Source organism: Apodemus sylvaticus, chromosome 3 (assembly GCF_947179515.1).
Source record: "Apodemus sylvaticus chromosome 3, mApoSyl1.1, whole genome shotgun sequence".
NCBI classification, from domain to species: domain Eukaryota; kingdom Metazoa; phylum Chordata; class Mammalia; order Rodentia; family Muridae; genus Apodemus; species Apodemus sylvaticus.
This window is the reverse complement of record NC_067474.1, coordinates 123,563,142-123,706,378: the sequence shown is the minus strand read 5'-3', so window position 1 is coordinate 123,706,378 and position 143,237 is coordinate 123,563,142. Positions and strand designations below refer to the sequence as shown.

The window sequence follows — 143,237 nt, the reverse complement described above, 5'->3', positions numbered from 1 at the left end:
TAATGAATACAGATGAGTGCCTGCATGTATGTCTTTGTATCACATGCATGCCCATGGGGCATCAGATACCACAGAATCGGAATGAGAGTTGTAACTGCTATGTGGGTACTGGGAATGGAACCCAGCTCTCCTGACACAGCAGTCAGTGTAAACCACTGAGCCAAACATTTTTGGATTCTCTTTACTGGGGTACTTACTTTGAAGGAAGCTAAAAACAGATCATGAGGAGACTTGATCAAGCAGCCCAGGGAGAAATGGGGAGCTCACAGTTACTGGGATCTCCTGACAATAGCTGACAGGAGCCAAGGCCTTGCCGTGAGGCCAGTGAGTAAGTCAACATCTAAATGGGAACATCAATCAAGCCTTCCAACAATTACGGCAATGCCTCCCTGTCTAGTGTTTTGACCAAGAAAACACCCAGCTAAAACCAATCCCAAACTCCTAACCCATTAGAGGAAAAGAGATAACTTGTTATCTGGCAAGAACTTAGCATTATTTAAGAGATTAGGGCATGAGAAAAAAATAGAAGGGCTAATTAATCAACTCTTACTCTGTGCTCAGCATATTCTGATAGCTTTACTAATATTTCATTTTTAATTTTGCTTATTTTATACAAGTATTTTGTCTGTGTTCAGGTACATGTATCACTGTATCTGGTGCCTGAGGAGGTCAGAAGTCGAGTCTCCTGGAACTAGAGTCACAAATGGTTGTGAACCTGGGTTCTCGCCAGAACAACAAGTGCTCTTAACTACTGAGCAGCCATCTCTACAGCCCACAGATCAATATCTTTACCTGAGCTGCCCAAAGTAATTCCATTTTGTTCTAGCTTATCTATTCCATCCAACTGTTCTCCAGCACTCCCACCACCACATCCTGCTGAGCAGAACGTTCTCACACAGCTTCCAGAGGTTCATTGTTTTCAACAGAAAGCAAATTGTTTTATCAAACTGACCCCCACCCCACCCCATGCCTCTGGTGTGATGTAACTGTGATCTGGACTTTAGCAACCCACCCTACTCCTATTCAGGTGGAGAGTTCTTTCTCACAGAGTCTGCTCTCAGCCACTGACAAAGAACTCTTTATTGGCCTTGTATTCTTGGTGGTCTGTAGTCTACTCAAGAGGGCATTTCATACCTATACTTACTATCTATCTATCTATCTACCTACCTACCTACCTACCTACCTACCTACCTACCTACCTATCCATCTATTATCCATCCATCTATCCTCACAACAATCCTATGGAGCAAGAACTATTTCTTTCATTATGTTTTTATTTTGAATTCTGAGACAGGATCTCAATCTGTAATCCAACTAAGTCCAGGCCCTACTTCTCCCAGTTTACAGATGATAAAACTTGGACACAGTTAAAAAGGACTAGCTAAGGCTAGGACGGTTGTCACACCTCATCTGCAATTTCTTACTCAGCAAGCAGAGCCAGGAGGTTCCTGAACATTCTAGGCCAGTTTGGACTACAAATTGAATTCTAGGCCAGTGTCTTAGTTAGGGTTTCTGTTTGGTTTTAGACCCTGGGACAAGGGACTGAGGTGCATATTTCACATTTCAAAACAGACCTGAGCTGGGCAGAGGTGGCGCACGCCTGTAATCCCAGCACTCTGGGAGGCAGAGGCAGGCGAATTTCTGAGTTCAAGGCCAGCCAGGACTACAGAGTGAGTTCCAGGACAGCCAGGACTATACAGAGAAACCCTGTCTTGGAAAAAAAAAAAAAAAAAAAACACCAAAAACCAAAAACCAAACCAAACCAAAACAAACCCAACAACAGACCTAGCTTTCAGGTTCTCCCAGCATCCCTCAGTCCCTACCTGGCATATCTTGCTCATAACTCTGAACTTTCCGGCCCAGAGGCTGGGCTGCCCTTGCCACAGAGGCTCTTCCCTATATAATCCAGACATTTGTCCCTCCCCCTCAGCCCCTTCTCCTTCTCTCCTCTCTCTGCACTCACACCCTGTCTCTTTTTCTTCCTCACCACCCATGATGACTCCCCTGGACTTAATCCTTGGGGCCAGTTAACTCGCCCAAGAACAGCTTCCTAATATACCTGCCTTTAATATAATCTAATCTGGCTTGAACTGGCTCATTTCACCAGCAGAGAAATATCCTATCAGTTTCTAATGCTGTGCTGAAACACCATTATTAAAAGCACCTTGGGGAGGAAAGGGTTCATTTGGCTACATTTCCATAATCCATCACTGAAGGAAGTCAAGACAGGAACTCAACCAGGACAGAAACCCAGAGGCAGGAGCTGACACAGAGGGTGGCCATGGAGGGTGTTACTTACTGGCTTGCTCCCCATGGCTTGCTCAGACTGCTTCTTATAGAACCCAGAAACAACTGCCCAGGGATGGCCCCGCCCACAAGGGGCTGGACCTTCCCACGTCTATGCTAATTAAGAAAATGCCACTGGGGAGAGCTCAGCTGTTAAAGGCTAAGCCCACCCCTCCCCCCCCCAGCAGGGCAGAGCTCTCTCCAGTCACCTTCCTTGGGCTGGAAAAGTGGCTCAGTGGTCAAGGGAACTGACTGCTCTTTTGAAGGTCCTGAGTTCAAATCCCAGCATCCACATGGTGGCTCACAACCATCTGTAATGAGATCTGATGCCCTCTTCTGGGGTGTCTGAAGACAGCTACTGTGTACTCACATATAATAAACAGATAAATCTTAAAAAAAAAAAATAGAAAGTCACTCTACATCCCTAAAAAGAAAGAAAGAAAGAAAGAAAGAAAGAAAGAAAGAAAGAAAGAAAGAAAGAAAGAAAGAAAGAAAGAAAGAAAATGCCCTCCAGGGCTGCCTACAGCCTGATCTAATGGAGGCATTTTTTTAGCTGGAGTTCCCTCCTTTGAGATCACTCTATCCAGCATAGCCAATAAAGCTACAGTAAAACTCTGCTCTTAAAAAATAAAAATTGAGCTGGACATAATGGTGCAAGAACAAGGCACCTGGAGCTCTGTGAGTCTAGGATAGCCTGGGCTATATATGTAAAGAGCCTCTGTTGTCCTATGATCTCCACATGGAAGACACAGTACACACCTGCCCCATACCAAAATAAGTAAATTTAATTAAAAAAAAATACTAAGAATAAAAAAGGAACTATTCAAGGTCCTATAATGTACAAACAGAAACCCCAACGGTCACTGCACTTAAAGGACCATGTCCTTCCACTGCCTCTCTGCTGGACCCGCCTATACTTTGTCCATGACAGTCCCCCATGCCTGTGAATACCTGCAGCTCACCTTTCCCAGTCACATAATAGGCCCCCAGCTTGTAACAGCTGTCACCATGCCCGTGTTTCTCACAGTTGAACTTCAGCACCTTTGCAGCCTCATCGAAATTCTTTTGGATTCCTTCCAGATAGTCCACCAGCCGATAGCAACCTGGAGAGAAGAGGGAAGAGGTAGTCATGCCGGCCGCTGCTGTTCACCGGGCCCAGGTACAATCAGATCAAGTCTAGCTCTCAAATGTGCCAATCAGATGTAGCACAGAAACGAAGTGTCCAGCCCTTCCTATAAGGGGTCATGTCTCCCGCCGCCAGCAATGTACAGATCAGGAAGACTAACCCCAGCTATGGCTCTGCCACTGCCAGACCATCTGATCCCGGCAGCCTGGCCTCAACACTAGCTGACTTCCAGTGACTGACACTTCACTAGCTTTGGAACCTCTCTACAAGTTCTGTAATAAAAACACTAAAACCTAAAAGAGTTTGTGGATGCCTTTTGCAGCAGAAAACCAGAAATGAGATGTAACTACCTTATTCTCTGGTCTAAGACACCTGAAGCCCAGAAAATAGTAATGAAAGCTACCAAAGTAGTGGGGAACAGGCTTCCCATACCTGGGATATTCCAGTTCCAGCCAGCCTCTTAGCATTCTCAGCAACATCAAAGACTATTCTCATTCGTTTTCAGTCATCAAATATTTGAATGTACATATATACTAACTCATATGTATATGACACATACACAGCTGCTGGGAATATTGTCATTTGCCCTCCTAACATCCATTCACTTAAGCCAGGCATGCAAGTACACACCTATAGTGCCAGCACTCCCAAGGTGCAGACAAGATAAGGAGTTCAAAGTCAACCTTCACGACCTTGTAAAAGAGTACAGGTAGGTTAGGAAAGGAGGAAATACAGTAAGGAAACGAGAGTGTTTTCAAACACTAAGTTTGAAATAAGACAGGGTGCTGAGAGAGTTTATCGGACATCTTATGGATAGCAGTCTGGACACCAAGGGAGGTCCCACTGAGGACTGTGACAGCTGAGCTGAGACCTGCGTATGAAGAAAGCACAGCTGTTAAGGCCTGAGGAGCTGGAGGTGTTGCTCCACAACACAGCAAAGGACAAGACCCTGGTAGGCTCCATCCCTATCGCATCAAGACAACGAAACGGAAAGGGTCCAGAAAGTCCTGGAGAAAGAGCGTGTAGACACACAGGGAAGAGGAAATAAACACGGCACAAGTATGGTAGCAGGAGGTATGGGGCAGGAGGGCAAGAACCTGTAACCACCCCAAAGAGTTAGTGCTGCACCTCTCTCCACAATGGGCATGTTACCACAAACCATAAAGCATACAAGAGGCTTTAGGAGCAGGAAAGTGGGGCTGGAGACGTGTAGCTCAGTGGCACAGTCCTTGCCTAGAGTTCAGGAGGCCCTTGGTTCAATCCCAATCCCCACAATGAACAACAATACAAGTAAGCTGCAGACTGAGAAAGCTCTTAAAAAGAAGGGAAGTGGTAAAAGTCACTTTGCATTTTAAAAAACACTGTACAAGTGCATATGTTCGCACCTTTATAGATGACTACAGAGGAAGGTAACTGGTGAGAGGACATTCTAACACTGAGAATAACAATAATTAATGTTTTTGTTTAATTTGAGGCAGGATCTTATATAACTTAGGCTGGACCCACTATGTAGCTAAGGATGTCCCTGATCTTGCTGCCTCTGCCTCCCTGGATGCTAGGCTCTCACACCGAGCATGTGCACGTGCATGTGCAGTCTGAGCCAGGCAGTACTCGGTCGCCTCACGCCCTAGTTCTCCCACTGCGGTCCTTCGCTCCCTGCTCTGCATCTCCTCCCTGTACCTCACATCAGCTCCTGCCACGAACTCCTCAAACAAGCCCAGAATCGGGTCTAAATTCCTTGTTTAGAAGGCAGGGTGTGGGCTGGAGAGATGGCTCCGTGGTTAAGAGCACCAACTGCTCTTCCAGAGGTCCTGAGTTCAAATCCCAGCAACCACATAGTAGCTCACGACCATCAGTAATGGAATCGGATGCCTTCTTTTGGAGTGTCTGAAGACAGCTACAGTGTACTTACAAATAATAAATAAATAAACTTTGTTTTTGGTTTTCCAAGACAGGGTTTCTCTGTGTAGCCCTGGCTGTCCTGGAACTCACTCTGTAGACCAGGCTGGCCTCAAACTCAGAAATCCACCTGCCTCTGCCTCCCAAGTGCTGGGATTAAAGGGATTAAAGGCGTGCACCACCACTGCCCGGGCGAAATAAATCTTAAAGAAAGAAAGAAAGAAAGAAAGAGAGAGAGAGAGAGAGAGAGAGAGAGAGAGAGAGAGAGAGAAAGGAAGGAAGGAAGGAAGGAAGGAAGGAAGGAAGGAAGGAAGGAAGGAAGGAAATTTGTTTATAATAAAAAGGACCTCTGAAAGGGCATTTAAAAACCGATAGAAGGCAGGGTGCACTGCAGTCCAAGCCCCCGTACAAATGTAATTCCGGAGCCGGAGCCTGAGCTCAGTGGTTGGCACACAGCGTGCCCACCGCACTCAGCAGCCTGAATCTGCCTTGATTCTGGGCAATCCTGAAGTCAACCTTCCAAAAGAGCTCTTTGTTCTCCTGCCTCACTCCCCCATTGACTACACATCTCCCCTCCCTGGACTCCGCCCAACCACCCTGGTCCTGAGGCCATAGAGGGTCAATTCCTCTGAACTGTCTCTTCAACTGGGACATGGACTACCTCCCAAAGAATAATCCTGGGTTCCTTATCCAGAGTCACACTATGGTGGACTAATTTCAAGAAACAGAAAGTCAAAAAAAAAAAAAAAAAAAAAAGGAAACAGAAAGTCATTTCTTTGGAACTAGACTGTAAGCTACTGGAAAGGAGGGCCAGAGCCTTTTTTTGTTCTTTTCCCTTAAAACAATAGGAAACCAACTCACAGACACTGGTCACTGCTCTGGGCACCAATACACTACACCTCCTTGCTGCACACAAGAGGCCATTTCTGCCTCTGACCTTTTCATTACCTCTGCCTGGCAAAGACTGACAATGGTTCCTTTCCTCCTTTAAAGCTTTATTTAAAATACACACCATTGGGCAGCGCCCTTCACTTAGTTCTTTTATCCTATTTCACTTACCTTAAAAAGAAAAAAAAATGGCTGGTGCACGCCTTTATTCCCAGCACTTGGGAGGCAGAGGCAAGCGGATTTCTGAGTTCGAAGCCAGCCTGGTCTACAGAGTGAGTTCCAGGACAGCCAGCGCTATTCAGAGAAACCCTGCTTGAAAAACAAAAACAAAAAAGAAAAAGTTGAATTTTGATTTCTGAATTTTGTGCTGGGTGGTGGTAGTAGTTCACACCTTCCAGCCCTTGAGAGACAGAGGCTTACAGATTATCTGAGTTTCAGGATAGCCTGGTCAACAGAGGAGAGTTCCAGGACAGCCGGGACTACACAAAGAATCATGATGTCTCAAATAAATAAATACATAAATAAATAAATTTGTTAACAGGCCTGTGGCTCACGCCAAAAACTCAGAAGATAAAGGAAGGCAGTTCTGAGTCCAAGGCTAGCATAGTCAACACTGCAAGTTCTAGGTCAGTCAAGGCTACATAATGACAGTCTCAAAAAAAAAAAAAAGATTTAGTTTTATGATCTTAAATTATTGGTGTGTGTACATGGTGTGGAAGCAGCAGAGGCCACAGGCTTTGGATCTCCTTGAACTGGAGTTACAGGTGCTTGTAAACTGCCCCACGAGGGTGCTGCGTTCTGAACTCTTGCAAAAGCAGTATGGGTTCCTAACTGCTGGACCACCACTCCAAACTCCCTCTCCAATTCTTTTTTAAGACCAGGTTTTGCTAGGTAGTCCAGGATGGTCCTTAACTCCTGAGTTCTACCTGGTCCTCCTTCCTCAGCCTCCCGAACGTTAGAATTACAGATGCATGATGCCAAGTCTGGCTTGCATTTACTACTATCGCATATTTCACTTATTCCCTGCATGTTAACCGATTCCCTCAAAGACGAGTACGCTGAAGTACGATTTCATTGTCACACCTCCAGTCCTAGCGCCCCAAACCAGACTACATAGCATCTAGCCTAAGGGCTTTGCCCTCCGCAGCAGGCCCCGCCCACAGGTCAATAGCGCCCCTGACCCCGTCCTTGGGAGTCCTCAGCCCGCCACGTGACCACTCCGCACCACACGCTCGCGCCCCTCCCGTGTCTCAGGCTGCGCGGTTGGCGCTCACCCTCCGGGTCCTTCTCGCGGTAGCATTGGTAGTGACACTCCACCTCCATGTTCTCCAGGAAGGACTTCACCTGCTCCTCGTCCTGGAAGTCAACCAAACCCGCCATGACTCCGGAGAGCCCACAAATCGCGTTGTGGCTCCGCCCTCAGTCACGTGAGCCAGCCCAGGGGCGGGGCAGGCCGCGTGCATGACGTCAGCACTCGGCGGTACGAGAGCGGTGGCGAGGAGACGATTACTGCTTCCCAGCAACCTTTGCGGTAGTAGCTTTCTTCTCCAGCTTTTCTTCATATTTTTGCACAGTCCCCTCCCAGTTTCTGCGTAGGCTTATCTGAGGGAATACTGCCCCTTAATGGTTTTCTCCCTGTAGTCGGGATCAGCCAGCTAGCCGTTTTTCAGTCCCGGTTTAAAGCCACACAGCCGGGAGCCCCGGTCCCTACCTTACCAAAGCTTACGGCAATGGGCTGGAGCTCACCACTAAATGCTCTGCAGCATCGTAAAACAACTTAAAATTCATCAGGAAAGCATTCATTCGTTTATTCGGGCAACAAGCATTTTGAATATCTCGTGTGTCCCATATATGTCCGGAACAACCGAAATAAATAAATCTATGCAATTGCCACGGGATGCACTTATCTATATATACTTTGTAGATCCATCAAGATCACCAGTATTAATGTGGCTGCGAGTTACGATTAGAACACATCAGCGGTCATGATAGTGACAGCTTGGTAGTGATAGCTAGTGATAAGACAGCAGTATGGCGAATTGAAGCCAAGGAACGCTACGAAGTCAAATGATGCAACAGATCTAACCGAAGAGGTTTATTGGGGCAGGGGGAAAGGGAAAGGCCATTCGAGAGTATACTCATTATTTTAAAAGCAGTCCCATGACTCATCTTTCACAGGATAGCCTAAGCTCTGCTTTACTCCAAAGCCTCTCGGTAAAACTGACATTTCAAGGCGGTGTGCTACCTTTATGTATGTCTTCTCTTGTTTTTCCTTTCGATAGAATCTCACTTCAATTGAGACGATCCTTCCCTGTCAGCCTACTGAATACTATTGCAGATACAAGCTGCCACATCCATCTACCCATGTTCTTTTTATCTTATTTATATTCGTAGTCACTCCTGAGAATACATGCTCCAAGATGGGAGCATCCCCCCCTTAACCTACTCCTACCCAATACATCTAGAAACTTACTTGTTTTGTTCTGTATAATTGAGACTGGCTGACTCCATGACAGGCTTCACATTGGCAGTTCGGAAGACTAGACCTAAATCTCAGTTTCCAAGAACTGGGCAAGTCCAGGCCTCAGAAGATGCCCCATCACTTGGCCTGAGGCAAGGACAATGAATGCGTCAGGAGCCGTTTCCAGACTTCAACAATAGTTTCCAGATTTCCCCAGCACCAGTTTCCAGCCCCTTCCCCCCATGCCCCAGCAATGGTTCAGGATGTCCCTAAAGATGGAGTGAACAGATTAAGATAGAGGTCACCTATCCCAGGAATTCCCCTAAAGTGCTTTAAATCAGGCTTGTAAGCTCATTCTGGGACTCCATCTTTGTAGATGGTTCAGCAGGCTGGACTTCTGCAAAATAAAACACTCTTTGTGTTTACAAACTATTTGAGTCTGGGGTATCATTCTGCAAATCATGGACCCTTACATAATATATTATGAAGTAGAAATGTGAGAGTTCTTTGGAAAATCAATTGTGTGGGATAGTGTTTTGCTGGGGCAAACACATGAAGGGTTGTTTTCCTGAAGCAGACGGAGGTAAAAGGGTGTTCTGCTAAAGCAGACACGTGATGAAGGAGTCTTTGATAACAGTGCACCTGTATTAGTCCTCCTTACAGAGTGTAGTTGAGCTCCATTTGTTAGGATTTCGTAGAAAGAAATGCACCAAAAAACTTGTGGTGGCGTGCTGTGGCTTCTGCTGCTTCCTCAGACTGGGGCTGACTGGCAGAGTGAAGTCAGCTGAGACAGACACAAGTGCTGAGGCTAGACCTGTGGAGGACACGTGATGTTTGGAGGGAGTATAAACAGGACTCAGTGGATTGTGAGAGGCTTTGCTTGTAGATCTAACTCTGCAACACTTCTTGGCCTCGCATCTTTGCTGATCTTCACTGAGACAGGCACCGCCAAGAACTTCTGGTGTTCCTCTCGTCCCTGGTCCCTGTTGACTTGTGCCAATTCAGCTGAGGTCTGGCTGTCTCAGCTAGGTGGTGCTACCTCTGCCGATTGTGTTTGCTATCCCAGCTCCCAAACTGGACTGCTGGTGTATTCATGAAATGTTTGTGAGTGGATCGAGCTGCCACTGCTGAACTGCTGATTTCCAGACCACCAAGGTGGGATTTACAAGAATAATTTCTAAACAGGTCCACTTCCCCCATATCCTTTCTTTTCCACTCCCTCTGGTGGGTGGTGGGCTAGAAGGAAGATTAAAGTGTTTAAGAACCATCATTAAAAGTAGCCATTGCAAAACTTAAAGCTACAATAATAAGAAAGGACTACATTGGAGGGGAGACAGATCTTAGCTGAGGATCACTCCCTCACTCTGAGGATGGAGTTCTTGCCTGTCATGCTCAAGGAGAAGAAAAAGAAGAGGAAGAGGAGGAGCCAGCGAGATGTCTCAGAAGGGTAAAGGTACTTGCCACCAAGCTTGACAATGTGAGTTTAAACCACACGGTTCTCATAGTGAAGGAGAGAACTGAATACCTGCTAGTTGTCTTCAAGGTCATCTTTGATTATGTAGTAAATTGAGGCAAACCTGGGTTAACTAGTGAGTGAGACCTAGTCTCAAAACAACAGCAATAACAATAAACAAACAAAACTAGAAAAAAAGTTAAGAATTCCAGTACCATATTTATTAATTGTGAGCCTGGACCTCACTTCTATTCTGTAAGTACAAATCTATTTCCTCCTGTAAATGTAACTAAAAAAGTCTGTGCATGCTTGTACTTAGCATGGGGCCTGGTTCAGAATAAGAACTGTTGCAGAAATGTTTGAAATTGCCATGCCTGGAATGACATAGAACCCCGTGTTCCACCAGACAGATTTCTATGTCTCTTCCGATGGTAAGAGGATCAGGAAAGAGGAAGGGGTTGTAGTTTGGCTCACTGGTGGGGCGCTTGTCTGGCCTGTGCAAGGCCCCGAGCTGGGTGCCCAACACTATGAGAAAATAAAATAAAAATGGAACAGTGTTCTGTGGACATGCTACCGATAATTAAAGTCAAGGACTGGCCACAGGTACTGCTTTTCCCTTATTTCGAATTTATGGAGTCAAACTGCAGTGGAACTACTAAGCAGTAGAGGGCAGTAGAGGGATGGTACGCAAAGGAGCCACCAGGATGCGTACCAGGACGCGTACCAAGTCTCAAAATGTGCTTCCTTTGTTGTTCTGTTTTTGAGACAGGGTTTCACTGTGTAGGCTTGACTGGCCTAGAACTCACTGATTGTGTAGACCAAGCTGGCCTGGAATGCACAGGGAATCGCCTGCCTCTACCTCTCCAGTGCCGGGATCAAAAGCATGCACCGCCACACCTGACCACAAATGTTTTAAAAATAAATGTAAAATCTTAAGGGGGGAAAACCCCCAACTCGCTGCTGCTTTGTTTTATGAAGTCCTTTCCTCATCTCTGTAGTCTTTTTGTTCCCCCTTATCTGGTGCTGAGATCAAACCCAGAGCAGGACAGTCTGGGTATGTGCTCTCCACCGTGGTGTACCAGATCCTGTCTTCCTGCAAATAAATGTGCATACTTTGTAAATGTCTCAGTTGCTCAATGAACACACGGATCTGCGTTCATCATAAATTAATCTCTTGTTTTTCATGTAATAACACTATTCTATAAGGGTGATATACAGGTACCAGGCATGCTTCCAACTGTCGCAGATAAACTGAGGTCACAGAAGTGATTTTCTATAAAACACTCTGAAGGAGCGTTTCTACTCCTGTAGTTGACCACTGGCATCTGAGATGCTGCAGGGAAGAATTCAGGGGCATTGCAACGCTCACTTTCTAACTCCAGACTTAGACTCCACTGGCACTCACCGGTCATTAACCACTGGTCAAGGGCTTTACACGATTTCATTTAGTCTTTCCAGAATTCTCCTCAAGCATTCAGTAGCATTCTAGGGTGCTTTAATAATGATTCGGGCTTAAAGGATGCAATATTGAAAAACAGGTTTCAATCAAAGCTTGCAACTCTCAGAACAGGAAAAGCATCAGTTAATACATAGGATAAGCTCTTACTCTTTTATTTATTTTTATAAATTGGTTTGCCTTATGTGTGTGAGTACACTGTAGCTGTCTTCACACACACTAGAAGAAGGCATCTGATCCCATGACAGATGGTTGTGAGCCACCACATGGTTGCTAGGATTTGAACTCAGGACCTCTGCAAGAGCAGTCAGTGCTCTTAACCTCTGAGCCATCTCTCCATCCCCAAGTTCTTATTCTTGATGATGAAAGGATAGCCAATTAAAAACAGTGTGGGCCTACAAGATGACTCAGTGGATAGTAGCACTTGCTGTACAAACTTGGCGATCTGTGTTTGAGCCTCAGAACCCAAATAAAAGTGGAAGAATCAACTCCATGCTGGGCAGTGGTGGCTCCAACACTCAGGAGGCAGAGGCAGGTAGAGCTCTGAGTTCAAGGCCATCTTAGTCTACAGAGAGCGTTCCAGGATAGCTAGGGCTACACAGAGAAACCCTGTCTCCAAAAAAATCAACCAACCAACCAACCAAACAAACAAAAACCAGAATTAACTTCACAAAATTTTCCTCTGGCTTCCATGTGTTCACTAAGATACCCACCTGACCATATCCATTATACGCATAACACATATAATAATATGATTTAAAAAAATAACACCCAGTGCGATCCTTTCATCTATTAGGTTAATAAAGATTGCCATCCTAGAGATTAGCAGTTAAGAGTACTTGCTGCAGCTGGAGAGTTGGCTCAGCGGATAAGACTGCCCTTCTGGAGGTCTTGAGTTCAAATCCCAGCAACCACACAGTGGCTCACAACCATCTGTAATGAGATTGGATGCCCTCTTTGGGTGTGTCTCAAAACAGCTACAGTGTACTTACATATATTATAAATAAACAAGTAAATCTTAAAAAAAAAAAAAAGTCGGGCGGTGGTGGCGCATGCCTTTAATCCCAGCACTTGGGAGGCAGAGGCAGGAAGATTTCTGAGTTCAAGGCCAGCCTGGTCTACAGAGTGAGTTCCAGGATAGCCAGGGCTACACAGAGAAACCCTGTCTGAAAAACAAAACAAAACGAGTACTTGCTGCTGCTGTGCTGCAGAGGATGGCAGGGAGGTCAGTTGCCAGCCCATACTGAAGGGTCCCAACAACCTGTAACTCCGGCTCTGAGAGATCTGCTGCCCTCTTGTGGCTTCCAGGGGCACCTGCACACATGAATATACATATACATAAATTTAAAATTTTTAATCTTAAAAAAGGAAAAGATTGGGATCAGCAAGATGACTCAGTGGGTAACAGTGGCTGCTGCCAAGGCTGATGAACAGGGATTTATTTCAGAGACTCACATGATAAAGAGAGAAAATTAAAAAAAAAAAAAAGATTGACCTCCTATGTTTGTGAGCATGCTAGGAAATTAGCATTCCTATAAACTGTTGGTAGTCTATAGGAAAACTATAAATCAGTGTTTTCTCTTTGGAGAGAAGTTTTATAGTATTTACTAACGTTTAAAATGTGCTGGAGTTAGGGATTTAGCTCAGTGATAGAGTGCTTGTCTAACTCTCCTGGGTTCAGTCCCAGAAGTTCCAGGATAGCTTGGAAAACAGCAAGTCATTATTAAAAAAAAAAAATTAGGCTGAAGAAGTAGCTCATCAGTTAGAGAACTTGCCTGGTACCCTGGGTTCAGTCTTCATCATGTCATAGGACAGGCATGATGGACTGGAGAGATGGCTCAGTAGTTAAGAGCACTGCCTGCTCTTCCAGAGGTCCAGAGTTCAAATCCTAGCAACCACATGGTGGTTCACAACCATCTGTAATGAGATCCAATGCCCTCTTCTGGTGTGTCTGAAGACAGCTACAGTGTACTCGTATATATGAAATAAATAAATCTTTTAAAAAATTTAGAAAAAGACAGGCACGGCGAAATCCTAGAGCACTTGTGAGGTGGAGCTAGAGGATCGGGATTCAAGGTTATCCTCAGTTGCATATCAAGTTCTAGGCCAGCCAGAGTTACATCATCTCATCTCCGTCTCTGTCTCTGTCTCTCTCTCTCTGGTTTTCCAGACAGGATTTTTCTGTGTAGTTAGGTCTGTTCTGGAACTCACTTATGTAGACCAGGCTGGCCTTGAACTCAGAGATCCGCCTGCCCCTGCCTCTGAATGCTGGGATTAAAGGTATGTGCCACCATGCCCAGCTGAGACCTTTTCTTCAAAATTTCTTCCTGTAAGGCATAGTGACACATGTTTATATTCAGGTGGCTGGGGCAGGAAGATAGCTGTGTATTAAAGGCCAACCTGGGCTACATAACAAGATTGCCTTTGCTAGGGATCAGGAATCACCATACAAACTATACAAACACTCTTCTCAGTTAAGCAAGAATAGTTTACTGAATGAATACCCCAAAACTGAATGTTCAGGACCACAGAAAGCACTTGGGAGCCTAATTTTGTGGTACCAGTGTGCTCTCAGGGCAGGCTTATAAAGGAAAAAAAAATCACACCGAGTTCATACGGAGGTGCAGGAAGTGCTGCCCAGTGGTCAGCTCTCACTCTAGCCATTTTAGATATAACAGTTCATGTTGATCTTTGATTTTTATGGATCCTACATAAAGCATTGTGGAATTTCTTAAGATTAACATACCTCATACAGAACATACAGGGTATGTGGTTAGCACAAACTTGTTCTGAGTCAAGTTATTTTTCTATGTCAGTGACTGGCATGTATTTTACAACAATAATATGAAATAGCTGGCAGGCATGAAAAAAAATGGCTACAGATATGTTGGGGGAGGGGCAGACTTCAACACCTTAAGTAAGAAACTAAACTTAAAAAAAATAAAGTTAAATAAAAAGTAAACTCTAGGAACTGAGAGTTATGGAGCAAGTGCTTGATTAGCAGAGGAAGGCCTTGTTTGGAGCTCCGCCTCTCTAAGGAAAAAATACACAGAACTCTTACTAATCATTCCTGAGAGTTAGCAGAGTGTGGGAATGGTGGACAGGGAATGCAATGTTTGTGTTTGTGTTCCACGGTTATTGTTTTTCAAATCTGGTACTGGGGCTGGAGATAGAGCTCACTTCGCTGAGTACTCGCCAATGCGCTGGACGGTGCTAAGTCCGCAGCACCTACTAAGGAGGGCACAGACGTATGCCTCTAATCCTAGCACTGGTGACAGACCAGGAGAACCAGAGGCTTATGGCCATCCTTGGATATATGAAACCCTATCTAAAAAAATCAGGCTATGGGCTGGAGAGATGGCTCAGTGGTTAAGAGCAAGTTGATTGTTTTTCCGAAAGTCCTGAGTTCAAATCCCAGCAACCACATGGTGGCTCACAACCATCTGTAACAAGATCTGACACTCCCTCTTCTGGAGTGTCTGAAGACAGCTACATTGTGCTTACATATAATAAATAAATAAATCTTTAAAAAAAATCAGGTTATGGGTTAAAAGCACTAACTGCTCTTCCAGGGGACCCGGGTTCAATTCCCAGCACCCACACAGCAGTTCCCACCTGTCTGTAGCTCCCGTTCCAAGAAATCTGACCCCTTCACAAAGACATACGTGCAGGCAAAAATACCAATGCTTGTAAAATAAAAATAATTAAAAAATCAGGTTACCTTTAGAAGCAGACAAAATAGTAAGAGCACTTGCTAAGACCATGCCATTGGGGCTCAGTGGTTAGGAATGTTTGTGACTCACGAAAGGCTCCATGTCGAGGAGCTAAGTTCACATCCCAGCACCTCCACTGGGCAGCTCAGGACACCTGTAACCCCAGCTCTATGGGACTCAGCGCCTCTTCTGACCTCATCAGGCACTGACACTTGCCTGTATGTATCACATACATGTACAAGCATACAAGAAATAAAAAGAATAGATAAATCCTTTTTTAGATGCCCTCTCTTCTCTTTCTTTCTTTCTTCTTTCTTTCTTTCTTTCTTTCTTTCTTTCTTTCTTTCCTTCCTTCTTTCTTTCTTTCTTTCTGTTTTGCTTTGCAAGACAGGGTTTTTCCGTGTAGCTCTGGCTGTCCTGGAATTCATTCTATAGGCCAAGCTGGCCTACAACTAAGAGCACTATTGATTCTGCTTCCCAAGGGCTGCAATCGAAGGAGTATGCCCCTAGGGCCCAGCTCAGTCATTTTCTTTCTGGTTTTTTTTTTTTTTTTTTTAATGTGTGTGGTTGTTTTGTATGCAAGTATGTCTGTGCACCACCACCTGTGTGCCTGATACCCAGAAAAGACAGAGTTTCTGATAACTTGGAACTGGAGTTGCAGATTGCAGTGGGCCACAATGTGATTGCTCAGAATCAAATCGGGGTCCTCTGGAAGAGCAGCCAGAGTTCTTAACTGCTGAACCATCTTTCCAGGTCTCTATATTTAGTCTTATGAGCTATTTCAGGGGAAGCATTGATATCTGCTTTCTGTTGGTGTCCTAGTTAGGGTTTCTATTGCTGCGATGAAACACTGTGACAAAAAAACAAGTTGAGGCTGTGGTGGGGTGCTGCTTTCTGGCTTGTTCTTCATGGTTCATTTAGCTTGAGTTCTTTTTTTTTTTTTTTAAAGATTTATTTATTTATTTATTATATGTGAGTACACTGTAACTGTCTTCAGACACCAGAAGAAAGCATCGGATGTCTTTTCTCTTTTCGGATGGTTGCGAGCCACCATGTGGGTGCTAGGATTTGAACTCATGACCTTTTGGAAGAACAGTCAGTGCTCTTACCCACTGAGCCATCTCTCCAGCCCCTAGCTTGAGTTCTTATGGAATCCAGGACCATCAGCCCAGGAATGACCCCATGCACAGTGGCCTGGGGCTCTCCCACGTCCATCACCAATTAAGAAAATGACCTACAGGTTTGCTCATCCCATAGCTGAATTACTTCATATTCTGGAGGCTCAATTGTGGAACCATTGCAGGCAAATTCATTCCTAAATGCCTTCAGTAGTTTCTTTTTATGGTAACTTTTGGCGGACCCTTGAAAAGTAGTTAAGAGTCTCTGTTAGATCGTCAATATATGGATAGAATCCTCAGTGCTGGCAGGAAGCAGGTCATCACCCTCACTTGCCTCATCAAAGGGGTCCAGAGAACGTAGGTTCTGGAAAGTGGACATTCAATATGATTCCTTCCCATGCGTGGAATGGCTAATGGAAGGCAGCTGTCCGGAGTGTAGGGAAGTGAGAGAACTCTAGGAGGAGGCAGCTGAGGGCTCAAAGGTGGGTCTGAAGGGAGTTGGGACTTTTCAGAATCCATAGTTGAGGCAGCAAGCAGACTTAGAGCCTGGGCATGCCGGACAAGCTTGAAGCAAGGTTGTGGTTGAGCCACTCCACAAACAGACCGGCCATAAAAGATAAGGGGCATGCCTAGGAAAACTCCTATGGGTCATACACCATCTGGACTGGAGTCTTCTGTCTCCTGTCCCTTGGATGCAGTTTACTAATATCAAAGTGACCTTCCTGCTAACAAAAATAAACCGCCCTCCTACATTGCTGACGGCCCAATCTGCACGTATGCCAAAAACCCACCCTGCGCGCCAGAATCCCCCGCCAATGTTTGAATCAGCAAATCATGTGTAACCGCGCCAAACCCCCCTGACAGCCCCCCTGACTTTTCCTATATAAACCCCTAACTTTTGAGCCTCAGGGTCAACTCCTCTGTCTCCTGTGTGAGATACGTGTCAGCCCAGAGCTCTGATAATAAACTACCTCATGCATCAAGTTTGCATCAAGTCGGTCTCGCGTTTCCTTGGGTGTACACTATCCCAACAGCGGAGTGGGGGACTCCCCAAAAGGAGGTCCTACAGGTCAGAGGCTTCCCCCCCCCTTTTTTACTGCATTTACGGCTGCGAATGTGTGTGTGTGTATGTAATGCATTTACACGTAAGTAAATACAGTAAACTCGAACGCATGTGCACCTGTGTGCAAGGCTAGAACTTCAGATAGCATTCTCTAGTATTAGCTGAAGTTTTGTTGTTGTTTTGATTTATATTTAAAAAATTAATTTTATGTGTATGAATGTTTGTCCTAGATGCATGTGTTTGCACCAGGTGCGTGTCTGGTGCCTGCAGAGGCCAGACACTGGATCTCCTGGAGCTGTAGTTATAGGCAGTAGGGAACTACCAGTGGGTGTGGGGACTGAACCCAGTCCTGAGCAAGAGCCATCTCTTTAACAGCCCCCACCTTGCCCTGACTCTCATCTTTTGAAACAGAGTCTTATGCGTATAGTCTAGTGGCCTCAGACTGTGTGTTTTCCGAAACTTACAGACATCCTCCTGCCTCTACCACTCTCCAGCCCCATTCTGTCTAGGTAATTCTGCCATCATGCCTGCTTGAACCAAGATGGTTCTTAAACTCCTGATCCTCCTGCCTCCACCTCCTGAGCATTAGAGTCGTAGGCATTTGTCACCATGCCCGGACTAATAGTTCTATGTTTAAAAAGAGATTCAGACAGCCGGGCAGTGGTGGTGCATGCTTTTAATCCCAGCACTTGGGAGGCAGAGGCATGTGGATTTCTGAGTTTGAGGCCGACCTGGTCTATAGAGTGAGTTCCAGGACAGCCAGGGCTACACAGAGAAACCCTGTCATGAAATCCGCCCCCCCAAAAAAAACCAAACCAACCCACCCCCCCCCAAAAAAAACCCCTCCACACATACAAAAGAATCCTGCCTATGACAGAGACGCAGGGCCATTTATGTCTTGCTCTGAGATCATCTTGGAGGCCTGGGATTGGTGTTTGTATATTAACTGACCTCCCTCAGCATCCTTTGTGCTAATGATGACCACCGAATCCTAAGACTTTCCCAGCTCCAAGTCTTTGCAGATCTGGGAACTTTCTGAAATGGGCAGCACAGCAGTGGGAGTGGCGTGCTTTTCCTACTGTGGCCAGCCAATCGCTCAAGCACGGGAGCCTGCCTCCTTCCTCCTACCCCAGGCTGTGGCCGCTGCTTGCCTAGCACAGACTGCATGTTAAGGGTGATTGACTTCAAGTCACACAGTCGTCACATGCCTGGTGGCCCAGAACCCGAGTAGTCTATGAACCCCTGAGCTTGAAGCTGGATGGGTCCTGCCTCACAAGAGAGAGGAAGGGATTCACAGAAGAGGAGCTTGGTGTTGTAAGACCCCAAAAAACCGAGAGTGCCCCAGCACCCCACGCCCCAGAAGGCGACACCCAAATCACTCTCGAGAAACTGCCTCGATGCAATAACATGAGGATTTCTTTATTCCAGAATTCTAGGTTCCACAGCCGTATACCACGCAGGGGTAGAGGACTGTGGACCACGAGTGCTGAATTGCGACAGCTTTTATAAGTTTACGGCAAAGCCCGCAACTCACAAACCAATCATTTCTTAGCATGGAGAGCCCGCGAAATGTGAGCCAATCAGTTTAAATTATCAGAGCCCACGCTCAGTGGACCAATTAGTTTCCTATTTTCTTGAATGTCTATAGGTGTGTGAACTCCTCCTGCATAGGGATAATGGCATAAGCAATTTACAGAAGCAAGATAAGCTTAGCCCATTTCCAGTTACCTTGTGAGGCCAGGATCACCTATTCAAGGCCTTTCTGCTAGGTCTAAACAAAGGGTGGGCTCTGGAATGTGACCTTTTACCTAGTTTCTAACAAAGTGAGATAGCATTTTAAACTTCTGACTTCTTGGGGTCCTTAGAGTTAGGCTGTATTATTTTCTATCCTTTCAGTGTCAAGGCCAACAGAAGTAAGTGACAGCCCTGGGCGACTTCACTTCTTTCCCCTCAGGGTAGCAAGTTGGGTGAGAAGCTTTCCAATTTTATCTTTGGACTGCTCTAGATTAGGGTTTCTCCTCCTCCTCCTCCTCCTCCTCCTCCTCCTCCTCCTCCTCCTTCTTCCTCCTCCTCCTCCTCCTCCTCCTCCTCCTCCTCCTCCTCTCTCCTCCTCCTTCTTCTTTGCTTTTACTTATAAATAAGTATGCCTATGAGGACAGAGGTTGTCAGATCACCTGGAGCTAGAGTTACAGGCACTTGTAAGTGTGCCTGACGTGTGTGGTAGAAATTGAACTTGGGTTTTTTGCAAGAAGACTAAGTGCCTCTCATCACTGAGCCATCTCTCCAGCCTCTAGACTAGAATTTCTTAAAACCTTCCCACCCACCCCCTTTTTTTAATTATTTATTTACTATATGTAAGTACACTGTAGCTGTACTTCAGACACTCCAGAAGAGGGCGCATCAGTTCTTACTATGGACGGTTGTGAGCTACCATGTGGTTTATGGGATTTGAACTCAGGACCTTCGGAAGAGCAGTCAGTGCTCTTAACCACTGAGCCATCTCTCCAGCCCCAAAACCTTCCCACTCCTAATCCTCTCTCACCAGAGATTTTTTTTATGTGACTCCAGGTCTACAGCTGTATGTAATAGTATACAAATAAAGCATTTGCTGATAATAAATCATTAAAAGGTTTTTGTTTGTTTGTTTTTTGGTATAGGTAGGAAAGTGAGAATCTTGTTCTGCAGCTCAGTCTGACCTATAACTCACAATATAATTTATTTTAAAACCTTTCTGCTAGGTGTGGTGGTTCGGTGCTGCAATTCTAGCACTCAGGAGGTGGAGGCCAGACCAAGGACATTCTTGACTTTATATACCAGCCTTGCCACATCAGACTCCACCTCAAAAACCAAAGCGATGGGCTGGAGAGAAGCTTCACAGGATCCACTCATTGCTCTTCCGCAGGATGAGTTCTTACATCAACACTCACATGGCTGCTCACGACAGTATGTAACTCCAGTTCCTGGGGTCCAGACGCCCTCTTCTGGCGTTTTGGAGAACTGCATGCACATGGTGCATAGAGATGCAGACAAAACACCTCTCTATATGTAGCTTTCCTTGTCTTTCTAGCCTAACTAATAAAGAATGAGTAAACAACTTTGTTAGGGAGATCATACAGATGTGTAAACTAGGATCAGGTAGGAGATGTGTTTGCTCGAGTCCTCAGATAGAAAAAGGCAGAACTGAGGAACTCTTGGAGTTTGAACTGTCTGACCCCTTTCAACACCAGCCTGCTCTAGACAGGGAGTCCTAGGCCAATCAGAGCTTAGAAGTGAGACCTTGACTCAAACAAACAAACAAACAAACAAAAACAAGCTTTCACTGTAGCAAGCATCCTTCCAGGTTGTAGGTGTACATCAGTAAACAAAGAGACAAAAAAAAATCCCTGCCCCTGTGTAGTGTAAGTTTTAGTAATGTTTGAGAAAATGACATGTGACTCTTGCAATTGCCATCAGCAGGGAAAGCAACTGAGAGCGGAAACTGCTTGCTTGTTGCAAGCTCCTGCAGACCAGCCTCATGCCTACATCATCAGAACTTAAAGCAGGGCTTAGGGCTGAGCAGGGCTTGGCAAATTGAAGGATGCATCATGAAAAGTCAGAGATCAAGCCAGGAGTGGTGGCCACACCTTTGATCCCAGCACTCAAGAGGCAGAGGTAGGTGGATCTCTGTGAGTTCAAGGCCAGCCTGGTGTAGAGAGCAAGTTCCAGGACAGCCAGGGCTACACCGAGAAACCCTGTCTTGTAAAAAACAACAACTAATAAACAAACAGAAAAAGAGAAAGAAAGCTCAATATTGAAGTTTCTCTGCCTTCACTATGCTGACTTTAAACCCACAGCTCAAAACATAAACCACGTACTGCAGATTTGCCTTCTGATTTGTCTCTCTTTTATTTCACACTTACCAATGTTGAAAGGTAACTTCCGCTGGGCCTGGGCCGTGGTGGTGCAGGCCTTTAATCCCAGCACTTGGGAGGCAAAGGCAGGTGGATTTCTGAGTTCGAGGCCAGCCTTAGTCTACAGAGTGAGTTCCAGGACAGCCAGGGCTATACACAGAAAAACCCTGTCTCAAAAAAATGAAAACAAAAACAACAACAAAAAAAAGAAAGGTGACATGTTGTGATAGGTCTGGAATGTGGTTGGTATGTTGTCAAAATTTGTGTTAAATCGACGAATGAACACCTTGCCTATAGAGGATTTGAGAAAATCCAGGCATGGTGGTAAACACCTATAGCCTCAGTACTCGGGAGGTTGCTGGGGTGGGGGAGGACTGTGCACTCCAGGCTGGCAGATGCTACATCCTGTTCTTGTTTTGTTGAGCGAGGGGGAGGGGGAATGTTTAAATGCAGGAAATAGCCCTAGCCAGTTAATTCCAGTTCTTGGGCTTTTGTGTTGTGTGCTGTTTGCTTGTCAGTTTGTTTGAGTCAGGGTAAGGTCTCACTGTGGGCTGGAACTTGCTCTGTTGACCAGGCTATCCTTGAACTCAGAGAGCTGCTGCCTCTGCTTCCTGCATGCTAGGATTCTAGGTCTATGTCGCTAGTATCGAGGTTCTCACCTTTTACCCGACCCCAAGGTTAGGAGGGGATAGACTAACTTTAATTTCTAAGAATTTTGTTTGTGTTTAACTTAGTGTGGGTGGGTGTGCCAGCAGGTATGCGCGTGTGACTGCCGAGGGGAGGTAGCAGATCCCCGGAAGCTAGAGTTACAGGTGGTTATGAGCCACTTGATGTCGAAGCTGCAAACTATACTTGGGTCCCCTGAAGGAGCAGATCCTTGGTTCAGCTTCCAGAGTTCTCCCATTACAGCCCTAGGGACACACTGCTGGACACTTCCCCTGCTACACTGCATGAAGCAGTCAGTCTCCCTGGAACTCAGGCTTTCTTCCTACAATCCCCCAGCCTCAGCTCAGGCCCCAACACACACCAGTTACCTTACTCCCAGCCTAGTTCTCCCTTTGAGATTGGACTGGTCGGCCTTGGGCTGTGGGCAGGCTGCTGAGGCTTCCTTCTCTTAGCTGCCGTTATTTCTTTTGGGAGTCTATTTTACCAGGCTATGAACTTCTGAAAGTTAGGAACCCAGTCCGATTTATTTGACCATTTGACCCAACCTGTCGCTAGGAACTTGATAGGTATTTCTGTTTTCTGAGTGTAACGCATATCTTTGTTTTTTTAGATTGGAAATCCCTGAGAGTTGGGACCGGATATCCAGTTTTTTTCATCTCGCTCAGGATGCTCTACGTGCCTGAGCGTAACCAGGTGCCGTTAGCCTCTGGTACTGAAGGTACTGTTGGTTGAGCTGAACCGTGTTCACAGTGCGCGTGCGCGGACTTGGGGGCTGGTCAAAGGACCCAGCTGCCTGCAAATCTAGGCAAGGAAAGAATCTAGTTCTGTGGTAAATTATCTCACGTCAGCTGATATGTAGTGCCTTCTACAAAAAGCTTAGAGCACATACACTGTGATTGGAGCAACACAGATGCTAGCATGGCCCCTGGGCATGGACAACACTCAAATCCATCCCACTAGGAATGGCGATTTATAGATTCCAAGCCTCAGGAAACTTAAGCAGGATTTGCATGAGTTTCAGGGCAGCATGGGCTACTCGGTGAGAACCTGTCTCTACAGAGAAACAAACACAAACACAAAGCAGTGGTTGAAGGATTCATGAGGATGAAGGATTTAGGGTTACTAGGATGAAGGATTCAATGAAGGATGATGAGGAGGCTTAATAGGGGAAAGTATAGGTTAGGTGAGTGTGGCTAGGTGGCGTGGGGGAAGCTGTCCAGGCGGGCCCTTGCCTGGGCACCTCTGCCCCTGAGGGACCACACACACACAGACATGGTATAGAATAGAGTTTATTCAGAATAGGGGATGGGAGTTAGTGGTAGAGAGAGAGAGGTAGAGAGAGAGAGAAAGAAAGAGAGAGAGAGAGAGGAGGCTGGCCATGACCACGTGGAGGGGGGGGAAGAGCCCCAGAGGCAGAGAGGTGAGAGTATGTGGGAGAGTGGTGAGCAAAGAGAAAGAGCAAGTAGCCCCTCTTATAGTAGATCTCTGGGGCGGGGCATACCTGGCTATTGCCAGGTAGGTGTGGGGTGGAGCTTAGACAAAACCCCAACAGTGGTAGCACACGCCTCTGATCCCAGCATTTGGGAGGCAGAGACAGGTGAATTTCTGAGTTTGAAGCAAGCCTGGTCTACAGAGTGAGTTCCAGGACAGCCAGGGCTACACAGAGAAATCCTGTCTTGAAAAAAAACCAAATAAATAAATAATAAAAGAAACAAACGCGGGCTGGAGAGATGGCTCAGCGGTTAAGAGCACTGACTGCTCTTGCAAAGGTCCTGAGTTCAATTCCCAACAACCACATGGTGGCTCAGAACCATCTGTAATGGGATCCGATGCCCTCTTCTGGTGTGTCTGAAGACAGCTTCAGTGTACTCACATACATAAAATAAATAAATCTTTAAACAAAAAACAAACACAGGCCCTAGAGAGATGACTAAATGGTTGAGATTAGGTGCGTTAGAGTAGGGGGTCTAAATTAACTTCTCAACATCCTGTAGGACTATTTACCTATAACGCCAACTCCAGGGGACTCCACACCTTCTTCTAGACTCTTTGGGTATCTGTAATCATTTACACATACTCCACCACACACACACATATGCACATAATTATAACTAAAGAAAATAAATCTTTAAATAAAATCAATACAAACTAGCAGCAACTGAGCCTCCAGGATTTCAGAAGTCTGTTCCTGAAGTTTCCCAATACATAGCAATGGATACAAGTGTGTACTCAGGCATGAGGGAATTAAGTTAATAAGTTAATATGCACTTCTAAATGTCACCAAGTGCTGACTGTCAGGAAGGCACCTGTGCCAGTAGGGTGTTCTAACCAAGTGTCACATAGCACTGAAGATGAAATACAAGCTTGCTATCTTCAGATGATCTGCCCCAGCCTGCCTTTCCAGCTCTCTCTCCCACTTCTGGCCACACTGTTTGCACAGACAGTAATATGATAATGACAATGCCTTGAGCACATTATCTGGTTTCATGCGCCAATGCCATCACATAAGTGAGTCTCTATACTTCTTCCATCTTCCTGACATTTAGATAATTTTCCCTTGTCTTTCAAGAACCAAGGAAAACAACACATTTGAGGAAGGGTGGTAGAAGCTCTTTCTCTGAGCCTACTGCCTACCTGGGTGGGATACCTCTGCGTTCCAATAGTTTTCAAAGTTTTATCTATGTAGCCCTGGTTGGCCAGGAACTTGCTATGAAGATGAGGTTGGCCCTAAATTCACAGAGATCCAGCTGCCTCTGCCTCAGGGTACCGGAATTAAAGGAATACCCTACCACACCCAGGTTGATTTTTGTGTATTTGTTTTGTTGGCACTGGGACTACAACCCAGTGCCCCGTGTGACACAATCATTAAGTCTTCCGCTGACATACGTTGCATATCCCAGCTATGATGTTTGTTTGTTTGTTTTGTTTTGTTTTTTTGGTTTTTTGGATTTGTTTTTTTCGAGACAGGGTTTCTCTGTATAGTCCTGGCTGTCCTGGAACTCACTCTGTAGACCAGGCTGGCCTCGAACTCAGAAATCCTCCTGCCTCTGCCTCCCAGAGTGCTGGGATTACAGGCATGCGCCACCACCGCCCGGCCGTTTGTTTTATTTTTGAGACTGGTTTGCCACATTGACTTCTGCTGATCCTCCTGCCTGGTTGTGCTGCATAAAGTCATCTGAAAGGAGGAAACCTCAATTGAGAAAATGCCTCTATAGATTAGGCTATACGTAAGCCTGTAGGGCATTTTCTTAACTAGTGATGGATGGGGAGGGCCCAGTCCTGGGTGGGTGGTCCGTGGCAAGCCCGTAAGCAGCACTCTTCCATGGCCTGTGTGTCAGTTCCTGCCTCCAGATGTCTGCCCTGCTTGGATTCCTGTCCTGACTTCCTTCAGTGATGGATTTAATGGATATGGAAGTTTAAATAAACCCTCTCCTCCCTGAGCTGCTTCAGTCATGGTGTTTCGTCACAGCAAAAGTAACTCACAAAGACATTCAGCTTCCCAGGCGGGGACTGCAGGTGCGAGGCACTGCCCTGCCCAGCCGTGCTTCTGTGATGACGGATGGTGTTCTTTTTGTTGTTAGGTGTCTTTTCCTCCTGTTACACTGGAGGATAAGGGCTAGTGATTGTCTGTCCTCCAGCGTTCAATATACAGAAGGAAAAGTAGTCATTGGGCAGGTGATTCAGCAGAAAGAATGTAGACTAAAGGAGTCAGAATAGGATTCCTAGCCAATCTATACGTTATCTTTTTAAGTTTAGATATTGATGTTTTTAATTTTGTTTTCTGTGTTATGGGCATATTGCCTGCATGTATGTCTGTACCCAATGCATCCGAAGCTAGTATTCATGAAGGCCAGAGGAAGACATCAGATCCTCTATCTAGGGCTGATGTTAAAGACAGTTATGAACTGCCATGTGGGTGCTGGGAATTGAACTGGGTCTTCTGGGAGAGCAGCCAGCACTTTAAACCACTGAGCTGTCTCTCCAGCCCCGTCCTCCTGCTCTCCTGCTCTGCTCCCTTCTCCCAATAAGAAAGTGAAAGGGTCTCACTCTGTGATGCAGACTGGCTTAGAACTTACTGCCTAGCCTAAGCTAATCTCCAAGTCACAGCACTCCTTCTGCCTCAGCACCCCAAATGCCTGCCGAGATCGTAGCCTTTGATCCCAGCACTCGGGAGGCAGAGGCAGGCAGATTTTTGAGTTCGAGGCCAGCCTGGTCTACAGAGTGAGTTCCAGGACAGCCAGGGCTACACAGAGAAACCCTATCTGGGGGGGGGGGGCAAGAAAGAAAGATAAGTAGGACTAATGATGTAGCTAGCTAGCAGTCAAATCAGCCCATGGACTGGGAGTGATTCTTTTTTCTTTCGGATTTTTTAAAAAAAAGATTTATTTATTTTATATGAGTATATGTTGCTGTCTTCAGACACCCCAGAAGACAGCATCAGATCCCATTACAGATGGTTGTGAGCCACCATGTGGTTTCTGGGAATTGAACTCAGGACCTCTGCAAGAGCCGTCAGTGCCCTTAACTGCTGAGCCATCTCTCTAGCCTCCTCTTTCAGATTTTTTTTTATTTTTAATTATGGGAGTGTATGTGTTTGGATAAGGACATGTGAGTGCAGAGGCCAGAGAGGGTGACAGATCCCCCGGAGCAGAGTTACAGGTGGTTGTCAGTCATTCAGCATGGCCGCTGAGAACGTGAGTTCTTCAGAAAAGCCGCAAGGGTTACTAACCACTGCACCACCCCACCAGCGTCTAGAGAAGATCCTTCATGAATGCTTCGGCTCTGAATCTTGGGTCCTCACGAGCAGCTGCTCCGTGCCTAGTGTTGTTTACGGTGTTTACGGAGTGACGGCTGACATTTTCTTATAGTAGCTTGCTTCTCCACGTAGGAAGGAACTTACTTACCTTTAATTAGTTCCCAAAAGATAGAAGACTTTCAGAAGAGTTTCTGCCCTCCAAGGACTGTAATTCTTTTTTTTTTTTTCCTTTTTTTTTTTTTGTTTGTTTGTTTTTTGTTTTTTGGATTTAGTTTTTTCAAGACAGGGTTTCTCTGTATAGCCCTGGCTGTCCTTGAACTCAGAAATCTGCTGCCTCTGCCTCCCAGAGTGCTGGGATTACAGGCGTGCACCACCACTGCCTGGCTCTTTTTTTTTTTTTTTAAAGACTTATGCAAGTACACTGTAGCTGTTTAAGACGGCATCAGATCTCCATACAGATGGTTGTGAGCCACTATGTGGGATTTGAACTCAGGACCTTTGGAAGAGCAGTCAGTGCTCTTAACTGATGAACTATCTCTCCAACGGCCAAGGACTGTCATTCTTTAAAATAGCAGCAAAGCAAGATGTGTGTGAGGGTGTGTACTCTGAATTAGAGTGCACCAGAATTAGAAGGAGCCTAAGCTGTCAGACTCACTTTATTTAAGTGTGTGCATGTGTAATTACTATAGCGTTCTCCTTTACCATACTATTGATATGGTCTTAGTCCCTCCTGCATCACTGAGGTGAAATCTTCTGGGAAGTGTTTTCTGAGAGCAGAAATAAACTGTGTTTTTGAGATAGCCAAGGTTGTACCTCATGCTGCAGCTGTACTTGGTACTATGTAAGAGTCACCCAGGCGGTACTGGTTTTGGAGGCATGAAGGGGTCATGGAGAGCAGCTGAAGCTTGTCACTGTGAGAGGCCAGGGAAGGCCATTGGTGAAGGTGCAGCCTCAGTTACAGCTGAAGGCCCAGGACTGAAGGGGTCATGCAAAGAAGTTGAGGCTTAGCACCATGAAGGGAGCCCGTGAGAGGCTATTGGTGAAGTCTACTTGCAGTGGAAGACGCCAGTGAACAATAATAGCAGTGGTGGAGTGGAGTCAACCAGAGCCTAGAGGGCGGAGCTGCAGCTCACGTGTGGATCCCAGACACTGGAACAAAAAGCTGTAAAGTTGAAGTTGCCTTGGAGACCCCAAGATGTTAGAAATGTTAGTGCTGTGGATTTCCTGCAGAGAAAAGCTGCTAACAAAGAGGTGGAACCAGCCCAAGAGAATGAAATTTGTTGCTGCTAAATGCCAGATCTGCCAACGGAAGTCAACAAGAATGAAAGGAGTAGGAGATATAAAGAGTGCTTTGATATCAGATGTGGAGACATGGAGTTTAGAATTTGACCAGCTGCTTTTTGGTCTTGCTTTGGACCAGTATTTCCTTGCTATGATGTTTTGGAATAGTAATGTATATCCAGTGTCATTGTCCTAGTTTACTGATGTGAACAGACACCATGACCAAGGCAACTCTTTTTTTTAATGATTTATTTATTTATTTTATGTATATGAGTACACTGGAGCGGTACAGACGGTTGTGAGCCATCATGTGGTTGCTGGGAATTGAACTCAGGACCTCTGTTCGCTCTGGCCCTGCTTGCTCTGGCCCTGATTGCTCCGGGCCTTGCTCGCTCTGGTCCAAAAATTTATTTATTATTATGTGTAAGTACACTTAAGCTGTCTTCAGACACACCAGAAGAGGACATCAGATCTCATTACTTTGGTTGTGAGCCACCATGTGTTTGCTGAGATTTGAACTTAGAACAGGATCTTCGGAAGAGCTGTCAGTGCTCTTAACTGCTGAGCCATCTTTCCAGCCCCAAGGCAACTTTTATAAGGACATTTAATTGGGATGGTCTACAGGTTCAGAGGTTCAGTCCATTATCATCAAGGTAGGAACATGGCAGCATCCAAGCAGTCATGGTACAAGAGGAGCTGAGAGTTCTACATCTTCATCTGAAGGCTGCTAGGAGAAGACTGGCTTCCAGGGAGCTAGGATGAGGGTCTTAAAGCCCACACCCATAATAACACTGATTCCAACAGAGCCATACCTTCTCATAGTGCCACTCCCTGGGCTGAGCATATTCAGACCATCACATGTGGTCTGAATATGTGGGAAGTATGCAATCTGCCTTTTGATTTTGATTTTGTAAGGGACTATAGTTAAGAGATTGATTGAATCTCAGAGGAGACTTTGAACCTTGGACTTTTTGACGTTATTGAGACTGTTATAGACAATGGAGACTTTTGACATTGGACTAAATTTTGCATTACACTGTGGCTAGTTATGGCCCCATAGACTTATATGTTTGAACAAGCCTTTGGGGCCAGGGAGTGGAAAGTGGTGGTCTAAATATGCTAGGCTCAGGGAGTGGCACTATGTTGGAGAAAGTGTGGGGGTAGGTTTTGAGGTTCTTCTCATAGCTTCCTGGAAGCCAGTCTCTTCATGTTGCCTTCGAATCAAAATGCAGAACCCTCAGCTTCTTCTCAGCCTGCACGCTGCCATGCTTCCTGCTATGGTGATAATGGACTAAACATCTGAAACTGTAAGCCAGCTCCAATTAAACGTTGTCCTTTATAAGAGTTGCCTTGGTTATGGTCTCTTTGTAGCAATGGAAACCCTAAGACACAGGGTTTCTTTGTGTAGCCCTGGCTTTGTGTAGCCCTAGCCCAGAGCCCTAGAATGTGCTCTGTAGGCCAGGCTAGCCCTGAACTCACCTACCTCTGCCTTGTGAGTGCTGAGATTAAAGGTGTATGTCACTATACCTGGTCTTGTCATTTAGTCTTGGCTGGCTGGTACTATGTAACCCATACTGGTCTGGAACTCACAGCAATTCTCTTGTCTCAGCCTGGAAAGTGCTGGGGTTACAGATGTAAACCTCCCATATATTCTAACGGGGTTAATTAGAACTAGATAAGTGGCTACACATCACAAGATTGGTGACCACAATGAAACTCCTCTGGCAAAAAGAGCTTATACCTTAATGTGAAGAAATAGTTTTCTACAGCAGTTTAACAAAACTGCTTCAGAACAATTAAAATAAACTTTCTGATATTTTAGGAAAGCTGTACTCATTTTGATGAAGGAAGGATTCAAGGCATTTTTTTTTCAATTTAAATCCAATGATAATTCTCAACAATACTTTTCTTTTTTAGAAATTAATGTTAATGCTTAATCCAGTGTTCTGTGCTCTCAAAACTTCTGTATCCTTTTATTATACCAAGCTACAGGCTCTGGTCTTAGCCTGATTATAATTAATTCTCACCTATGATATTCAGGTAGTATTGTTTAGAGCCTGTTTCACTGTGGAATAGAGCTTAAGGTTCAGGTGAGTCCCTCCAGCAGCTGCAGTGGCTCTGGTCTCCTGTGGCTCTTCTTCTGGCATCTGAAAACAGGATCTCTGGTATCGCTGTCTCTGACAGTGTCATTGATGTATTCAGTGACATGAAAATGCACAAGTTGTCCGAGGAAGTAAAGAAGCAGAAGAGGTTAGTGTTCTTCTGCCTGAGTGAGGCCAAAAACATCACCCAGGAAGAGGCAGGGAGACCCTGTCAGGTGATGTGGGCCAACAGTGGGCATCACCTACTCATTGTTGTCAGACAATAGCTCCAGCTATGAGCTCTAGGGTGCAATCTAACAGACCAAGGAGAGGAAGATGTGTGATCTGGTGCTCTTTGTCTGAGACCCTTGTGAATTACCACCTTGTGGTAGTTTGGATAGGAATGGCCCCCACAGACTCCTGTTTGAAGTGGTACTATTAGGAGGTGTGGCTTTGGTGGAGTGGGTGTGGCCTTGGTGGAGGAAGTGTTCCTCGGGCTGGGCTTTGAGGTTTCAGATGCTTAAGTTGGGCCCAGTGTCTCACTCTCTTTCTGCTGCCTGCAATTCAGGATGTAGAACTCTCTGCTCCTTCACCAGCACCATGTCTGCTTACGTGCTGCCAGGCTTCCCATCGTGATGGTATGGATTCAGCCGCTGAAACTCTAAGCCAGCCCCATTAAATGTTTTCATTATAAGATTTGTCATGGTCATGGTGTCTCTTCATAACAATAAAACCCTAACCTGGACACCCCTTAAGAGCAAAGGATGCTCTCAAGAGGAAGCCGACATGGATTAAGCATGTCAAACTACTTGCATCCTGGGAGAAGCTAGGAGACAACACGGTCATCTACCTGGAAGGCCAGGCTTTGTGCATCTCTTCCAGCCCCCTTCCTGGAACATTCAGCAAATGTGCTCCCCCAGGCTGAGGAGATTCCAGTGGTCAAACAAATCCCTGGTCCCTGTGTTGGAAAAAGAATCATCTCTGTGTTGCTCAAAGGAACACGGGGACAAAGTAAAAATAACTGGTCATGTTGGGGGTGTTCACCTGAGAAGGAAGCATGACCTGAGTTGACATACTTTAGTAAACAAGAACAATTAGCCAGAAGTGGAACTGCGGAAGGTTAAAGCAAAGTTAGTACGTTTAGAGACTTCCCAGAGCTGTGGGCTTTGATGGATTAGATCTTTGTTTTAGTTTGGGCAGGTGATGCTCTCTGTGTGCCGATTTTTACAGCCCGAATGGTACTTCCATCATTAATTGTGCTAAGTGTTGGGCATCGGTGAGCTTAGCTCAACACCCCCAGCTGAGCTGTTTGCACAGGAAACATCCTGCTGAACATCCTGAGATTTAATTTGATTCCTGTTTTCCTGCCCAATGTGGTAGGGACCTCCCTGGTGCCTAACCTATGGCTATAATTGTTTTTTCCTGTTGTTTTTCCTGGCCTCTAGTATATATTGCTGGTCCTTCAGTAAAGCTTTGGCATTCTCCTTACTGAATGACCGAGTCTGTGTCTTCTGTCAATCCCCCAATTGCCTATGCCCAATACTCAGTACTGTGGCAGCGCGGGAAGGTCTGGGGCCCTGTTATAGTCAAGATAATTTCTTCTTGTAAAAAAGGATGCGGCTCCACCCCAAGGCAGGCATCTGTCTTTATCCCTAATTTAAGTGGTATCTTCTCTGTATTGTCCTGGGGGGTCTTGGAACTTGTTCTGTAGACCAGGCTGGAGTTGAAATAAGAGATCCACCTGCCTCTGTCTTCTCCTGAGTGCTCGGATCAAAGTTGTATACCAATATGCTTGGTGTTTAATTTTGGTTTTATGAGACACACTTAAGTATGTACCTAGGTTGGCCTTGAACTTATGAATGACCTTCCTGCCTTTGCCTCTTGAATGTTAGAACTGTAAAGCATGTGCTACCATATTTACTTTCTATTATTTTCTTGTATTATATGTACCCATGTGTGTAGGCATGTGTGCCATGGCACACGTAGGTCAGAGGAAGGCTTGTTGGAGTCAGTTCTCTTCTTTCATCATGAAGGTCCTAGTGGTTGGAACTGAGGTTGCCTGGTGCAGAGGGGCCTTCATCTACTGAACCATTTCACTAACCCTTCTATTTCTTTTTCTATCAATTGATATTTTCTGTACATTATACCTGTTGGGTTTTGTTTTTATTGAATTAAGTTCTGTATATAAATGTGAAAAGTCCCCATCTATCTCAGATATGAAATGCAAGTATAGATGTAGTTATTTGTTCCTTGTCTCCCTGTATTGTTACCCTTTGTCCAAAAGACTTTTATTTCTATACACTGTAACAGGACCCCAACCTGTAGTACAACTGACTCCATGATGGAAGTACCATAAAAGTCAGGCAATAAAATTTATCATGTAGACAGCATCACCTGCCTCACTCCATCCCAAAATAGACCAAATCCATCAGATCCATTAAAGTCCAAAGTTCTGGGAAAGTCTCTAAATGCATTAACCTTGCTTTTTAGCTTCTATGGTTCTGCTTCTGACTAACTATTCTTGTTAACTGAAGTATGTCAACCCAGAGCATGGTTTTTGTGCTTAAAAGCTTACCCTGAGAAAATCTGGGGCTACACTGGGATCCCAAATACCCAGTATAGTTGCCAGCCAGATAATATAGACCTTTCTATTGGCTTAAACCCACAGCCAAACAATCTTCTCTAATGGATACCCACAACAATTCTAAATATATCAATTTTTTCTTTTATGGCATTTGGGTTTTTTTTGAAGATTTTTAAGATTTATTTTAAACTGTGTATATGTGTGCAAACATGCACAAGTTCACATGGGTTCCCTTGGAGCCCTGAGGAGGCAGATCCTCTGCAACAGGTGATACAGGCATTTGTGAACTGCCTCACAGGAGTGCTGGGGACTCAGGTCCTCCATAGCGGCCGTATGACCTCTTAACCCATGAATTGTCTCTCCATCCCCTTTTGAATAGCATTAGGTTTTGTTTTGTATTTAAAAGTACTTTCTTCATGTTGAAATTATGAAACATGTCTCCCAATATTTTTATTTCATTTTTTTCTTTACATTTTAGTTTATCTTGCTGAATAGTATGTTGTATAAATTTGTATAAAAAATTTCAAGGTAGCTAACTTTTTTTTTTTTTTTTTTTTTTTTGGATTTGGTTTTTCCAAGACAGGGTTTCGCTGTGTATCCCTGGCTGCCCTGGAACTCACTCTGTAGACCAGGCTGGCCTCGAACTCAGAAATCCGCCTGCCTCTGCCTCCCAGAGAGCTGGGATTACAGGCTTGCGCCACCACTGCCCAGCTGTTTTGTGTTTTTCAAGATAAGGTTTCTCTGTGTAACAGCCCTGGCTGTCCTGGACTGGCTTTGTAGACTAGATTGGCTTCAAATTCACAGAGATCGGCCTGCCTCTGCATCCTGAGTGCTGAGATTAAACCACCATGCCTGGCTGATAGTGTAAGGTCCCCAAAAACCGAGGGTGCCCTAGCACCCCACACCTAGGAAGGCGACACCTAAATCACTTTCGAGAAACGGTCTCGATGCAATAGCATGATTTCTTTATTTCAGAATTCTGGGTTCCACAGCCGTACACCATGCGGGGGTAGAGGACTGAGGACCATGAGTGCCGAATTGCGACAGCTTTTATAAGTTTATGACAAAGCCCGCAAATCACAAGCCAATCATTTCTTAGCATGGAGAGCCCGCGAAATGCGAGCCAATTGATTTGTACCACACAAATTAGTTTCCTATTTTCTTGAATGTCTACAGCTGCATGAACTCCAGACAGGGTCTATAGCTCTGTAGATCAGGCTAGCTTTGAATTCAGAGATCTGCTTGCTTTTGCCTCTAAAGACCCGTGCCATTACTGTCCAGCTTTTCAGACAAGATATTATTGTGTAGCCCCAGCCAGTCTAGAATTCATAGTATAGATCAGGCTGCCCTGGAATTCACAAGGATCCCACTGAATGCTGGAATTAAAGGAGCATACCACCATACTTGGCTTTATCTTTATTTACTTATTATTATTATTATTATTATTTTTGTGATGAGGTTTTGGCTTTTAATAGTCCACGCTGGTGTAGAACTTGTTAAGTAGCCTACCAAGTCCTGCTTGGCCATGTGGAAGGGATGGTGTGACATGGTTTTCTGCCTCTGGAACAGAGCCAGTGGGGCACGGGCCTCCACAAGTGTTGACAGTTGCTGGGCAAGAGTCTTGTTTGTATTAAAAAATGTTTTCTTTTTTTTTTTTTATTTTATTTTTTAAAATATTTTTTTTGTATTTATTTATTTATTATATGTAAGTACACTGTAGCTGTCTTCAGCCGCCATTAGAGGGTGTCAGATCTCTTTACGGATGGTTGTGAGCCACCATGTGGATGCTGGGATTTGAACTCATGACCTCTGGAAGAGCAGTCGGTGCTCTTACCAGCTGAGCCAACTCTCCAGCCCTAAAAAATGTTTTACTTCATGTTCCTCCTGTGGGAAATATTCTTCCTGTCAAGGTTATTTAGGAATGTACTCTCCGCCCAGGTTAATTACTTCATGATAATCAGAGACAGCATGAGTCCAGAAGTGTGTCTAATGTCCCAGCAAAATGGTAAATGCTGACAACTTCAGGATAGTCCTTAAGGCTGTAGGAAAGAACTATGTAAACATGAGTTAAAAAAAAATATAATTTCTCAACTATGCAAAAGGAGTTTCACAGACCTTAAAAAACAGAGGCAGCTGCACTATGAGCCAGTTTGTCAGAAAGATACAAAGGCTGGCAGATTCCTGAGTTCAAGGTCAGTCTGGGACAGATTGAATTTAGGTTCAGGCATGATTAGAATGGTAATCTCAGGATGGGATCCCACCCAGCTAGGTTATTGTCTGTGCTTACAAAGTCAGGCAGATCTCTGAATTCATTTGCAATGAATGTTAAGAGAAAAATATATACTTGCTGTCCTTTTCCTTTTTTCTTCCCCCCCCCCCCACAGGGTTTCTCTGTGTAGCCCTGGCTGTCCTGGAACTCACTCTGTAGACCAGGCTGGCCTCGAACTCAGAAATCCACCTGCCTCTGCCTCCCAGAGTGCTGGGATTACAGGCATTTGCCACCACCGCCCGGCTTTGTCCTTTTCCTAAGAGTCAAGGGGTTGAGGTAAGGTTGGGATGGTCAAGGGGGAATCTGGAGTAAATGACTGAATTGATATGCAAATAAAGGACAGACTTTTGGTCTGCCTGACGGGAGGTAGCAGAGATTGGTAGCAGTTCTTTTTCCAGAATGTTTTCTAGCAAGAGCTGAGCTGTCTGGAGATCTCTGGAGCTATCTCTTTAAGAACATATCTTTTTAAGATTTTTTTTTTAAAAAAACAAAAACAAACAGGATTTCTGATTTTGGTCAGAAAATCCATGAAGAGTGAACAGAGCTCTTTTAGATTTTTTTTCATAACTCTTTTAGAATTTTTTCCTAGCTGGATTTCTGACTGAGGTTGGAAAACCCAAGAATTACTTAGAAAGCTAACATAGCTCTTTTAGAATCTTTTCTAGAAAATCCAAGAACTTTTTTCATGGTAGCTTTTCTAATTCTGGTCAGGAAACCCATGAGCTACCCAGAGAACTTTTAGAATTTTTTTCTAGCAAGAGAGAGAGGTGTCTCAGTAGAGAGCTACCTCAAGCAGACTACAGAGGAGTTATCAACAGAGAGCTGTGTAGGGAGCCATCTGGAACAGACTACAAGGCTGCCAGCTTGTACCCAAGATTTGACTTCGAGTCGGTCTTTTGCTCCTCCCAAACACCCCTTCTTCAGGACCCCCAGCCAAGCTGAGAGAGGAGGGATAGGGATGGTGAGACCAGCGGTGGGCGCTTGCCATGCTTCTAAGCCTACTGACCTGAGTTTGATTCCTGGGTTCTATATGATGGAGGAATCCAGCCACCAAAGGGTATTCTCTCACTTCCATGCTCCATGGCACACATGTATGTACACACACACACACACATGGTGGAACACAATAAAGGATGACACCTTGTATTAACCTCTGGCTTCCACATGTGCATGTGAATCTGCACACACCATACATATAAAGAAAAAACAGAGTGCATGATAAACAATTTTAATTTCACTTTTGATGCAGAAGTTGATAGATCTCTGTGAGTTAGAGTCTTGCTTTGTCTTTTTACCGAGCTCCAGGCCAGCCAGAGCTCGTAAGACCCAACAAAATGAAAACACCATCATATGGGCTGGACATGCTCAGTGGTGGAGCACTTGCCTAGCACGTCTGACTTGTCTGGAGCTCAATCCCTGGACACAAACACACACACACACACACACACACACACACACACACACACACCGGACTTATAGTGTAGTTCAATTAATTTAAACTTATCCCTGTCTAGCTTACTAATAATTGAGACCCAAACTATGGTTATTTTATTTGCTTTTGACAATTACTGGGGGATAACCCCCTATCTACTTTTCTAACTACTGGCCTGGCTATTTCCCCGGCAGTGTACCCCAAATACTTGCTGTTTCTCTTGGCCATGCGCTCATAATCCATCTCTTTTCCTGGTAGCAGCTTCTCCTTCCTCCTCCTTCTTTTTCTTCTTCTCCTCCTCCTTGTCTTCCTCATCCTCCTCGTCCTCCTCCTTCTCCCTCTTCCCCTTCCTCTTCCCCCCTCTCCTCCTCCTTCTTTCATTCTTGTTCTCCCTCTCTCTCTCTCTGTGCAACCATCAACTGGGTAACTCAAAACCTCTAATCCAACCATAATTGGCTGTACCATTTTTATTTAATCAATAACTTTAGATTAAGGAACAAGGTTTGCACAACAAAAGCTGTAAATGTGACTTCACTCTTAGGCAACTAGACCTTCACTAGTTCTGCAAGTACAGAATTTAGCATTACAATACACAGGACTGACCAAACCTCAACACTAGAGCAATCAAATTCACAGAGATTAAAATATAGGAATATGCTAGCTTTGGGTGTGTCTCAGTGGTAGAGAACTTGCTTAGCATGTGTGAAGCCATCAACTTAATATCCAGCACTGCATCAACCTCAACAAAAAGGTAGCACAGTACTTGCCAAGGGATGGTGAGAAAGAATATGGGCATAGACATTCAGTTTTGCAAGAGCAGCAGAGTCTGAGCAACCGAGGATGTTGCCCAAGAGAACACTTGTCCAGCATGTGCAAAGCCTTTTGGTTAATTCCCAGTACCACAAACAAGGTGGAAACAATCAAGTGTCAGCCTTCTGGAAGTGCCTGTTTGGCGATGGCTTCACCAGGACTTAATGCTGCCTGAACTATACACTTGATAGTGATTAAAATGGAAGATGGCCCAATGGCAAGAGGCCAGGGGCTTAGGTCTCTAGAAGTGTGTGCTCTGGAGAAACAGTGACATACTTCCTCTAACGAGGCCACTCTTCCTAATATCACCAATCCCCATGGGCCAAGCATTCAAACACAGGAGTCTATGGGGGCCATACCTATTCAAACCACCACAGCAGAGAAATGGAGAGTGCAAGCAAACCTGGACTACATAGTTCAAAGCTAGCCTGGGCTACAGAAAGGAAAAAGTATAGAAGTAGAATTATAGGTGGTTTGGAGGTCACTATCAGTGATAGAAACTTATATAGATGTTCTGTTTTGTCCATTTCATTTGTCAGTGATTTAAAAGCAAAGATGATTAGTTAAATGAGCATGAGGAGGGAAGTATGGAAGGCCTGAGAAGAGGGACTTGAGGTAGCTATCTAGAGGGCAGAGAAGAATAGCTAGCCAAGCACCATCTGAACAGAAGATCAAACGAAGGAGAGGCATTCAAACTGGCATATGCTTTGGGGGTTCCCTCAAGCTGTGGCTTCCCTGCAGGTTCAGGATCGGAGCTTTAAAAAACATGGTTTATTTTATGTGTATGAGTGTCTTGCCTTCACAAACGTATGTGCCATGTGTGTGCCCTCAAAGGCCTGAAGAGGGTGTCAGATCCCCTGGAACTGTAGTCACGGTTTTGGGCCTCCATGTGGGTGCTGGGAACTGAACCTGGGTCCTCTGGAAGAGTAGTCAGTGCTCTTAACTGCTGATAGTAAAAAGGAAAGAGAGAAGAGATGGAGAAAGGAAGAGAATACCGGGAATGGTTTTCATCATAGGCATCAGGCTCTAAATGGGCTTTTAAAATGAGATGCTGAAAGAAGTGTGAGGATCAACCAAAGGAAGGGGGAAGGGCAGGGGCTTTTAGGTCTTGAGTAAGTTGAAAGCTGGAGTATTAAAGAGTGAACAAGGAAAGCAGATTAAAGAGGGAAAGTTCCATAGTCAAAATTGAGATTGTGGGGCGCCTGAGGATGAGACTCAGTGGCAGGCAGAACCACTTGCCTAACATATGCTGTGTAGAGGAACAAAACAAAACAAAAACCAAAACAAAACAAAATCATGTAACAGAATCCAAAAATCACTAAGAACGACGACAACAAAAATTAATGACTATGAATCAGAAGTTAAAATTTGAAGAATAAGCATAAGCACTGCAGTCTTCTGGAAGTAAGGTTTACAGCTCTTTGAAGCAGAAAGACTAAATGCCTGTCAGGGGGCGAGGGCCCCTTTAAGGGGTGGCGTTCAGCTAAGGGAGTCAACAGGGGATGGGGCGGAGTCTGCAGGGGGCGGGACATCTGGGGGCGGGGCGAGACAGGCACGGGAGAGGGGCGGGACTTCTAAGGGGCAGGGAGCAGTAGGCTCGGCGAGAGGGGCGGACCTCGCGACGTGGGGGTGGGGGAGGCGGGGCGCAGCAGGCGCTGCGAGCGAGGCGGAGTCTGTGTTTCGGTCAGGCTGCGGCAGCAGTGGCAGCGGCTGCTGTAGTTCAGAAGAGCGAGGCCGAGGCCTGGGCCCAGCCCGGAGCCGCTGCCTGACCGGAGCCTCCTGGAGCCCCCGCGCCGGCTGATCTTAGGGGCGGGCTCGGACTCTGCCTGCCACCGCACAGAGGACCGAGGCTGCATGCCGGAGGATCAGGCCCACGCAGCCATGGTGAGTTAGCGCGGCCTGCCCCCCCACCCCCCGCAGGGTGGCCCGAGGACGCCGGGTAGCCGTCTCACCCGTCTTCCTGCACCCTCGGCCTCTGTCTTCCCCGGCTCGCTTTCCCCATCCACCAGTAAGGAACAAACCCCTTTAGGAGACATCCCTTAATCCCCCTCCTCTCCAGTGACACCCTTTTGTCCCCCGGTGACAGCCTCCTTCGCATTCTCCTGGTCCCTCTTCCTCGTCCTTAACCCTCCCCTTTCTCCTCAACCATTTTACCTTTCTCCTCTGTGGTCGTTAGTCACTCCCCCACCCCCACTTTTCGTTCCCGCACTTTGCTTCCTTTTCCTCCTCGACCCCCTTCACCATTTTATCTCCGGCGCCCCCTCTTCCCCTTGGTTCTCGACTATCCGCTTCTCCTCTGCCCCTTGTCGGATGTCCTCCATCGCCGGCTCACACATTTGTCCCCATTTCCTTCTGCAGGCTTCAGGGGGCTAAGCAGGAGCAATTTGAAAGCAGTTGCTTCCCGGGAGCTGTTGGGCGGGCACGTACAGATTTGAAGCCTTTCTTTCTCCTTTCTGTTTTGGAGTGGGGAAGTGAGGGGGGATTGACGGTATGGGAAGAATAGTCTGGAAGCTTTACTACCTAGTGTCATTGCAAAAACCTGAGTGGGGTGTGTTACAGAGTACATCTTGGAGCCTTATGCCATCATCAGGCCTTTTTGACAGAGAAAGAAAAAAAGATTGTGACATTTATTTTGAATGTGTTTTCATGTGGAGTGACTGTTTGGGAAATTAAAAATCTTTTGTAATTTGCAGGCTTGACAGTCGTTGCTCAGAGCACATGATCTGTTTTTGTTGGGAGGCAGAGACCCAAGGGCATTTGAGGTCTGAATATCAGCTTGGCAGTCAGATTGTGAGTCTTCCGAATACCTTCCTTGTAAAGGTTATATTTGACCTGCCCTTTCTGTCCTTCCTTGGAGAAACCCTTTCTTTGCAAATTTTCCTCTGCTTCAAAATGGCTGTGACTACAGTCCCTTTTTAAGTGAGTTACCCCATGTTTTGCAGTGTATATATTGAAAGCATTGTTCTATCATATACAAAAAACAAAATTTTGATCTTTGGGAGGAATAATGCATTCTAGTCAAAAGACTTCTTGCTAATCATAGTTTCCTAGGTTGTATTTCCCTCCATCTGTGTTTTAGGAAGGTAACTAACTCACTGTTGGGTCAAACACTCCCTGACTCATCCTCCATTGTCTTTCCCCAGTGACTGCCTCTCACTTGTACCACTGTCACTGTGTGCTGTTCTGTTAGCATCTGGAAACAACTGGGCCTTACTTAATTCCTTGTATTCCCAGTGCCCAGGTCAGGTAGCCACTTGAATGATTTGATTTATGATCTCATTTCCCCACCTGACAAATTGCAGTCTTCCACTGAAATTTGAGGCACCTGGCAGGCTACTCAGGGTGAGTTGAAGCCTCTTTTGGTGCAAAAAAGGAGCAGAGTAAGATGTAATGATGACTCTTTTTAGACTAGAGGGCCTTCTTGCTGGAGAAGATACCAAGTTGTTAGACTTTTGGAAATGCAGGACTTTCCACCAAGATGGAATGAATATACAAAAGTAGTGATTTGAGCTGGGCCTAAAAGATGCATAGAATTTATGTGGGTCATTTGAGAAAGAAGAAGGAAAGTTCACTTTAAGTGTGACTAGAAAGAGATTTAAGATAGGTTGTGAAGGTTGGGTGCTCCTTTAGTCCCTGCACTGGGGAGGCAGAGCTGGCTACCCAGAGAAACTGTGTCTCTGGGGGAAAAAGATTTGTAGTGAAGGATTATATGTTTACTATCTGGAAGGGTGGAAGAAATCAGAGGTGTAATAGGAAGTGTGGTGAGAAAGATAATTGTCTTAGTCTGTTTAGGCTGCTATAGCAAAATACCATCAGCTGGCTAGCTAAGAAACAGAAATTTTTATGAACTTTGGAGCATAGAAAATCCAGGGACAGGGACCAGCACATTCATGTCTGAAAGGGGCTTTCTTTTTTTTTTTTTTTTATGTGTGTGTGTGCATGCTCACACATTCTCATGCATGTATGCATGCATGCATTCATGTGTAGTGTGTGGAAGCCAGAGTTGTTTTTTTTTTTTAAATGTATGAGTAATTTGCCTGTGTATTGCCTGTGTATATTATGTGTCCTACCTGTGTGCCTCGTGCCTGGAGGTCAGAAGAGGGTATCAGGTCCCTTGGAACCAGAGTCATGCAGGGTTGTAAGTCATTACTTGGGTATTGGGTATTGAGCCTTGGTCCTTTGAAAGAGCAACAAGTGTGCTTAACTGACGAGCCATCTCTCCTGTTCTCCTTATCTATGTAATTTTTTGAGACAGGATCCTTTACCTTGTTCCTTTGACTAGACTGTGCTGGTCAGTGCACTCCAGGCATCTGCCTGCTCCTGCCTCCCAGCACCAGGGCTACAGGCCCACATTGCCATGCTGAGCTTTTTTATGTGTGTACTGAGGATCCCCGTGCTTTGAAGGATGACATTTATATGATCACTTCCCCAACCCCTCCTTTTTCTAATCCCCTATAACAAAGCCTCAATGCAGGCTGGTTTAAAACTTACTGCATAGTGGAGGACGGTCTTGAACTCCTGATCCACCTGCCTCAGCCTCTCTAGTGCTGAGATTTTAGGTACGTGCCACAATACCTGGTTTGTGGAGAGCTGCATGTTGAACCCAGAACATTGTGCATATTAGGCAAGGATTCTGTCAGCAGAGACATCCTGAGTGCCCCCCCCCCCCCAAATTTTTAAGGAAGTCTTGTTACATAGCTCTAGCTTGTCCTGTATTACTGGCTGGTCTCTGACTGAAGGGTGTCTTACTGCCCCAAGCCTCCTGAGTGCTGCCATGCACCACCATGCCCAGTGTCTAGAGGGAATTTTTGCCCTGGTTCATAGATGGCTTGTTTTCCCTGTTTCCCTGTAATAGAGGAGTAAGGTTGTTCCTTGGGATTTCTTCATATGAAAGCACTAGTCTCATTCAGACAGTTCTGCCTAGTTGATCTAACCACTTTCCTGAAGGCCCCGCCTCTTTATACATCATCTTATTGGCTAGAATAGGTATTCAACATATGAATTTGGGAAAAGTACATCAGATCACAGCAGGTAATTGGGCATTATTGTGTTTTAAACTTCAAAGTCAACTAACTAGAGTTGTTCTTGCTTATTAAATATGTATACACAGTAAGTATGTGGGAAGATAAGGAGGGAGAAGACTGGCCCATTGTGATCCGGAGAGTATTAGCAGGGGCTGCCTTTTTGTTTTTCTTGCACAGTAGTTTAATATATTGAGTAAATAATTGGATGATTGTTACAAAGCTTTGTATTATATATTTTTCAAGTGTTATGGTGCATTTTGAATACTTGATTTATTTAAGGCAGAGGTTTTCAAAGTTTACTGTGAATCAGGAAGGGCTTGTTGGGCTGCGTACCTCTAGGGTTTGATTTAGTAAGTTTGGGGTTGAGCCTGAGAGTTGTGTTTCTCTCAAGAACTCCTGTAATGCTGATCCTTCAGATTTGAGCTGCAGCCCTGACCTTTCACTCACCTGAGTGTTTCTGGAGTGCCATCTGAAGTGTTTGCATGGGGAATATGGTAGACTGCAGAACAGGTGTGGTCCCTGCCTTCTCATATCTTTATGGATATAGAGTACTTTCAAATGTGAACACTTTTAGCATACTTAAAAATGTGCTAAGACAGGCATGGCCGAGTCATCGAATGTGCTGAGTCAGCGGTGGCTCTGGTGCAGACTTGGTCCAAGTGGGGGACTGAGGAGTTGAAGTGAAGGAATTGTGTTGTGAGGAGACTAGTGTAGTCAGGAGGAGCCACACGTGCACTTGACTTTCCTTCCAAGCAATTCAGGGAGATCATGATGGTCCTCCCTACTCCTCAAAAGGTGAAAAACAAAATAACAAAAACTCTTGGGTCACACCCATCTCTTAGCAGCTCACAGAATATATCTCTGGAGCCATCTTTTTGTATTTCTAGCTGTTATTAGTTAGAGTCTGTCTCATCTTCAGAGTTACAACATTGATGCAGAGATGGGTTTGGCCAACTGCTAAGAACTGGACAATATTGTATATGTATAAGAGCACTCTTTAATCCTAGCATTCCAGCTCTCAGGAGACAGGAGGATCTCTGGGAGTCAGGGCCAGCCTGGACTATGTAGTGCCAGGGCAGTCAGAACTGCATAGGAAGACCCTGTCTCAAAAACTAAAACCACTGGAGGGAACAGAGTGGTGAAGAGCACTTGATGTCCTCCCAGTGGACCCACGTTCAATGCCTGGCACCCATATCGGCGGGGCTCACAGCCACTGTAGCCCCAGCTCCAGGGAAGACCTCTGGTCTCTACAGACATCATCATTTACATGTACACACTCACACTGACATATGTAATTAGAAATAAAAATAAATCTTAAAGAAGAGGGGATATTGGGAGGAGGAGAGATAGTGATAGAGAGATAGAATGGAGGGAGGGCCACACAGAACTAAAAGTATAATAGTTCCTTAAAGGATACTGGAAAGAAATCATGTAATGGTTCAGAGTGCTTTTTTTTTTTTTTTTTTAAAGATTTATTTATTCCAGCACTTGGGAGGCAGAGGCAGGCGGATTTCTGAGTTCGAGCCTGGTCTACAGAGTGAGTTCCAGGACAGCCAGGACTACACAGAGAAACCCTGTCTCGAGAAAACAAACACAACAACAACAAAAAAGATTTATTTATTATTATAAATAAGTACACTGTAGCAGGGCATCAGATCTCAGTGGTTGTGAGCCACCATGTGGTTGCTGGGATTTGAACTCAGGACTTTTGGAAGAGCAGTCGGTGCTCTTACCCACTGAGCCATCTCGCCAGCCCTCAGAGTGCTTTTGATGCTGCTCCAAAGGACTTGAGTTTGGTCCTCGGTATCCACATCTTATGGCTCACAATCTCCTGTAACTCCAGCTCCAGTGGATGTGATGCCCTCTTCTGGCCTCTGGCATTTCTAGGCACCTGCACTCACATCCACATATTCACAGATGGACACTCATATCTTAAAACATGTTAGAGACAATAATAATATAATAGCTCGAATGTGGAATGTTAACCAGCCTGGGGAAATGCATTGCCTCGGGGCAAGTTTTTGAGTTATAGCTGGACCTGGCTCAGGCTCTAGGCCTTTGCTGTCTAACTGCTGCTGGGGTGGTGGGATGGAACCAACTGCCATTCCCACCATGGAGAAATAGACCAATAGAGCCAGAATAAATCCTCCTCTTTAATTGTTTTTGTCAGGTAGGTCTGGCATTGTGATGAGAAAAGTCAGGAATACAGAAAATGCTGAACATAAACAGGGTAGAGACAGGCGGCCTAGACACAGCTGCGGTGTTCCTAAGTAACAGGGTAGAGACAGGCGGCCTAGACACAGCTGCGGCGTTCCTAAGCAACATAAACAGGGTAGAGACAGGCGGCCTAGACACAGCTGCGGCGTTCCTAAGCAACATAAACAGGGTAGAGACAGGCAGCCTAGACCCAGCTGCGGTGTTCCTAAGCAACAGGGTAGAGACAGGCGGCCTAGACACAGCTGCGGCGTTCCTAAGCAACATAAACAGGGTAGAGACAGGCGGCCTAGACACAGCTGTGGCGTTCCTAAGCAACATAAACAGGGTAGAGACAGGCGGCCTAGACACAGCTGTGGCGTTCCTAAGCAACATAAACAGGGTAGAGACAGGCGGCCTAGACACAGCTGCGGCGTTCCTAAGCAACATAAACAGGGTAGAGACAGGCGGCCTAGACACAGCTGTGGCGTTCCTAAGCAACATAAACAGGGTAGAGACAGGCGGCCTAGACACAGCTGCAGTGTTCCTAAGCAACATAAACAGGGTAGAGACAGGAGGCCTAGACACAGCTTCGGTGTTCCTAAACAATATAAACAGGGTAGAGACAGGCGGCCTAGACACAGCTGCGGTGTTCCTAGGCAACATAAACTGGGTAGAGACAGGAGGCCTAGACACAGCCGCGGTGTTCCTAAGCAACATAAACAGGGTAGAGACAGGAGGCCTAGACACAGCTGCGGTGTTCCTTGGCAACATAAACTGGGTAGAGACAGGAGGCCTAGACACAGCTGCGGTGTTCTTTGGCAACATAAACTGGGTAGAGACAGGAGGCCTAGACACAGCTGCGGTGTTCCTAGGCAACATAAACTGGGTAGAGACAGGAGGCCTAGACACAGCTTCGGTGTTCCTAAGCTAGCTCGGATTGCATGAGTTACAAGATGTAGTCAGGATTGGGCTAATCAGTACTCTGTCATGGAGAAGGGAGAAGCAGCTCCCGGGGCCTGTCCTTCCCTGACATGAAAATAGAAGAGGGGCTAATTAGGAGGAGGAGGGGGATTTGTGGAAAGGGGTGAGAGAGACTGATAAGGGGAGGAGCTGGGGATTGGCGGGAGCCTTAATCTCAGATGACAGTGGAGGATTAGGAGTTCAAAGCCATCCCTGGTCATTTTTGAGGTCAGGCTGTGCTACAGGACCCTCTCTTAAAAAGCAAAACAAAATAACAAAAGTCACTAAAGGTAGCATGTAGCCTAGGTAGGATGTATTCCAGAAACTGAGTTTGGTATTGAGGGTGTGCTAGGTGAAATAAAACAAACCTATCTATGGTCAGATTGAGGAGACCTTGAATCATGTTAAAGGTCCCTGCTCTCCAGAAAAGCTTGTTTGCTGCCTTTTGGAGACGAGCTCTTGCTATATTGTACAGGCTGGACTGGAAATGGTAGACTCAGGTGATTTTCTGCCTCACCCTCTCTGAAGTGCTAGGACTACAGGTTCAGGCCACTGTACCCAGGTGGAAAGACTGTATGGAGTAGTGTTACATGTGAGATGAATTATGAAACAGGGTCTGGAATGGGGACAGCTGTTGTTCAGATGAGGTAAGTGTATAAACTCTCACTCTCACCATGTTATAATAGTGATTTATTTGAAATTACTTATTTGTAAATTATATTGTTTATTCGTGTGTTGAATGTGTGTCTGGAGATCAAATGACACCTTACTCCCTCACACCTTAGTCCCTTCTTCCCACCAGTGGGGTTTGGGGATTGAACTAAGGAACCAACTCAGGTCTTTAGGGACAAAAGTTGTACGTCTTTCAGCAAGTGCCTTTGCTTAGTAATTTAGATTGGAGGAAAGAGTGTAAGAGAAATAAATTGCAAGGACCTATCATACCACTTTTTGGCTAAGTATATTTTCTGTAGTGACCTCACTGTGGCATTGGTGAGGGCAGAGGGCTGATACTGTTGGCATTTTGCTTACTAATTCTCAGTTTCTTATAAACTGCCTTTAGGGATTTATTAAATTCATAAAAATGATTCCAGCATTTGGAAGGTCCAAGAGGATCTTGAGTGTCAGGTCAGCCTGGACTACGCAGTGAGCCATGTCTCACAAAGGGTTGGAGTGCTGCTCAGTCTGGAGCACTTGGTCAGCAGGTGCAAGGCCTGGTGTTAGATACCCCAGGGCCACAAAACAACTAATGATACATTTACTAAAGTCATATATTCATTAGAGTTCTTGCAAAAGTCATGTATTAGAGTATTAGTATTTCCTAACTTTATTACATTTTTTGTTTACTTTGAAAGAGCACACAGCATTCTTGGAGGCAGAGGCAGGCAGGAATTTCTGTGAATTTGAGACAAGCCTGATTAGCGTATTAAGTTCTAGGTTAGAATAAAAATTAAAAACTGTTTTGTAGCAGTGAATATTAAACTCAACTTTGTTCCAAGGCAGGTGCTCTGCCTCTGAGCCGCGTTCCTGTTTCATGGGTTGCTGATAACATCTTTATTGTCCTATAATAGCTGAGTATAGCTTATATGACGAATTAGTCATCCTGTAAAAATATACAGACAAATCACACTTACATATAGGGAAGCTAAGGATAACTTTAACAATGTTCTTTAGCCCTGGCTGTCCCGGAACACAAAATTCTACCTGCCTCTGACTCTCAAGTACTAAGATGCACTCCCCCACCACCCAGCCTAACAGTGCTCTTTGAAATCATTTATTTATTCAGCTTTTATTTATTTGGCAGGGTGTGGATAGGTGCCTGAGGAGGTCAGAAGAAGGTGTGCACACCCCTGGAGCTACAGTTACAGGTGCTTGTAAGCTGCTCAGTATTGGTACTAGGAATCAAACTCAGGTCTTTAGAAAAGCAGCAAGTACTCTTAACTGCTGGGCTATCTATTGCCTGGGACCCAGGAAACTTCCTTTTTTTTTTTTTTTGTTTGTTTGTTTGTTTTTTGTTTTTTGTTTTTTCCGAGACAGGGTTTCTCTGTATAGCCCTGGCTGTCCTGGAACTCACTCTGTAGACCAGGCTGGCCTCCAACTCAGAAATCCGCCTGCCTCTGCCTCCCAGAGTGCTGGGATTACAGGCGTGAGCCACCACCGCCCGGCACCTGGCTTTCTTTTTTCTTTTATTTATTTTATTTATCTGAGTAACTGTAGCTGTCTTTAGACACCCCAGAAGAGGACATTGGATCCCATTACAGATGGTTGTGAGCCACCATATGTTTGCTGGGAATTGAACTCAGGACCTGCCCGTACTCTTAACTGCTGAGCTGTCTCTCCAGCCTGTTTTGTTTCATTTTCTTTGCTTTTTTCTTTCCTTTTCCTTTTTCCTCCCCCCCCCCCCACTTTTTTTCTTCTTCATCTGAAAAGCTGGAAACCTTGGCTAGCCTCTGCTATTCTGGTCCTGGGGGAGCAGAGGTCCAAGGATCACCAGGCCTTTCTGCAAGGGCATCTTTCTGATGGGTGGGCTCCAGATTCTTTGAGAGACTTTTTTCATTTTATTTTATTTTATTTTAAAGATTTATTTATTGTTATATGTAAGTACACTGTAGCTATCTTCAGACACATCAGAAGAGGGCATCAGATCTCATTAGGATGGTTGTGAGCCACCATGTGGTTGCTGGGATTTGAACTCAGGACCTTCAGAAGAGCAGTCAGTGCTCTTAACCGCTGAGCCATCTCTCCAGCCCCCGACTTTTTTCATTTTAAATAAGGTGGAGGACTTTTTAGTGGGATTTTTAAAAAATGAAGTTTTATTGAATAAGAGTTTAAGAGTTTAAGGAAAGGAAAAAAGATTTTTCCAAGAAAGAGGGACAGTGAGAGGACTCATTAAGTAAGGGCACTTGCGGCTGAGCCTGACGGTCACAGTCCAGTCCCTGGGACTCTCATGGTGAGTTCAGCGAAGCCAGGGCTGCACAGTAAGAGCTTTTCCAACAACAGCTCTGTCTGGTGAGATGACTCAGCTGGTCAGGACACTTGGCCGTGCAAGCTTGGCAATCTGTGTTTGATCCCAGGAACCAAAGTAAAGGTGAAAGGAGAGACTGACTTTAAAGTTGTCCTATGTCTTCTGCACATGCTACATGGCCCGTGCATCCCCCACTCCGTACACCAAGCAGAATATGCAGCAAGAACAAGCTGACGTGGGTTAGTAGAGTGCTTGAGGGAAGTTTTGAGTTAGATTTCCTAGCACTTAATAAACCAGGTGTGATGGTGCATACCTGCCCCCAAAACAACAAAACCCAAAAGTTTTGGTATGTGTGATAGCACACATACACCTTTGATCCCAGTGCTAGGGATGCAGAGGCAGGCAGATGTTTTTGGGTTTGAGGTTCTTGTTCTATAATAGAGAGATCCAGGATAGCTGGGGATACACAGTGAGACCCTACTTTAAACACAACAACACTGTTTCCAAAGGATAGGTACAGCAGTTTTATGGTCCTTGATTTATGCTGATACATACCTTTCATGAAGCACTTTGAAGGAGAATGTATATGCTTTTAGCATTTAAATACTTCTTTGGGAACTGGGAAGATGGCTCCGGGAGTAAAGGATCTGCTGTGTAGGCATGGGGGCTTGAGTTGAGGTACTTCACATCCATGTCATAGCTGGGCACAGTACTTTGGGCTGTAACCCTGGTACCTATGGGAGGAGATGGGCAGGTCCCCTGGAGTTTATTAGCCAGCCAGTCTAGGAAGTTGATGGCTGCTTTGTTGTGTTGTGCTTTTGGTTTTGTTTTTCAAGGTAGAGTTTCTCTGGGTAACAGGTCTGGCAGTTCTGGAACTTTCTCTGTAAACCAGGCTGCCGTTGAACTTAGAGATCCACCTGCCTCTGCTTCCCACATGCTGGGATTAAAGGTGTGCACCACCATCTGACCTGCAAGTTGATGTGTTTTAGGCTTAGTGAGAACTCTGTCTCAAAACATAAGATGAAGAGGGATCAAGGAAGACACTAGATGCCAACCTCTGTATACACACACACACACACACACACACACACAGGTGTGTCTTCGCACATGTACACCTCTGCATGTGAACACAAATATGAAAAAGGAAAATCAGAATGAGTATGTCTTTCCTGCTCTGATTTTGTTATCTGAGGCAGGAAACACTTGTTACTGAAAACCTCCAAGAGATACGGTACTGAATCCACTCCATTGTGAGTAGGAAGGAAATTTAGTGGGAATTATGTTGTTGAATGACACTTGTTTCTATACTCTACATTTTCTTTAAAGATTTTTATTTCATTTATTATTATTGGGGTGTATATATATACTACAGTCTGGATGTGGAGTCAGAGGACAACTTCATGAAATCAGTTCTCTCCATCCGTCTTTATGGGGGCTCTAGGGATCCAACTCTGATCTCAGTCTTACACAGCAAGTGTCTTTAACTGTTCAGCCATCTTACTTAGTACCCCTCAACTCCTTCCCACTACTCCCTGGAGACAAGGTCTCACATAGCCCAGGCTGGACTCAAACTCTTTATGTAACCAAGGACAGCTGAACTCCTGGTCCTCTCTTTCCCTCCCAAGTGCTGGTATTGCAGGAGAGAACACGTAAATTCGTGGGCTCCTCTGATCTACATGGAACCTGCAGGCTAGCTCCTGCTAGCTTGTTCTCATGGCTTTTGTAGCCACGCATTGTATTGCACAAGTTGGGATGTGATCTGTTTACATGGGCAGCAGTGGGTTTACAAAGGAGTAACCTTGTGTTTGACAGTGTTTCACATATGGTAGGATTCAGCAAATAGTTGAATAAAATATTGTGCATAGAAGCACAACTCTGGACCCTTATGATGTATAATGCTAGTTCTTTGTCTTTAAGTTCTATTCACAAAATTGACTATGGTTTTTTTTTTTTTTTTAATCTAGAATGATGTTCCAGTTATTAAACTGTCATGTATTCCCCTTAAGCCTTACTTCCACTGTGAAATCCTTAGGTAATATGGCTTGTTCCTTCTACATTGTAGTATAACTTTAATTTTTTAAAACCTATTTTTTTAAAGCTTTATTTATTTTATTATATGTAAATACACTGTCAGTGTCTTCAGACACACCAGAAGAGGGTGTCAGATCTCGTTACGGATGGTTTTGAGCCACCATGTGGTTGCTGGGATTTTAACTCAGGACCTTTAGAAGAGCAGTCTTAATAGCTCTTAACGGCTGAGCCATCTCACCAGCCTGCAAAACATATTTTTAATGATGGTTCTTAAACACTTTAATCTCCCTTTTAGCCTACTACCCAGCAGAGGTAGTAGGAAAGAAAGGATATGGGTGGTGGTGGGGAAATGGACCTGTTTAGATAGGTCCTTTGGAGCAACTACCATCTATGTTGTCTGGCAGTTTAGTGCAATGGTTAGCAGTGGTAGCTCGATTCACTCACAAACACTTCACAGTTATACCAGCAGTCCAGTTCAGTAGAGTCGGCAGCAGTGGCACGACCTAGCAGAGATAGCTAGGGCTCAGCCTCGGCTCTAATCAGCAGGAGGGACCTGGGGACACAAGGAGAAGTTCTCTCTCAGGGACGCGAAGATCAGTGAAGGCTCAAGACCCGCGAGCATTGCACAGCTAGCTCTGTAAGCAAGCCAAGCAAGTCCTATTTATACCCCCCAAACATGTGTCCTCTGGGTCTAGCCTCAGCATGTGTGTCTGTCTCAGCTGACATCACTCTGCCTATCAGCCTGAGTCTGCAGAAGCAGCAAGAAACTATAGCACACCACCAGAAGTTTCTTGATACGTTTCTATGGAGACCTGACAAATAGAGCTCAACTATGCAATGTAAGGCAGGTCAATACATGTGTGTCATTGGCAAAGAATCTTTCATCATGTGTTCTTTCACATGCTTGCTTTAGCAGAACATCCTCTCTCCTGTGTCTGCTTCAGTGAAATGTTCCTCCACCAGTGTGCCTTAGTCTTTAACCTGTGTCTACCTCAGGAAACACTCCACATGTTTGCCCCCGCAAAACTCCTTCTAACACAACTGACTTTCCAAAGAACCCTTAAGTTTCCACTTTTGTAGCAGTTATTTTATAGTGCCATGCTAATGAACCAGTTGTCTCTCCAAGTTGTGAATTGTTTTTGAATGGGGACCATAATGTCTTTTTTCAGCTTTGTGTGATAAGCACTTAGTATGTGAGGTAGTAGAAAAATGTTGAATGAACAATTGTGTGTGATCCCAGCAACCACATGGTGGCTCACAACCATCCAATAAGATCTGACTTCCTCTTCTGGAGTGTCTGAAGACAGCTACAGTGTATTTACATATAATAAACAAATCTTAAAAAAAATTTAAAGGAGGAGGTGTGGAGGTAAATAAGGAAGGGATGAAAGAGAAAGAAAAGAACATTAAAGACTTTAAGAGGTTTTATATAAAAATACTTTTTTTTCTTTTTTAAAGAGGTATTTATTTATTTTATGTATGGCAGTACACTGTTGCTGTCTTCAGACACACAAGAAGAAGCCATTGGATCCCATTACAGATGACTGAGCTACCATGTGGTTGCTGGGAATTGAACTCAGATCCTCTGGAAGAGCAGTCGGTGCTCTTAACCACTGACCCATCTCTCCAGCCCCTGCTTTCTTTTTTCTTGTCTTTATGTCCACTTTATAGAAAATATTTTGGGGATAAGGTATAGATGGACAGAATTTTCTGGAGCCTGAGTTGGCCCCAACTTACTAAATATGACCTTGAACTTTTGGCTAAACACTTTTTAGTTTTCTAGCCTCTTAAAGCCTATTTAATGTTCTTTTTTCTTTCATCCCTTCCTTATTTACCTCCATACTTCCTCCCTTTAGTGTTAATTTTTAAATTTAATTTTATTTCTTTACTTACTCAGTTTGCTTCCTGCTCACTTCCCCCTTTTAGTTTTTTTTAACATATATTTTTATTTATGTGTATATATGTACACGCACACATACCTGCACGTGCTTGTAGGGCTGGGAGATATCTCTGGATCTCTTGGAGTTGGAGAGCCAGACATTGATCTCCAGATATTGCTCTTAGCTGTTGAACCGTCATGTCTCCAGGCTGCTGCTCTTCTTTGAAATAGTGAGGACTGCAGAGGCGTGCCGCTGGCCCCCTTGTGGTCCCCTCTTCTAGGGACACTTAGTTCTTCAGTGTCAGGCATTGCCATAGTCTTAATCTTTGGGCAGTCGTGTCTCTGTGCTTCCACTTAAGAATGATTATTATTGGTTTTAGGAGTTAGGCTCTTATGTAGCTCATGCTGGCCTTAAGCTTCCGATCACTCTGCCTTTACCTCCCAAATGCTGAGATACAGTACTTGGCTCTCTTGTTACTTTTCTTTTTTAAGATTTATACACACACACACACACACACACACACACACACACACACACTGTAGTTGTCAGACACACCAGAAGGGGGCGTCAGATCTCATTACAGATGGTTGTGAGCCACTATGTGGTTGCTGGGAATTGAACTCAGGACCTTTGGAAGAGCAGTCAGTGCTCTTAAACACTGAGCTGTCTCTCCAGTTTGGCTCTCTTGCTTTTTAAAAGGTAGTAAATGTTAGCAAATTAAAGGTAAGTACTATAAAAGAGCTTACGTTTTGTATAAATTGACTTCTTAGCTCTGAAGAGTGTATGAACCAACTTTCATAGGAAAGACCCTTATTTCCCTGGTGCTCAAGTTTGCTAATGATGCGAGGTCTTGGTTGGTTGCTTAGACATTTGTGGTGCTGAGGATTGAATCCGGGGCCTTATGAGTGCTAGACAATGTTTTCTGCCACTGAGCTCTATCTTCAGCTCAAGTAGTGCAACATGTCATTTTATCACAGTGCTAGGAACTGGATTCAGGGCCTTCTTTATACGAGGAACGTGCTCTACCATGCTGCTACATAGACAGCCTTTGATTTTTTTTTATTTTTTATTTTTTTAATGTTTTTGAGAGCCATGTAGCTTTAGCTGGCTTTGAACCTGCAATGTTGCCCAGGGTGGCCTTGAATTTGCAATCCTTTGTCTCACATCCCCAATGCTGGGATTGCAGGTGTGTGCCATCACGCTTAGCTTACTTTTGTATTTTGTAACTGGTTTTCATCCACATTCCATCTATTCCTTACCACCGTCTTATGAGATAGTCAAGATAGTTTAGCTTTATCTTTTCAGATCAGGAAACTGAGATTGCTTCTTGGACCACAAAGCTAGTAAGTAGCAAAGCCAGGAGACTAAGCTCAGAACTGCGCTTTATTTTATTAAACCTGTATCTGTGAAAACTCAAGCATGTGGTTGAGAGGGAAACAATGCTGAGGCGTCGCTGTTACCCACCCATATGGTCCATAAGTGCTCAGTGATGACTGACCTAAGCTTTTGTTTCCTGGAATAGCTTTATTACATGAACTAAGAAGGAGGCCAGGAGATTGATTTTCCATTTGAGAGCTTGGTGTTTTTAAAATAGAACTCTAGGCCGGGTAGTGGTGGCACACGCCTGTAATCCCAGCGGAGGCAGAGGCAAGTGGATTTCTGAGTTCGAGGCCAGCCTGGTCTACAGAGTGAGTTCCAGGACAGCCAGGGCTATACAGAGAAACAGTGTCTCGAAAAAAAACAAATCAAAAAAACAACAACAACAACAACAACAACAAAAAAACCCCAAAAACTCTACCTCTTTGCCCTTTAGCACATAACAACTTGCCTTGGTGGCTAGGTTTTAAAGTGATATATGCAGAGAACTTGCTTTCCCTGCTTTTTAACTTGGCATCTAGGAGTTTATGAATAGTAATTATTTCTTCTAACATAAAGCAACTGAGGATGTTGCTTAGCAACAGAGCACTCGAGTAGCATGGACAAAAGAGACCCTAGGTTTAGTTAGGACAGGTTTTGTTGTGCACACCTTTAATTCCAGCACTCCAGAGAGGCAGAGGCAGGGGGATCTCTCTGAGTTCAAGTTTTCCTGGGGTACATAGTGAGATCCATCTCAAACAAGCAAGCAAAAGATTTGGGGTCGGGCCCCACCACAAAAACACAAACAATCCTCCCCATTTGTCCAGTAGTTCATAATATCTATTTTTTTTTAATGTGCACTGGTGTTTTCCCTGCATACATGTCGTGTGATGGTGTTAGATTTCCTGGAACTGGAGTTAAAGTTGTGAGCTCCCTTGTGGATGCTGGGAATTGAACATGGGACCTTTGGAAGAGAAGCCAGTGCCATTTCTCCAGCCCCTAATAGCTGTAGTCTCGAGGATCTGTGTCCTTGAGACAACTTTGACTTTCCTCATTTGTAAGGTGACAGAAATGGGTAGAATGTAGAGGTTTGATTATATCTGGTCATTTCTAGAAGTCTGAGTTGCTGGAATAAGTGGTAGAAAATAACAGTGGGGTAGGCCTGTAGCTCAATGACACTGTGTGCAGCCCCTGACAGTGCAAGAGAAGCAAAAATCTGGAATCCAAGATGTGCCTTCTTGAGAAGCGGTGTTGTTGGGAGTCAAAGTGGGTCTGTGTGTGCTGAGGTGATGCTTGTCTGCCCTTCAGGCCCATTCTTTCAGTTCAGCTCTAACCTTGAGACTTAATATTTCCCTCTTGATACATCGTCTCTTTTTTTTTTTTTTTTTTGAGAACCGAGTACACCTAACAGTAAATTTGTGCTGGATTGGAAAACTTGCTTGTTTAATACACATTTGTGGCTATGATGTAGTAGGTGTTATTTTAGGCTTATGACTATACCAGTGAACAGAACAGTTTTTTTTCTGGTGGAACTTACATTCTATACTAAGCATTAATATTGACTTAGTGGTTGGTGTGCTGGCACTACTTGAAGAGTTCTGCATTTAGAGTGTAGTTATTCTGACAAAGGTCCCATGAGGTAGGCGCTGTTATTTTCTGCATTTTTTAGATCATGAACTGAAGTGCAGAAAGACTGAGTTCTAATGAATTTATTACCTAATAAATGTACATAGTTTTGTAAATGGCATTTTAGTTTTGTACATATGTATGTATGTATGTATGTATGTATGTATGTATGTATATGAGTGCTCTATTTGCATGTATGCCTGCATGACAGAAGAAGCATTTTAGTTTTGTAAATGGCATTTTAATTCAGACATCTGGAGTCCCAAGTCTAAGATATTACCCAGTCCTTCAAAAAGATGTTAATAAAAAATGCATTTCACAGCCAGATGTAATGATACATCCTCCCTATAGGACTCAGAAACTAAAGCAGGAAGATTGAGAGTGAGGCCAGCTCGAGCTGCATAGAGTGTTCCTGGCCATTTTTTTTTTTTTTTTAATTAAATGAAGTGTGTGTTGAAGAGATGTCTCAGAGGGGATAGAAGTCTAGAGGACCCAAGTTCCACCCCAGCACTCACATCAGGTTGCTGACAGTTACCTGTAATTTTAGCTCAAACAGTCTTGTAATTTCTTCAGGTATCCATGAACACGTGACACATTCATACAGACACGTACATATCAATGAAAATAAAGTAAGTCTTTAAAATTTAAAAAACAAAGCAAAACAAGGTAAGAGCACCTGTGTACATGTGCTAGAAAGGTCAGAGGTTAAGAGTACTCACTGCTCCTGTAGAGGACAACAGTTTCTAGCATCCATGTCACAGCTCGACAAGCCCGGAACTCCAGCTGCAGGAATCTGATGCACTATTCTGGTTGGTCTGTTTGTCTGTCTGAATACATACATACATACATACATACATACATACATACTTGAAAAATGAAACCTTAGGACTAGAGAGATCGTTTAGCAGTTAAGCACTAGCTACTCCTGTGGAGGAACCAGGTTCAGTTCCCAGTACCCACATGGTGGCTCTCAACTTGTAATTCCATTCTAGGGGTTCCAGTGCCCTCTTCTGATCGCTGTGGGCATGAAGCGTACATGTCGTGTATGCAGACAAAACACACACATAAAGACAAATTTTAAAAAGGAAATGCTCAAAAAATTAAAAGTTAAAACAGTAATTTGTTTTTTACATTTATTTATTTAGTTGGAATGAGGAGTACCTCATTCCCTAGGGAATATGGAGGTCAGAGTGCAATGTGGCAGGAATCGACTCTCTCCTACCACATGGTTCCAGGGATTAAACTCAGATTATCAGACTTTGTGGCAAGCACCTTTACCTGCTGAGCCATCTTTCTGGCCTCTAGGCCAGTCAATATAGTGAAATCAGTCTCTAAAATAAAATAATAAATTAATAATTTCTATCATAAAGTTGTCCTTCATGCCCCATGTTCCCCATCATGATGATAATGGACTAACCTCTGACACTGTAAGCAAGTGCTCAATTAAATGCTTTATTTTATAAGACTTGCCTTGGTCATGGTCTCTCTCTCTTAAAGATTTATGTATATGAGTACAGTACACTGTAACTGTCTTCAGACACACCAGAAGAGGGCATCGGATCCTATTACATGTGGTTGTGAGCCACCATGTGTTTGCTTAGAATTGAACTCAGGACCTGGAAGAGCAGTCAGTGCTCCTAACTGCTGAGCCATCTCTCTAGCCCCATGGTGTCTCTTTACTGCAGTAGGACAGTGACTAAGACCAAAGATTCTGGCCTCTGTGTGCACTTTGGTGTATGCACCATACACAGTAATTAAATAAAATGTAATAAAAAGACTCTGCGTGTGCGTTAACTTGCTCTGTCGACCAGGCTGGCCTTAAACTCAGCTGTCTGCCTCTGCTTCCTGCATGCTAGGATTAAAGGCATGAGTCATCATAACCAGCTTATAAAAGTACTTATTAAAAATAAAACACGACAAAAACATCTTTTTAAAAAAGATTTATTTACTTATTATATGTAAATACACTGTAGCTGTCTTCAGACATTCCAGAAGAGGGCGTCAGAACTTGTTACAGATGGTGTAACAAGTGGGTGTTGGGATTTGAACTCAGGATCTTTGGAAGAGCAGTCAGTGCTCTTAACCACTGAGCCATCTCTCCAGCCCACAAAAAACATCTTTGAAGTGTAGAGGAAAGGGGCACTAGCAGTTACTTTTATCTTTAACCCTTACTGTTATCTTTTGATGGACTTGTTAACCTTAGGGACCTTTCAAGTAGGAGAAGACAATTGAACTCACTCCAAAGAATTAAGAGTTGAGACCACTGCATAGAGTCAGAAACTCTAAAGGACCTGCCCACACTCCTGGTTATCAATTTGACACAATCTAAAATCACCAGGGAAGAATTTCAGTGAGACATTGTGTGTATCAGGTTGGCCTGTGGCTTGACCAAGGGGCTGTTTTGGTTGTGTCAACTGGTTTGGGAAGACCAAGTCTGAAAGTAGGTTCTGGCTACTCAAGGGTAGAGAAGGGCTGGGCAGACATGGACGCACTCGTCTCTCCAGTCCTGAGGAGGTGGGGTGAGGAGTTGTCTGAAGCTTCTGACAACTTGATTTACCTTCTGTGATGTACTGACATCTGGAATTGTGCACTAAAATAAGTCTTCCCTACCTCTTTGCTTTTTGGCAGCATATTTTTATACCAACAAGTGAAATTATAATAGGAAACACCAATTTTTAGTCCTAACATGGATTCTATCCTGAGAAATTACATGTAAGAACCTTATGTCTTTTGAAACATGGTCTCTCTGTGTGGCCCTGGCTGTCCTTGAACTTGCTCTGTAGACCTGCCTGGCCTTGAACTCAGTCTACCTGCTCTGCCTCCTGAGTGCTGGGATTAAAGAGTACCACCCCTGCTGGGTGAACCTCTTGTCTTACGTGTCAGATTTGGGTTTTTATTACTCTGCGGAAGGCTAGTTACTGAGTGGCTTGGATCAGGCATTTATACAGTTCACGTCATCCTGACAGCAACATCTTAAGTATTAACATTATCCTGTCTACAGAGATAAATGTACTGGAGTCAGAAGAACTAGTTCAAGAGCAGTTCAAGTGTAGTGCAGTCCTGGCCTTCCTAGTCAGTCCCAGCACCTGTGGAGAAGTTGCTTCCTTAATTGTCAGATGTGCCATAGTTTACTTCTTCAGGATCTTGTAACAAGCGAAGCAAAGGATCTGAATGCACTTTGTTCCTTTTAAGACCGGGTTGAGCATCATCCCTAACAGGTACTTCGTGCACTTGACAAAAGCATAGACCTCATTTCTTAGAGATGCTGAAGTCACCAGGTCTGCCACTGAGGAATTAGAACAGTTTTATTACTTTTAATACCTGATGTTTCTAGCATATTGTCTTCTGACTCCTACCTACATACCATGTTATACACACAAGGGAATGCAAAATATATTTACATACATACACACAGGATAAATACTGTAAAAGGTTTATTAAGTGTGAGTGAGGAATAAAGGACATGATGGTTAATTATTAGAAAATGGCACAATTGAGCAGAAAGTGCCTAATAGATGGATAACTTAACTTATATTTTAATATTATTATTGGGACATTTTAAGAGTTTGTTTCTGTTACTAAAGTCCTTATACTTTATTGTGATTTTTTTTAAGACTAGAATAACTTAGTTAAATGTTTTATTATTATTTTTAATCTAGAATGATAGCACTCCTCTGTAGTGGTAGTGGTAGGAAGATCAGGTGTTCAAAGTCAGTCTCAGATACAAGAGACTCTGCCTCAAGTAAACAAATAAACAAACCCCACCAAAACAAACTTAAACAAATGCACTTTTGTTCTTGATGATATATAACACAGGTAAACAGAATCTCATGTAGTCCAGGCTAGCTTCAGACTATGTAGCTGAGGCTGACCCTGAATTCCTGACTTTCCCTGCCCTTGCCTCCCTTGATGAGATGTCAAGCAGGCCCATCCCATTGCTCCACTTTGTTCAGTTTTGCTCTTTGGAAGCAGGCTTACTGCAGAACCCGGGGGTCTTCCTGGCTTCTGCTTCTCAGGTGCTGGATTTGCAGACAGGAACCACCCTGCTTGACTCAAATTATTTTACATATAACTCAATCATATCAGATTTTAGTGAGAATTTTGTAGGAAATTAAGTTGAAAAGGAAAGTAAGATTACATTTTGGCCGGGTGGTGTTGGCAAACACCTTTAATCCCAACACTGGGGAGGCAGAGATAGGCAGATTCCCAAGTTCAAGGCCAGCCGTCTACAGAGTGAGTTCCAGGACAGCCAGGGCTACACAGAGAAACCCTGTCTTGGGGAAAAAAAAAAAAAAAGATTACATGTGGAAGGTATGTAAGCTAGGGTTTCTATTGTTGCAACGAAACATTATGACCAAAAAGCAAGTGGGGAAGCATAGGGTTTCTTTGGCCTACACTTCCCGTTTGCTGTTCATTGAAGGAAGTCAGGACAGGAACTCAAACAAGGTAGGAACCAGGAGGCAGGAGCTGATACAGAGGGATGCTGCTTCCTGGCAGGCTCCCTATGCCTTGTTCAACTTTGATCCTTATAGAACCCAGGATTACCAGCCCAGGCGTGGAACTACTCACAATGGTCTGGGCCCTCACTCTTCAGTCATTAAGAAAATGCCTTACAGCTGGATTTTACATATGTATTTTCTCAAGGTTCTATGCTTTCAACTAACTCTATTTTGTGTGTCAGGTTGATCTAAGACTAGCCAGCAGGGAAGGATTCAGATGTAAAAGTCAGTAGTTTGTCTTTGTGGTTACACCTAGTGGAGCTCACCTTTAACTTAGTCCTCCAAGGACAGAAGCAGGTGGGTCTCTGAGAGCACAGTAGTCACTGTCTCTAGGCAACAGATACTGAGTGAGTGAGGGAGTAATTGGTTTCGTCTCTGCTTTTCTAGAAACTAATCTGTTCATTTTTTGTGTGTTTTTGTTCCTTTTATGCTTCTCCTGCATCCCAAGGAGGAAGCGTCTCCCTACTCCTTACTTGACATCTGCTTGAGTTTCCTGACCACCAACCTCGAGAAGTTCTGTTCAGCAAGACAAGATGGAACCCTGTGTCTGCAGGAACCTGGGGTATTTCCACAGGAGGTGGCTGACCGACTTCTTCAGACCATAGCACTTCACGGTAAATGATAAGAGACGGAAGAGTTAATTGTGTGCAGTACTACAGGGGCATATCTAATTATTTTCTTAGAAATAGTAGAAAAGGTCAGAAGAATCCGCTTCTAAGAAAAGGAATTCAGGTATTGTTTTGCTTCAGACTTAATGATTTTTTTCTTTCCAGTTTAGGTAAAACTTTTATCTTTCTTTTTTTTTTTTATTTGAGAAACAATTCTTTTTAAAAGACACATGCACATATTTAGATTTATTTTTAATATGTGGATGACGTGTTTTGCCTGCATGTGTGTATGTACCTTGTGTGTCCCTGGTGCCCATGGAGATCAAAAGGTACCAGGTCCCTTTGAATTGGAGACAGGGATGTTTGTGACCCATTATGTGGATACTGGGATCGGAACCCTGTCTCTCTACAAGAACAACAAATGCTCTTAACTACCTAGCCATCTCTTTAAGACTAAAAAGTGATTAGGTCACAAAGAACTTTTCTTAAATATAGCACTTTCGTTTAGAAGGCAACATGTATATGATTACGCACATCTTATCTTGACAGTAGGAGACTCATCCTATTATGAAAACACTGGTTTCTGCTCTTGACTTTTAAAATGAGATATTACAGGTAATTTTATGTGTATTCTAGAACGTTTCTTTTAAGTAGTTTCATGTATCCTTTGATAGTCTCAGACTCACTATGACAATGAAGATGACCTTGAGCTCCTGATCCTGTTGCATCTACAAAATCCTAAGTTGCTGGTGTTATGGCTCGTCCTGTTTTGTGCAATGCTGGGAATTAACCCAGGGCTTTGTGTGTGTTAGGCAGGTGCCAAGGTACTGTACCAAACCAAGTAAGCTACATCTTGAAAATGCATTGGAAAAGTCTTATCTGTGAAATTATAGTTCTGTAAATGGATTTTTGTTGTTTTTATTTAAAATTTAACTGTAAAATTTTAAATTAAACTATAGTAAAATACCTGTCTTTTGTTAGGGTTTAAAAACTCTGACAAATAAGGAATATGATTTGTTCACAGTTTGGAGGTAGAGTGAGCAGTCTGGTGTGGTGGTTTGAAGAGAATGGCCCCTATAGGCTCAGATGTTTGAGTGCTTGGTCCCCAGTTAAGGAAAGTATTTGGGAACGGTTAGGAGGTGTGTCACTTGGGGTGGGCTGTGAGGTTTCAAAAACTTAGGCCATGGCAGCTAGCTCCATCTCTTTCTGCCTGGTGCTTGTGGATAGGCTGTCCACTCTGAGCTGCTGCTGGTCCAGTGCCATGCCTGCTGCCACATTCCCACCACAGTGTGGGCTTACCGTCTTACACAGCAGGCCGCAATTAAATGCTTTATTTTTTAAGTTATCTTGGACATGGTATCTCTTAACAACAACAGAACAGTAAGACATTAGGAATTATGGTTTTTTTTTTTCCGAGACAGGGTTTCTCTGTGTAGCCCTGGTTGTCCTGGAACTCACTCTGTAGACCAGGCTGGCCTCGAACTCAGAAATCTGCCTGCCTCTGCCTCCCAAGTGCTGGGATTAAAGGTGTGTGCTACTACCACCAGGCTAGGAATTATAATTATCCCTGTTTATCTATAAATGTTGGAACTAAGGACTGTAGTGCTGGTAAGTGGTAGATTCCCAGTTATCTGCATATCTGTCTCTATAAACACATGTCTTCCTCACTGTGCCACACGGCCTTCTTGTACCTACAGTTGATGTCCCTGCTTCTAGAGGCTGGAGAGGGCTACAGTTTTACTGTGATATATGTGAAAAATACTGTTGGAACGCTGGGAGATTGCTCAGTGGGTAAAGGACTTGCAGCATAAGGACTTAGGATCCCAGTGCCATGTTGAGAAGCCAGGTGTGCCAAGGGGTGAAGACAAGAGGGTCACTTTTGCCACTTTGACTTAAAAACAAAACATAATCTCTAGGTTCAGTAAGAGATCCTGTCTCAAAGATGACTAGGACACTTGAAACCTCCTCTGGCCTCTGTTTGTACCCTCCCACCCCCATCCATACTAAATGTAAGGAAAGAAAAAAAGAAAAGTAGTTTCTTAGTTAGGGTTTTACTGCTATGAACAGACACCATGACCAATGCAAGTTTTATAAAAGAAAACATTTAATTGGGGCTGGCTTACAGGTTCAGAGGTTCAGTCCACTGTCATCAAGGCAGAAGCATGGCAGCATCCAGGCAGGTGTGGTGCAGGAGGGTTCTGCATCTTTATCCAACGGAAGCCAGGAACAGACTGGGCATGCTCAGGCATCTCCAAGCCCATCCCCACAGTGACACACTTCTTCCAACAAGGCCACACCTTCCAATAGTGCCACTCCCTGGGAGAGCCTACGAACCACTGTAGTGTTAGGTGTGAATGCAGATTATGCATCCCAAAGAATAAGGAAAATGTAAGGAGCTGTGATTGAGCTATTTAATTTAGAAAAGAAAACCTCTATATTCCTGTTTTCACTGAATTGCTGGAGTCACATCCTGACACAGGAACTAGGATGACTATTAATAAGTAGTATATATGTTAAAAGTAGATCACTTAACAAAGATGTCCAACAATTTAAGTAAGACCAATATCCCTTAGTGATCATGCTTAGCATGTTCAGAGTAATTGTTTTTTAAAGATTTATTTATTGTTATATATAAGTATACTATAGCTGTCTTCAGACACCCCAGAAGAGGGCGTCAGATCTCATTATGGATGGTTGTGAGCCACCATGTGGTTGCTGGAATTTGAACTCAGGACCTTTGGAAGAGCAGTCAGTGCTCTTAAGTGCTGAGCCATCTCTCCAGCCCCAGTGTAATTGTTTTAAAGCCAGGTGTGATGGGCCTGTGAGATAGATACCTCAGTGGTAGAGGTGTGCCTGCTGCTGAGGCTGATGAGATAGTTTAGTCCCACAGATCCACAGGGTAAAAGGAAAAACTTGACTTCAGAAGTTGTAGTCTGACCTCCACATGTGCAGTGTGGCATGCATACATTATACTCCAAAAATAAGTAAATAAAAGCTAGAAGCACTGGCACATACCTGGAATACCAACACTTGGGAGGCTGGGGCAAGAGAATCAGGAATTCAAGGTCATCCTTAGCAATCCTTTTCTCTTCTCTTCTCTTCTCTTCTCTTCTCTTCTCTTCTCTTCTCTTCTCTTCTCTTCTCTTCTCTTCTCTTCTCTTCTCTTCTCTTCTCTTCTCTTCTCTTCTCTCTCTCTCTCTCTCTCTCTCTCTTTCTTTCTTTCTTTCTTTCTTTCTTTCTTTCTTTCTTTCTTTCTTTCTTTCTTTCTTTCTTTCTTTCTTTCTTTCTTTCTTTCTTTCTTTCTTTCTTCTCCTCTTCCTCCTCCTCCTCCTTCTTTCTTTTTTTGAGACATAGTTTCTCTGGAACTTACTCTGTAGACCAGGCTGGCCTGGAATTCAGAAATCCACCTGCCCCTGCCTCCCAAGTGCTGGGATTAACCCTTCAACCTGTTCAGGTAGGATTGGCCCAGATACTGTTTGACATAGAATGTGTTTGAATAGAAACAGGGTGTTGCCAGGGAATTGCTAACATGAGTAACTTCCGAGCCATCGGGCTACAAGGTGCATGATTAAGAAAGCGCTGTGTTACTGAATTCTGTGTCCAGGGTTGGCTGCTAAGATATTCTGTCCGCTTGCTTCACTCAGGTTTTCTTCTCCACAAGTTTCATGAAGACTTTGAAGTGGTACTTAAGCTTTGAACATGCTGGATAAGTGCTCCACCACAGCTCGCAGACACCCCATGCCACCCCCAAACACCTTAGTTCTCGTTTGATACTGGCCATCAGCCAGCTTGAATGGCATCATTAGAACGGACTAGCTGAGATGACTTCAACTTCATAGTGTTTATTTATCTTGACCTAATTGCCTATGCCACAGACTGGTCTTAGAGGACATCTTATAGGTCTGGCTGTGGATTCTTCCTTAGTAGGTATTGTCTGGTGTGTAATATTTTTTGAGACATGACTCCAAAGTGCAAACTTGCAGCACTGTTAGGTCATGTCTGAGCAACATTTTCTTTTTAAAGATTTACTTATTTTATGTATAATGAATACACTCTAGATGTCTTCAGACACAGCAGAAGAGGGTAACAGATCCCATTGCAGATGGTTGTGAGCCACCGTGTGGTTGCTGGGAACTGAACTCAGGACGGTAGCCAGTGAGCAGTCCTGCCAGCCCCGAGTGTCTGTTTATTTACGTTGCTCTGTTTCTTTTCATTTGTCACACAGCAGGCCTGTGACTGCCTGGCGAGGTTAGCGCGCTGGGGTAACTGTGAGCACTGTTTATGCATAGATACTAAACCTTTTCAGTAAGGTTTCACGTGCTGGCTACAAGTCTGAGGCCAATCAGAGATACAAAGTGAGACTGTGTCTTAAAAACAAATAAAAACCACCAGAGGCTGGTAATATAGCTTACTGGATAAATAGGCCTGAGCTCAAGCCTAAGACCTGAGTTCCATTCTAGGGATCCACGTGGTGGGAGGAAAGAACTAACTCCAAAGAGTTATCCTCTGACCTACATACCGTACCATGAGCACACATGTGCACACACATAAATAATTAAATACAAAAGTTAAAACTAATTTAAATACAAATTAAAAATCTAAAGCCAGATGTGGTTTGAGGCCAACCTGGTCTACAAAGCAAGTTTCATGACAGCTAGTATACACAAGGAAACCCTTTCTATAAAACAAAACAAAATAAAATAAACAAAAAAAACTAAACTAAAATAAAATGATTTCAGATCTCGCTAGTGGGCTGTTTGTTGTTTATTTATTGGGACAGGTCTCTATATATTTCTGGTTGGCCTGCAGCTGGTTGTATAGATAAGGCTGGCCTTGAACTCACAGAGATCTGCCTGTCTCTGTCTTCTGGGTGCTGGGATTAAAGGTGTGTAACTAGTGGTTTAATAATGAATTCTAGCTGTTATATCTACTAACTATATAGTGTGCGTCTAAATATGTTTGTATATGTAATAATGTATTATGAACCTAAATTAGAATTATATTGGTATCAATATATTAGTGTAAAGTTTAAACCTCACTCATGCATAAACTGTGCAAAGTCTGTTGAAGATTCTCTTCCATGGTCACTTTGGTGTCAAGATTGATGGAGACCGGGGCTGGAGAGATGGCTCAGTGGTTAAGAGCACCAACAGCTCTTCCAAAGGTCCTGAGTTTAAATCCCAGCAACCACATTGTGGCTCACAACCATTTGTAACAAGATCTGACTCCCTCTTCTGGAGTGTCTGAAGACAGCTACAGTGTACTTAAATATAATAAATAAATAAATCTTTAAAAACAAAAAAAGATTGAAGGAGACCAGCCCTCATAAACCACATCTCTAGAGTTGGAAGCCTTCTCCTTTGTCATAGGAGAAGAGAGCATGAGGAATCACAGTTGGCCCCCAGGTGCCTAAACCTACCGCCCCTTAACTCTAACTGGCACGTGGTCCTGTCTATTGTGAGGAAGTGCTGGGAAGTATAGCTGCCTATGTATCTAATAGGCGAATCTCCGCAATGTCTGTCCCATTCCAATTCTGCTGTTACTAGCTCCATAAGGTTAGTTTAGACAATAATATCTTAATCTCACCAAATTGTACCAAGTAAGTAAAATACGGCTGTATGGTCTGTTAGTGTGTGATGAAATTTTTTGCTGTTCTTTGGTTTTTTGAAGTTAAAATGATGCTTATTTTTCTCCAGGTCTCCTGAATGATGGAACTGTGGGAATTTTCAGAGGTAACCAGATGCGCCTAAAGCGAGCTTGTATTCGCAAAGCAAAGATTTCCGCTGTTGCTTTCCGGAAAGCCTTTTGCCACCACAAGCTAGTAGAACTTGATGCCACCGGTGTGAATGCTGACATCACGATCACAGACATCATAAGTGGCCTTGGCAGTAACAAGTGGATCCAGCAAAATCTTCAGTGCTTAGTACTGAACTCATTAACCCTGTCCCTGGAGGACCCATATGAGCGGTGCTTCAGCCGGCTTGCTGGTCTTCGAGCTCTGAGCATCACGAATGTGCTCTTTTACAATGAAGACCTAGCTGAAGTTGCCTCATTGCCTAGACTGGAGAGCCTGGATATTTCCAACACCTCAATCACAGATATCACTGCCCTGCTGGCCTGCAAAGACAGACTCAAGTCTCTCACCATGCATCATTTGAAATGTTTAAAAATGACTACTACCCAGATCTTGGATGTTGTTCGGGAACTAAAGCATCTGAATCATCTTGACATCTCAGATGATAAACAGTTCACATCAGACATAGCCCTTCGATTATTAGAGCAAAAGGACATCTTGCCCAATCTTGTCTCCCTGGATGTTTCAGGGAGAAAGCATGTGACAGATAAAGCTGTTGAAGCTTTTATACAGCAGCGGCCTAGCATGCAGTTTGTAGGTTTGCTGGCCACAGATGCTGGATACTCTGAATTCCTTACAGGCAAAGGACACTTGAAGGTTAGATTTTGAAAATTGTATTTTGTTTGACTGGACATTATTTCTTTTTTCTAGATCCTTAAGACTTGATTAGGGTAAATGTGTAATATTTGAAACACTATGATACAAGGTACGGAAACATTGTGTATGGAAAGGCTTATATTAGGATAATAATCCCAGTTAAAAATGCAGTGGGGCCAAGCATGGTGAGTGCTTTTCATACAAGCACTGCGTGGACGTAGAGCTGCAGGTCACCCAGGGCTCTGCAGAAAGAGTCTAGAGGGCCTGGGGATGGAGTTCATTTGGTAGAATGCTCACCTCGAATCCCAGTACTCTGGAGGCAGAGGCAGGCAGATCTCTGAATTAGGGGCCAGCCAGGGCTACATAGTGAGACCCTGTCTCAAATAATATTAATAGTAATGATGATAATAATACTTAAAATATTTGCGTTGGAGAGAGATATGGCTCACTCTTTAACTAAGAGTGTTGGCTGTACTTCCAGAGGACTGGGTCTGGGTTCCACCCGCAGCACACCCACATGGTGGCTCACAGCCATCTGTAACTAGTCCCAGGGGATCTGATGCTGACTTCTAGTACTCACAGGCACTAGGCACACATGTAGTGAGCAGACATATGCAGACAAAGCCGTACACATGAGAAAGTAAGTAAATAATATGTATTTTAAAAAGTATCCAGGCAAGGAGCTTCATGTCTGTAGTCACAGCATAGAAGACTGAGCCAGGAGGGTGTGGTGTGATGCGACATAGGCTGTGGAGCAAGGACCAGGTAGGCAGGTCTCCAGAGTGAGGCCCTGTCTCAAAACAGGCAGCAAAGGACCTTTAGAACTTTGCTTTAAAAAAGATTTCTTTATTTATTATATTTAAGTACACTGTAGCTGTCTTTAAACACCCCAGAAGAGGGAATCCGATCTCTTTAGGGATGGTTGTAAGCCACCATGTGGTGGCTGGGATTTGAACTCAGGACCTTTGGAAGAGTAGTCAGTGCTCTTAACTGCTGAGCCATCTCTCCAGCCCCCATTAGAACTTTTTAATTCAAATATGTATAAAGGTTGATATTTCTTTGACTACTGACTACTCAGGTTGAAGGAAGAAAGCTGAGATTGCCTGTCTCTTTCGTTAGAATTATTCAGTTTAGTGTAATTGGTAAGAATGGTGTCTGAAATGGTTATCTCAGTATTGTGTTGTGATGAATTTAGGTTTGCTTTTGGCTTTATGTGCCTGCTCATAAGGCCACAGTAATGGATGCAAGTATCATTTCATCCATATAATTTCCCAGTATTTATGTGGGTAAGGTGTCTGTTGTACTTTCATAAGCATTATTTGCTTTGCTGTCTCCATAGTCCTCCTGCCTCAGATTCCTGGGTGCTGGGATTACAGATGTGAGCCACCATACCTAATTTAAGAAAATGGTTGGGGGCTGGAGAGATGGTTCAGCAGTTTAGAGTACTGTCTACTCTTCCAGAGGACCTGGGTTCAATTCCCAGCACCCTCATGACAGCTCACAACTGACTGTAGCTCTAGTTCCTGGGGATCCAGCATCCTCACACAGACATTGCAAGCAAAATACCAATGCATTAAAAAGAAAAGTGTTCTTCCTTCCTTCCTTCCTTCCTTCCTTCCTTCCTTCCTTCCTTCCTTCCTTCCGTCCTTCTTTTTCAAAGATAGGGTCTTATCACTGTGTCGTCCTACCTGGCATGGAGGCTGACCTTGAATTCACAGTGATCCTTCTGCCATTACTTCCAGAGTGCTGGGATCAGAGTTGTGGACCGCTATAATCTGTCCCAAAAGATGTTCTCTTTATTTCAGTTGATTTCATGTGTGCAGATGTTTTTGCTTGGATGTATGTGTACCATTTGTGCCTGAAGAGGGCATCAGATGCCTTGGGACTAGAGTTCCAGTTGTGAGCTGTCGTGTAGGTGTTGGAGATTGAACTGAAGTCCTCTCTCAAGAGTAGCCAGGGCTCTTAATAGCCATCGCTCCAGCCTCAGAACTGGTTGTCTTAAGCGTCACAGCCACCAGTGGTACTGGACACAGTTGCCGATGCTGTTCTCCTGGGAATACTGTGCTAAGCCTCTAGGAGAGCACACTGGCCTTGCTTTATTTTCTTGTTTACCTTCCTTGTTCTGTTGCTTCTCGTTTCTTTTACTGTGATTTCCCTCATTTTTTAAGGCTTCTGCTCTTGAAACCTTCCATGCCATAGTACTGCAAATTTGTGTTTTATTTTGTTTCTATAATTAATCTTCTCAAAAAAGTCTGAGAGACCATTATTCTTTTACTTTAGTTCTGCTTATTGTATTTTATTTTGTATGCTTTTTAATGCCTTGACTTTGATCACATTTATTTATTTATTTATTTATTTATTTATTTATTTATTTATTTATTGGGAAGAGATGTGCATGCTTCTGCATGTGTGCAGAGGTCATCTGGTATTTATCTTCTACATCATGTGGGGCCTAGGAATTGAACTGAGGCCATTAGACTCTTTCAAATTGCCCTTTAGGCTCCACACATGAACCATGGGACACATGCCCTCAATAAAGGGAAAAACATTTCTTTTAGAATGTCTTTTTAAAGATTTATTTTAGATGGGGCACAGTGACCTGGCATGCACCTTTAATCTTGGAACTTAAGAGGCAGAGGCAGGCAGATCCTTGAGGTCAGCCTGGTCTACAATGTGAGTTCTAGGATATCCAGGGATACACAGAGAAACCCTGCCTCAAAAAACCAAAATAAATAAATAAATAAATAACATATAATAAATAAATAAATAAATAAAATTGGTGTGTGTGTGAGAGAAAGACAGACAGACAGACAGACACTGACTGTGGAAGCTAAAGGAGCTGGATTTTCCCATGGAGCTTGTGAGCTGCTCAGTGTGGGTGGGTGATGGGAATCAAACTCCAATCCTCTACAGGAGCGATATGCTCTCTTAACCTCTGAAGCAGCTGTTCACCCCTGGGGTGTCCTCGCAGTGTCTTGTAGTTATTAGGTTCCTCTTTTTCTTCCCTTTTGTTTTTTTTTGTTGTTTTTTTTTAAAGATTTATTTATTTATTTATTTATTATATGTAAGTACACTGTAGTTTTCTTCAGATACTTTTTCTTTCTTTTTCCTTTTGGTTTTTTGAGACACTTTTTCTTCTCTCTCTGGCCCACTCGCTCTGGCCCAAAGATTTATGAGTACACCGTAGCTGTTCAGACACCCCAGAAGAGGGCTTCAGATCCCATTACAAATGGTTGGGAGCCACCATGTGGTTGGTGGGATTTGAACTCAGGACTTCTGGAGGAGCAGTCAGTGTTCTTAACTGCTGAGCCATCTCTCCAGCCCTGGTTTTTGTTTTCTAGATTTTTAAATCTTATGTGTGATGCTGGGAATCAAACTCAGCTACCCTATAAAACAAGTCCTCATACCCACTAAGCCATCTTTCCAGTTCTGGTCCTTTTTTTTTTGAGTCAGGATCTCACTAGTTAGCCCTGGCTGGCCTCAAACTCAGAGGTCCACCTACATTTGACCTATTCCTCACACCTTACAGGCCCCTCCCCCCTTTTGAGACAGGGTACCACTACAGTTCCTGACTTGCCTGGAACTTCTTAGCTGGGACTCAGTGATCTTCCTGCCTCCTTAGTACTAGGATTAAAGGCATGCTCCATACCCAGCAACTCTCCCTCCCTCCCTCCCTCCCCCCCTGACTCCCCACCTTCCTTTTTTTGAGGCGGGGCTGGGGTAGAGATGGTTTCTTTGTATAGCTCTGGCTGTCCTGGAGCTTACTGTGTAGACCAGGCTGGCCTTTAACTCACGAGATCCTTCTGCCTCTGCCTCTGTGAGTCATCACTGCCCAGCCAACTCTCTCTCTCTTTTCTTTCTTTTTTTTAAATTAAGAAATGATTACATTTATATGTATGTGCCATAGTCTACATGTGAAGATCATAGGACAACTTGCAAGAGGTGGTTTTTGTATGTGCATCCCAGTAACTGAATCTGGGTTTTCATGCTTGATAGCAGGTGCTGTGTTGGGCTAATTTTTTTTTTTTTTTTTTTTTTTTTTTTTTTTTTTTTGAGACAGGGTTTCTCTGTATAGCCCTGGCCGTCCTGGAACTCATTCTCTAGACCACACTGGCCTCGAACTCAGAAATCCGCCTGCCTCTGCCTCCCAAGTGCTGGGATTAAAGGCGTGCACCACCACTGCCTGGCACTATTTTTTTTTTTAAATCTCATAGGCCATTCCTTCTTTTCCTTTCCCTTTCCCTTTAAACTAGTTTACTGCTGGCACATGCCTTTAATCCCGAGGCAGAGGCATGGGCACTTGGAAGGTAGAGGCAGGTTGATTACTATGTATTCGCGGTCAACCTGGTCCAGGCCAGCCAAGGATACATAATGAAACTGTCTCATTCAAAGCAAAACAAGACTGAGCTGCTGAAGACAAACAAAAACAGTTATAGAACTTTCCTCACAGTAGAATTTTAGGTTTTTTTTTTTGTTATTACACATCCACACAGTCCACATTTCTCTTTTGGGGGGAGTGGTTAGGAGTTGGGATAGGTAGGGTATTGCTGTATCTTAACTGGCCTGGAACTTACTGTGTAGTCCAAACTGTTCTTGAAATTAGGATTCTCCCGCCTAAGCCTCCTAAATGTTGAGATTCACTTGTGAGCCACCATTCCTTTATTTTCTACAAATTACTGGCTAGGTTTGGAGTTTAGATTTTTGGCAAGATCCTTACAAGTTATATTCTTTGACTGGGCTGTACATACTGTCTAGTCTTACATTCTTGTAAAATTAGCAGTTATTGGTATTCAAAATCAGATTACTAAGTCACTGGGGATTGTACAGTACCTAGATCTGATCATTCATTGGAGATCATTATGATGTCTTGGTCATTGTGTGATATTTGTGTATATGTGCCCTGGCGAGGATGTAGGTGTAAGCACACCTTTGTCAAATTGGTTCTCCCTACAACCTTTACTTTGGTTTGGGGCTTAAACTCAGGTCACCAGATATGCCCAGCAAGCGTCTTCACCCACTGAGCCATCTCACCAGCCACACATCTTAATCATTTCTTTTTCACTTGCTAGTTTGATTACTTTATAGAGTCACTTCTCATTATCTGCATTTGCTTGCACAGTGGTCCCTGAACCACAGTTTAACATCATTATATTAACCTGTGTAAATTAAGTTAGATTTGATTTTGAATAAACCCTTTTAGGGAGCTCAATAGATCTGGGGAGATTAACATGTATTTGATGAATATGTGCTAAGTGTTTTACTGTCATTGTTGGCCTGCAGTGAGTGGTCCCTTCACTATACTACTTGGGTCACTAAGTGGAGGATCATCGCAACTAGGAAAAAGAGATTTGGGGGAGCGTGATTTAGATTGGTGTGTCAGGAAAGGCTTTCTCTAAAGATGGGCTTGACTTAGGAAATTTAAATACAAACGAGCGAAGCAAGAGGGTGCTTTAGAATGGGCATCGTGTGTGATGACCTTTTGCTGAGATGAGATAGAGCTTGGCTTATTGAATGATGACGGGAAAGGCCAGCAATGCCAATAGCGTTATGTTTACAGGAAAGAATTACCCTAAGAGGCAGCCAAAAGACTGAGCCAGCAAGGCGTTTGCAGTGTTAAGTGTCTTGAGATGTATTCTAGGTGCTGTGTAGACAATGTTATCTACAGGCTTGTGCTGGATTCCTTGTCCAGTCTGCATCTCTGAAGGATGGCTTTGGGTGGGTTAGAAAGCAACCATTCTGCTTGTTTTATACCTTACTTGGTTATGATGAATGCCATTTATGGCTGATGCTAAGATGGGGAAAGGTAGAGGGTAAGAGGAAGTCTGAATACTCATCTTTTGTCTATGTCCACAGGTGTCTGGAGAAGCCAATGAAACCCAAATTGCAGAAGCGTTAAGGCGGTACAGTGAACGGGCATTTTTTGTCAGGGAGGCTTTGTTTCATCTTTTTAGCCTGACTCATGTGATGGAAAAAACAAAACCAGACATTTTAAAGGTAAGAACAAGAAATGGGCTGGGGAGATGGCTCAGTGGTTAAGATTACTGGCTGCTTTTCCAAAGGACCCAGGTTCAAATCCCAACCAACACCCACATGATAGTTCATAACTGTCCATAATTCTAGTTCCAGGGGATCTGACACACTCATACAGACAAACATGGAGACAGAACACCAATGCAAAAAATAAAGAACAAGAAACTGGTGATGAAAAAAATTTGAAATTACTTTTCTAGTAGGTTTTATGTATTGAGTCTTTGACTTTTTTCTTTTTTGTTTTTAATAAGATTGATGATCCCAGTTCCAGTTATTAGTTATAAATAAGAAGTTAATTGCATATCATTACTGAAGTTTATAGTAGTCTCATTAAGTAATGCTTTCCAGTGCTATGTAATTTCTTTAGACCAGTATCCCCTGTGATGTTTTATTACAAGAAAAGGAAGTATAGGGTGAGCTCAGTGGGCTGCTCTGTGTGCCAGCCTTGGATGGCTTCCCACTCAGAAGAGTTTCACAGATACCTCAGGAGAACTCGGTAAGGTAGGGCAGCTAGAGAGACGGCCCATTGGGAAAGAGCGCTTACTGCGCAAGCATGAAGATCAGAGTTTAGATCCTAGCACCACATTTAAAAAAGCCAGTGGCTTTTGTATGCCTTTAACTCCTGTGCTGGGGGTAGATGAAGACAGGAGATTACTAGGGCTTGCTACTACCAGGGTAGGTCCATAAGGTGGACTGTGACACCGCAGGGCAGCCAAGGCTCTTCTCTGGTCTCCATGTCTCCATATCTTCATGCACATATGCACAGACACCTCTCACACACATTTCCTGAAATAAATGTAGCTCAATTGCTAGAGTCTGCCTAGGATGCATGACACCATAATTTTAATCCCTAACACTGTATAAACTGGGCATGGTAGCACATGCCTACAGTCCCAGTCCTTGGAAGATGTGGACAAGGAGAATGGAGTTCAAGGGCATCCTTGACCGTACAGTAAGTTGAAGGAAAGTCTCTGCTATGTGAGACCTTGTCTAAGGAAAAAATATCCATTAAGCTAGGTATGGCACATACCCTTTAATCCCAACACTCAGGAAGCAGAATTTGGTGGATCTTTGCAAATTCGTGGCTACCCTAGTCTAGATAATAAATTTTAGGTCAGCCAGAGCTACATAGTGAGACCTAGTCTCAAAAAAAGAAAAAATTCCATTAATGTAGATCTGGATATGTTAACACAGTTAACAGTCCTGGCTCAGTGATTAATTAAGAGTGTTTGCCAGTGACTCACAACTGCCTCTAACTCCAGTTCCAAGGAATCCCATACTTCTGGCCTCAGTGGGCACATATACACATAAATAAACAAACCATCAAATAAAATTTGGGGTTTGTTTGTTTTAAAGAAAGGGGTTCCCTGTGTAGTCCTGGCTGTCCTGGAACTCAGTCTGTAGACCAATCTGGCTTTGAGCAGCTTACAGAGATCAGCCTGCCTTTGCTTCTTGAGTGCTGGGATTAAAGGTGGGCCTCACCACTGCCCAGCTATAAAATACATTTTTTTTTTTCCTGAGACTGGGTTTCTCTGTGTAGCCCTGGCTGTCCTGGATCTCACTCTGTAGACCAGGTTGGCCTCGAACTCAGAAATCTACCTGCCTCTGCCTCCCAGAGTGCTGGGATTACAGGTGTGCGCCACCACTGCCCGGCATAAAATACATTTTAAAGAAAGCTAAGTTTTTAGCTGAACTGAAGAATGGGGAGGACTCTAGAGGGGAAAGAAGACAAGTGAAAGGTGACTTTCTAGTCAGGGAGAGGATGTGTTTTATTGCATCTCACTGGCAGCCCTGCCAAGGAAGGGACTGGGAACTGAGCGTGATCATCCTAGGCTCTTTACAGATGAACATGCTTTGGAAATTCCTCTGTGGTGAGGGTTTGTATTTATGAGGTGACTCAAAAGGACTAATTTGCTGGGCAGGGTGGCACATGCCTGTAGGTTCAGCACTTGGGAGGCAGAAGAAGCAGGGGGATTTTTGAGTTCGAGGCCAGCCTGGTCTACAGAGTGAGTTCCAGGACAGCCAGGGCTATACAGAGAAACCCTGTCTCGGAAAAAAAAAAAAACAAAAACAAAAAACAAACAAAAATAAATAAAAAATTTAAAGAAAGGACTAATTGTGTTTTTGTTTTTTCAGCTTGTGGTTACTGGGATGAGAAACCATCCTATGAATTTGCCTGTGCAGCTGGCTGCAAGCGCCTGCGTGTTTAACCTAACTAAGCAGGACCTTGCTTTAGGCATGCCCGTCCGGCTCCTAGCTGATGTGACCCATCTGCTGCTCAAGGCCATGGAGCATTTCCCTAACCACCAGCAGGTGAGCACTCGAGGTCCCCTCTGGTCCTGAGGTCTGGTTCCTTTTCACTCTTGCACTTTATTGTGGTTGTCTTCTCAGGCCCCTCCTTCTGCTGCTGCTTCTTGGTCTTCAGCTTCTGTTCGTGCTTGGTGAGCGGGCGGCACATGGCTCTGGTCTTCCTGGGTCGCGGGGCCAGGGGCTTATACTTCTTGCTGTTGTAGAATTTCCTGAATTTTTCTTTTTGAGTCTAGTTAATGACAGTGAGGACTCGGGTGATGGATTTGCGTAGGACTCAGATCTTGGAGAGCTTGGACGCAGTGCCGCCGGTCGTCACTGTGACGATGTGAAGCTGGGACTGTTCCACCTTCAGATTGTCCAGTTGTTTCAACAGCTCCTCCTCCTCCTTGCTGTGCAGGTCCTGAGTCTTAATCTTGACCATTGCTGTGTTGTTCACGGCTAAGGCCACCTTGTTTGAGAGCCTGGGTTCTTCTTCACTGCCTCCTGCTGGCGCATGGTTGAGTTTAATAAACCAGGTCTTTTGTTTGTTGTTGCTTTGCTCTTTCGAGGCAGGAACTCATGTAGCCCAAGTTGTTCCTGAACTCCTGATCCTCTCAAGTCCATTTCCAAAGTCCTGAGATTAGGCATGTACCACCATGCCAGAATTCAAACTTATTGGGGTTCTAGGCATGATGGTTTTTGCCTTTAATCCTAACGTTTGAAAGTCAGAGAGGCTGGAGGATTTGTATAAGTTTGAGGGTAGCCTGGTCTCAGAGCAGCCAGAGCTGCATAGAGAAAACAAAACCAAGGGCTGGAAAGATAGTCCATTGGTTAAGAGCACTGACTGCTCTTCCAGAGGTTCTGAGTTCAATTCCCAGCAACTACATAGTGGCTCACAGCCATCTGTAGTGGGATCCGATGCCCTCTTCTGATGTGTCTGAAGATAGTGATAGTTTACTCACATACATAAAGTAAATAAATCTAAAAAACAAAACAAAGCTAAAAACACATGGGTGTTTCACAAAGGAAAACTGAGGAAAAAATTCAGAATAAAAGATTAGGAATTAAAGGTATGGAAGACTCAAACCCAGGGCCAGTCAGTGTTAGGCAGGCACTCTGACACTCAGCTGGGTTTCTTTTGGAGACAGGAAAGCATGCTAAAACTGAGTGAGAGATGTCACTCAATTGGTAGAATGTTTGCCTGGCACACAGAATTCTGGGTTTAATTCCCAGCACTGAATAAAAATGGGTGTGGAGGTGCATCCTTGTAATTCCAGCACTCAGGATGTAGGAGCAGGGGTTCAAGGCCAGGCTCACCTGCAGAGCAGGTTTGAGGCTCAGCCCGATTATAGGAAACTCAAAAAAATAAAAATAAAAAAAGAAGAAAGAAAAATGAATGAGAGAGAGAGAGAGAGAGAGAGAGAGAGAAGGGGGGAGGGAAGGAAGAAGGGAGGGAAGGAGGGAGGGAGAGAAAGGGAACTGTAATAAAACTAACTGGTGATAGATGCATAGGCTAAAAATCACACATAACAGGGTAATTGTATTTATTAATTTATTATATTGTATTTATTAATTTATTAATATTATGTGAATTGTGTCTTTTATCAAGAGATAAAAGATAAATCATAAAAGATGATACAGATAAATCTATAATATAGTTCAAAAGAACCTATGTAAATAATATGCTAATTTTAAAAAAGAACCAGTATAAATATATAAGCCAGTAAAAATACTATATAATATGACAAATTAGAAGCACCAAATATTTATCAGTCTGGGGTTAGTCATACAACAGAGTACTTACAAAACAGTAACAATGGCTGGGCATGACTGATCACATCTTCAATCCCAGTGATCCCAGCACTTAGGAGAGACAACTAGTGCGACATAGTGAGACCCTTTTTCAAACCAAACACACACACACAGTAGTGAGAGAAGAGTCCGTTACTACTAGATTATAAAAGCGAGGAGGGCGCTTTGTCACCTACATGTACAGATTGCCAAAACGCTTGCAGAGGAAGATGGGATGCAGCCCTGTATGAGGAGAAGTGACTTCTGTAGTCTGTAGTCTACAAGGGAAGTTGGTAAGTGTAGTCGTTCAGCAGGAAACTATCAATTACAGCTTACTGACCACAACCTTGATGAAGTGAACATAAATGATTTGATGAATTCACTTGAAAAACTTGAAGTTAACCAGTATGTTAATTATTAGTATTTCTCATGAGAAGGGGCCCAGATTGGCCTTGAATCTTTCTGCTTTTTTCTCAGTGTTGGGGTCACAGGCAGACCTATGCACCATACCCTGTTTTATCCACTGTCATTTAAACAGAAATACATAGGCTGGTGATGGTGGCACTTGGGAGCCAGAAGCAGGATGATCTCTGTGTTCAGGCTAGCCTACTCTACAGCATGAGTTTCAGAACGGCCAGAGCTACAAAATCCAACCCCACCCTCCTAAAAAAAAAATGTTGTTTTTTAAGTTATCGGACTGACAAGATGGTTCAGTGGATAGAGGCTCTTGTACTTAAGTCTGATGACTTGAATTTGATTCATCCTAATTCTACAAAGTGACAGGAGAGAACTGACTCCTGTGAGCTGTCCTCTCACACATGACCATGTGCCCTGCCTGGCATGGGTGTACCTACACACACACACACACACGCACACACACACACACTAACTACAACCACCACCACCACCAACAACAACAACAATAACAAAACATTAGGAGGAAAAAAGGGCTAGTGCTACAGCTTAGCAGGTAAGGATGTTTGCAAGGCTGACAGCCTGAGTTCAACCTCTAGGACCATACAGAGAAAGGAGATGACTGACAAGGCCCTCAAGTTGTCCTGATTGCCGAACAAACACAGATGGATACATAAAGCGAAATGATTTTTTCAGTGTTAAAGACTTAAATACAGAATGCATGCAGGCCAGATCTGGTGGTAAATTCCTGTAACCCAGGCACTTAGGAGGTACAGCTGGAAGGTCAGGGTCCACAGTCATCCTTGACTGCAGAGTGACTGCAAGTCAGCCTTGGGTGATTGGGGTCTGTCCATTAAAGATTGAGAAGCAGTAGCCGGGCGTGGTGATGCACGCCTGTAATCCCAGAACTTGGGAGGCAGAGGCAGGCGGATTTCTGAGTTCGAGGCCAGCCTGGTCTACAGAGTGAGTTCCAGGACAGCCAGGGCTACACAGAGAAACCCTGATTCAAAAAACCAAAAAAAAAAAAAGATTGAGAAGCACTGCTCTATAGTACACATTTTATAATTTTTGTATTTATTTAATAACATTTGGAGATTAAGTAAAGTGCTTGCTGAATAATTATGAGGACCTGAGTTCAGATCTCCAGCACCTGTGTAAGAGCTCAGTATGGGATATTACAGCAGCAGGAGCAGAGGACTGGCTGGTCATAGTGCATCAGTAGTCAAGTAATGGTGGTTCTAGTGTTTAGCACACCTTTTCCATGTATACAGTCCAGGATCCTAGTTTAGGGGATGGTACCACCCACCCTGGTTGACTCTTCTTACTTCAGTGAATGTAATCAGGATAACCCCGCAGAGATGCTCAGAGGCCCTTTCCTAATGATTCTAAATCTCATCAAATTAGCAATTAACCATCATAGTAAGAGACCCTGTAACTTTGTCTCAGACAATAATGTGAAGGATAATAGTGGACGATGACCAGTGCCCTCTGGCCTCCACATGTTCATACACATCATACCACACACTCCACACACACATTGTTGTAAATGAGGACATTTAGTATCGCTTAATTTATGGGGAAATTTAGTGGTTAAGAGCCCTTGCTGCTCTCTCAGAGGACCTAAATGAGTTCCCAGCACCTGCATAGCAGCCAGCAATCACCTGTACTGTAACTCCAACTTCAGGGGGAATTTGATGTCCTCTTCTGGTCCATGCAGGCATTGCATATACATGGTACACGTGGTGTTTCAGAGTTTGAATTTTCATATTTGTTCTGCTCAACTGGTAAAGTCCATGCCAATGTTCCCAAATCTAATGATTTGTCCATTCTAAACTTTGGTGACAAGCCACTTGGCCTTAGAATGGTCTTCCTAGTCCCATAATAGGCCCACTGCTTTTCTTAACCATTTTTCAAGATATTGGCTCCAACATAGCCTGCTCTTTGAAATCTTGTCTTACACTAAGAGCTCTGAAGTCTGTTTTCTCTGCTTCTAGACATTACAGATAGGGTGTGCTGCACTGCTGGGCACTCCAGAGAGAGGTGGTCAGGACAGTTGAAAACCAGGCAGACTTCCTGAGAGATATCAATACCTGAGCCTAAGAATAGAGCTCTGCTGAGAGTGTATGCTTTGACTCTACAAAGCCTAGGGTGCCTTGCTTGTCTGTGATCCCAGCACCCCAGAGGTGAAACCAGGAAGATTAAAGGTTCCAATCATCCTCAGCTACACAGTGAGTTATAGCCCAACTGTGCAGCATGAGAACAGTCTCCAAACAAACAACCACAACCACAGGGTGGGGGTAGAGTGGGGAGGGCTGGAGAGTTGACTTAATGGTTAAGACCTGCTCTTCTAGAGGACCCAGGATTGGATTCCAGTACCAACACAGAGGCTCCCAGCCTCCCAGGGATCCATTGCTATCTCTGCAGATATCGGCCATACACGTTGTGTGTATATATACATACAGGCAAAACACTCATAAAATAAAAATAAATATTTTTTAAGATTAAAGGTCTTACAAAGATCATAATTTAATATATTGATATAAAATCTGAATTGAATTACTATGTTTAAAAGTACAAAGTTTTCCTAAAATAATCAATTTATTGATAGCAATTATAAAGTACTGACTTAACAAAATTTTGGCTAGGTGTGACAGTACACACCTTTAATCCCAGTACTTGGGAAGCAGAGACAGGTTAATCTTTGATAATTTGAGGCCAGCCTGGTCTACATAGCAAGTTCCTAGACAGCCAAAGCTATATAATATAGAGATTTTTGTCTGCATTCAAGACAAAACATTTATGTTTTTCAAGATTTAAAAACAGTAACTGGAGCTGGGGATAGAGCTTAGTTAGAGTGTTTGCCTTTCAGTCCTGAGTCCTGAGTTCAATCTCTTGCACTTCAGAGAGGCCCCAGAAGAGGGCAGCAGATCTCATTACAGATGGTTGTGAGCCACCATGTGGTTGCTGGGATTTGAACTCAGGGCCTTTAAAAGAGCAGTCAGTGCTCTTAACCTCTGAGCCATCTCTCCAGCCCCCACAAAAAAATGTTTAAAGACTGACTTTGTCTAAAAGATAACAAAATGATGTTCTATTCAGGTTGTTTCCCCCCCTTCTTTAGTTACAGAAGAATTGCCTCCTCTCACTTTGCAGTGACCGGATTCTTCAAGATGTTCCATTTAACAGGCAAGTGATAGCTTAACAACCCGAATTCAGTCCTGAAGACCCACATGGTAGGAGAGATGTGTCTCCTTCAAATCGTCCTCTAAGGTCCACATGCATGCTGTGTACACGAGAGCGGCCTTGTCTGCTCACATTTAGATATCTGATTTTGAAAGGTTCTAACAGACTGCTTAAAACGGTGACGTAGAAATACCAAAATGATTTTACTGTTGAAGATAAAATGACAGTATTTCTACATTATGCGTGTGTGTGTGTGTGTGTGTGTGTATATATATGTATATGTTTGTGTTAATATGTGTTTGCACAACATGTTATCAATGTGAATACCAGAGTTTGACGAAGACACCCAGTGTCTTCGTCAATGGCTCCTCACTTTATTTTTCTGAGACTGAACCTGGAGTTCACAGAGTGAGCTAGCCTGGCTGGCCATCAAGTCCCAAGAATCCTCCTGTCTCTACCTCCCCAGAGTTAAGATTGCAGGTATGCGCTGCCATGCTGAGGGCTTTTCCATGGTTGCTGGGATCTGACTCAGGAGCCCGTGCTTACACAGTGAGCATTACCAGCTGAGCTTCCTTCTGAGCCCCCTGGCTCCTGCGTCCCCCCATGGCTCTCATCTTGATGAGCACAGTGGTGCCAGCCTAGAACTCCAATAGAAGCAGAAGGTCAAGTCTGCCTGGAAATGCAGCGAGACTGTCTCAAAATAAAAAAAAGAGCCAGGCGTAGGAGCAATGCCAGTAATCCCAGCATTGAAGATGGAGGCAAGAAGAGTCTCAGTTCAAAATCGTTGTTGGCTATAGAGAGTTTGAGGGCAGCCTGAGGTACATGAGACCTTTTTTGAGATAAAAAAGACATAAATAAGGGCTGGCAGACGGGCTGAACTGGTAAAAGTTCCCATATAAGCCTGACCACCTGAATTCAAACTCTAGAGCCCAGAGAGGAAGGAAAGAACACCTTCTCAGCAGCTGTCCTCTGAGGGCAGCAGTATATGTCATAGCACGCATCCACGTGCACGCCGTAGACAGACACACTACTAGCAAGTAAAATAAAAGTAATACGCAATATAAGTAAATAAGATAAAGGGCAAGGGCTGTAGCTCTGTGGAGGAGCGCTGGGTCCCCAACACAGGAAGGAAACCAGGAAGGCAGCGTTTCCAACACACTGGCAGGTGATAAGAGGAAGCTTCCCTGTCCTTCACACACCCCAGCTTGTGCCGTCCACCCGTATCTGGCTCCCTGAACCATGCCTGGCTATCCCCGACTGAGGAAACTCTCTTGTGTTTCCAGGTTTGAAGCGGCCAAGCTTGTCATGCAGTGGCTTTGCAACCACGAGGATCAGAACATGCAGAGAATGGCAGTGGCTATCATTTCCATCCTGGCTGCCAAGGTACCTGAGCTGTGCTGAGTGGTGTCCCAGGGCAGCCACCCTGGCCCATGCAGAGTGCCCCAGGAGCCAGCGCACCTCCCCCTGCCACCTCCCTGCTCACTGTTAATGTCGCACTGTTGGGGGTTAATGAGCCTTCAGTCTGGCCGCAGAGGCTGTTAGGGTGATCTGTAGTGAACTCGCACCCGGTAATTCTTAGACATCTACTTTGTCTTGTGTTTGCTTCCAGCTGTCTACAGAACAGACTGCACAGCTTGGTGCCGAGCTCTTCATTGTCAGGGTAAGTTTACTGTCCCTTGTTTTAGGCCGCCACAGTGTTTGTTTTTAATATTTAAGTAAATTTGTTTTATATATATATATATGCATGCATGCATGCTTTGGTTCCATATGTTTATGTGTGTAATATATAGAAGTGGTCTGGTGCTTGTAGAGGCCAGAAAAGCACATTGAATCCCATAGGACTAGAGTTACAAATGATTGTGAGCTGCCATATGGGTGCTGGGAACTGAACCCAGGTCCTCTTGAGAGCCCAAGTGCTCTTAGCCAATTCCTAGCTCTACAAATACATTTTTTAAAAAGTTGAATACTTTGACTTAGAAAAAGTGAAGGGGCTGGAGAGATGGCTCAGTGACTAAGCGTGGTGTACATGTCTTTATCCTAGCACCTGGGAGACAGGCAAGTGGATCTCTCTAGTTAAGGCCAGACTAGCCTACAGAGTGAATTCTAGGCTAGCCAAGGCTGCTTAATGAGACCTTGTCTAAAAACGTGGAGGTCAAGGACTTTTAGGAACTATGTAGATATCCCATTAATTTTGGGTCAAAGTACATTAAAATATTTTAAAATAGTCTACTTAATATGTTTCGTATAACCAGAGTTAAGAGTAATGATGATAGCTACTTCTGTCATTTTGAAATTGAACCCAGAGCCTGATGCATGGTATTCTCAAGAGCCGGAAGTAAAGGCATGCCTTTTCTCCAAAGCCGCATTTCTTAGGCTGCTTATATAGACAGAACTAATAAGAAGGCATGTCAAAGCCATTATTATCTTAATACCCAGTGTACATTTCAATTCTGTTGTCATTGTGTGTGTGGCCCAGGAGGGACTTGAAGAGGGAACAGGACTGAATTACCATGCCCAGCCTTTTCCTTCTTTTCTTTTCTTTTTTTGTTTGTTTTTTTGTTTGTTTGTTTTTTCATTTTTTTTTTTCAAAACAGGGCTTCTCTGTATAGCTCTGGCTGTCCTGTAACTCACTCTGTAGACCAGGCTGGCCTCGAACTCAGAAATCCACCTGCCTCTGCATCCCAAGTGCTGGGATTACAGGCGTGCGCCACCACCTCTGCCTCGTCCTTCTAATTCTTTTATCAAGTTGATAATGACCAAAAAATACTTCCTATTTCTTAGATTAGATTTACATCCCTAGAAAATGAATAGGTAGTATTTGCTGAATATTAATACTGGTTTTGTTTCCCTTCATTCCCTCTTCCTTTTTTATTTTGATTTCTTTTGCTTTTAGTTTTTCCAGATAGGGTTTCTCTGTGTAGCCTTGGCTGTCCTGGAATTTGTGTAGACCAGGTTGGCCTCCAACTCAGAGATCCTACTGCTTCTGCCTCCCAAGTGCTGGGATTAAAGGCGTGTGCCACCACCTCCCTGCTCCCTCTTCCTTATTTTCGGTCCCACGTTTTGTTATAATGGTATGCTATGACTAATAAGATACTCGGTTCAAGGCTCAGCAGTAAAGGCAGCTGCCACTAAACCTGATAACCTGAGTTCAGTCCCTGGAATCCTGGAACCTAATGGTAGAAGAAGAGAACCAACTTTTGCAAGTTCTTTTCTGACCAAAGAAGCTCAGTGTACATTCATTGGTGTGTGTGTGTGTGTGTTTTCACATGCACAGAGACATACAGGCACACACATGAAGGAAGGAAAGGGCTGGGCGGTGGTGGCATACACCTTTAATCCTGGTACTTGGAGGTAGAGGCAGGCATATTTTTGAGTTCAAGGCTAGTCTGGTCTACAGAGTGAGTTTCAGGATAGCCAGGGCTACACAGAGAAACCCTGTCTCGGGGAAAAACAAAACAAAACAAAAAACAAAAAAAAAAAACGAAAGGAACCAAGCAAGCAGAAGGCTGGAGATGTAGCTCAGTGAGTGAGACCAGGAGCGTCCTCGGCAGCACAGAAGCCTGTGCTGTGGAGCCTGTGCTGTGGGAGCCTGTGCTGTGGAGCCTGTGCTGTGGAGCCTGTGCTGTGAGAGCCTGTGCTGTGGGGCCTGTGCTGTGAGAGCCTGTGCTGTGAGAGCCTGTGCTGTGAGAGCCTGTGCTGTGAGAGCCTGTGCTGTGAGAGCCTGTGCTGTGGAGCCTGTGCTGTGGGAGCCTGTGCTGTGAGAGCCTGTGCTGTGGAGCCTGTGCTGTGGAGCCTGTGCTGTGAGAGCCTGTGCTGTGGAGCCTGTGCTGTGGAGCCTGTGCTGTGAGAGCCTGTGCTGTGAGAGCCTGTGCTGTGAGAGCCTGTGCTGTGGAGCCTGTGCTGTGGAGCCTGTGCTGTGGGAGCCTGTGCTGTGAGAGCCTGTGCTGTGGGGCCTGTGCTGTGGAACCTGTGCTGTGGAACCTGTGCTGTGGAGCCTGTGCTGTGGAGCCTGTGCTGTGGGAGCCTGTGCTGTGGAGCCTGTGCTGTGGGAGCCTGTGCTGTGGAGCCTGTGCTGTGGAGCCTGTGCTGTGAGAGCCTGTGCTGTGAGAGCCTGTGCTGTGGAGCCTGTGCTGTGGAGCCTGTGCTGTGGGAGCCTGTGCTGTGGGAGCCTGTGCTGTGGAGCCTGTGCTGTGGAGCCTGTGCTGTGGGAGCCTGTGCTGTGGGAGCCTGTGCTGTGGGAGCCTGTGCTGTGGGAGCCTGTGCTGTGGAGCCTGTGCTGTGGGAGCCTGTGCTGTGGGAGCCTGTGCTGTGGGAGCCTGTGCTGTGGAGCCTGTGCTGTGGGGGAGCCTGTGCTGTGGGAGCCTGTGCTGTGGAGCCTGTGCTGTGGAACCTGTGCTGTGGAGCCTGTGCTGTGGAACCTGTGCTGTGGAGCCTGTGCTGTGGAGCCTGTGCTGTGAGAGCCTGTGCTGTGGAACCTGTGCTGTGGAGTCTGTGCTGTGGAGCCTGTGCTGTGGAGCCTGTGCTGTGGGAGCCTGTGCTGTGCGGCCTGTGCTGTGGAGCCTGTGCTGTGGAGCCTGTGCTGTGGAGCCTGTGCTGTGGAGCCTGTGCTGTGGAGCCTGTGCTGTGAGAGCCTGTGCTGTGGAGCCTGTGCTGTGGGAGCCTGTGCTGTGGGAGCCTGTGCTGTGGAGCCTGTGCTGTGGGAGCCTGTGCTGTGGGAGCCTGTGCTGTGGAACCTGTGCTGTGGAGCCTGTGCTGTGGAGCCTGTGCTGTGAGAGCCTGTGCTGTGGAACCTGTGCTGTGGAGTCTGTGCTGTGGAGCCTGTGCTGTGGGAGCCTGTGCTGTGGAGCCTGTGCTGTGGAGCCTGTGCTGTGAGAGCCTGTGCTGTGGAGCCTGTGCTGTGGGAGCCTGTGCTGTGGAGCCTGTGCTGTGGGAGCCTGTGCTGTGGAGCCTGTGCTGTGGAGCCTGTGCGTGCAGCACTTGGGAGGGAGGCAGAAGTTGAAGGACAGGTGTTCAGTCATCCTTGCTCAGAGAGAGAGGCAAGAGAGCAGAGCAAGTGCTCTTCTTACATAGAGTACAGTTTGGTGCTCCGTACATGTACTAACAAGTGTTCACAGAAAAGCAAAAGGAAATGAAGGGATGAGTACGAAGGAGAAATGAAGGTCCAAACTAAGGGATGGTTGGCTGAGGCAGAAGGACTTGACTTACAGGCTAGCGTCTGCTACTGTCTTCAGGGTTTCTGTTGCTATAGTAAAACACCATGACCACAATCAACTTGGAGAAGAAAGTTTATTTCATTTTACAGCTTACACTCCGTCATCGAGAAAAGCCAGGGACTGATGCAGAGGCCCTGAGGAAGTCAGAGGCTGAGGCTGAGGAGGTCAGCCTGCTGTCTTGTGCATCCCTAGGACTACCTGTTCAGTAGGAGCACCAACTACAGTGGACCTTTCACAGCAGTCGCTAATGGAGGAACTGTATTACAGAATTGCCTATGGGCAAATCTTATGGAGGCATTTCTCAGTTGAGAGTCTGTCTTCCTAAGTGACTGTAGCTCCTGTCAGGCTGCCTAGCCCTGGGCTGCAATAGCAGCACTGCTTTTAAGAAACAATGCCAAACAGGCAGATTTCTGAGTTCGAGGCCAGCCTGGTCTATAGAGTGAGTTCCAAGACAGCCAGGGATATACAGAGAAACCCTGTCTCAAAAAAACCAAAGGAAAAAAAAAATAAAAAATGCCAAAGCAAACTGGAGCTCTTGAGATGGCTCAGAAAACAATGGCGCTGGCTTCCTGCCAGCTGTGAGCTCAGTCCCTAGGAAACCAACTCCTGGAAATTGTTCTCAGACCTCTGGCGTGGATGTGATTCACATACACACTAGATATGAATATAGTTTACGTTTTTAAGAACCATTACAGGGAATGCTTTAAGCTAGGGAACTAGTCCTCATGGATTTGTGATTATTGGTAAACTCAAATTATAACAATTCAATAACAAAAACTTAATTCCTTTTTCCTTCTTTTAGCAACTTCTTCAAATAGTGAAACAGAAAACTAATCAAAATTCCGTGGACACTACATTGAAATTTACTTTGAGTGCACTTTGGAACCTCACAGATGAATCCCCAACGACGTGCAGACACTTCATTGAAAATCAAGGGTTGGAACTCTTCATGAGGGTTCTAGAGGTAATGGGAATTTACCTAATGGTTTGTACAGTTTCTTTAAGCATTTCTTTATTATATTTGTTTCTTTAGATAGTTATACATTTCTCTTTCTTTTGTAGTCTTTCCCAACCGAGTCATCCATTCAACAAAAAGTTCTAGGACTTTTGGTAAGATATAAACCTTTCCTGATATATTCTAAACCATAATTACTTTCTGTCTGAGTATATATTAAAAGTTGTTGCTTGGGCCCTCAAGACTGCTCTTGTTAAGGATATTTCCTGCTGAGCCTGCCGATAGGAGTTGATTCTAGAATTCACGTGATGGAAGAAAAGAATACACCTGCAAGATGTTTTTTGACTCTTCATTTGAGACACACACACACACATACACACACACACACTACACACACACTTGTTCTCACTCTCTCTAAATAAATGAACAAATTGGAATGTAGGCCAGTTGGTAGAGAGTACTTGCCTAGCATTCGTGAAACCTGATTTGATCCTCTGCATCATGTAAAGTTTCTATAAAAAAAGGATAGGGCTGGAGAGATGGCTCAGTGTTTAAGAGCGCTGACTGCTCTTCCAAAGGTCTTGAGTTCAAATCCCACCAACCACATGATGGCTCACAGCCATCCCTAATGAGATCTGATGCCCTCTTCTGGAGTGTCTGAAGACAGCTATAGTGTACGTATATATAGTAAATAAATAAATCTTAAAGAATCTCTCTTTCTCTCTCTCTTTATATATATATATATATATATATATATATATATATATATATATATATATACTCAGTACTCAGAAGGTAAAGAGTGGGGACAGTAGAATCAGAAATTCAAAGCATCCTCTGATGCAAAGCCAAGATTACATGATACCTGTCTCAAAAAGAAAGAAAAAGCCAAGTAATAGTGGTGTATGAGGCAAGCAGATCTCCATGAATTCGAGGCCAGCCTGGTTTCAGGACAGCCAAAGCTACACAGAGACCCTGCCTCCAAACAACAATAAAAAACAAAAAAGTTATATTTAATTACTAAATTAAAAAGATAACCTGGGCCAGGCAGTGGTGGTGCACATCTGTAATCCCAGCACTCTGGGAGGCAGAGGCAGGCGGATTTCTGAGTTTGAGGCCAGCCTGGTCTACAGAGTGAGCTCCAGGACAGCCAGGGCTATATAGAGAAACCAAATCCAAAAAAACAAAAAAAGAAAAAAACAAACAAACAAAAAAAGATAACCTGGTATGATGGTGCAGTCTTTAATCTTAGGACTCAGGAGGCAGAGGCAAGTACCTCTCTGTGAGTTTGAGGCCAGCCTGGTCTACACAGTGTATTCCAACGCAGGCAGACTATATAGTAAGATCCTGTCTCAAAATAATAAATAAATGAAATGGGATACAGCCTCAGGACTCTGTAATGCCAGAACTCAAGATGCTGAGGTTGTAAGATCATAGTTGAAGGCAAACCTGGGCTACATCATTTGTTCAAGTGTAGCCTAGACTACCTGGGAAGACTCTATGATAAAAAACAAAGGAGGTAAAACTGTAGCTCAGTTGGTGAGTGCCTGCCTAACGTGCATGAAGCCCTTCGTTGGTCTTTACCTCTGTATAGCACGAGTGTGGCAGGGCAGTGGTGGCTCACGCTTTTAATCCCAGAACTTGGGAGGCAGAGGCAGGTGGGTCTCTGAGTTTGAGGCCAGCCTTGTCTACAGAGTGAGTTCCAGGACAGCTAGGGCTACACAGAGAAGCCCTGTCTTGTAAAAAAGAATTTGGTAGCACATGATGCCAGCACTGGGGAAGTGGAAACGGGGATTAGCTATTCAGAGACTGGAAGTGCATGGTGATTTGCTCAGTGGGTAATAGTATTGGTTGCTCCTCCAGATATATCCACATGGAGAATCACAAGGATCTGTAGCTCTAGTCCCAGGGATCTGATGCCCTTTTCTGGCCTCTGTAGGCAGAGCTGGTGCATAGATAGATTCAGGCACTCACATTAAAAACAAATCTAAAAAAAAAATGTTTTTAGAAGAGTCTATGATGGCAGCCAGTGGCAAGATGGTGTCAGGAACAGGAGTTGAGAATTCACATCTTGAATTGGAAGCACAACACAGAAGGGGCAGGTGCACTGGAATGGTGGCAAAGCTTTGAAACCTTGTCTCTGGGCTTCCAGAGACAAGCTTCTCCAGCAAGGCCACACCCCCTACGCCTTCTGACAGTGTCATCAGTTGTTCATCAAGTGTTTAAGCCTGCAAGACCGTGGGGACATTGTCCCTCAGCTGCCATGGGTGCCCTTCCTTCAGCCACAGACTGCTGGCTTGCGAGCTTCATCAGAGAGCACCACTGGTACCTGAGGTGTAGTCTGAGAACAGCTCTGTAGCTGCCTCCATCATGGAAGACTAACTTTTATACCTTCTTTTTCTCTCAGAACAACATAGCTGAAGTACAAGAGCTGCATTCTGAGCTAATGTGGAAGGATTTTATAGACCACATCAGCAGTCTCCTCCACAGTGTTGAAGTAGAAGTCAGTTACTTTGCAGCTGGAATTATCGCCCACTTAATCTCGAGAGGTGAACAAGCATGGACCTTGAGCCGAAGCCAGAGGAATTCTCTTCTTGATGATTTGGTAGAGTCATTTGGTGTTTTCTGGAATGATGCAAACTACATTTGTAATGGTTAAATATGAAAGGTTCATAATATAGTAATAGTTAAATATATATTGTAACATATCTTATGCCTTGTGTCTTCTAGCATTCAGCTATTTTGAAATGGCCGACTCCAGAGTGTGAGATGGTAGCATACAGGTAATTAGCATGATTATTAGGTAATCTTGTCATTTTTTCTTATAATCTTTACTTCAAGTACAATCTCGTAGTACTGTTTTTCAATAAAGAAAAGTAGTTGCTCATTGTGGAGGCTGAGGCAGTACCGCCAGATTCCAGTCTAGTCTGGGCTATAGGGCTATTGAAACCCTCTTTCAAGGTGGATTTAAAAAATATTTTGATTTATTTTCTACTATTCATTCATCATTCCTTTATTCTATATTATTGAAGGCAGATCTCTGAAATATATCTGCTCTTTAAATTTAAAGATGACCAGGGCTGGGGTTATATGCCTGGTAGAATGCATCTATCATTCATAAAATCCTGGGTTTGTGACCCCATCACTACATCAACTGAGCGTGGCAGGCAGCCCATGCCTGTAGTGCTAATGCTGGGCAGTAGAGCCAAGGAGATCAGAAGTTGAAGGTGATCCGAGGCTACACAGCAAGCTTGAGGCCAGCCTGGGATACATGAGACCCTGTCACTTAACTCCCATCCTACCTCCCCCCAAACAACAGCAAAACCGGCATTCTGGAAGGCTAAGTCCTATGACAGTTAGATAATAGGATAGGCAACTTACTGTCTTAAATATTCCCATTGCTGCATAATTTTATTACATTTGACTTTTATTGGCTACTTCTTACATGTTGGTATGTTTTTGATTTCTTTAGTTTTTTGAGATTTTATTTTAATTTTATATGTATGGTGTTTTGCCTAATTGTATCTCTGTGCACTATGGTGCATGCATTGACCTCAGAGGCCATTGGATCCTCTGGAATTGGAGTTGCAAATGGTTGTGAGCCACCATGTGGATGCTGGGAATCTAGCCTAGATCCTCTGGAAGACAGTCATCTCTCCAGCCCCTCGTCAACAGTTTTTAAACTCATATTTGTTTGTTCAGACCCATGCAAAATTTTCTCCCATTTTATAGGTTAAGCTCTGCTCATTGTTTCCTGGACAGAAGCTTTTAAAAAATTGTTGTAAGGTTGGGTATCATGGTGTTTGCCTTTAATCCCCCAGTTGGAGACCATCCTGGTCTATTAAGCAAGTTTCAGGCCATCCAGAGCTACATAGAGAGACCCTGTCATGGGGAAATGTTTTGTTTTTATTTTCACATTTTATTTAGTGTGTGTCACAGCACATGTTTGGGGACAAACACATGTTATCAGGCTTGGTGCATCACTTCCACACTAAAGCATCTCAGGGCTGAGTTCATTCTTTCTCACGTGGCTATCCAGTTTTCTCAGCACCTTTTTTTTTTTTAAGACTTATTTTTCCCCAATGTTTGTGGTTTTTTTTCTCTTCTCTTCTCTTCTCTTCTCTTCTCTTCTCTTCTCTTCTCTTCTCTCTTAGATTTATATGAATGTTCTAATATTTGTCTTTGTTACCGCTGTCAACAGTGGTGGCTATAGCTTTGTAGCTTTATTTCTGAATTATTTTTTATTCCACTGGCCCGCCTGTCTGGGTTTATACCCATACTGTGCTGTTTGTTGTTCATGGGTCTGTGGTCAGGTGGGGTCAGAGTCTGCTGTCTCCAGCATTGCTCCTTCTGCTTAGATTGCTCTGGCATTCAGGATCTTTGTTTGTTTTTAAAAGTAGATTATTATTTGTGTGTGTTATGTTGTAGTGTTACCCACTTTAAGCTCCGGCCAGCCAACATACCAGCCCTGCCCAGGTTCCCGCGGACCCATGGATGAAAGACTCACGATTACATTAGCTTATTTTTCAACCTGCCTTATGGCTCAATTGCTGGGCACTTCTGCTCTCCCGCAGCTAGCGTGCCCTTCCCAATACTCTAAGCTAGCACCCTAAGTCCTCCGCTTTAGTTGCTCAGTTACCTTCTCCTTGTTCAGCTTTCTAAATCTGCCCTCAGTTTATTATGTTTCTAATCTCTCATCTGGGGAACCAGCCCATGGCTGCTGTACCTGCAATCCCACATGGATGATTACCTTTTCTCCCCATGAGCCAAGGCCACAATCTCTTCCTCCCCTGCATGGTTTAGCCTGCCTCCGGGGATAGCCCTGCATGTGCGACTCTCAGCTTTCCTTCCCCCAGCAATTGGCCCCTGGCATTTTTACTGATCGATCAGGAATCAATTGGGGAACAGGACCTTAGCATCAGAACCACCCTCTACATTGTGTGTCCTTGTCCACTACCACGATGTACATTAGATAGTCGGAAGAAAGCCTGGGGAATCCCTGTCTTCTGTTCTAGGTTGGGAGCTAAAGTTTCTCATAAGGCTTGGCCTGTTAGTGTTTACCCTAGAGGTCATGTCATAGGCCTGCTCTTGTATTTTCATGAGAACGTAAGGATTGCTTTTCTAGTTCTGTGAAGAATGTCATTGGATTTTTCATAGAGATTATACTGAATCTATAGATAGCTTTCAGTATGTGACCATCTTCACAATATTAATTCCAACACATGAGCCTGGAAGTCTTCTATCTTTCAGCGTCTTTTTCAGATTCCCATGGTCTTTATCCTAAAAGTTTTTACTTCCCTGGCTATGATTATTTCTGGGTATCTTACCTTTTATGAAGCTATTGTGAATGGAATTTTGTCCTTGAGCTATTTCTCAACAAATTTGCAAATGCTATATAGAAAGTCTACTGATTTGGTGATGCTGGGGTTTTATGCTGCTATTTTGCTGCAACTGTTAAGAATTACCTGCAAGTAGAAATAATTTGGTTTTCTTCTTCCTCCTATGCCCTACTTATTTTATTTCCTTGTCTTATTTCTTTAGTTAACATGTAAGAGTCCCAAAATAAATAACAATGGAGAAATGGACACTTTTGTCTTAATCCTAGTTTTGAAAGAAATACTTGGGGGGTTATTTGGTATAATGTGGGCTGTAGGCTTATATCAGCCTAGTTTCTTCAGACTTTTATCATGAAAGCTGAACTTTGTGAAGGCCTCAAGTCTTCGTTATGTGATCTAATATTTACTTACGTGTGTATATTGAGCTGTCCTGAATCCCTAGGAATGAACCCAGCTAGATCTTCTAAACGTACTTCTTTGTTTTGCTTTGGTGGGTGGTTGGTTTTTGGTTTTGTTTTAGACAAGGTTTACTGTAGCCCTGGCTGACCTGGAACTCACTGTGTAGACCTTTAGCTCCCTGGGCTTCATCTGCCTCCCCTTGCTAAGATTGAAGGTGTGCGCAGTGCTGAGCCCAGCCCCCTCCTCCCTCTGGACTGGAAAACATTTTGCTTGTTACAAATCTAGGGCTTTTGTTTTTGTTTTGTTTGTTTGTTTATTTTTCAAGACAGTTTTCCCCCTTTAGCCTTGTCCATCCTAGACTCTGTTGACCAGGCTGGCCTTGAACTCACCAAGATTCTTGTGCTGCTGCCTCCTGAGTGCTGGACTTGAAGGTGTGCACCACTGCCACCCAGCTTATGGGTCTGTTTTAAGTCTCTGTGTCCCCTTGGCTTAGTTTTAGTAGGTCATTTAGAATTTTATCCATTTTTTCCGATTTTCCATAATACAATTTTTTAAAATACTCTCTAACAATCCTCTGCACTTTGTTGTAATTTGTTGTACCCCTTTAACCATTAATTGTATTAATTGGATCTCTTTTGGTTAGTTTAGCTAAGTGAACTGTCAACTTTATTTTGCTAGGCAGCAAGTTCTTGTTTGATTGATTCTGTGCATTGTTTTTAGTCTTTGTGTTCATAAATGTCACCCTGCTTATTGTTTCTTATCACTGCTCTGGGGTGTGTCTGCTTCTCTAGGACCTTTTCAGATCGCTGGTCTATGTAGCTCAGACTGTGCTGTTTCATGGCGCTCATGGCCCCAGCTGCCTTTGTGCATATTTATTTACAGTGTTCTGTATCCTTGATGAATTGTTCTCTTTGTTAATATGTGGTAGCCGTTACTTCTGCCTCTCCACCTGCATTTTAGGACAGGGGCTCTGTATATCACCATGGCATTCTGGAACTCACCCCATAGACCAAACTCACAGATTCATCTGCCTCTGCCTCCCAATTAAAGGTGTGTGCACCATACTTGGCCTTCTGACTGATTTTAAAATGTGTTTTTTTCGGATATCTGAGTTGGGAAGACCAAAAAAGAAAAAGAAAAGCTTTTGAAAGATCCACACTCCCTTCCCTCCCTTTCCTTATTACAGTGCTTTACACCCTCTGGTGGACCAAGGTCTCTCTCAGTGCAGTCCTTTCTGAAATAGGCCTGGGAAAGTGAAGGTGCGTGCTGCTCCTGCGTGTCAGTCTAGGAGTGGCGTGCGTTTTCTTAAGGCTATAAGAATCACTACCTAGAAAATGATGCTTTGTGTAAAATGTAACTTTGATTCTTTTTAACGTTTAGGTCCTTTAATCCATTCTTTCCACTACTTGGCTGTTTTACAACTCCTGGAGTCCAGCTGTGGGCAGTTTGGGCCATGCAACATGTCTGCAGCAAGAATCGTATGTACCAAGAGTAGAACTATGGTTCCAATTAAATTCTCCTTTACAGAAAGTCATTTTGGGGGGTGAAAGATGGTTGAGTTTTTTCTCTGTACTTCTGACAAGCTGGTATAGAACACTCTGTGGCTCAGGCCGGCCATAAACTCTGCAGAGAGTTTATAGGTGTGGGTGTTTTGCTGTCTGTGTCTGTACACCACTTACATACGATCGAATTCCCTGGAACTAGAGTTAGAGACAGCTGTGAGCCACCATGTGTCATGTGCTCTTTACTGCTGAACATCTCAGCCTCCAGAAAACCTTTGTTTTATGTTTCTTTTGTTTTTTGAAACAAGGTTTTTCTGTGTAGCTCTGGCTGTCTTTGAACTGGTTTTGTAGACCAGGCTGGCCACAAACTCAGTATGTGCCTGCCTCTACCTCTCGAATGCTGGCACTAAAGTTGTGTGCCACATTACCTGGATAGAAGGCCCTTTCCCCCTCTTTTTCCTGACACAGGGCCTCTCTGTGTAGCCCAGGCTGTACTGGAACTCACTCTGTAGACCAGGCTGGCTTGGAACAGAGATTTGCCATGCTAGGATTAAAGGCATGTGCCACTACCATCTGAATCCAGAAAGTCATTTTTAAGTATATATTTCACTCTTTTGTGTTTTGTTTGAAATAGGTTTCTCTGTGTAGATCAGGCTAGCCTTGAGCTGACAGAGATCCACTTGCCTTTGCCTCCCAAATGCTAGGATTAAAGGCATGTGCATTGATTTTTTTTAAAGTACATTTACTTTTTAGTGTATATGTGTATGTGGTGTCTATATGGCTTTGTGGGCACATGTGTATATATTCAAAGCCTGCACGAGTGTCTTCCTTCATTGCCTTCTGCCTTCTGAACCAGAAGTTTGCTGTCCAGGGGCTTCCTAGGACCTTCCTTTCTCTGTCCCATGATGCTGGGTTACAGATACACATGGCCATGCCTTTTTATGTGAGTTCTAGGATTAGAATTCAGGCTTAACCATCTAAAAATACAGTTCCAGGGGATTTGATACCCTTTTCTGGGCTCTAGCATGCAAGGGGGGGGTGGTACACAGACATACATATATAGAACACCCATACACATAAAACAACTTTTAAAAAAAGATTTCCTGGATTCAAGGGAATAAAGTGGAGATGATAAGAGACCTGACTCGTGAGTCTTTGATTTGTTTTGTGGAGGCTGAGGGATTTGTGGAGGCTGAGGGATTTGCTCCATGCACCGCCATGAATGATGTGCGTGATGTGCTTTTTGTTATTTTAAGCTCTGAAGAACTTGTTTTGTTTGTTGGATAATTTTAAAACATTTTTCTTGTTTTCTTTCAGCGTCAAGATATTGCAGCATGCTGATTGAAGAGGGAGGACTGCAGCATTTGTACAACATCAAAGAACATGAGCAGACAGATCCCTATGTCCAGCAGATCGCTGTTGCCATTCTGGACAGTTTAGAGAAACACATTGTGCGCCATGGAAGGCCCCCTCCCTGTAAAAAGCAGCCGCAGGCCCGACTGAATTGATAGCCATAGATAGTTGGGTAACGAACAAACAATGAGAAGCATTTTTTGGTTGGTTCATTTGGAATAGCGTGCTCTCTGGTGTTTGGGGGCGGGGCGGGGGGGGGGTGTCTGTGGTAAGAGTCCTGTGATCCATTTGGAATCGGTAATGTACAGTACTGCCCATGTGAACAGTCTGATTTCTTTTGTGACTTTTAACTTATGAAGCAAGAAAGGTCTTCCTTCAATATTGTCTCTTAGGAAATCTTTCAGTGTTTGAACTTAACCTGTGCTTGAAATCCTACAGTTTCATGATAAGTTGCACGCACTCTTACGCAGACCTTCCTTGCAGTGAGCAAGGCCGCTGACTTGACTTCAGCCCCACCTCCCTATAATTTTATATTGCTTCTGTAAAAATGCCCCCATTCTCCGTGTATCTTTCACAAGATGCCCTTCTTTGTGTGAGTGGAAGCTGTTGTATTTCTAGAATCTTCTTGCTGTCAGGAGCATGAATGGTAGTCAAAGGATTATAAAAGAAAGACAGACCATGAAAGAAGGGCAGAGTTGAAAAGGAATTAGAAATAGCTTTTGTGGTATAGCTCTGGAAATGGAGAAGGTTCTCCTGGTGTTCCTCTGCTAAGGCGGGAGCTGAAGGCTGGAAGCACAGACCATTGCTGTCCCTTCTTTTCCAAGGTCATTCTTACTCAAGTGGAGTCAAGACTATGCTTGGAATTAATTTGCTTACTTACAATGGACAACAGAAAATTTGTTGCAAAAACTTAAACATGATTTGGAGTGTGGCTCAGTGGTAGCATATGTTCTTAGAATGTATGAATTCAGTACCCAGCACCACACACAACAAAAAGTTCAATGTTTCTTCTGTTCAAATCTGTTTATTTGTCAGGCATTTAGTGGCTCATGCCTGCGATCTTAACACTCAGGAACCTGAGCAGCAGGAGTGCAGTGAGTTTGAGGGCAGCCTGAGATAGAAAGTGACATGGAGTGCATCTTCATTATGTGTTCATGTTAGAAAAGGATGTAAGGGAAGAATGGGTGGCTGCAGGATGATTAGATGTGTAGTCGGCTGGATAAGAGGAAATGTTTTTGATGGATTATTTTTTTAGGCAGTTGTCTTTTCTTTAAGATAATTGATACAGGAAGACTAAGTTATCATCCTATGAACCCAGGAGGCAGCAAGTCAGCAACAAACTTAATTTCCACTATAATTTTAGGTTGGGAATAATTCAAACCTATAATCCAGGAACGGCAAGGGCGAGACAGGATTCCAGTTGGAGGTAAGCTAGGCCACAGAGCTACAAGCCAACCTGGAAGTCCCTTCCTCACGAAACAAAACAAAGTTTTTATTTTAAGGGGGTCTTTGTGGCACTTGCCCTTAATTCAAAACACTAAGGATCAGGTGTCTTTCAGGGTCATCATGGACTAGATAGCAAGACCCCATCTCAAAACAAACAAGGACACTCACATCTTGTTTTGTAAATAGGTCTAATCTGAAATCTCTTCTGATGACATTCACATGTCTAAAATGTTTTCAGCAGAGTTTTAAAGTAACTCAGGATTATTTAAGTTTAAAAAGGAGCTAGCTTAAGATGTGCATCTGAGCGTGCACCTGCACCCTAGTTTGAGGAAAACAGAGATGAGAGGAATATGAGTTCTAAGCTAGCCTGGACTACAAGAGTGACCAGTGGCTCACTGATAGTATGCATTAACATGTCTGATCCATGTTTCATACTACTGTTGCAGTCCTTGGCCTTGAATGTTTCAGACTTCCTTCATAGTGATGATACTGAATCAAACTGGAAGAAAACAGACACATAGAATTGGTCAAGGGTTTTTGAGAGCTATAAGGTACATTTTTACTCAAGAAAGCTATAAGGTACATTTTGAACATGGTTGCTCAAAGTAGTGGTCCACCACTAAAGACAAGATTGTCCTTTTGAGGCTAGCCTGGGCTACCTAGTGATGCTTATCTCAGCAGCCTCTATCACAGAAGATGCAGTTTTTATACTTAAACACATTTAGAAAAAAAGAAAATTCTTTCAGAGGTATAGTTTTTGCTTTTTGTTGACATTTCCCCCTTAATTTTAATGTCTAAGACAAAATCCTGACAGTACGATATAGTCTGCAATAACTAGCAAGCTTGTGGTGTTGACCTGCCAAGCTTACATAGCACTCTTGTGAAATACTTGAGAACTTTGATATCAAGTGTCAGGACAAAAGTACATGTTCTTATAGGCTGTTACTAATCTTGCTTTTACAAAGTTTCCGAAAAATAGAGTCAGGTGTGGTAGTGTACACCTGTAATCCCAGTATCAACAGCTACTTAGCAAATTTAGAACCAGCATTGGTTATCTGACATCCTACCTGGAGAAGCAGAACAAGAAGTGGTCAAATTCTGAGTAGCCTGACACATGAAGGTGCAAAACCAATTTAATTCATACTTCCTAGGCCAGCCAAGGCTAGATTGCAAAACAACTTAGAACAAACAAACCCACAAACTCAAAGTGACCGTATCCCAAGTAAAACAAGCTGCTAGTGCCTCTGTGTTTTTTATTTTTGTTTGTTGGGTGGTGGTGTGTATTATACATGTATGTATATATGTACATATTTTTGTATATGTATATATACATACATTATGTATGTACATACATAATGTATGTATATATACTTTATTTTTTTTTTTGGTGTTTTGGATTTGGTTTTTTTCAAGACAGGGTTTCTCTGTATAACCCTGCCCTGGAACTCACTCTGTAGACCAGGCTGGCCTTGAACTCAGAAATCCGCTGCCTGCCTCTGCCTCCCAGAGTGCTGGGATTACAGGTGTGCGCCACCACCTCCCAGCTCAATATTTTGGTGTTTGAGATAAGAGTCTTAACTATGTGTAGACCCAAGGCTGTAGTCTGTATTGATCTCATTCAATTGACATTCCCAAGTAAGTGGTAGGATTCCAGGCATGTGCTACCATGTCTGGCTATGGGATGGTTCTTTTTTTGTTTTGTTTTTGTTTTTCAAGACAGGGTTTCTTTGTGAAGCCTTGGCTGCCCCTCTGTAAACTAGGCTGACCTCAAACTCAGAGATGTGCTCATCTTTGCTTCCAGAGTACTGGGGTTAAAGGTGTGCACACCCCACTGCCTGGCTCTGGGATGGTTCTTAAAACTGTCACTAAGAATTTTCAATAAAGTCCTGAATATAGCTAAAATGTAGTAAACACATATGTGTTTATAAATTACAAATGTCTAGTCAGCTTCTATGGGCCTCCCATTTGTACTTGGTGATACTTCTGAAGCCACTGGCCTAGTGGTGTGCTTTCAGGCATAGTTTAGACTAACCTGAATGACCTTGTTGAACTAACTCATCAGTATACTCAGACACAAGCCATTGGGTCAGGAATACCAAGACTTGTATCTGCTGAAAGAAATACATTCACAAGGACCCAGCTTTAGTCCCCAGCATCCTTCCAGAGAGGAACAGGATTATTAGACTTTGCAAGACTGGAGTTGAATAAAGCAAAATATAGCAAATCAAAGCATCTGGGTTTTGTGTACCAAACACATTTTTGCCATGGTCTTTGGACTCTGAAGTTGTTTTCCTTCGGGGTGGAGAGTGCAACTCAGCTCAGCACTGGAGTGAGTACCCTGAGTTGAGCCCCTACTGTCAGAAAAAGAGAAGATAGTTAATGTTTTCTTTTTGTATCAGTAAAACCATAAATCAAGAATGGGGGTGGACACAGTGACTATTGATCTTACTACTTTGGTGGCTTGATGGCATGTTAATATGCACTGGCTTGTCTCTGATGCTCTTTGACCATAGGTCTCCTTTGGTGCATGCTGATGAAAACATTTAATGTGCCAAATCAGGATCAATGAAGGAACAGTAAATTCCACTCAGCTTTGGTTCCGTTTTGTTTTATATTTAAGACAGGGTCTTTTGTAGCCCAGGTTGTCTCAGGCTCACTGTGCTTCTGAGGATGACATTGTACTGTTTGCCTCCCCATGCTGTGCTGGGGTTACAGTCATGGGCCACTGTCCCCAGCTCTCTTTTGCCTTTTTTGAGGTAGAATCTTGACATGTATTCCATGCTGCCCTCAGACCTCTTGAGTGCTGGGATTGTGGGAATGCACCAAACCTGGCTTGCCGTGTTTCAGAATGCATCCTCCTCCTCCCCCAAGCTTAGAACAGTAAATAACCATATTCAAAGTTGACAAAGGGAGAAGTAGTAACAGAGATGAATCATTTTGTAATGGTAACCTGCAGTGTCTTGTCTCCAAGGACACACTTTTATTAGTTGGTTATTATGGGACTCTAATTGGGTTTTAAACAGTGTTAATAAGCTAAAGGCATAGATTAAATGCCTACTCTCAGCTGATGTGGGCTCTTCCAGTTTTATCTACATATTTATGTAGAGAGATTTTTTTTGGGTCAGACCTGCTCTGAGACTGCTTCCAGAGAGGTTTGCAAACTGTTTTCCTTCTTAAACCCTATGTATGATTTCAGATGATTTTGTTTAACTCGTGGATATTGGATGTTTAGTCCTTGTCATTGGCTGTGTGTTGACAGTTTTGATTTTCAGTGTTAACTCATTAAAGTGTTCATTTTAGTAATGATGCAAACTCCACCAGTGATAGGAATAAGAGTATGGTAGAGAAGTTTGCACTGGGTTTTAGGCTCATCACGGCTTGTGTTACCTAGAATTTCATGGACTTTGCATGATGTGGCACGCCATAGTACATGCAGTTGCTTATTTCCCAGATTTAACCTAAGACACTGATGACTAATAGCCTAAGACAGAACTTTCTCCCACCTTTCCTCTGCTCTACTTTTAAAAGAAAATAATTATGCAAAACTGAATGCAGTTTCTTACTACTGTGCTGACAGGGTGCCTCTTTAGGACACAGCCTAGCTGGCAGTCAGATCAATGACAAGTACAAATATGCCAGCAGTGTGGTAGCTTATGCTTGTGACCCTAATGTGCCAGTGGTGGATCAGGGAGACCCTGACTTCTGCACCTCCTTGGTCTATGCCTACAAGGGAGGCTGAAGCAGGAGGATCATTTGAGGACTTAAGTAAGTTACAAGTTTAAAATGAGACTTGGCAACATAATACAATCCAGCCTCAAAAAGATAATTGTAGCTGAGTGTGCTGGTGCACTCTTTAATCCCAGCACTCAGGAGGCAGAGGCAGAAGCAGGCAGACTTCTTGAGTTAGAGGCCAGCCTGGTCTACAGAGTAAGGACAACCTGGGATGCACAGAGAAGCCCTGTCTTGGGGTTTAGGGGGAATATATATAATTTTTAAAATTTGTCAAAGATATTTTGTGGCAAATCATAAATCTATTTCATTAATGGTAAAGACTTGATTTTGGGCTTACTTTATGGAAAAAAATTGAGTTTTTTAAAGGTTTTTTTGTTCATTATTGAGTCAGAGTAAGACTCAAATGTATGAGTCAAATGTGTGTAGCTCTTGCTGTCTTGGAACTTGCTATGTAGACCAGGTCTGCCTCTACCTCCCGAATGCTGGGATCAAAGGCATGTGCCAACACACCAGGCTCTTTTAACCTTATTTTAATCAACTTTGGAGCAAGATACTCTTTAATTAATGAAAAGTCTAAGACACTTTCATGAAGGGAAGTCTTTCACAGCATTTTTCCTCTAAAAATCAACGTGAAAATTTGAATTCTCAGATAGTAGGCAGAAACGTTTTTTAAGTCACTGACTTGTGGGTCAGCGAGATGGCTCAGTAGGTAAAGGTGCTTCCTGCCAAGCCTGAGTTCAGTTTGCTACGGTAGGAGTGGTCCTCATGGTGGACGGAGAGGACTGAGTCTCACAAGTTGTCTCTGGTCTCCGTGTGTGTATGGTGTACACTCATGCTCCACAGTAATAGAGAAGTAAATATAACAAATGTAACCAACATTACCTTCTCCAGCAGAGGCAGAGCAGGATTGTGAGTTGGGAGGCCAGCCTGAGCTACTGGATGAGGTCCAGGCCATCTTGGGCTACATAAAACCCTGTCTGAAAAATCCAAAACAGTAACTAAATTAATGACAAAATCTCTGATGTTTAGGATTCCTCTGTCAAAGTATGGACATGTGAGAAGCATGCATGTGAGAAGCTGTCTTTTGCTTGAATTCTGATGGGATTTAACTTTCCAAGAAATGCAAAACCCATTAGAAAGTTGAATGTGTGTGCATTTCAGATACAATTCTGGATTGTCTGGGCTGAAGGAGTTGTAGTTACGGCCTGGTGCACAGGAGCATTCTGCCCGTAAATCATGCTGTGTATTCAGATTGAACTCACTGAAGTATTAATGTTGTATGTACAGAGTGAGATTTTTTTTTGCCTAAATAAATGTTACAAATTTTATGTAAAGTGTGGTCTACTTTCACTTCAGATACTTTGAAATTTAGTATTAAGCCAAACTCTATATTAGTAATCTATTGTGTTTTCAGAAATCTGCAAAAGTCTTTCTACTAGAACATCTCCTTAGTGAAATACTTATGCTAGAACCAGGCTTGCCAGTTGGTACACACCTGTAATCCCAGTACTTGGGGAGATTGAAACAGGAGGCTCAAGTCCAACACCAGCCTGTGTGATGTAGTGATACCTCTTTTCACCTCAAAAAAAAAAAAGAAAAGGTCTAGATTCATCCCTCAATGATAGACGGAACGTCAGACATGCTTTAAAACCCTTTGGAGAATTTAATTTTAATGGAGAAGAATAAATAATAGTATTCAACAATGTTCCACATTAGTCCATAGTGCTTATTACAGGGATCAAAGACAAAGACCATACCTAATTCTAACTGGACAATAAGTCCAGTTAGTCCAAAAAGAATTCCTGCTGGGTGATGGTGTATACCTTTAATCACTCCATAGGCAGAGGCAGGCACACCTCCGTAAGGTTGAGACCAGCCTTGTCTACAAATTGAGTTCAAAGACAGCTAGGGCTAGAGAAACCCTACTTTGAAAAAACCTTAAAAAATAAAACACAGAATTTCTGGGCTGGAGAGATGTCTCAGTGGTTAAGAGCACTGACTGTTCTTCCTAAGGTCCTGAGTTCAAATCCCAGCAACCACATGGTGGCTCACAACCATCTGTAATGAGATCTGATGCCCTCTTCTGGTGTGTCTGAAGATAGCTACAGTGTATTCACTCACATAAAATAAAATAATTAAAAAAAACCAAAACAACCCAGAATTCCTGAAGAAAATGATACCTTGGTTTGTCGTTAACGGTGGAGACAGCAGTGAAGCTGCACCCCTCCCTACTCAGGTCCCCTTGGGATCTTGACCTGAAGAAGTGGCTCAGTGATTAAGAGCACTGGCTGCTTCAAAGGACTAGGATCCTATTCCCAACACCCACATGGGGTCATACAACTCCAGCTTCAAGGGATCCAGTACTGCCCCTGGCCTCCGTGGGCACTGCATGCATGTGGTGCATACAAGCAAAATACCCATACACATAGACAGAATTTAACAGCAAGTCAGGCTGGTAGAGTGCTCACACTTTAGTTATTTATTTAATTTCTAGACAGGGTTTCTCTGTATAGCTCTGGCTGTCCTGGAACTCACTCTGTAGACCAGGCTGGCCTTGAACTCAGAAATCCGACTGCCTCTGCCTCCCAAGTGCTGGGATTAAAGGCGTCACCACTGTCTGGTGAAAAAAAACCTTTAAAGGGATTGGAATATAGCTCAGTGATAGATCACTTTGGACTTCTGATCCTCCTGAATCTGCTTCCCTATGTTAGTATACTGTGAACCATCACCGAGTTTTCTTTCCTTTTAAAAATTGAGACAACATCCCATTCTATGGCCCAGGCTGTCCTTAAACACGTGAGTCAATCAAACTACAGCCTCCTAAATGCCAGGATTGAAAGTGTGAGCACTCAGCTGGGCGGTGGTGGCGCACGCCTGTGATCCCAGCACTCTGGGAGGCAGAGGCAGGCAGATTTCTGAGTTCGAGGCCATCCTGGTCTACAGAGTGAGTTCCAGGACAGCCAGGGCTACACAGAGAAACCCTGTCTCCAAAAAACAAAACAAAACAACAACAACAACAACAACAAAAAAGCAAAAACAAATAAATGAAAGAAAGTCTGAGTGTGTTGTGTATTACTGTAATGCCTTTACTAGGGAGAAGCAGGAGGATTGGAAATTCTGGGTTATCTTTGGCTACATAATGAGAGGCAAGGCTGGGTTATGTGAGATGCTATCTTAAAAAACAAATTGGGTATGGTGGTACATGCCGCCAAGCCCGCCTGTTACAACATCTTTTATTTATTTTTAGATCACGTATAGCTATATAACTAGATAGCCTAAGCTGGCTTCAGAGTCACTAAGTAGGCCAGGCTGGATTTAACTCATGACAGTGTTCTTGCCTCACCCTGGGATTACAGGCATGTGTAACCCATGTGGATCCTACTCTCACCATTTTCCTCTCAGGGCTGGGTACGGAACCCAGGGCATTACATAGACTGAACATGAGTTTTTCCACCGATTTCTTCCTCAGGCCCAAAGAACACGTTTTCTATACAATTCTTAAAATTATTTTTCCTAACAATGTATTGTCTGTCCAGCAATTGACTTAAATTTTTGTTTTTTATTGCCCCACATAGGTTGTTTTTGAGATAGGATCTTCCTGTGTCAGACCTCTTGTCTCCAGAGTGCCAGGTTTAGTCATGTACCTTATGTATCTTTATGCCCTGCTCCCCCCCCCCTCTCTCTCTCTGTGTGTGTGTGTGTGTGTGATGTATAATTATTTATTTGGAGCTCGCACATGTCAATTTGCAACTGTCTTTATCTTCTTCAGTTCCAGGGGATCTGATGCTCTCTTCAGGACAAGTACACATAAATATGCAGATAAATGTAAATAAAACACCCAAACACATAAAATGAAGTAAAACGTCTTTCAGAGTTGTTTTTGGTGAATGTCTGGTGTATGGGTGCTGTCACATCTGTGCACATGTAGAGGGCAATGTTGAGGTATCTTGTATCATTCTGCCTCCCTTGATACACAAGACATGCCACCCTCCCCACCACATCACTCAGGTACTGAGGTGTGACACAGTGAATGAAGGCCAAAGGCTAGTGACCTCTGGCCTTGTAACTCTTTCTTACTGTTCTGGGGGCCAGAAACCAACTTTCTTTAACTCTTTGCTATTCTGTAGCCAAAAGCTGTTGCATGTAGTTTTTGCTACCCTGCCTAAGTTCCAGAACTGGGAGTGCTTCCAGCCCCCACCCAGATTCCCTTGACTCTAAGGGATAAAAACCACAGACAGATGCCCAAAGTTGAGACAAGTTGAAATTGCTCAATTTCAATTTGTCTCAGTTGCTGGGCATTGTTAAACTCCTGCAGCCAGGGTGCCCTTCCCAGAATTTCCAGCTCAGTATCCTAAATCTGCTTCACTTGCTCTACCACCCTCAGTCCCAGCTCAACATCCCCAACCTCCTACCTGTAGATCTCACATATCTGGTCACCGTTTCTCCCTCAGAAACGTGGTAAACTCTCTCTCCTCTCTCGTCTGCTTTGGTTCTCTTGCCTTCAGGGACCTGGAAGTCCCACCTATTCCTTCTGCCCAGCAAATGGTCCACAGCATCTATACTGATAGATCAAAAACCAATTGGAAAGCCGGGCGGCTGTGGTGGTGCACACCTGTAATCCCAGCACTCTGGGAATCAGAGGCAAGCAGATTTCTGAGTTCAAGGCCAGCGTGGTCTACAAAGTGAGTTCTAGGACAGCCAGGGCTATACAGAGAAACCCTGTCTCGAAAAAACCAAATCCAAACAAAACAAAAAACAAAAACAAAACAAAACAAAAACCCCAATTGGAGAATAGGACCTTAGTATCAGAGCCACCTACATCAATGTTGTGGGCTGTTTGTACTCTGATGTTAATTCTGCTTCCTTAAGAGCAGCTTCCCCAAGTAGTAGAGCATGTGCTTAGGTGATTTCCTGTGCTGTGAATCTTCTCTTGGTTTCAATTGGTCAAATCAAGGCTAAAGCCTGAGATTGTGCAGTGAAAGGGAAAGGTGGGGCTGGAGGTTTTAGAGACTGGGGGAAGAGTAGGGAATGAGAGGAGGAAGAGGAGGTAAAGGAAGATGAAGCAGAACTACATGGCCCAGAGAAGCTAGACGTTGCAAGGAATCTCATAGCTGGGGAACGGTGTAATGGTAAATCTGCCCAGTCTAGGGGTGCAGCTTATAAATATTGTAACTGGGTTTTGTGTTTTTGCATGGGCTTATTGGGCTGGAAAACAACAAAAGGCTTTTAGCTTCTGGCAATTTACCTCTTGCTGATAGCAGCAAGGAAAAGAAACGTAATTACTTTGTCTTAAAACTTTGGTTCTTTTTCTTCGACTCATGCCTCTCACTGGCTTTATTATAGTTCTTAGATTTTTATTTTTTACTTTCTCAGGACAATTGATCACATAGTTTTCTTTTCTTTCTTTTTTTTTTTTAAGATTTATTTATTTATTATATGTAAGTACACTGTAGCTGTTTTCAGATACCCCAGAAGAGGGCATCTGATCTCATTACAGATGGTTGTGAGCCACCATGTGGTTTGTGGGATTTGAACCCAGGACCTCGGAAGAGCAGTCAGTGCTCTTAACCGCTGACTCACCAGCCATCTCACCAACCCCGATCACATGGTTTTCTAAGCATTTTTATATTTCGTAAGTTCATTATCAGCTTAAGGCAATAGTTCATGCCATAGATTGATAAGACTTAAGGAGTTAGAGCAGAATTATTTATATCTTTCCATTAAAACAGTACTTAACTAAACATTCATTGTCTGTTAGTAGTTCCATGAGTGTAGCAAGTAGTTTCTACTACTCCCACTTTGAGCTCCGGGCAGACCACACTACCAGCCCTGCCCAGGTCCCGTTGTATAGTGGATGAAAGACATTCAGGCATTAGTTTATTTTTAATATGCTTTTCAGCTCAATGGCTGGGCACTCTAAACCTTCCATGGCTTCTGTGCCCTTATCTTCATTTCCTGCTCAACATGTCTGCATCTGCCCTCAGCTTAGTTATGTTTCTAATCTCCCACCTGCTACTTCAGGCCCAGTCAGGGAAGCAGCCAATGGTCACTCCACCTGAGATTGCAGGTGGCTGGTGGCTCTCTCTCTCCTTCTTAAGCATGGCAAATTCTCTTTTTCCTCCTGCATCTCTTAGCCTGCCTGCAGGAACCTTGAAGTCCCACCTCTTCTGCCCAACCATTGGCTGCTAGCATCTTTATTGATCAATCAAGAACCAATTGGGGAACAGGACCCCCAGCATTCACACAAAGATTCCTGATCAAAATATCTAACCACCCCTACACCTTTAGTTACCAGATAGTGGTTTCATTCCTAGCGTAGAAGGAATGTTTTCTGACAGCACCTGCACTGCCATGGTGCCGAGTATTGGGCATAGGCCTGGGGGATGACAGAGGACACAGACTCCGGTCATTCAGTAAGGAGAATGCCAAAGCTTTACTGAGGGACCAGCAATATATACTAGAGACCAGGGAAAACAACAAGAAAAAACAATTATAGCCATAGGTTAGGCACCTGGGAGGTCCCTACCACATGGGGCGGGAAAACAGGAATCAAATTAAGCCACAGGAGGTTCTGCAGTATGTATGTGAATGAGAATGAAGAGAAAAGGAAAAGAGCCACACCATGGGGGGAGGGGGTATTGACAGGGTCCAGTGGTAGGAAGAGAGTGGGGGGGGGGGAAGGCAGGGGTGGCACACGCCATTAATCCCAGCACTTGGGAGGCAGAGGCAGGCAGATTTCAAGGCCAACCTGGTCTACAGAGTGAGTTCCAGGAGTCAGGGCTACACAGAGAAACCCCTCTCAAAAAAAAAAAAATAAATAAATAAAATAAACAGAAAGAAAGGGAGAAGTTCTGCTTAAAGAGAGAGGTAAACCTGGTAAACTACTGTGCAAGGAGAGGGAACTCTAGGGAGGAAAAGTACATTGTCTCATTAAAGGAACAATTATCTGAGTATATATTTGATGAGTACGAGCATTTTGCTTTCATGTATGTATATATACCACAAATGTGCCTATTGTTCATAGAGGCCATTGCCAGACTGTATCAAACTGCCAGCTCCCAATAATGAATCGGAGGTTTTTATTTATCTATCAGTGCTTAGGCCTATAGCTTAGGCTGGCTCCCAACCAGCTCGTAGAATTTAATGAACCCATTTATTCTAAGTAAGCTCTGCCACAGAGCGGTTACCTCTCCTCTCCAGGCATCTGTTCCACCACCACCACATAGGCCTGTCGGATTCCCTGTGGATCCCCCTCCCCCCAGTCCCTGTGTCTGCCGGATGCCCTGCCTTGCCTCACCTGTTCCGTTACAGTCAGATCTTTCTGTTTGTTTGTTTTTGTTTTGTTTCAAGACAGGCCTGGAACTCACTCTGTAGATCAGGCTGGCCTCAAACTCAGAAATCTGCCTTCCTCTGCCTCCCAAGTACTCCCACAACCAGTGTGTGCCACCAGTGCCTGGTTTAGTCAGCTCTTTATTAAACCAATCAGAAGGTGATGGGGAAGAAGGTTTAAAACGTTGAACAATTAGAATAGCAATACCAAAGTCTAGACAGAATTCATCTTTCTAGTGTTATAGAAACCAACATTTGAATAATACGAAGAAGAGCTTTCCCCTGTGTACATGAAGATTATCCCAACGGAGGCCAGAAGAGGGGTGTCGGATCCCTTGGGACTAGAGTTAGGGACAATTCTGAGTCACCATATGGGTGCTAGGGATCAAGTCAGGTCCTCTGGAAGAGCAGTAAGTGCTCTTTGCAGCTGAGTCATCTCCCCATGTTCTTCAGCATGGATTAGGGTGAGACTGCCTTCCCAGGGATGGCCCCTTAGCCAGGCCAAAGACAACCTGCAATGTTAAGTCTCCACCCAGGCTAGAAATTCTAATCTATTGACCAGAGAAGGAGTTTTCCTTGAATGGGCCGCTTATCATTTGATATGCAATCTAAATCTTTTTTTCTTTTTTTTTTCTTTTTTTTTTTTTGGTTTTTTGGTTTTTTGGATTTGTTTTTTTTTTTTTTTTTTTTTTTTTTTGAGACAGGGTTTCTCCGTGTAGCCCTGGCTGTCCTGGAACTCACTCTGTAGACCAGGCTGGCCTTGAACTCAGAAATCCGCCTGCCTCTGCCTCCCAGAGTGCTGGATTACAGGTGTGCGCCACCACCGCCCGGTTTACAATCTAAATCTTATTACTTAATGTTCTGAAGTGATTTCTGAACTCATTCTCCATGTAGATTCCAGCCAGTGAAAAAAGGAAGACTGGCTGTCATGGTGGTACACCCCTTTAGCACCAGCACAGGGAGGCAGAGGCAGGTGTGTCTCTGTGAGTTCCAGGACAGCCTGGTCGATGCACTCAGGCTAGCCAGGGTTGCACAGTCAGATTTTATTTAAAACCAAACCAAACCAAAACAGAGCAAGTCATGGTGAGGCAAGACATTCGAGAAGCACATGAGATGAAGGAACCCTCATCTCTGAAGCCTCTCAGCAGAGGAGCAAGAATCCCGCACAGTCAATTACCAACTACTTAAGGCCTGCCTCTGCCTCCCCAGTGCTGGGGTTAAAGGCATGTGCCACCACTGCCCGGTGAAAGACGATTTTCAAGCACTGCTACCATAAACATTTTTTACCTGGTTCATCAGTGCTGTTATTCTAGAGGCTCCTACAGCAAACACAAGATGCCATTGAACAGAGTATTTCCTCCCTAAAAGTGGGGTTGAAGATACTAACAACCCAATAAACTAGCATCCTGAGCGGGTGGGACAGCTCTGTGGGTGAAGGCACCCGCCAGCAAGCCTGAAGCCATCGGAATTCAAAGTTGTCCTCTGGACCTAACATGTGTCATGCATGTAAGTGACTCTCCCAAACACATTCATACACAAAAGTAATAAACATTTCTAAAAAGAAAAGAAACAAGAACTCTTGCCTTGTTGGGTATATAGCTTGGTGTGTGCTTAGCATGTATGGAAGAGCCTGTGTTCTGTCCCTAGCACCAAAGTAAATAAATAAATCTTACCTGTGAAAGAAATTGTTAAAAACAAACAAACCCCAAATGAACAACAACAAAAACCTCACCAGATACTTTCAACTCTTTGTAACCTAAGCATAAATCTCCTTTTAAAAGCTAATACGTGCCAGGCACATGCCTTTAATCCCAGCACGGGTGGGGGTGGGGTGGGGTGGGAGGGGGGGTGGGGTGGGAGGGGGGTGGGGTGGGGGTGGGTAGGGGAGATGGGGTGGGTGGGGTAGGTAGGGGGGTGGTGTGTGGGGGGGGGGGCAGGGGGTGTGGTTGGGATGGGGTGTGTGGGGTGTGTGTGGGGGTGTGGGGATGGGTGGGGAGAAGAGTTCAAAGCCAGCCTGGTCTACAGAGTAATTTCCAGGACAGCCAGATCTATAGAGAAAACAAAAAATAAAAACAACCGACCAGGGGCTGGAGAGATGGCTCAGTGGTTAAGAACACCGACTGCTCTTCCAAAGGTTCTGAGTTCAAATCCCAGCAACCACATGATGGCTCACAACCATCCGTAATGAGATCTGATGCCCTCTTCTGGATGGAGTGTCTGAAGACAGCTACAGTGTACTTACATATAATAAATAAATAAATTAATTAAAATATTAAAAAAAAAACAACCGACCAAAAAACAAAAAACCCAAAGCTAATACATAAAGCTTGACCCCTGGCTATTCTGGAACTCCTCACTTTCTAAGTATATTCTATTGCATCAGGACCTAGTCTCAGCTCTTTATGAGACTGAGGCAGGAGGATGAGAGTTTGAGACCAGCTCAGATAGATATTCTATCTTTTTATAAGACGGAGTCCTTTACCTCAGGACTTATGAGGTAAAGACAGAAAGATGAGGAATTCAAGGCAACTGGGGGCCACTTGAGAGGCTGTCTCATAAAAATAAAAATCCAGGCTGCCCCGTTGCACAGCTGGTAGAGGGCTTGCCCAGCATGCACTAAGCCCTCAGTCCCGCGTCTGCTTCTGCATAAAGCAGTCATAAAAGCACGTGCCTGTCTGAAAGGCTGTGGGAGGGGGAGGAAGGAGGATCAGAAGCTTAAGGCAACCCAAGGTGCTAGAGAGTTGACTCGACCGTTTAGAGAACCGGATGATCGTCCAGAGGATTTAGGTTTGATTTCCAGCATCCACGTGGAAGCTCACAATGTCCTCTTCTGGCCTCTGTGGGCACTTCATGCATGTACAGGTGCACAGGCATGCATGCATGTCAAACAGCCGTACACATGAAATAATACATAAGAATAAAATTTAAAAAATAAAGACCATCCAAGGCTGAATGTTGAGTTGGAGACCATTCTAGACTACTTAAGACCCCATCTCAAAAAAGAAAAGAAAACCAAAGGGAACCCTAAGGTGGCTCGAAGCTATGATCCTGCTCCGGGGACTGAGGTAAGCAGGGCTGATATGAGTTGCATGCCAGCCTGGGCTGTGGACTGGGACCCTGTCAGCTCACCCTCCAGCCCCTGCCAAACACCAACAAGAATAAGAAAATAATGCCATCTATAGATAATTGCAATGTATGTAGTAAATATTGTTCCCATTAATCTGTTTATTTTCAGTTAATCTTCAGATTCACAACAGACCTCTCTAGCTGGAATAGACATTTCCCCCCCTCCCAGCAGGGCTCTGTTTTATTTTGCTTTTTTTTTAAACGAACAATAAATAGAAAAACAATGTCAGAATAAAGGCCTGGGTCTCAGTGGGTGAAACACTGGCTGCTCTTACTTGACATCCTGAATTTGATCCCTAGATCCCATTGTGTATGCAGGGCACACAGACACACAGACACCAGCAGCAACAAAACCCCACCACAAATAAAAGACACAACATACACATACATAATAGTAAAATAAAATTTAAAAACAGAAATACAGGACAGTCTTTCAAATGCGATAGATTTGAGTTTTTTTGTTTGTATTTTGCTTTAAACATGATAGGCCAGCACTCCTGATTCTGCATCTCCAAAATTCTGAGATTACAGATATTCACTACCACCATGCCAACTTAAATCACAATTTTTTTTTTTTGGATTTAATCACAAATTTTAATAATAAGCCTTTGATTTTTTTTTTTTTTTTTGGCCCTACCTAGCCCAGAACTCACAGAGATCAATCTGTCTCTGCCTCCCTCTCAGAGTGCTGGGATAAAAGGCCTGTGCCATCTATCACTAAAACCCCTTCATCTTGGCTCTTACTTCTGACCTTCAGTTTCTGCAATGGCTAGTTCTCATTCCTAAAATTCTGTTTCTGCAGTGTGCTGAGCGTAGACTACCAGCCACGCCCCCGCAAGGCTCATTGCCTCGGCTTCTCTGGTCTACCAGCCACGCCCCAGCACCTCCTCCGCAAGCAAAGAAGGTAAATCCAGGGGCAGCAGTTCTGAACTCACCTTGCACCTTGGGAGGTGGAAGTAGAAGAATCAGTTCAAGGTCATCTTTAGCTGTAATGCAAATTCCAAGCTGGTGAAAATTAAAACAGACCGTGTTTCCTGGTCATTTGCTCTTGAAAACTAATTTTAACATTTGAATTCCTTCTTCTAGCCTGAGTAGGGAAGTGCCGATCCTACCGTAGAGAAAGTTAGGTTTCAGACACTCCCCAGCCATCCGAGGGATCTAAACTCGCTCTCTGTCTCTCGCCCATCTTGGCCTGGATCCGAGCAATAGCTGTATGTTAAGTTAAATAAGATGCTCTTAAAGTAGTGGAGGCTGAGGTTAGCTTCAAACTAGTTTTTGGAGGAAAACCTTCAACCTTTGATCCTCCTGTTTCCACTTCTCCGTGCTCGTATAAAAATAGGTGCTGTGTTTTGTTTCTGAAATTTTATTGTGTGTGCGTGTCGTGGGTGTAAGCAGATGTAACACCGCACACTATAGGCTGTCCCCTTCCACCCAGGTCAGCAGCCTCTAGAAATGTTTTGTATGGTTAATTCTCATCGAGGAGTCAAAACGTGGCTGGTACCATACTTCTGGGGCAAAGCCTTTGAAAATGCATCTTAATTTGCTTATTTGTTTAAAGCACTTAAAAATCTGGCACGTGACAGAGCCCTTGCCTACAATGCGCTCTAGACTCCTACTCTATCTCATCCAAAAAAAAAAAAAAAAACCAAAAACCAAGCCTGGTCGTGGTGGCATCCTCCTTTAATATCAGCAAAGGCGGTGGATCTCTATTAAATTTTGAGTTCCAGGCCAGTCTGGTCTACAAGGTGAGTTCCAGGACAGCCAGGGCTACACAGAGAAACCCTGTCTCAAAAGAAAACAAAACACCGCCACCCATAAAAAAAAAGAAATAAAAAGAAAAAAAAACAAAATAAAAAATTGCAATAAAATAGGCTGTGCGTGCATTGCGAACGCTCGCAGCAGCGTGGGTCTGAGGGCGCTCGGCCTCCGACGGGTGGATAGGAGTTGGGTGGCTGGGGGCGGGGGGGGGGGGGAGCGGCGGGAAGAGGACCATTGGACGCGCGGCCGGGGGCGGGGTCGCGGCGCGGTGCGCGGCGTGGGGGCGGCCATTCAAACGCCGGGCGACCTTCCTGCCTCTCCTCCGGTGCTCGTGGCGCGGCGTCGGCGGCCGGGCTCGCACGAGCGGCGGCGTCATGGTCCACTTCTTGCACTCATTGCTGTGGCCGCGGTCCCTCGTCCTGCCCGACGCCCAGCAGGACGCGCAGGGCCACCGCTTGGTGCAGGTGAGTGTGGCCGCCGTCCGGGCTCCCGCGCGGGCGTCCGCGCGTCGTGCAGCGCGGCCCGAGGGCCGGTGCGGGGCGGCCTCCTCCGGGCGGGCGGCGAGTTGGACGTGACGGCTCCCTGGGGTTGGCCGGCCCGGGCTCCGTGGACGGCGCGGCCCGCCCTCGCGTGGCTCCTGTTCACTGCGCTGCTGAGGAAAGCGCTCGAGTTCGAGCCCCAGCCATGCTGAGCCCCCGCTGCGCGCAGGCGCCACCCCTCGGGCCATCCCCAGCTCCTCTCCTCAGACCTCCAGCCAGCCGGGTCTGGCTGCGCCTCCGTGCAGATGGCCTCACCTCTGCACGCACGAACCCGCCACTCTCCTCAGACCCCTCAGCCCTTCTGCGCCGTGCTCCCCAGTCCCTCTCAGACCCTTCAGCCCTTCTCCGCCAGCCACCCTTCTTCTGCCCCCAGCCGCCCCTGAGATCCCCACGCCGCGGCTCGCCTCCGTCGCCCATCCACCTGCCCCATTAACCGAGTGCGGAAGGGGGGGAAGCCCGGACATTGACTGGTCACACTGGAACTTAGTGATCTTGGATGCGCAGTGTCACCTGGTCACTTGGGGGAACGAAGTAGACAGTGGCGACGCCTCTTTTTTGTTTTTTGTTTTTTTTTTTGGATTTGGTTTGGTTTTTTCAAGACTGGGTTTCTCTGTGTAGCCCTGGCTATCCTGGAACTCACTCTGTAGACCAGGCTGGCCTTGAACTCAGAAATCCCGCCTGCCTCTGTTGCCTGAGAGCTGGGATTAAAAGTGTGCGCCACCACCGCCCAGCCTTAAATTATCTTTTTAGTATATATGGTCTGTAATTTTTCTGGTTATTATTTTTCAACATATCCACCTTTTTTAATAGTTGTAGGTAATATCTTTATAATTTCCCTTATTTTGCTTACCTGATGTGTAATTTGTTCTTCTTTTTAATTGTTTGTCCTCTTATATTCTAGCTCCCTATATAGCTGAGGATGACCTTGAATTTCTGATCATCCTGCCTCTATATCACAATGGTGGGATTATAGGTTTGGACTTGTACTCATTTTGTGGATTATTTGTAATGTGTATGCCTTGGACACATTTGTGAAGGTCAGATGACCATTTGGAGTCTGCAGATGACCATTTGGAGTCTGTTCTGTTCTGCCGTATGTATTGAACTTAGTGTTTCAGCTTGGAAGTGATCATCTCAGCAGCCCAAGAATGCAATTCTATTGTTATGATATAGATATAGATATGTATTATCTATCTATCTATCTATTACACTGAGATTTTAAGATAATAAAATCTCTCTTGGTTCACTCAAAATATTTTTAAATTTTTACTTATTTTTATTTTATATGCATTGATGTTTTGCCTGCATGTATGCGTGCATGGGGTTATCTGATTCCTGGAACTAGAGTTGCAGACAGTTGTGATCTGTCTTATGGGTGCTGGGAATTAAATCTAGGTCTTCTGGAAGAGAAGCCAGTGTTCTTAACTGTTAAGCTGTCTCTCCAGCCCAATGGTTTGCTCAGATTTAAAAAGCATATTGTAGTGGCTGGAGAGATGGTGCAAGGGTTAAGAGTAGTTTTTGTTTTTGAAGACTCAGATTCAGTGCCCAGCACCCACATGTGTCAGCATTGACTCTAGTTCTAAGGGGTCCAGTGCTTGCTTAATAGCCCCATCTGTACCGCATATACAGGTGGCACATACATATACATACATGCAGGCAAAACACTCATACATATAACAGTACTTTTAAAAGAAGCATATATATTCCACGATTGGTTACAGAGGTCTACAGATGTTAAACTGGTACTAGTCTTGGGCTTGGGAAGTGGCCCAGAGGGTAAGTGCACACTGTTCTTGCACATGTCTTGAGTTTGGTTCCTAACCATCTATGTTGAGTGACCACTCATAACTGCCTGTAACTTCAGCTCCAGGAGGTTCTGACCTCTGAATACCTGCATTTGTGTGCATGTAGCCTCATACAGACACACACTCATACACTAATCTTTTAAGTTAGTATTTATTAGGTTGTGCACATGTATAATTCCAGCAGAATCAGGAGAATCATTGCAAGTTCGAACCAGACAGAAGACACCTTGCCTTCTGTCTCCGTTTCTCAGGTCTAATTATAGGCTTAAACCACCCGCCATGGCTTTCCCTTTGCCCCATCCATCAATCCGTCATTTCTCCTCTCTCTTGTCCTCTCCTGTCCTCTCCTGTCCTCTCCTCCCCTCCCCTTCCTCTCCCCTCTCCTCCCCTCTCTCCCCTCCCCTCCTCTCCCCTCTTGCTGGCCCTTCCACTTTATTTGTTGAAACAGTCCACATTGGAGCCAAATAAATAAACAAATTAATAGTGAAAAGTTAAAAAAAAATACTTACTGAGTATGACTATATTGGGAAGAGTGGCAAAAAGACCCAGTGGTACTCCTGAGTGCACATCCCAAGTTAACTTCGGAGTCGCCCTGTGAATTTTAGGTATAAGTAGAGGGCCAGGAGTGACACATCACAGGAAGAGGCGGGGTGTGGTTCTGCCTGTCACCGACCTGTCGTCTTGGTTCTAGACTGTCCAGATATTGCAGTGGTCGTTAACAGAAGACAGGGTTCCCCCTGGATGGCCCCAGGCTTCAACCTTTTTCTTGCTTGAGCGTGATGCTGGAGGAAACTTCTTGCTATATATCTTTTCAATAGTCCACTGGCCAAAGCAAGGGACAGACTTTTTTTTTCAAGACAGGGTTTCTCTGTGTAGCCCTGGCTGTCCTGGAACTCACTCCTTAGACCAGGCTGGCCTTGAACTCAGAAATCCGCCTCTGCCTCCCAAGTGCTGGGATTACAGGCGTGTGCCACCACCTCTGCCTAGTCCTTCTAATTCTTTTATCAAGTTGATAATGACCAAAAAATCACTTCCTATTTCTTAGATTAAATTTATGTCCCTGGAAAATGAATAGGTATTATTTGCTGAATATTAATACTGGTTTTGTTTCCCTTCACTCCCTCTTCCTATTTTATTTTGATTTCTTTTGCTTTTAGTTTTTCTAGATAGGGTTTCTCTGTGTAGCCTTGGCTGCCCTGGAACTTGTTGTGTAGACCAGCTTTCTTTAAAATGTATTTTATGCTGGGTGGTGGTGACGCATGCCTTTAATCCCAGCATTTGGGAGGCAGAAGCAGGCAGATTTCTGCCTGGTCTACAGAGTGAGTTCCATGACAGCCAGGGCTACACAGAGAAACCCTGTCTCAAAAAACATTCACACTCTCTCTCTCTCTCTCTCTCTCTCTCTCTCTCTCTCTCTCTCTCTCTCTCTCTCTCTCACACACACACACACACACACACACACACACACACACACACACACACACAAAGGCGTGCACCACCACCACTGCCCAGTGACTTTTTTCTTTAGAATGTACTCATTCCTGCTGTGCAGGTCGCTCACATCTCTAAACCCACATCTTGTTTCTGGTAGACTAGCTAGGCACTCCCAGGATCTGCTTGTCTTTGTCCTCAGGCTATAAAGCTTTTGCCTTTATCTGGGTACCTGGGATCTACTCTCACCTTTCGGTGTGGCTTGCTGACCTATCACTACAGCCTTGGGAGGATCCTTGTAAATTGCAGGAACTTCCAAAGATTTGTCAGTTGTATATTGCAGAGCCTTGCAAGCCAGTGGGGACTGTTGTAATTCAGAGGAGATTGCAGCACCCCAGTCATTAAAGCTGGAGCTGAATTCCTGATCTTCCTGCCCTGGGGTGCTGGGGTTAAAGGTGTGTGCCATCTTGCCTGGTCAAGAAAAGTTTTTTTGTTTTTGTTTTGTTTTTTTTTTCTGGAGGCAAAGATAGGATTGCCAGAGTAAGGGTTTTTGTTTGTTTGTTTGTTTGTTTGTTTGTTTTGTTTGTTTGTTTTTGAGACAGGGTTTCTCTTTGTAGCCCTGGCTGTCCTGGAACTCACTCTGTAGACCAGGTCAGCCTTGAACTCACAGAGATCTGCTTCTGAGTGCTGAGATTTCATTGTCCAGCGAGTAAGTTTTGTATGAGCAGGTTAGTGGGGTTTGGAGGTGTGTGTAGTAGGACTTTTTGCTTTTTCTACAGGCCAGCCCTGAGCTGCTGCAGGGAAGCACTTCCACCTCAGCTTCTCAGGCATCTTAGACTGTGAGATGAGTCCCTAAAGGGGCTTCGTATTTGTATTTTTTTCTTTTAACTTAACTTAATTCATATATATGTTTTGCATATATGTATGCTAAGTGACCTGTGTATGTGTCTAGTGTCAAAGGGTGGAAAGGGTGCAGAATGCTCTGGAACTGGAATTAAGAGAGCTGCAAGCTGCTATGCTGGTGCTGCGAATCTGAACTTGCTTCCTGTGAAAGAGCAGCTCTTAACGGTCAAGCACCTGCCTTGTGAACACTGAAATTACAGTCAGTTTTTACTTCTAATATACAACAAACACAAAAGAGAGAACTGTTGAGTATCGAACCTAGAAAAAGTCCATTTTAAAAAACTTATTTTTATTTTCTGTCTTTGAGTGTTTTGCCTGCATGTATGTATATGTGTCATGCCCGAAGTGCCCACGAAGGTCAGAGAAGGTTGCATCCCTGGAACTGTTATAAACCTCTGGGAGCTGCTCTGTGGGTGCTGGAATCAAACCCTCTGCAGAGCAGCTCTCCTACCTGTCAGGCTCCATTTCCAGCCCAGTAGTCCAGGTTCTCATAAATAAAAGGGTTGACCTAAGGTCAAAGGTTGGAGAGCTGAAGCTGGAAGGCTTGAAAGCAGTGCACGGTGGCCTGGGGATGTAGGAAAGGAGCTGTGGCTCCTGCTTGTCATCCCAGCTTTGGGAAGTGCATGTAGGAGAGTTACAAGTTCAAGGTCATCTTTGGTTGCATAATGAACCTCAGGCCAGTCTAGTGTAGAGACATTGCCTAGAACCACAAAAGCTCAGAAAATATGTAGAAGTGGATTGTTTCCAACATGTGGAATGCTGAGGTAGTGAGTGGGACTTCAAGTTGGAGGTCAGACGGGGCTACTAGAGAGACCCTATTCATAAGTCAGTAAATAAATAAATAAGTTATCTGGCTTTGACTAGGTCTTCTGCCTCAACATGCTGCTGCCCTTTCCTCCCAAATGCTGGGTTCACAGGCATCACTACTGTGCCAACCAATTAAAATAGCATCCCTACTGCCTTGTTCATCCAGGGAACTGAACACAGGTTGTAAGGCCTGAGAAAAAGCAACTGAGCCGTATTGCTAGCTCCCAAAGTGTTTGTATCTGTACTCAAGTTAGTCAGGAGGCTGAGGTAGGTGGATTGTGCCTGAGCTCAGGTTTTCAGGTCATCTCTTAACTTAGACCTCATTTTAAAACTCTAAATAATATATAAATAAATGAATATGCCTGGCATAGTGGCTCAAGTTTGTAATCCCAGTACTTAGACAGATGAGACAGGAGATTGACTGAGAGTCTGCACCTGGCCTAAGCTACACTGGGATTGGGCTGTGTGTCTAGGACCTTGTGGTACGTGGAGTTACCTATGTGGGAGAAGCATGTGTGAAGGTGGGGGTGCAGAGGTCAGAGGACACTGTGGGGGAGGCCCTGGAGGGGTCCTCCTCCTCAGCCTCAGATCGTCAGGCTTGGTGGCAGGTACAAGCATTGTAAATTCTAAAACTGCAAACTTTACAATCTGCCTTAGCAATAGCTCACAGGTTCTGGTAAGCTGTGCATTTGATTTAGAAAATAATAGAATTAAAATATTATTAATATTTTTATTATTATTAAGACAAGCTCTTGCTATGTATACCTGCTTGGCCTGGAACTTACTATGAAGACCAGGTTGGTCTTTTTTTGTTTGTTTGGTTTCTTTGGGTTTTTGGTTTTTGGGTGTTTTTTGTTGTTGTTGTTGTTGTTGTTGTTGTTGTTTTTCCGAGACAGGGTTTCTCTGTGTAGCCCTGGCTGACCTGGAACTCACTCTGTAGACCAGGGTGGCCTCGAACTCAGAAATCCACCTGCCTCTGCCTCCCAAGTGCTGGGATTAAAGGCGTGCACCACCACCAGGCTTAGGTTGGTCTTAAACTCAGAGATCCACCTGCCCTGCCTTCCAAGAGCTAGCTAGGATTAAAGCTGTGCACTGTCATGTCTGGTTGATTGTGTTGTTGTTCTTTGATTTAGTATGTGCTGTATGGTGCATATGGGGGGCAAAGGACGCTTATGGAAATTGGTTCTTCTCAAAGATAAACTCAGACCGTCAGGCTTGGCAGTAAAGCAAGCACCTACCTGCTGAGTTGTCTGCTGATGATGGTCACGTTTCTGTTGCATTTTTGCAGGTGATTTCTAACAGTTTTTTTCTTTTTCTTTTTTTGATGACTTAGGAGGAGGCATCACCCTACTCTTTGGTCAACATCTGTCTGGATATCTTAATCGCAGAATTGGATAAATGGTGTTCTAAAAGACCTGATGGAACATTGTGTCTTCCAGAGCATTGGTATTTCCCTCATGAAATAGCTGATAAATTCCTTGAGAGGATGGCTTGGCAAGGTACTAAATGTTCTCTAAAGTATAGTCTTTTTTTTGTTTGTTTGTTTTCTTTTTTTGTTTTGTTTTTTGTTTTTTGGATTTGGTTTTTTCGAGACAGGGTTTCTCTGTATAGCCCTGGCTGTCCTGGAACTCACTTTGTAGACCAGGCTGGCCTTGAACTCAGAAATCCACCTGCCTCTGCCTCCCAAGTGCTAGGATTACAGGCGTGTGCCACCTCCCTGCTAGTCTTTTTTTCTTTTAAAGATTTATTTATTATTATATGTAAGTACACTGTAGCTGTCTTTAGACACACCAGAAGAGGTCGTTGGATATCATTACAGATGGCTGTGAGCCACCATGTTGCTGGGATTTGAACTCAGGACCTTCGGAAGAACAGTCAGTGCTCTTAACCACTGAGCCATCTTGCCAGTCCTAAAGAGTAGTAGTGCTTTACCCCCTTTACCCCACCCCCCACTGGGCATCAATGAAGGGCAATTTACAGGAGCATGGGTATACCTTACCAGGTGTACTATTTAAGACAGCACCCCAATACCCGCCACCTCTCCCCCATGCGCTGCTCATTACATATATAGCCTCATGGAGAATGGGCTCTTGCGATTCCCTTCCTCCTCTGACAGAATGTTGAGAGTCTCCGTCTTGGGTAGCTCTTGTGCTGAATTGGCCACCGAGTAAAGAATACAGTGGCTGTGTTATAGAGGGAAAATGGTCCTCAGCACGTCACTCCGTCCTCTGGCTCTTGACATTCTTTCCCTCCCTCTCTCCTCATTCTATGAGCTTTGGAATGGGCAACAGAGAATGCCCACTTAGGGCTCAGTGTATGGCTGCCTGTGTGCATGCCTGCGGAGGACATCAGATCATCTGTTCTATTGTTTCCTTCCTTAGCTCCTTGAGACACAGTCTCTTACTAAGCCTGAAACTATGCTGATAGCTAGGCAAAGGCCTGGCAACCCCATCCCTACAATCATGCAGCACTGGGCTCTAAGATACTCTGGGGGGAAATAAAACAAAACAGAGAAGAGACCAACAAGAAACCGTCCCCATCTCTTCTCTGGCTTTTAACATTTTGTTGTATTCTCATTCTTTATTCTCTGTGAGTGTGAGCCTTTAAAGTTTGTTTAGGGCTGAAGATAGAGCTCAGCGGTGGAACTTGTCTAGTCAGTTGCAGGACACACAGAAAGCCCGGACTTGATGCACGAGCCTGTAAGTCTAGCGCATAAAAACTGGAGGTAGGAGAATGAGAGTGATGGCCATCCTCAGCTTCATAAGGAGCCTGAGGCCAGCCTGGTTCTAGGATAATCTGTCTGGGGAAAGCAAAACAAAGAAGAGACCAACGAGAAGGCTCAGTGGGTCAGGGCAGTGACTGCTGGGCCCGATGGCCCAGCTTCTATCCCTGGGACCTCCCTGGTAGAGGGAGAGAACTGAATTCCAAGTTGTCTTCTGCTCCATACATGCACCATGGTGTCTGTATGCCACCTCTCAGTCAAATACATACCTATTTAAAAATCAAAACAGCAGCAAGAAACAGTGAGAGGGAGTTAAAGGTTCTGTTTGATTCGTTTTTTTACAGTAAAGATTTTGGGTTTTTTTACATTCATTTTATGTGTATGTTTGTGTGAGTGTGTGTGTGTGTGTGTGTCTGTGTCAGTGTCTGTGTCTGTACACAACAGGAATGGAAGTCAGAGGGCAGTTTGCAAGGGTTCATTTTCTCTACCATGTGGGTGCCAGTGATCAAACTAAGGTTGTCAGACTGCAGCAAGCTTTTTCATCTACTGGACCATTTCACACTGGCCCTTTTAAATGTTTATCTTATTTGAGATAGGGTCTTTCCATGTAAACTTGTTGCCCTGGAACTTGCTATGTGGTTCAGACTAGCCTCAAAAATTACAGAGATCCTTGTGACTCGAGGCATGTACCACTACACAAACTTATTTTCCTTTTTTTTTTTCAAGATAAGAACAAACTTACTCTCTTTGAAAAGAAGACTCTGTTTCCTCATCTAACAGTACTAAAATAGTTCCCCTGTAGAGTTGGTGCAGAAAATAAATAAGCTAAGCTAGTGGAGGGTTTAGGACAGCATCTGCACAGTCAGCAGGAACCGTGGTCAGAATATGCTGGAAGCATCTGTCCTCCTCATTCACTGCTGTGCCACATTCAGGAAAAGCATGAATCTGGTTGTCGTTGAAAGTGCTTCTGCTTCTCTTCCAGGCAGGCTGACTGACAGGACAGCAAGCATTTTCCAAGGCCAGCAGATGAACCTGAAGCTGATAAGTATTCAGAGAGTTAAACTCTCCGCAGCAGCCTTCACGAAAGCCTTCTGCCATCACAAACTCATTGAAGTGGATGCCACCTCGGTGGACTCCGACCTCCTAGCCTCAGACATCATCCATGCTCTCCAGAGCAGTGCCTGGATCCAGAAAAACCTTCAGTGTCTTATGTTAGACTCAGTTAGCGTCCCTCCGAACTCTAGACTACTGGCCTTAAGTCAGTTCACTGGCCTTCACACTTTAAGCGTCGCCAATGTGTCCTTTTACAATGAAGACCTAGCTAGCGTCTCTCAGTTACCGAAACTGGAAAGCTTGGATATCTCCAATACTCTGGTCACCAACATCTCTGCACTCCTCTGCTGTAAGAACCGGCTCAGATCTCTCACGATGCACTATCTGAAGTGCCTGGCCATGAACAACCCACAGATTCTCACAGTTATCAGACAACTGAAATGCCTCCTTCACCTTGATATTTCTGATCATAGGCAGCTCAGATCAGACCTGGCTTTTTATCTGTTACAGCAGAAGGACATCCTACCCAACCTCATATCCCTGGATATTTCAGGGGCCACCGACATCACTGATCAAGCCGTGGAATCCTTTCTGCAGTCTCGACCTGCGATGCAATTTGTGGGACTCTTGTATACAGATGCTGGTTATTCTGATTTCTTTATGGCAAAGCAAGGTTTGAAGGTTTGTCCTAACATATATTTGCTTTATTTGTTCAGAACATTATAGGTTCTTATACATTAGACTCAATATTGGGGGAGGGGGTAGGAATATTTCTATAAAATGGGGGAGATGAGGGGTAGGCCCTCTCTGGGGAACCCCCAAACCTGCATGGTTTTATTAATTGCCCTTAAATCTTGTAGCAGCTTCCACCCCTCTGAGCTCTTTTTTATAGTGAACATAGTAGTGTTCCGTGGACTGCAGGAAGGGAGAATATGGTGCTTTGGACTTGTTCTTTTACTAACTGTGTGAGTGCTTCTAGTTTCTCCCTTGATAGAGGCGACTGTTTCATCAAGAACAGCTTGCTGCACAGCCAGTTGAGGCAGGGAGTGTTAGAGTTGGAGTAACCCAGGGAGAGTTTCAGTTTTTATGAGTATAATTATTACTACAGGTATAATCATTTACCTATTGCAATTTTCTCTTGGCTGATTCTTGAACGTAACTTCCAGGGCCTCCAGGATATCTTTTCCTAGAAGAGTGGTAGCAGGGTAGAAATGGAATTATAAATTCTAGGTAGTTCATATGAAAGACACATAATCAGGGTATTTTATTTACAAGCTGCAAGCTTAGGTTGGGCAGGTTTGTCCCTTGCCACTTGCTCCTACTCATGGTCCATCGCCTCTCAGGGCAGCTTCCTCCTCTTCCCTGGGCTTTCTCTTTCTCCTCTCTCATTACCTTCAACCCCCACCTCCAGAACTGAAAACCCGCCTACCTCTATTTACCATCCAATCATAGGCCTTTTTCATTTGTTTGTTTTGTTTTTGTCCCCCCCCCCCCCCTCCACCAGACAGGGTTTCTCTGTATAGCCCTGGCTGTCCTGGAACTCACTCTGTAGACCAGGCTGGCCTCGAACTCAGAAATCCACCTGCCTCTGCCTCCCAAGTACTGGGATTAAAGGTGTGTGCCACCGCCACCCTGCAGGTTTTAGCCTTTTACTGACCAGTTACCTTGGGGAGCAAAGTTCATACAACAAAAGCTGGTGTCCTGGGGGGGGGGGCAGTCAGCTCTTGGAGGCCATTATTTAGCATTTGAATGCATAGCACCAAATGCTAAATAATGTATCACTGTATCACTGTTGACCTCAGAAGGCCTCTCAGGCCTGTACACCCCTCAGGGTCCTCCCTTGGTCAGCCAGTGTGGTGGTGAGTGCCCTTGGGAACCGCCTTGAGTGCCAGTGATCTGAGCTCCTGGAAGCAAACTAGCTCACCAGGCCTTCAGGTTTTTGTCAATTGACAGAGTTCCCTTTTCAAAAGCACTTCCTTAGCTAAACACAAGCTAGAGTGTGTGAGGCTGAGGCAGGTGGATTTTAAGTTTGAAATCAGTTTGGGGTATGTCAACAAAAGCATTTTCTTGTCAGTGTAGTAGAGTCCTGAAGTAATAATGACAGCAGGAGAGGTGTTTTGTAAGATTCTTTTTCTCCTATCCCCTGGCTTTTGTTTTTTACCACCCAAGAATGTTGAAACTTTGATCACACCTAGTTTAAAAAAAAGAAAAATCCTTGGCTGGAGAGATGGCTCAGTGGTTAAGAGCACTGACTGGGGCTGGAAAGATGGATCAGTGGTTAAGAGCACTGACTGCTCTTCTGAAGGTCCTGAGTTCAAATCCCAGAAACCACATGGTGGCTCACAACCATCTGTAATGGGATCTGATGCCATCTTCTGGTATGTCTGAAGACAGCTGCAGAGTACTCACTTGTAGACATAAAAAACTAAATAAATAAAATCTTGAAAAACAAATTCTCCTTAGCTAGGCAGTAGTGGCACATGCCTTTAATCCCAGCACTTGGGAGGCAGAGGTAGGTGGATCTCTGAGTTTGAGGCCAGCCTGGTCTACAAAAGGAGTTCCAGGATGCCAGGGCTGTATAGAGAAAACTGTCTCAAAAAACAAGACAAAACAATAGTTCCTTGCTGATTTTGTTTTGGAGAGAGGCTGTAGGAGAGGGTGTAGTAGAAGAAGTAGTGTGATTGAAAATCAGGAGAGCTCTGTTAGCTACAGTCTGCTTGAAATGGAGTATTGAAAACACATTGTGCCGGGCAGTGGTGGCACAAGCCTGTAATCCCAGCACTTGGGAGGCAGAGGCAGGTGAATTTCTGAGTTCGAGGCCAGTCTGGTCTACAGGGTGAGTTCCAGGACATCCAAGGCTACACAGAGAAACTCTGTCTTGAAAAACCAAAAGAAAAAAAAAAAAAAGAAAACACATTACCCTGTACTAACAAGCAAGGGTTGGGGCATGTGAGAGCAGGGTCGAACACTGAATGTGAGCACGGTCCTTCCCTGGTCCTTCTGTCCTTCCCTGGTCCTTCCCTATACCGTCTACTCATACCGGATGTTTTCTCCTATGCGACTATGCGAGTACTCAGCCTCCTGATAGGTCTCAGTCCTGACTGTTAATTGTCAGAACTTTGCACATTGCTGTGTGGCTCCTTTGTTTGTATCAGGCACCGTACGCCGGGCTTCCCACTTGCTAGGCAAGTGGTTTACCACTAATGTAAGTCTCCAAACCACAGCCAGTTGAGGTTTTGTGGGGTTTGACTTTTTTTTTTCCTTGATTCAGATAGGGTTGCTTACATATAACCTGGCTGTCCTCATGTTTGAGACAGTTCTCTTACCTCTGCCCCCCAAGTGCTGGGATCCCTCTTCTGGGGTGTGTCTGAAGGCAGCTACAGTGTACTCATAGACATAAAAAAAATAAATAAAATCTTGAAAAAAAATTCTCATTAGCTGGGCGCTACTGGTGGTGGCTAATGGCGCTCTTAATCCCAGCACTTGGGAGGCAGAGGCAGAGGCCCAGGCACACCACCCACTTAGTTTTAACTGGACTATAGCTGCAGGGAGATGTGTATGATTCCAACAGCAGCACCTGCTTGCTTTGTTACTATCCTGAGCTCCACATTGGATTCATTGGATAAATCTGTGAGAGGAAGGGTGAAAGAACACAGGATTTGTTTTGAATGTTGGCAGGACCCGGATGCTGTGCAAGGAGGTAAAATGTACTGTATCTCCATGTTCTTTAGGTTGCCGGAGGAGCCAACATGAGTCAGATTTCTGAAGCACTGAGTCGGTACAGGAACAGGTCGTGTTTTGTGAAGGAAGCTCTCTACAGGCTCTTCACGGAAACCCTTTCCCTGCGTGCCATCCTGCCCACCATGCTGAAGGTACCTTAGATTTTATCATCCCCTACTTGGGCAACTGAAAATTGTTTACCAGCAGTCATGGTGGCCCACAGCTTTCATTCTAGAGGCAGCTGAAGAACAGGTCAGTCTGAGTTCCAGGCCAGCCTGGTCTACATATTGATTCCAAGCCAGCTAATACTACATAGTGAGACCTTGTCTCAAAAGACAAAAATGTTGTTTATTGAACACTACAGTAATTCATTTTGTTTCGTTTTTGTTCTTGAGATAGTTTCTCCGTATAGTCCCAGCTGGTCCTACTCCTTAATAGTGGGTTAAGTGTCCTCATCAAGATAGGCTGGGGAGCCAGAACCATATGGGAATAGAACAAAAGAAAGACAAATACTAGGCAATACTAGAGTTAATCATTCAATCTTGGTTTGAGCATCTGAATCTATATGAGAACAGTTTCCTTTTTTTTCCTTCTTTTTTTGGTTTTTGTGTTTGTTTTTTGGTTTTTTTTGGTTTTTGGAGACAGGGTTCCTGTCCTGCCCTGGCTGCCCTGGAACTCACTCTGTAGACCAGGCTGGCCTCTAGCTCAGAAATCCGCCTGCCTCTGCCTCCCAAGCACTGGGATTAAAGGCATGCTCCACCACTGCCCGCACTCCTTTCTTTTTTAAGTCAGGGTCTCAGTATATTTCCCTGGCTGTCTTGGAACTCACTATGTAGACCAGGCTAACTCCAAACACACAAATCCACCTCTTTCTGACTTTTGAGTGCTGGTGTTAAAGGTGTGTGCTATCTCACCTAATTTTTAAATCAACTTTGATTCCAAGTGTTTATGATTTGGTCTGAGGTAGGCAGGTAAGATGAGCATTGTTACTATTCCAGTGTTATATTTTCTACTTTTAAATTCTCCTCTCGGTAATTCATTTTGTCCGCCTTGTGGTTGTCTTGTTTTTTAAATTTTTATTTTTTTCCTTTCCTGCCTCCCTCTCTCGTCTAATGTGCTTGGTAAGTGAGGTCTTCCAACATTGCCTGCCACCCCGCTTCCACAGCCCCCTTCATTTGTACCTCTTTGCTGCTCTTTTTCAGTTTCATGTCTGGCACCCCTCAGTGTTAACTCAGGATTTATTCTAAGGGATTAAGCATAATCCGATTCACTGTAGAACATGCCTGAGTCCTAGCTCTTAGAAGGCTGAGACAGGAGGATTGCTGAGTTCAAGGTCAGCCTACCTCCACAATGAGACCCCCATCACGGAATATCCCCCAAATGACATGATGTTTGTGTAGACAGTGCTTGTTGTAGTAGCTTGGGTGATGCTCAGGAAATGATCATATATAGTCCATGTTATAGATGAGGCATAAAGGCCCAGAGTCATCCAGCTAGTTAGTGGTACATCTGGATTCGGAAGCAGTTGCCGCAACCCCTCAGTGTCCTACAGAATAAGTGCTAGGTATAGGAAAAGTCTGATATTAGTCTAATGAAGCAAATAACTTGTACCAACCAAAATAGACTGAAGAATTGTTAATGGTGTTGCATGTAACCACAAGCTTTTCCATCTGTACCCTAGTACCCGAATAATTACTTAGAGGCTTTTTTTATTATATAAATGCCTGGGCCTTAAGCCAGGCTTGCTCCTGACTAGCTCATAACTCAGTTATTCCATTTATTCTATTCTATGTCTACCACATGGCTGGCTACATCTTCTCAGTTTTCTTTTTTTTCTTTTCTTTCTTTTTTTTTTTTTGTTTTTTGAGACAGGGTTTCTCTGTGTAGCCCTGGCTGTCCTGGAACTCACTCTGTAGACAAGGCTGGCCTCGAACTCAGAAATCCACCTGCCTCTGCCTCCCAAGTGCTGGGATTACAGGCGTGCGCCACTACTCCCAGCATCTTCTCAGTTTCATGTCTGACTTCTTCCATCTGACTTTCGATTCCCTGTGGCAAATCTTACCATGCCTATTTCGCATCATTCCTCTCTCCCTCCCCCCTCCCTCTCTCTCTCCCTCCTTCCCTCCTTCCCTCCCTCCCTCCTCCCTCTCTCTCTCTCTCTCTCTGATGGATGCCTCACTTTCTAATCCTGCCTCAGATTATTTTTATTCAGAGGTGATGCTTCCATACTGTACACAAAAGATTATCCCTACATCTCCCCCTTTTAGTCCAATTAAGGCCTTTCTCTAACATCAATAAACTATATACAGTAAGAGCAAGTAGGAAAGCTATCAGGTAAGATATGCCAACAATGTATTTTATGCCACAATGTTTAAAATAATCTCATATTCTAATATTTACATATGTTGAAGTATCATCAGCTTCAATTTCTAAAGGCATCTCCAAGAGAGCCACCATCTCTAATAAGTGTGTAATCTCAGAATCATTCCTTTCAGAATTCAAGGCAGAAGCCCCTTGGAATTCTGCATCACCCGTATCGTGTATTAACACATGTACATATTTTAAATTTTCAGATTCTATAAAATGAAACATATTCTGTGATATTGTTCTAAGGTGACTTCATTAAACACAATCTGTATTCTTAACTCAGCTTAAGTCTTTTTATCTAGGATTTTAATAGGCTGTTATTCTGTAATTTCATCATAAGGTGGCCTTGTAGGCTTTAGATCAGATTCTTCTGAAATTTCTTCAATTCATAGGATTATCTAAATTTTGTCCTATTCGTAACTTAGCTAGGATTTTTTTCAGTCATTTCCTTATCTAAGTCTTTTTCTTCTGATCTCTCTTAAAAGGGATCTCTCATAAAATTGTAATTGTTACAAAATACAAAAATTATTTGTATGTTGGTAAGTGAAACAGTGGTATGGGATCCAGATGCATTGTGTCATTGCATTTCCATTTTTTAGCATAGAAAGTATTTTTCTTTTTAATCTCTAACTCTCTCCTTAAAGAGTTCTTCCCAAGTGTCTTCCCAAGTCTGTTGGCTTTTCACCCCTCCTCCCGCCCTCACTGAAGCCCCTGTCTGTAGCAGGAGCTGCCAAGTCTCCCTGCTGCTCAGCTGTCAAGCTGCGCTGGCTGCTGGCTCCTGGCTCTGTCTCCCTCTGCTCAGTCCCTCTCTCTACCTCCTACCTGTTGCAGACTTTCGCTCACAAGCACCAATCAATGTAGATGCAGGCCCTCATGTCCTGCCATGCTGGCTGACTGGGCCTATTCTCTGACCTTTGCCCACTCTGGGAAGGTGCCTCCTGGCTGCAGTGAGCTGCCACCTGTTCTGGCTCCAAGTCATCACTGGCTTTTCTCATGGGCTCAGACTGCTCAGTCCCAGCGCCTGTGCAGTACACTAAGGCCCTAGAGTCGAATCCCACTAAAAACAAATTTATCTTCAGCTTGTGGCTATAGGAATGAGGAATCATCCGTTGAATCTGCCAGTGCAATTCACAGCCAGTGCTTGTGCTCTCAACCTCACCCAGCAGGGCCTGGCTAGGGGAATGCCTGTCCGTCTGTTGTCAGAGATCACCTATCTACTTTTCAAAGCAACGAAAAATTTCCCCTACTACCAACAGGTAATTTGAATTAAATATTTGACTGATTTTTAACTATGGAACACATTTGTGAAAATATCTATTATTATATATGTATATGTAAAATATGTTTTTAAGGATAAAATAGGACTTAATGTTATAGAAAGAAGTAGAAAATATGGGTAAGAAATGAAGCTAAAAAGGCTTGGCGGTGCATGCTTTCAATCCCAGTACCTGAGAGGCAGAGGCAGAGGCAGGTAGCTTCTGAGTTAGAGGGCAGCCAGGGCTACACAGAGAAACCCTGTCTCAAAAAACCAAAAATATAAAAATAAAGACAAAAACATTTGCTAAGAAACGTCTTTTAACACATCATGGAGGTGTGATGTGCTCACCTACAGTCCCAGCACTTGGGAGGTGGGAGCTGTATGTTCAGATGTTCAGGTCAGGGTCAGCCACAGCTACACGAGATCGTCTCTGTAACAAACAAAAACCCCAGGGGAAAAAAAAAAGAAAGTTGAGTTGGGGCCAACAAGATGGCTTAGGAGGTAAAAGTGCCAAACCTTGAGAATTTGATCCTTGAGACTCACATGATGGAAGACCAAAACTACCTTCCATAAGTTGTTTCCTGATCCCTGTGTAAGAATGTGTGTCCACACATATTCTCTTGCCTAGCATATGTAAGGCCAAGGCCCTGGTTTCCAGCTTCAGCACCAAAAAACAAACCCATCAACATTAAAAGTTCTTGGGCAGCCAGGCGGTGGTGGCGCACGCCTGTAATCCCAGCACTCTAGGAGGCAGAGGCAGGCAGATTTCTGAGTTCCAGGCCAGCCTGGTCTACAGAGTGAGTTCCAGGACAGCCAGGGCTACACAGAGAAACCCTGTCTTGGAAAAAAAAAAAAAACCCAAAAAAAAGAAAAAAAAAAGAAAAAAGTTCTTGGGCTGAGAATGTAGCTAAGTGGACGAGCCCTTACCTAGTGTGCCTGAGATTTGTTTTAGTTAGGGTTTCTTTCTCTCTTTGGTTTTTCAAGACATGTAACCCTGTCTGTCCTAGAACTCCCTCTATAGATGCAACTGGCTTTCAACTCACAGAGATCCATCTGTTGTGTGCTACTACCACTCAGCAATGTAATGTACTTTTTAAAAGGAATCCTGTCTGACAAGAAAGAGAATTACTGCTATATGCAACATAGGGTCAATCTGAAAACCACGAGCCAAGCAAAATATGCTAAAAGGGTTGGTAACAAGATTCCATTTAAATCCTATTTGTGACAGTGGCTATGAAACAGGTTTCAAGGTAAAGGCACCTGCCACCATCCTGGTATCCTTAGGTCCTACATATTGGAAGAGAATTGATTGTTCCAGGTTGTGTGACCTCCATATGTGTGTGCTATGACGTGTACATACAGACCTGTATACCTACACACACAAAAGTTAATGTATCTTTTAAAAGTAGGAGTTGGTCTTTAAGAGTCTTTATTCCTGCATGACAACAATCAGTTGTAAGAGAAATTTAAAATCTTGGAGAAGACTGCATAAGTAATGAGCTCTCAAGCTCATTGGTCAGCATGCGCTGGTGTGTGTGCACACATTTGTGTTTTGCTTGCATGTACATCTGTGTGTGTGAGGATGTCAGAGCTTGGAGTTACAGACAGTTGTGAGCTGCCATCTGGGTGCTGAGAATTGATCCCTTGTCTTCTGAAAGAACATTCATTGCTCTCTTAACCACTGAGTCATCTCTCTAGCCCCCAGCCACATGTCTTAACTTACTTTTGAAATGGAGTATGACATTTGCTTATGAATGTTTGTCCTTTGTTCCCTACAAGCTACAGAAGAATTGCCTTCTCTCCTTGACCAGTTCCAGGATTCTTATAGATGTCCCTTTTGACAGGCAAGTAAAGACAGATCATCATCTGACCGAGTTCAGGCCAGCTCACTTGGTGCAGTGCTGGCTTTTGATAGTGTAATAGGGGCCTGCCTGGTTAAGGCTGAGGTAAGGTGCTGGGGAGGTCTTCCTGAGCCTCTTTCACAGAGTGATTGGTGGCATCCTAGTTACACAAATCGAAGGGATTCCAGTGGGAATGGGAAACACCAAGCTCCTTCTAGCCCCTTTGCACAGCACTTCCTCTTTTGTAAAAGTAATATATCTTTAAGAGGATTAGCTAGGACTATAACAGTGCTTTAAAGTACTGTAGAAAACTTATTTCTGTTCTAATTTTTTAAATTATTCACTTTTTTTGAGATAGTTCTTCTAGATGTTACATAGCTATTTCTATTGAGGCTTTTGGAATCCTCCAAATACATGAACTTAAACATTTGAGGGCTGTTGCCAAAGGGCAGTGTTGCAGGAAATATTAAAAAGAACGGCAAGTTCCCTCCCTACACCTGGCCACTCTGCCCCGGCAACCCTGCTGCCTCCATGGCTAGCCCCAAGCAGCGACTGATCTCAGTCTTCTCAGCTCCGGTTCTCTTGTCTCTTCTTAACCATTTCCCCCCAGCAGCTAGTTGTCACAAATACCCTTAACCCAGTAAATTAAAACTCTAGAAGCTTATAATTAATCAGTCAGATTTATGTATCAATAAATTCTCAGTTCACAAGATGTCCACACAATAATTTCAGAGACAATTGATAATGATACAAGCTGCCCACCTAGATTAGACAAGTTACCCCAGTTAGCCTATCTTTCATGACCACGCAGAATCTGAATTCATCCTGTCTGTCCTCCTTCTTGCTTCCTTCTCGCTTTCTCCTGTCCTCCATGTCTCTGCAACTCTTAGCCCCGCCTCCCTTTTCCCTGTCCAATTACAGGCCTCCTGCTGCACTGATATTTAAATTAATGGACAGGGAAAATCCTGCCACAGGGCAGAGAGCAATGAAGCCTAAACTGTGTGCAGGCTGATGGAGTGAGCTGCTAAAGATGGGTGATTTTGTTCCTGCAGCCTTTTGGTGATATTTACAAATCAGGTTACAAATTACAGATTGCTTTGTTTTTCTCCAGTCTTGAAGTATAGAATCCACCCCCAAAATGAACTTTTTCCGGACTGCCCATCCCATATTATATTCACATTCTCACAGGAATGCACTTCTGTTGGGCTCTGTCTGAAATGTTCTTATTTTCATTGCTAAGGCTTTAGACATCGTTACTTTTATTTTTTAATTTTGTTAGCATATGTTGTACACAATACTGGATTTCATCATGGTATTTCATACCTGTATAATGTATTTCAGTCATATTCATTTCCCATTGCTCTCTTGTTCCCTTCCAGCCTGAGCCTCTTCCTCTTCACAACTAGACAGTCACCCTTCTGCCCTCCGTGTCTTTGTGTTAACCAGTTAGTTTGATTTGATTAGGAATACTACTTACAAGAAGATGGGTGAGGGATTTATTAATAAGGAGGGGCATGGGCAACTTAGCAGAGGCCACACCACTGAAGAAAGCATCCTTCCGTGGGCTATAAGCCATTCACTGGATAGGTTCTGAGGGATGGGGCCTTCTGAGGCCCTCATCTGTGCTTCTAACGGGGTAGATTTTGGGGAGGAGCTGGGCCTCAGGAGCCCTCTGTTGTCAGTCTTCAACTGCGTGCAGAGTCTTTGAAAAGAGAATACAGGATTCATTTTCACTTGTTATTTATAAATTTGTAAACTTTGCCTAGTTGTGAGGAAAATATGTTGTGCCTTTCAGCTTTGATGCTGCCAAGCTTGTTCTGAGGTGGGTGTGCCAGCGTGAGAACCCCAAGATGCAAACAGTGGCCGTGAACATCTCCTCCATCCTCGCCCTGAAGGTAGCCGCTCGCTCGCGCCCCAGTCACCGTTTCTGCCCTTTCCAGGCTTGGGAGGACCTTGGCATTCACTTGGGCCTTCTGTTTGCTTTCAGCTCTTACCTGAGGAGATGGAACAGCTTCAGGAAGAGCTCATTGTGGCAGTCAAGGTGAGCTGCTGAGCTGGTGATCGACCCCACTCCTTCCCTCCCCTGCTCCTGGGGATTGATCCCGTATCCTTGGGAGTTGATACTGCTCAACTGTATCCTTGGCCCTTAATAACTCTAAGAAAATAGAAGAAATTTATGAATGTGGTTTTAAATCATTTTATTCAGCCTGGCGGTGGTGGCACATGCCTATAATCCCAGCACTCTGGGAGACAGAGGCAGGCGGATTTCTGAGTTCAAGGCCAGCCTGGTCTACAGAGTGAGTTCCAGGACAGCCAGGGCTACACAGAGATACCCTGTCTCGAAAAAAAACCAAATCCAAAAAAAAAAGAAAAAAAAAGAAAGAAATCATTTTATTCTGTACTAAATAGTGAAGAGGTTATGTGAAATGCAACAGAGTGAGTGAGAAAGACAAAATTGAGGGTCAGATTCAGACAGATATGAATCAGATGAGGCACTTTTTTGGGAGAGTTGTGGTTTCGAAACAAGGTTTTCCTGGCTGGCCTGGAACTCACTTTGTAGATCAGGCTGGCCTGGAACTCAGAGACTTCTGCCTGCCTCTGCCTCCAGAGTTCTAGGATTCAAGGTGTGTGCCACCATTGCCTGGCAGATGGCACTTTCTTGAGTAATAATAAAGTCATAATCTAGAATGAAAATATGGCACCTTGATATTGAGGAGGATAGGAACTAGCAGTCTGTGTAGCATATTCACTGGGGAAAACAGGATTATTGCTAAATAGAGCAAATACCTCCTGACACTTAGGCAGGCTGGTGAAATGACAAAGAGGGTGAAGTTACCTTGCTACCAAGCTTAGCAACATGCATGTGATCTCTGGTTCCATATGGCAGGAGAGAACCAATTTCTGAAAGTCATCCTCCGACCTCCATACATACATGGTAACACATGGCATTCTTACATATGCATACTTATGCACACCTACATGTATGCACTCATACAATAAATAAAACTGTAATTAAAAATATACTTTTAGCCCGGCAGTGGTAGCACGCGCCTTTAATTCCAGCACTTGGGAGGCAGAGGCAGGCAGATCTCTATGAGTTGGAGGCCAACCTGATCTACAGAGCGAGTTACAGGATAGCCAGGGCTAAACAGAGAAACCTTGTCCAAAAAACAAACAAACAAACACCAGAAAGAAGGAAGGAAGAAAATGTTTTTATTCCCTGAGCTAGCCAGGTATGGTGGTGCACAACTTTAATCCAGCACTGGAAGCCAGAAATGGGATTCTTTGTGAGATTAAGGCCACCCTGGTCAACATAGTGAGTCCTAGGACAGCTAGGGCTACCTGTGAGACCCTGACTCAAAACAAAATGTGAGATTTATTTTATGTATGTCTGGGGCAGGTGTTTGTGGCTAGGCTGGGGCTAGTACTGAAAGGCTTCGTGTGTGCTCGCATGCGCGCACCCTCCCTCCCCCCCAAGTCCTCTATGAGCCCAGCTCTATTGCTCGCTCCCACTTTTAGGATTTCCTTCCCATTCTTACACAGAAGTAAGTTGGTTTAACTCTCTGTCTCTTTGGCTTTTAGGAACTTCTAACAATTATCAGACAAAAGATGGCTGAGAATTTAGATGATGTCACCTTGTTTACTCTGAAAGCACTTTGGAATCTTACAGATGAGTGTCCATTGGCCTGCAAGTACTTTGTTGAAAATGAAGGATTAGCTACCATCATCCGAGTCCTAGAGGTGAGAGGTGGAATTGAACTGTGATAGAAAGTCCTTTTCTTTATGATACAGTAACCCAAGTGTTCTTTTTTTACAGACGTTTTCAGTGTCTGCGATACAAAGCAAAGTACTTGGTCTTTTGGTAAGGTGAATTGTTTAAATTAATTTTAATTAAAACTAATACTTTTACAGTACCTACTTTGTGCTGGGCACTGCTATAATCAGTTTAAATGCATAGATTCATTTAATTTCCATTAAATTCTGAGCAAACAGATACCCTCTTACAGTAATTCTATTGCTGTGAACAACATACATCTTACTGGCTTAAAATATTAGCTGTCTGGGGCTGGAGAGATGGCTTAGTGATTAACAGTACTGGGCTCTTCTAGAGGACCTGTGTTTGATTTCTAGCACTCATAGCTGCTCACAATGATGTAACTCCAGTACTAGGGGATCCAGTGTCCTTTCCTGGCCTCTGTGGGCACTACATGCACATGCTATTCAGACATACTCAAAATAAAATCAAAAGTTAAAAAATAATAGTAGCTATCTTATTTACTGGAAACTCTGTAGATGGTGGGTATTGTACCCAGCTATAATTCCAGTTCCAGGGAGGCAACAAGTTTGAGACCAGGCTGGGTTACATAGGAAGGTCCTGACTCAGATATCAAAACCAGGTGAGAGACTAGGAAACAGCTTAGCTGGCAGACTGCATGCCATGTAAGTACAGGAACCTGAACTCGAATCCCAAGCACCCTAAGTGCTGGATGGGGTCTGTAATCCTGGCACTGGGGACACAGAGACAGGAGGGAAAAAATAAAATAAAACAAAAGGCTCACAGCCCAGCCAATCTAACCAAATCTTTGTACTCCTGGTTCAGTGAGAAATCTTGTCTAAATAAGTAAGAAGGGTGAGTGAGGGAGACAACATATGCTGACCTCTGGCTTCCACACATATATGCACTTCATTCACACATGTACACACACACACACACACACTCACACTCACACACACCTACCTCTCCCCTCAAGAACATGTGGGCCTGTAATTTGAGCTCAGCTGGTGTCTGATTGTGCTGGTCTTGAAGGAGAGATTTGTGTGACTGTAGGCTGAAATATCTAGGATGATATGATCCTGTGGTCAGAGAGTTGACTCTGTGATCTGCCAAGTCTTGTGGCAAACCTCTCTTCTCCAAGAACCTTCCTAGACTTTGCTAATATCAGCCAAAGCAGTTGATAAGATCAAGCTGAGATTAAAGTCATTCGTTGTAAGAGGAGCAGCAGAATCCCACTCCTAAGGAATATCAGAAAAAAATATTTCAATGCTAAGCGAAATTGTATGTTTTGACTGCACTCTGTCTACAGTGTGTCTTGTCTTGTTGGTAAGAGGTAAAATGAAAAGCAAACGCAGGCAGCCTGGCTCCAGACCTCCAGTAGGAACCAGCTGATTGTCAGGGCAGTAAATTTTTCAGAAACTTCTAAAACCATATGTCCATACTGCCTCTTGATCAAGATATTCCACAGTTAGAAATTTGCTTACATGAGTGGCTAAAGGAGTTGGGAATTTGGAGAAAATGTGGAAAAAGGAAAAACAGTAGAAAATAATCTCAGAAAGTTGAACTGGAGCCTTGTATATCTTAGATGGGAAACATCTTATCTGCTAGTATAACAGATAGTCCTTTTGTCCTTCTGGGACCCTGGCAGACTGCTAAAGATGTACAAAAGCATTTGATAATGTCATGCTAATGGAACTTGTGTCTGTGTCTTGTTGTTGGGAACTAATGTGTGGTTATCAAGTGGCTTAGCTGGTTGAGGAAAGACTGAACAGCCTGGATCTCAGAAACAGGCCAATTGCTGCCTCAGACTATAGTATCTGGCCTTGAGGACTGAAGGAGTTGACGTGCTAACTTTACTTTTTATAATGGTTCACTTCACCCCTTCAGGCCTTCGTGCTTCTGAATACAAAGCACCTCATGAGTTAGGCTTCCTGAGCTTAGATCATCTTCATGCAAACCTCTCTTCTCCAGGATGAGCCCGTCCTTCTACTTCCTCCTTTCTTCCCCCCATCCCTCTGAAGCAGGGTTTCTCTGTGTAGCCCTAGCTGTCCTGGAACTCATTCTGTAGATCAGGCTGGCCTCAAACTAAGAAATCCTGCCTCTGCCTCCCAAGTGCTGGGATTACAGGCGTCTGCCACCACTGGAGCCTCTGGATAAGATGTGACCATGTGAGACCTCATTGTAGAGACCCAGGCTAAGTCATGCCCTGTCTCTTGCCCTATAGGAGCTGTGAGGTGGTAAAAACATATTTTAAGCCAGTAAGTTTGTGGTAATTTATTATACAGCATAGAAAATGAATGTAATCTGTTAAAGCCAACAGAAGCATTTGCATTATTAAATTGGACGTAACATTGAATTAACCCCAGTAATGTTAAGCATCTGGTTAGGCCTAGATTTGATCTCCTAGTTCAAGCAGTCACTAGCAATGCTAACCTGACAAGTCTGTTTTGCTATCTCGTCAAGTTTCTTTGCAGGATTGGACATTAACTGAGAGATAATACAGACAAAGGTATTTTTCTTTCTCTCATACTGTGCCTAGCACTTAGTAAGTGCTCTACTCTGCACTTTGCTATTAATGATCATGGCCATCAGGACAGGGTGGGATTTGGGTAATAGGCCAAGTTGGGAGGGAGGGAGCAGGGGTAAGTGCTGGGACTCCTGTGTGTAAAGGGAGCAATAGTAAAGATACTGGTTCCTCATCCTCTCCTGTCCTCTGTGCTCTGAAGAACAATGTAGCTGAGGTCAGAGAGCTCTGTCCTCCGATGGTGACAGAAGAACAGTTGATGGAACACATCGTCAGATTGCTCCACAGCAGCAACATAGAAGTGAGCTTCCTGGCTGCAGGTGTCCTAGCCCACCTGACCTGTGACAGACAGCACTGGCTCTCCCGTGACCTGCAAAGGACTGATCTTCTCCAGGACTTGGTACAAGAATCATTCTTTACAAAATCCAGGGTCATTTCTTTCTTAGACAACTTATTTTTCTTGATCATGAGTTTTATTCTTCATCTAATGAATTTTGCCTCTCATTCCATTAAATGTTATTGACAATAGTTTCTTGGTTTCTCTATTTGAATTTTGTTGTTTATTATTTTTAAAAATATTTATTTAATGTATATGAGTACACTGTTGCTGTCTTCAGACACACAAGAAGAGGGTATTGGATCCCATTACAGATGGTTGTGGTTGCTGGGAATTGAACTCAGGACCTCTGGAAGAGCAGTCAGTGCTCTTAACCAGTGAGCCATCTCTCTAGACCCTGTTGTTTATTTTTGCAATAAGTTTCTTTTTGTAGCTCAGATTCTGCTTAGATGCATGGTAATTCTCTGTGTTGGAGTTGCAGGCAGAAGTGAACTGCCCAGAGTGCTGCTGGGAACCAATCCTGGGCCTCTACAAAAACAACCAGTGCTCTTTTAAATGCTGAGCCATTTCTCTAGCATCTAAATATTTGTATTTTTATGTTTTCCTGGGATCCAGTGAGACTAGTGATGAGTGGAATGTATCAGCTGGGCTTCAGGTTGGAGGGTGTGGATTAGGTGTCTTTCCACAGAGCTTACACAGAGAACAATCTGCTGTTTGCATGGAAAGGTCCAGGAAGGAGGAAAGTAGGGACAGGACTACCTCAGCAGGGAGCATTCAGGTGTCCTGGTTAGTGTGGTTCTCCCACCTCATCAGGTTACCCTGGCCTCAACTGCTCACCAGGTTACCCTGGCCTCAACTGCTCATCAGGTTACCCTGGCCTCAACTGCTCACCAGGTTACCCTGGCCTCGAACTGCTCATCAGGTTACCCTGGCCTCGAACTGCTCACCAGGTTACCCTGGCCAGAACCTTTTTGGGAAGGTCAGCAGAAATCTAAGCCAATCATTTAAGCCTTTCAGCCAGATTTCTGGTGGTTTTGCTGTGTTTATTCAAACATGGCCTCACTCTGCAGCCTAGGCTGACCTGGAACTCCTAGAAGTCCTATTTACCTATCCTAGAATAATTAAGGAGACTGGTTGGCGGTGGCACATAACTTTAATCCCAGCACTTGGGAGGCAGAGGTAGGCAGATCTCTGTGAGTTTGAGACCAGCCTGGTCTACAGAGTGAGTCCTAGGACAGCCAGGGAAACCCTGTCTTGAAAAACAAAACAAAAAGATTTAAGGAAAGTGTATAGATAAATGCACAGTCAATGACTGGCTCTAAAGGGGGGGGTCTTTGCTTTGTTTAAAAGATTTTTTGTTTCTACCTTCTCTTTTATGTGTATGGATGTTTTGCCTGCATGTGTGTCTCCTTACCATGTATGCAGTGTCTGTAAAGGCCAGAAGAGGGCATCAGAGTGCCTGGGAATGGAGTTACAGATGGTTGTGAGTCACTGTATGGGTGCTGGCTGTTGAGTTCAGGTCCTCTGGAAAAGAAGCCAGAGCTCTTAACCTGTGGAGCCGTCACTCCAGCTCTGCTTTTTGCCTGTACATGTCTGCCTATATGTACACCACACATGTGTCTGGTGCCCTTGGAGGCCAAAAGGTGTAGATTACCTGGAACTAGAGTTTCAGATGATTGTGAGCAACCATGTGGGTTCTGGAGACAACCTGGGTCTTCTGCAAAATCAACAGGTGCTTACCGGCTGAATCATCTTCCTATCTCCTCGTTACTTTACTTCTCTCATAGTACTAGACGCTGATTGACCTCAAGTCTTCACAAACTGGGTAAACACTGTCGCCGGGCACTTATAGTCCAGCCTTTCCTTTTCCCTGTGATTTTTTTCCAATTAAAGTTCATAAAGCCTATCTAATTAATTTGGAAAAATGGTATATTTAAGTTTTAAAAATCAGTCCCATTTAAAAAGAGTTCAAATATGTATAATTAGAAGTAAAATGAAATAGCCTATTGTGATTATTTTTTAAGTACTAGAATTAAACAATAGCACCTACTATTCTTGGTTTCTCCCTCTCTCTTTTGGAGTACAGCACTTAACCATGCAGACCTGGCCAAGTTCACGGTGTGACATGTCAGCCTTGGTGACCTACAGGTAATTTTAACGTATTTACTCTTCAGTCTTATTTGTGTGCTCTGCAATGCTGCAGTGCTGAGGTCTTACACCAAGTGGCCTTGAGTTCACATTCTGTGGTTCCTCTTGGCAAATCCTAAAAGCTTTAAGATTCAGGTTTTCCTTATGAAGAGAGACAATGTGCAGTTGTTCCTCCCGTTTTTTTTGTTTGTTTGTTTGTTTTTTTGTTTTTGTTTTTGTTTTATTTTTGTCAGAGACAGGATTTCTCTGTGTAACTCTGGCTGTCCTGGAACTCACTCTGTAGATCAGGCTGGCCTCGAACTCAGAAATTCTGCCTCCCAAGTGGTGGGATTAAAGGCGTGCGCCATCACTGCCTGGCCCTCCCTGTCTTAGTTATGGTTTCTATTGCTGTGAGGAAAAAGCTGTCACCAAAAAGCAGGTTGGGAAGGAAAGAGTTTATTTGGCTTATTGTACTTCTAAATTGCTGTTCATCATGGAAGGAAGCCAGGACAGGAACTCCAATAGGTCAGGATCCTGGAGGCATAAGCTGATGCAGAGGCCATGGAGGGTGCTGCTTACTAGCCTCCCCATGGCTTGCTTAGCTGAGTCCTGGACCACCAGCCCAGGGATGGCACCACCCACAAGGGGATGGGCTTTCCCCCACTGATCACAGCCAGATCTCATGGAGGCATTTTCTCAACCGAGACTCTTTTCTCTCTGATGACTCTAGCTTATGTCAAACTGACACACAGAACTAGCCAGTACACCCCCAATATAGACTGCATAGTACATCTGTCTCTGCAGAACAGACCATGTAGGGAAAATAGTGAAACCTTTTCTATCCTGGAGTCCTAATTTGACATCTTTGTATCTTTGTAGATCTTTCAAAGCATTTTCCCCACTCCTTGTCAACTTCTCTCAGCCAGAAGTTCAGCGCTGGGCACTGTGGGCCATACATCATGTTTGCAGTAAAAACCGTATGTATTCAGTGTGTGTGTGCAGAGCAGGGGCTTTCCAGCTAATATCCTGAGTAGTGAATGAACTTAGACTTGATATTAAGAACGTGTTCTACCAAACAAACAAAAAAGCAGAGCCAGGTGGTGGGTGGAGGCCACACCTTTAATTTCAGCACTTAAGAGACAGAGGTGGGAGGATCTCTCCTGAGTTTGAGACCGGCATGGTCTACACAGTAATTTTCAGGAAAGCCGGGTCTACACAGGGAAACCCTGTCTCCAAAACAAAACTAAACAAAAGAAAAAGAATCTTTCTGGGTCAAGGAAGACAACTACTCATTGGGTAAAAGCACCTGCTGAACAATCTTACAACCTGAGTTGGATCCCCAGAACCCATCTGTCTAGGTCTCTTACTGTTCTGTTTCTGGGAAGAGACACCCTTATAAGCGAAAGCATTTAACTGGGGGCTTGCTTACAGTCTTAGAGGGTTAGTCCATGACCATCATGGCAGAAAGCAGATAGGCATAGTGATGGAGCAGTAGCTGAGAGCTTTACATGAATTCAGTTGAACATTAAGAATATTTATGTACATGCATGTACCACATGCATGCAGAACCCTATGGAGGCCAGAAAGAGGGTGCTGGATCCCCTGGAAGTAGAATTACAATGGTTGTGAACTGCCATGTGAGTGCTGGAAACTGGTTAAGCTGGTGACATGACCATCCCATGGTGTGTTGAAGGGGAGAGTTCTATTGTAGATATAAGAGCAAGACCAGCCAGAGGCATCTGGAAGAGTCTAGAGCAGAGAGAGAAAGTAGACTGGGCATGGCCAGCAGACTGGATACAGTCAGGGCTGTCTGAGAGTAGGGGTCCTTATAAGGAGAATCTAATGGGGACTGGAGCTTTTGAGCTGGAGGAGTTTAGGGGAGGCTGGGAGGAGAAGGGTAGGACTTTGAGAGGATCACATGGAGGCCAGCATGAACTTTGATATGCTAATAGGCGCCCCTCAGAGCCATGTGTCCCTTCTGCCAAAGGGAAATGATTTCTTACAGTAGAACAGTTCACCAGGACCTGAAAGTCCTGGCCTTTAGGACAGAAATCCACCCATAGATAGGGTTGAGTTCAGTGGACTTCTGTTAGGAGTTTGGTGAATTGGAGTTTCCTTTGGACCTACGAGGAACCAGCAAAAGCAGTTAAGTACTCTTAAAATTGCTGAGCCATTTCTCCAGTACTGGTGTGCTCCTTTTCCTAAAAGCAATACCTAAAGATGTTTGAAGCATGGGTGTCTAGAAAAAACACACTACAGTGATCATCTGTGGTTTCACCATATCTGTGGAATTGACTTATTTTCTGTTGCGGCAAAGACTTCGATCATGTGAATGTGTGATGGATTGTGAATATTTAAAATGCCAGTTGTCTCTGTTTTCTTTTAGCTAGCAAATACTGCAAACTGTTGGTAGAAGGAGGAGGACTACAGCTCATGTACAACATCCAGGAGCACGGTCAGGCCAGCCCCCAAGTGAGGCAGATGGTGTCCTCCATCCTGGAGGAGTTCAGGATGCACTTCACGAGCTACCGGAGACCTCCACAACCCCAGTGCCCTTGTTGACCTAGGGGCCTCTCAGGGTGCTGCTTCTTAAAGACAGGGCTTTTGTCTTTGAGTAATAGGATTTTGGAACCAGTTGTTTTGGTTTACCAGTTGTTGACATTTATCATTTGACTGTCTTGTTGCTTTTTCTTGTTGCTTTTCTCTGCGACAAAAAGATTAGATCCTGGGCTGGGCGGTGGGAGGCAGAGACAGGTGGATCTCTGTGAGTTCAAGGCCAGCTAGAGCTCCACAGAAAAACCCTGTCTTGAAAAAATAAGAAATGATTGGGTCCTTTCTGTTCCTTCAGAACAGGGAAGGAATCTTTAGGGAGACCTTAGCACTGTTAGGAGTCCTCAGCTGCTCCAGGTTAAATACGCAAGACTGGCCTGGAGCTCAGCAATCCTATTGCTCTAGTGCTGGGGCTGTCAGCATGAGCTGCCGCAGCCTGGCACCGTTAATGTTCTTTTCCTCTAATTTGAGCAATCAGATCATTGAGTGTGCATGAATGTGTGAATGAGTGGGGCTGAAGCACAGGCCTGGGGCTGAAAATTGAAGTTAGAGAAAAAGAATACATTGGAAATTCTCATTTTGGAAACTGTGACCAAAGCTGGGAGAAAAAGATGAAGGGCCCCAAAAGGACTCTGAGGAACACTTCAGTGCATGCTTTTCCTAATGTGGACACCAGGGGGGGGCGGGGCTTGATGAGAACCAGCCCTGGCAAGAACAAGACTAAGGAGTCCTTCCTTTCCTTGTTGAGAAGTATTTTTCACTCAGTTAAGTTTTGAAGAATGAAAGTAAATAGTAAATTC

At 44.2% G+C, this 143,237-nt stretch overlaps 3 protein-coding genes, 1 long non-coding RNA gene and 1 pseudogene across 5 annotated transcripts in view; 2 read left to right on the top strand and 3 right to left on the bottom strand.

Annotated features, from left to right (window-relative positions):
• The window catches only part of LOC127681058 (cytochrome c oxidase assembly factor 7), a 10,100-nt gene extending 2,454 nt beyond the window's left edge, over positions 1-7,646 (bottom strand). The window contains exons 1-2 of the mRNA XM_052176967.1: positions 7,474-7,646; positions 3,249-3,389 (exon numbers count right to left, since the gene is read on the bottom strand). Coding sequence (XP_052032927.1) covers positions 3,249-3,389; positions 7,474-7,579 — 247 coding nt within the window. The 5' untranslated portion in view covers positions 7,580-7,646. The remainder of the gene's footprint in view (positions 1-3,248; positions 3,390-7,473) is intronic.
• A 619-nt stretch (positions 7,647-8,265) lies between these two features.
• On the bottom strand, positions 8,266-13,050 carry LOC127681060 (uncharacterized). The gene is made up of 3 exons (XR_007977069.1): positions 12,761-13,050; positions 11,519-11,624; positions 8,266-9,896 (listed from the first exon to the last, which is right to left on the bottom strand). It is a non-coding gene; the product is annotated as an uncharacterized LOC127681060 (long non-coding RNA).
• Positions 13,051-38,897: 25,847 nt separating this feature from the next.
• Zyg11b (zyg-11 family member B, cell cycle regulator) lies at positions 38,898-101,793 on the top strand. 2 transcript variants are annotated; one of them, XM_052176962.1, is made up of 15 exons: positions 38,898-39,116; positions 47,214-47,277; positions 60,215-60,380; positions 66,071-66,825; positions 72,679-72,819; positions 74,992-75,168; positions 80,468-80,532; positions 81,813-81,912; positions 82,139-82,189; positions 86,545-86,706; positions 86,805-86,852; positions 89,105-89,302; positions 89,428-89,480; positions 93,813-93,910; positions 95,252-101,793. In XM_052176962.1, exons 4-15 carry the CDS (start codon positions 66,115-66,117, stop codon positions 95,440-95,442), a joined length of 1,995 nt encoding a protein of 664 aa, XP_052032922.1. In that variant the 5' UTR covers positions 38,898-39,116; positions 47,214-47,277; positions 60,215-60,380; positions 66,071-66,114; the 3' UTR covers positions 95,443-101,793. The 2 variants fall into 2 exon arrangements, with proteins under 2 accessions (XP_052032922.1, XP_052032921.1); XM_052176961.1 differs by lacking the exon at positions 47,214-47,277.
• LOC127679728 (60S ribosomal protein L35-like) lies at positions 75,173-75,586 on the bottom strand (annotated as a pseudogene).
• Positions 101,794-113,052: 11,259 nt separating the features above from the next.
• Zyg11a (zyg-11 family member A, cell cycle regulator) lies at positions 113,053-142,449 on the top strand. Its single transcript, XM_052176963.1, has 14 exons — positions 113,053-113,142; positions 119,497-119,662; positions 121,868-122,619; positions 125,670-125,810; positions 129,105-129,281; positions 131,063-131,127; positions 132,920-133,019; positions 133,112-133,165; positions 134,707-134,865; positions 134,942-134,986; positions 137,626-137,823; positions 139,847-139,908; positions 140,767-140,864; positions 142,274-142,449. Exons 1-14 carry the CDS (start codon positions 113,053-113,055, stop codon positions 142,447-142,449), a joined length of 2,283 nt encoding a protein of 760 aa, XP_052032923.1.
• Positions 142,450-143,237: the final 788 nt, after the last annotated feature.

Excerpts from the sequence above, each read along its gene's own strand:
- Zyg11b (XM_052176961.1), top strand. The coding sequence starts at position 39,087 with ATGCCGGAGGATCAGGCCCACGCAGCCATG. Across the intron at positions 60,381-66,070 it reads TCAGACCATAGCACTTCACG|GTCTCCTGAATGATGGAACT; the intron begins GTAAATGATAAG and ends ATTTTTCTCCAG. Across the intron at positions 82,190-86,544 it reads CCGAGCTCTTCATTGTCAGG|CAACTTCTTCAAATAGTGAA; the intron begins GTAAGTTTACTG and ends TCCTTCTTTTAG.
- Zyg11a (XM_052176963.1), top strand. The coding sequence starts at position 113,053 with ATGGTCCACTTCTTGCACTCATTGCTGTGGCCGCGGTCCCTCGTCCTG. Across the intron at positions 125,811-129,104 it reads TCCTGCCCACCATGCTGAAG|CTTGTGGCTATAGGAATGAG; the intron begins GTACCTTAGATT and ends ATTTATCTTCAG. Across the intron at positions 139,909-140,766 it reads TCAGCCTTGGTGACCTACAG|ATCTTTCAAAGCATTTTCCC; the intron begins GTAATTTTAACG and ends GTATCTTTGTAG.